The sequence below is a fragment of the Canis lupus genome, chromosome 25 (genome assembly GCF_011100685.1).
Source record: "Canis lupus familiaris isolate Mischka breed German Shepherd chromosome 25, alternate assembly UU_Cfam_GSD_1.0, whole genome shotgun sequence".
Lineage (NCBI taxonomy): Eukaryota > Metazoa > Chordata > Mammalia > Carnivora > Canidae > Canis > Canis lupus.
In genome coordinates, this window is record NC_049246.1 from 9,367,222 (window position 1) to 9,511,400 (window position 144,179).

Here is a 144,179-nt window from a genome sequence, read left to right on the forward strand (position 1 = left end):
GACGGTGCTGCTTTAGATCATGGTGCTGAAAGTCTTCAGAAATCCAACGAAAGTCATAGAACCTTACCACAGCCCTTCCCCACCCTCATGTTCCCCAGAAACAACATGAAGGATAAGGACACCTGCACATGCACAACCCTGAGGATAACTTCAAGGTTTTCAAGCTTCCAGATTTGAAACTAATGGGTGTGGAAATAGTTCTGGCCTGGGATGTGGTAGGGGCACCCTAGGAATTTAGTTGCATAGTGATTCTGTTCTCACCCAGGCTCAGAACCAGTTCTCTTTTACTCTCCTTCTCCTTCCCCTATTCCCATGCAACCACTCATGCTGCCTCTTGGTTGTTTATTCATGATGTTATATCATCTACTCTCCATCTGCTCAGCCACCATCTTACTTAGTCCAGGCCCATCTTGCATTTAAACCATTGAAATTTTCACCTGCCAATTATCTCCAGCTTGTTCCTCCTCCCCCATCTATTTCCTTTCTTCAACTATTTTCGACAAAACTGCCAGATTAGTCTATTAAAATCTTGCTTTGTACAAGTCATCATTCTCTCAAAAACAAACATTTTCAACAATTTTCACTGAGAGCATCCAAATCCCATAGGCTAGGTGGCAACTGAAGTGTCTATGACCTAACCCATGGACCTTCCTTTTAGGCAATCTTTCACTCTGGTCAAAATGGTTTACTCATTATCTCCTATTGATCCCTGTGTTCACAGTCCAGCATTTCTCAAATCGTCTCACCAGTCTCTCTAAATTATAGAGGAGGTTGACTCAAGTACATAGTAGGAGATGTTACTTTCAAGTCTTGTGTTTTATATTAACAGTCATATCAATTTTGCATATGAATTTTCCATATTTCTCTTAGTGGTAGAAGCTTTTCTGATGCTATGCTTTAAAATGCTTCCAAGAGAACAATAAAAAAGAGTAATAAAAGGGGAGCCTGGGTGGCTCAGTGGTTGAGCACCTGCCTTTGGCCCTGGTTGTGATCCCAGGGTCCTGGGATCAAGTCCCGCATGGGTCTCCCCACAGGGAGCCTGTTTCTCCCTCTGCCTGTGTCTCTGCCTCTCTGTGTGTGTGTGTGTGTGTGTGTGTGTGTGTCTCATGAATAAATAAATGAAATCTTTAAAAAAAAAAAGAAGTAGTAATGGCTATTTTTTTATTTAATTTTTTAGCATTTTATCAAGGTCAGAAATTTGTTTGACTTGTTTCATGGTAACACAGTAGTTGAGAATTCACAATGTGGAACATTCTGGAAGAGTACCCAAGCAACTCTACTTCCTGGCAACCCATTCCCTTTATCCGCCTGGCCTCTCCCATTTAATTCCTCAATAACTGCCTCACCACAGGAGAAGAATGAAGTCAGGGAACTCAGGAAAGGAAGGGCTTTGAAATAACATGTTACGGGGAGATGAGGTTTGGGCATTAGCTGTGTTTTCTATGGTCCTCATTAACCCAGGTGATTGAAAGTGTGAGAGAAAGGATGTGTCAGCTGAATCACAAAATGTCATAGTGGGTTTTGCCTTCTCGGTAGGCACGAACTACACGCGTGCGCACACAGACTTTCCCCAGCACCCCCTCCTCCATCAGGCCTTTTGCTGAGGGAATTTACAAGAATCAGCCAGCCGTCTCCTGGTGTGAGTCGCATCAGCCTGCACTCTTTTCATGCCAGCTGATGCACTGATAAGTTTAAATATAATCGGGGCAAAAGAAGGAGGCTGGGTGCCCGGTGGGCGTGGCTCTTGGGCCCCAGGTAAGAACACACATTTCCAGACAGTGGCTGTGGCCTTGTTCTGGTTGCCATTATACTGATGTCCAGGGTGCAAACATATGCAGGGAAGGAAGTCATCCTGCACCACTTGTTCGGTCTTTCGCGGTCTTGTTTATTGGCTGAGCAGTTATTTATTAGTTTGAATTCCGAGAAGGCTTATATTTCATTATGTTTATCCAGTGGCTTCCAGTCTATTAATAGCAAGTCCATTTTTGCAACAGTCTTCAACTATTAAGGCCAATTTCCATTAAAAATTGTTTCTAAAAATTACCATGAGAGAAGTAGAGTGGTTGCTTTCCTATAGATAGACCTTCTGATATTCTTGAAGCCTGTGCTGACTTCTTTTAGGCAAGTGGAAGTGTGCCCATTTACAGGGCTGCAGGAAACTCTAATGCATGTACTCCATACAGACATTCTGTGCTACCTATCAGCACGGCATCTAAGTACTTAGGCGAGGATAACAAGAAGAAAGGAGGATAAACTTCTCCCCAGACTCTGGTATAGTGGTGTGCCAAGCCAAATTTTTAATTTGGAGAGCAATTCTGCAGAAAATGAACAGAAACTGCTATCTAAACATTTTAATAAGAATAAGCCCCCAAGCCAATATGCAATCGAGTGCACTGCTTTCTAGTAATTTCATTTATACAACAGCTCCACAAGCTGTTTCTCTCTCCATATTCAGATAACCCTCGCCCCTAGGGTGACCGTAAAAATGATATTTTAATAATGTGCCACATCTGTGATCAGAAATACTTAATGAAACACTCTCATGATCATATGGTAACAAGCTTCAAAGAACTATTTCCAGATTTAGACAGGACCAGTTTGCTTCTTGTGGTAACTTTCACTGGCACATTTTTCCAGTATTTTCTGCAAGAAATCATACCTAAAGATAAGTGCTCAGGGTGAGGTCCAGCATTTATTTCAGCTGTAAAGACTTGCTGGCTCCCACAGAACTTCTAGATCTATAGAAATATAATGTGAACCGTATATGTAATTTAAAATTTCTAGTAAAGAAAAGTGTAAGGAAACAGGTGGAATTAATTCTAGTGATACATTTAATTTAACACCTATATCCTCAAGAGTATCATTTCAATGTGTATTCAATATAAAAGAATTATGATTGGGATATTTTACTTTCTTTGTATTAAATCTTTGAAATCAGTGTGCATTTACATTTACATCTCAATTTAGAGGAGTCACCTTTCAAGGTCTAATAGCCACCACATCGGGTGGTGCAGCTATAAAACAAAAAGCTTTAGAAGGAGTGGTTTCAACCATCTGCATCAGGAAAATCCAGAGAAACTTAATAAGAATATGAATTCCTATGCCCTATCCCTAACCTACCAAATCATATCTCTGGGGGTGGCACTAAGGGATTTGCATTTTTTTAATGGATTCCATAGCTGGAGCTTTGCTTACTCAAATTTAAGATCATCAGTGAGCCTCCGTGACCCAAATTTGATCATCACCCCTTAGCCAACACCACTACAACCTACCACAGTAACATAAGCCAGTAGACACAAGCACACAACCCATTCTCTTCTATTGACTCCTTCGGTACGTATGGAGCACTGATTATCTGCCTAACACTGTTCTAGATCATAAGGCTAGAATGATGAGAAACACAGGCCAAATCCTTGCCCTTTGGAAGCTTATAGCCCTAGTGCAGGAGACAGACAGGAAACATGTAGAGGACTAAATAGTGATCTAATTTCAGGTGATGGAGAAGACAAAGTAAAAGCAAGGATGGGAGATAGTGGATGGGCAGAGAAAGGATTGTGCTTCTACAAAGACACGGTGTGCTGGTCTGGAGGGAGGGTCCCGGAGGGAGGGACCACTGGCCGACTGGGAATGCGAGCAGGAACAGAGCCACATATCACCTGGGGGAAGAGCCCTGCATTAGAGCCAGAGCAGGAAGGCCAGCAGGGCTGGAGCTGAGCGGGCCATGGGGAGCAGTGCCAAGAGCACAGTCACCAACTGTACAGGCCCTGGAAGGCCACATCAAGACATTTGGGGTTCTTCCTAACAGCAATGCAAATGTCCTGGTGGGTTTCAAGCAAGGGCATGTGACATTACCCCACATGGGGGTGGCTATGCAAATTGTCCAGGAGAGACATAATGTTGGCTCAGACAGCAGGGACAGCAGTGGGGATGTGTGTTGAGTAGAGCTGGTGGATTTGGTAATGGATTGGCTGGGGGGGAGTGGGGAGATAAGGGGGAGTAGAGGAACAGCACCTTCTTTTGGGGCCTGAGCAACTGAGTGATGGGTGGGACATTTACTGAGAGGGATGAGCATGGCTGGAGGGCAAATTTAACAACCCAGTTGCATAGATTATCTCTTTCTGATCGGGGAGATTCTTATCATAAAGATAGCCTATTTTCGTCAAAATGGAAAGGGAGAGGGGAGTTCATTTATTATTTGTCTCAGTTTCATCTGCCCTTTCACTGTCCTTTTCCCACAGGGGAAAAGGTTATGAAGCTTTCTTGCTCCTGAAGAGTCAGAGGAGATCCCAGCCTCCTTCTTCATAGAATTCTCACCCAGATGCTCACACATGCACATTCACACACACACACACACACACACACACACACACACACACACTCCACCCTGCTTCTGCCCAGAAGACCCATAATCTCACCATCCATCATCCAGCTCCCTTTGGCTCTTCTGAGACTGGCATATAAGCTGGGCAGTCAGAATCTTAAAATGACCCACACCTCTGTATAATCCCCTCTCCTTGAGTGTGAGCAGGGACTGAATTGTAATTTCACTAAATCACAGCATAAGGTAAAAGTGAAGGGATTTTGCAATGTCACTGTGGTCACAAATCAGTTAACTTTAAGTTAATCAAAGGGGAGCTTGACCTGGGTGGGCCTGACCTAATCAGGACAACCCCATAAATGTGGGTCTAGAGGTCAGAGATGAAAAAGACACCAATGTTGCTCTCCTGGTGGCCTACAAGTGGTAAACTGCCATGTTGTGGAAAAGTCCATGTGTCAAGGAAGGGGCTTCCAGGAGCTGAGGGCCTTTGTCCTAGAACTGCAAAGAACTGAATTCTGCCAGAACCAATGAGCCTAGAAGAGAACCCTGAGATTGTATCCAGGGCTGACATGTTGGTTATGGTCCTCTGAGACCCCAAGCAGAAGACCCAGCTCAAGCACGAGGAACTCTGACCCAACAAAACTATGCCATGGCAAGTGTATGGGGTTTTAAGGCACTAAGTTTGTGGAAATTTCTTACACAGCAATAGAAAATTAATACAAAAAGGTAATGATAATAAACATAGCAATAATAGATAAAAATATTCAGTGCTTATAATATGCTAAACATTTTCAATTGCTTTATATCCTTATTCTTTCCAGCAACCCCATACATTTGGCACTATTATTATCCCGATTTAATAGGTTCGAATCTTGAGGCTTAGGGAGAAGTCACAGAACTGAGGAGGTGACAGAGCAGGGATTGAGCCCAGGCCTAGAACTCAGAAGACAGAGTTTGACCACTAGGCAGTGCTGCCCCCAACCAGACGAGGGGCCCCTCATGAAGGAGTTCTGCACCTGAGACCCTCTTCTTCGAAATAATGAAGCCTGCTCTGCCTGCATCTCAACCCCTTAATGCTCTCAGTCATGCCCTCTCCACCCGGGCCAGAGTCAGCAGAGCCTCGGCTGGGCCATCACATCCTTTCCTGTCTTTGCACTCTGGACGTCCCACAGTCGGCGTGGACAGTGCGACCTCTGCGAGCTACGGTGTCCCCAGGCTCCCCTGAGCATATTCTGGCCTAGCTCCCCCTTAGGGCAACAAAGTCATCTTGGTTTTCCTAGTACTGTCCCAGTTTTAAAACTGGGAGCCCTTCCTCCCAGGAAATCCCTCAATCCCAAGCAAACCGGGAGGGCTATACTACCTTACCACCCTCCAAAGCAAGCCCAGGCTGAGGTAGGACTTGAGGCCACTTCCACTCAGTAGTTTGCTGTGATCTTTCCTTTCCAATGCCCACTAGAATATTTGAGTCTGCTCTCTATAGAGGGCTAGGAGCAGAAGCACCTCTACTGAAACAATTGGTACCAAAACGCTTCTACTGGGTGGAGTTTGGCCATAAAAGCCCAGATGAGACTTTAGTCTGGACAACCAGATAGGCCTAGGAAACCCTATCCACATGGTGGGGGGGGGGGGGTCCTTGAACTGAGAAATATGCTTGCCTTGACCATCACACATGAAGTACATCGATCCCGACAACACACAGGCCAGACTCCATGTTTCCATTCACTCCACTCCCCAAGCAGGCCACTCAGAGAAAGCTGGGGAGTTTTGGTCCTTGGCTTTGTCTCATCCTTCCTAAGACTGTGACCATCATAAATAAGAATCATCTAGGGGTCAAGAGGACTCATCTATTATTGCTGGTCATCTCAATTGAAAGCTAAGTCCTCATGAATTGACTCCCTTTGTGAGAGCTGGCTTCTTTCTGTCATGTGTCTTGGACTCTTGACCACACCCAGCTATCTCAGTGCCACCCAGCTATCTCACCCATTGCACTCAGTGCCAATGCACACTATGTACGACAGTGGTTGGACCACCATGAATCTATCCCCAATATGAAAAATGGCTCAACACACATAACTCTATTAAATATTGTCAGCCAGTGATTTATAAACTCATTCACTCATTTGTTTTTGTTCAATAATTGGCCCCCTCCCCCCACAACAGGCTGTATCCTGACACTGAGTTACAGCACATTTTAAGCTGAAATGATATGATGGGTGCTAGGCATGATACTAGCACATAAAGATACCAACCTAATCCTCATGGGGTGTGTGGAGGATTCTTCAGGAAGTCAAAAAAAGATCTTAAGGAAATCTGTTTGTCTATAGGAAAGAAAGAAAGCATGGGTTTTTTTGGGGTTTTGATGTTTGCGGTGTTTTGGGGGTTTTTTTGTGTGTTTTTTTTTTTGCATTTCTCCACAATTTATCCCATTAAAACATTGAAAGAAAACACATCTAATCTCATAATACTCACCCCAACTGTCCTCTACAATATAGCACTTTACAGGACGCCTGTTTGAGTTCTAAAATAGCTTGAGGCAGGATGCCTGCTATGTGACAGTCTCCAAGCTTGGCACAGGAAAAGCAAAATAAATAGGACATCAGGGATATTGGAGAGCTAATGATTTAGTGGAGAAGGATGACACATGCTAACAAATATCTTTACATTGTAATATGGATTTGCTGTGGTTAAGATGTTCAGAGGGTGCTGTGGGAAGTCAGAGGGCAGCACTAGGCCAACCTAGAGCTAGGAAAGCTTCCCAGAAAAGACCATGCTTCAGTTGTGTCTCTTCTGGTGCTTTTTTGAGTGGTATTAATTTTATCATTAAGAAACTTCAAATAAGGATGCCTGGGTGGCTCAGCAATTCAGAGTCTGCTTTCGGCTCAGGGCGTGATCCTGGAGTTTTGGGATTGAATTCCGCATCAGGCTCCCTGCATGGAGCCTGCTTCTCCCTCTGCCTATGTCTCTGCCTCTTTCTATGTGTGTCTCATGAATAAATAAATAATCTTTTTTTTAAAAAAAAGCCTTCAAATAATTCATGAACATATAAACCACAGAATAAAACTTACCCCAAATCTCTTCACCTGGAGATAATCATGGTTGACATTTTGGTGTGTACCTTTCCAGGCACATGTGTGTGTAAGGACAGTGTACTTTCTATTATTATCACAGAGGTCGAGGAAAAGATTAGTTGTTCAAATGCAGCAATTGGGATGGCTGGGTGACTCAGCGGTTGAGCCTCTGCCTTTGGCTCAGGGCATAATCTTGGAGTCCCGGGATCGAGTCCCACATTGGGCTCCCTGCATGGAGCCTACTTCTCCCTCTGCCTATGTCTCTGCCTCTCTCTCTGTGTCTCTCATGAATAAATAAATAAGATCTTTAAAAAAGAAATCAAATGCAGCAATCAACCCACAAAAGACTCAACCACCAGCCTAAAACATACCTCTGTATTTTATTTTAGGAACACATTAATGTGGTCACAAAACATCTTCAGAAAGCGGGAGAAGTCAAGAAACATACAGAATGGGTCTGAGTAAGAGATATAGGGCCACTGCCATTCTCAAGGGGTGGAGCGGACACAAAGTTATTTTCTTCCAGGGAAAGCAAGGTTAACTCAAGCTGCGGAGCTCAGATGGTCATTAGATTTACAGCTGTCTGAAGAGGAGCCACATCTTTGCAAGGGTTGAGTTATGATGACTTTAGGTATTGATCAGAGGAGAGCGCTGACCCCGTACTCAGCGGAGAGTCAGGGGATTAGAAGCAGAGGGGAGATGGTGGTGCTTACTGTCTTTATGTAGTTTTCGAAGTCACTTCCGAAAAAGAAGATGAGGTAATAGTTGAATATTCCAGCAACAGACATGAGGAACAGAAACAGTATGATTCGCTTCCCAAATATGTAGCCTGGCGTGCTGAAAGAGAAAGAAAACTGTAGAAGCAATAAAATAACACAAACTCAACCAAAAATGTTATCACTTCGAGATACATGGGGTTTAAATTTGAGTTCCTTTTACTCAGGAATGCTCCATTGACTTCAAATGAAGAATGGAAGGGTCTCCACTATTATCCATCACAGACCATATTTCAAAACCAAGCTAAAAGAGCCTAGACCCCCAAACCCGTCATCATTAGGGCTCTGCTGTGCAGCCTCTCCAGTTCCCTGAGGGTGTGAAGGTGGTGGGTGCTGTCAGTCGGTTGGTCTCGGACATTCTGACCGGGGATAAGGAACCCCATCAACCTGGTGTGACCCCCGGGTTCTGCTCCAGGAGCGCTTGGGAAGCCGTGCTGGCTGCTGGGCCTAATGCGGGACGGAAGAACCTCTGTGAGAGGGGTGCTGGTTTCAATGAGCCAATAAGGCTGCTGGAATCTAAAAGGTGCTTCAGTATCTGAGAGCTCCATCTACGCTCGGGAGGCTGCTTGGGAACAGCCCATGTTCGCACTAACGAGAGCTGGGCCCCTCACAGCGGAAGACAGGCTCTTACATTTTAAGTGAATGGAGAGGGGGGGAAGATGTTTTAGTACATTTATATGCTTCTCTCGAAGGCTCTAAATCCTAAGCTGCTTAGGCAAATCAGCAGCTGGGGTCAGGGCATTTCCCCAGTGATATGTGACCGCCTAATTGTACACAGCGGCTGCCCTGGCTTCCCTCTGCACAACCCTCTGTGACCGCTGTGGCTGGATCCATCTGTGCAGCACTAGCGCGTTAGGAGAGTCCAGCCAAATGGCTCGTTAAGGCTGTTAGTAACGACCCCGGCGAGGGGACCCTTTGGCAATCAAGACCGCTCAACAAGAACGGCCAGCTCAGCTAAAACAGGTGAGTCGGTGCTGCTGAGCCTGGTTTTTGACATAATCAAGAGAGAACAGAATTTGGCATCTATAGGTTCAACCTGAGAAATTGTATCTTTTTTGAAATGGACCCCAGAGGTTCATACTGTAACTTGTAACTTTCCTATGTCTAGAGTCTGAAAACCCTTCAGCAGTTGACTATTTCCTTGCTACTCAAAGTGTGGTTCATGGACCAACCACACTGGCATCCACTGGGGGCTTGTTAGAAACGCAGGATCTCAGGTTCCTCCCTGGATCTGCTGAATCAGAATCTGCATTCTGCCAAGTGCCGCCGTGACTCACAGGGCATTAAAGTTTGAGAAGCACTGCTAGCTGCCCGGCCCCTGCTCCTTGGCCACTGTATTCTTCTCTCCTTGGTTTCCTGTTTACAGTCACACTCATGAGGTGAGACATTCCATCTCTTTATTGGGGAAATATATTTGGCTCCCAAAAGCATTATGGGCTGAACTGTGTCTCCCCCTCCCCAATTCATATGTTGAAGTCCTAACCCCAATACCTCAGAACATGACTGTATTTGGAGATAGAGTCTTTAAAGAGGTAATTAAGGTAAAATGTGATCACTAAGGTGGACCCTGACTCAATAGGACTGGTGTCCTTATAAGAAGACAAGATTTGGGGACACCTGGGTGGCTCACTGGCCGAGCATCTGCCTTCGGCTCAGGGTGTGATCCCAGAGTCCTGTGTTCGAGTTCTCTCTCTGCCTGCTTCTCTCTCTGCCTATGTTTCTGCCCCTCTGTCTTTCATGGATAAATAAATAAAATCTTTAAAAAGAAGAAGAAGAGAAGATTTGGACACAGACACACAGAAAGAAGACTATGTGGGGACACCAGGAAAAGACGGCCATCTGTGAGCTGAGGAGAGAGGCCTCAAAAGAAAACAAGGCAGCCAACACCTTGAACTCAGATTTCTAACCTCCGCAACTATAGAACAATCAATTTCTGTTGTCTGAGCTCCCCCCACCATCTGTGGTACTCGATTCTAGTGGCCCTGGCAGACAAATTCAGACAGTTACCTGCTAATGCTGATAAGGAAGTAACAAAGTCTAAGTAAGGGATATTTTTTCTAGTCAGAGAATAGAGGGTTCAGAGAAATTAAATTGTGAAAAGTCAAATATTGTAGTGGCTCAGATTTATCACATGAATGAGGCCACCATATGCTCATTACAGAAACAAGAAAAAGTGATTTGCAAAGCTGTTTCAGAACGTGCTCGAGATAAATCTGTGGTGAAGGATGAAATGGCAGTGCCTGCTGCTGAAATTGTGGTGTTCTTGACTTTGGGCAGCATTTTTCAAAGGCCTCAAGGCTGATCGCCCCCAAGGAGATGGTGTGGTGCCTTAACTCTTCCCAGACCGAATGAAGGGTGCGGGAGGCAGGAGCTCAGCACGTGCCCATCACCTGCAGGGCTAAGTGTGAATGGAGGTCCCCAGCTCGGCCACCTCATTAGCTCTATCTTTCAGTCTGTCCAGCTCGGAGATGGGCTGGGACCCTGGGAGGTAGGCATGGTGCGCGCAGAGGAAGGGCCTGCCCCAGGCTCCGGCCGAGCCATGGACCATCTACATAACTCACCTTTGAAATTTAAGGTTTCTCTCTTAGTGTTTCTAAAGGTTGATACAAATGGGGTGGGGAAGGTCAGAATTAAACTAAGCATCAGAGAGACCAGGCGTTTTATATCTGCGACTTCACTGAATTCTCAGGGCTACTCTGTGAGGTATTGTTAGCCTATTTTCCAGGTGGGAAAACCAAGAGCAGACAGGTTGAACGATGGGCCTAAGGCCGCACAGCCAAGAAGAGGCAGAGCGGGAATTCAAACCTGTCCGTTTGAGTCCACAGTCCTGTTCCTTCTGCCTTCCTGAGGGCCCCTTCGGGTTTTGGAGATTAGGATTTTGTGGTTAGTTTTGAAACAAATGTATCCCCCTTTTCAACACACACACACACACATACACACACACACACACACACACACACACACACACCATGAAATCTACTTGAAAACATAAAAGAGGCCTGGTGACAAGCAATTCGCATCTCAAATGTGTCTAAAACTTTGAGGAAGAGGAGCTGTGGTAGGAGACAGGTGAGCCCAGGCATCAAGGCACCTGAGCTCCAGTCCCACCCCGCTCACTGCCATGTCACCTTGGGCAAGTCACTGACCTCCCCACCTTACACAAAAACATAGACAAAATGTGGGTAGGAAAAGAAAACTTTATGGTCCCCTCTGGCTTTAAAAGCCTCGTTTTCCATCGAAAGATGACTGGATAAAGAAGATGTGGTCTATGTATACAATGGAATATTCCTCAGCCATTAGAAACGACAGATACCCACCATTTGCTTTGACGTGGATGGAACTGGAGGGTATTATGCTGAGTGAAGTAAGTCCATCGGAGAAGGACAAACATTATATGTTCTCATTCATTTGGGGAATATAAATAATAGTGAAAGGGAATATAAGGGAAGGGAGAAGAAGTGTGTGGGAAATATCAGAAAGGGAGACAGAACATAAAGACCCCTAACTCTGGGAAACGAACTAGGGGTGGTGGAAGGGGAGGAGGGCAGGGGGTGGGGGTGAGTGGGTGGTGGGCACTGGGGGGGCGCTTGATGGGATGAGCACTGGGTGTTATTCTGTATGTTGGCAAATTGAACACCAATAAAAAATAAATTTATTATTTTAAAAAATTCTGTTCTTTTCAATAAGGAAATATGACTTTAAACCTGGAATCTTCTAAAGGGAATAAAAACTGTGAGGCCCATGAGAGCAAGATATCGTGCCTCTGTCCACCCACATACTTCCAATAAATCAGGCCCTCCATACATTTTTGTCAAATGAATTGTTCTTAGAAAAGAGGCATGAACAGCCTTCTGTGAGTCCCAAACTGTGTGTAGAAGTTGTTGAAATACATACACCGGGCTCCCACCCCAGAGATTCGGATTCCATAAGTTCAGGGTGGGGCCCCAGAACCTACATATATATTTCTTAAAGATTTTATTTATTTATTCATAAGAGACACACAGAGAGAGGCAGAGACACAGGCAGAGGGAGAAGCAGGCTCCATGCAGGGAGCCCGATGTGGCACTCGATCCCGGGACTCCAGGATCACGACCTGAGCCGAAGGCAGACATTCAACCTCTGAGCCACCTAGGTGCCCCCAGAATCTATATTTTTAACAAGCACTCCAGGCAATTCCAGTGTCATTGCTTGGTGGGCTTCACGTTAGAAACACCAGCCTTAACACCCATAGACTCACCTCGGGGGTTCCAAGAAAACGAGTTCATCTTCTAACTCTGTGAAGTAACCCCAAGGTCCCCATATGGCAGGGTGGGTAGAGAGTCTAAAATATTGATACTGAAGGGGAAAATGACTATGAGGGATCAGGACTTTTGATAATTGTGCCCATAATTATTTCTCTAGTATTTTTGGTACTGCCCCTGACTCTAGCAGAGCCCAGGCCTCCTTGAGGCAAGGGCTGTGCCATATTTATTATCATCTCAGCAACTGACTCAGGACCTCAATGCAGGCAGGTGGTCAGTAAGGAGGGATGTGGAGTGAAAGAGGAGTGAGTTAGCAATCAGGGGAAGGTGAAGTTGGCCAACCTCAGTTTATTGGTCTCAAGAGTTGCCAGTCATCGCCTGTCCACCATTGGGTTGAGAACTTCAAACTGTGGAGAGGAATTTAGTAGGAGTTCCAAGGGGAACAGGGTTCTGAGGGACATGAAGATAGGGCAGCGTAGCACCAGGCAGGGAAGATAAATAATAAAAGGCAAGTAGTCTTATAAATGCCAACCCCCACTGAGTTTGGGTCTCATAGAAGTTTAGAATGAAAGGGGAAGAAATTAAAATTCATTCTTAAGTGTGCATAGAAATGCTACAAACTACCTATTCAAGACAGAGAGAAAGGAGTCAGGGAGTAGGATGTAGGACAGAGAATTAGGGCCATATACTTCAAAGGGACCACAAAATCCCAGAAGGAAGAAGCTTTGGTGGGGGAGACACATCAAGGAATGTCGCACCTACCCACTGGACCAAAAGTGACCCTAGAACTTCTGATGTGGATAGGGCAAAGCAACTTCTGCGGAGGAGCAAAAGATGATTGTGAGCCCAAGGGAGAAATTCCTGGAAGGGTCTCACTGAGCTGTATCTTCCTCTGTTGATGAGCCCAAGAAATAAGCAGATCCCAAAGACATGAGGCCAGGAAAGCATCTGCAGAGTGCAAGTGTGACGCAGCCCAGGGACTGAGGTGGGCCTCCACAGTGGAACCTACAGTGGGAATGTATTAGCACATAGTTTCTAGAAGGCAGAATTGAAAATTCTCTTGGACCTAGCCACAGAGGCCCTCAGGCATATATCCATCTTAAGCGATATTTTCATCTAGATTAGGATTAGACATTTCATCTGGTATATATAATTTCTATTGATGACAATAGCTCAGAACTCTGTATTTAAAAGTATTTTGAGATCACGTTTGGTCTCAGCAGGAAAGAGCACCATGATGGACTAGTAAGGAAGGCTGTGGATGCAGGCGAGGTAAGAAGGCTGTAATGCAACAGAGCTGGGGTAAAGGGGCTGGTGGGATCTTCCCGCCCTCTCCCAGGAGATACCAGGCCAGGATTTAAGAGGTTAGGCCAATTACATTTCAATGAGATCCAAGGAAATCTAATAGTTTTAAGATTTTAAGTCTATATCTTATTATTTTTGCCACCTCAGTTCGCTCTGTAACAGTGATTGCCTTGAAAATGAGAAGAGCCTGTGGTAAATGAACACATTTTGTCATGCTCCACAGACTGTCTTAGAATTAAAGCAACTTTAAGATCTCAGGCAAGTGGTGACAGATGAAGAGAACAGTGACTGGGCCAAATCCCTAAGACTTTGGGGAGGAAGACAGGGAGGTAGGCCAAGAGAGCAGAAGCGCCTCATTCTATTGATAGACACCCCGCCTCTTGACAACCGGTGATCTCCCAGGGAAAGGCAGAACAGAGGCTTTCCAGGGTGGAAGAGAATAAAGAACATTCATGACAGGTTGATATGCATAAGAGACATAATGGAATTGTGGTTTTCGAGGATAAATACGAACGCCACCAGAGAGGAATGAAGAGACGAGGGCAGGAAAGAATTGCTGGAAGAAGAGTCCTTCGTCTCTGGGCTGCAGCTCACCATCAACCCCCACACACACCCTGGCCCGCCTGCCTGTCCCCAGCCATTTAGCTTCACAGGATCTCAAAGTCCCCAGATGTAGAGCTTTCACCTGCCAGTGCCATTGTCACGCCGAAGGATGCTATCTGAACGGAGAGCCTGTTAACCACGAGAGAAGCACGCTACTGTGAGAGATCGAGAGGGACGTGAAAAGAGACAGGGAAGAGAAATGGAGGGGAAGGCTGGAGTCCACGTAGGGGGGTGTGGGCAGCCTCTCAGGACGCATGCCTGCCTCTTGGAACCCTCCCAGTGCCTTAGAAATTCTAAGGAACTGATGGCAGACTAGAACTCGAACACTTCTTCTGTAAGTATCCTCATTTATTTTATGAAAATCCTGATTCCCCAATCCGGGCGTAGTCAAAGTATAACTGCTGCTCTGGAGCTTTCCGTCTGGCGGCATCTATAAGCAATGCAATGGGGACTCTATTCAAAGACTCCGTCCTTTGCATGTGAGGGCATCCTATTTTTTGCAACATTCTTCCTGCTGGTTCCTGGAAGATCTGTGACTCAAGAGGACTTATCAAAAGGTGCAAGCTATAGTTCTCATTTCTTTAGGCAAACAATGCAATGTTTCACTCACTGGAGACCTTGAGAAGCTAGACACAGAAAGTCATTCAAGGCCCAGACTCTGAAGGGTGGGAGTAGAGGGTGCGGGGTTGCAAGAATGTGCAGCGCATGGTGTTAAAGCATCCTTTGTGAGCCCGACGCCATGTGAAAGAATTTGTTACGGGGCACACGAGTCGAGTCCCCCAGCAGTTTCTGCAGAGCTCGCAAAGTTCAGTTCAGTAAAGGATGAGGGCTACTAGTTAGCCTTCCCCTCCCAACCCTTAAGTGATCACCCAGAGCCTTAAATCTTAGGCAGAACATGGTTGTGAGTAATCAGTCTTGCTCAAAGCATGACTCATATCCCAGTTCTTATACAGTCCCTGTGGCCTACCTCTGAGTTCTCTCTCCCAGGTAGCCGACGAAGTACTTTTGCCTCACAAACAGGTACATCAGTCCAGCAAAGGCGGCAGGAACTGAGTGGAGAAAGGGAAATGACTGTGTGAGTTTCACAGATGCCAGAACAAGCCAAGTTTAACGTAATATTAATACAGTCATTGTGCAACTAGCGTTGGTCACAAAATCTAGCAGAGACCTCAGGTTCTGGCAGTTGGGGCTGATGTGAACTGTAGCAAAGACCTCGGGCTGATAGGAACCTAGAACTTCAATAATAGTAATGTTACTTTCTATCAGCAGCATGGTACAGTTTACAGAGTGTTTTCCTGCCCATCACTTATTTGAATCCCTTCCACATGATCAGTGTCATCTTTTCTATTCCGGATGTGACAACTTGGGCTCCAGTGGTCAAGGAGCTTGTGTAAGATTGTCAGGGTGTGTGTGTGTATGTGTATGCATGTATGTGTGCATGCGCATGCTTGTGCGCATGTGTGTGTGTGTGTGGTCCAAGGTAGGGGTAGGAGGAGTCAGACATGAACCCCAAGCCCAGCTCTAGGCTAGCTCTCTTAAAAGCATGCTCTTCCCCCCTGGGACTCTAGGCAGTGTATTGCTCAACCTTTTTTGAACAGTTACTGCCAGTTCAGAAAAGATCTCTAGGGAGGAGGGCGCCTGGATGGCTGCAGTCGGTTGAGCATCAGATTCTTGGTTTTGGTTCACGTTATGATCTCGGGGTCATGAGATCAAGACCCGCATTGCATTCTGAGTTCAGAGAGGAGTCTGCTTGAGATTCTCTCCCTCTGCCCCTCCCCCTGCTCATGCTCATTCTTCTCACTCTCTCTCTCTCAAATAAATAAATAAATCTTTGGGGGGTGGGGAAAGAGATCTTTGGGAAGAAGATTCCCTTTACCATCTAATCCTATGAGGAACAGCCATGAGCAGCAAGGTCCTGAACCTTGGAGCTGAGAGTTAGAAAACCCAACCCCACCAGGACTGCTATGGTCAGGAGCTAATACTTAACTCATCCTACGTTTGAACGAAGGGCTGATTGTGGCTTTCTTACCTATCAGGAATAGCCATGGGGGTGAAATAGGTGCATGGATATAAAAGCAGTCTGAAGACCTCCCAGCAGTATTCAAATGCCAAATAATTACCTTGACAGAGAACTTTTTAATGTCAGGCACTGCCCCAGGCCCTTTGGGTACTTGGGTCTCTAATCCTCCCAGCCACTTGGTGAAGAGCACATTACAGGAAGTCAGTTCACCCAGAGTCACTTACCAGACCAAAAGACCCATGAGGACAGCCATCTTTTGCTAGCCACCATCTCTGTGCTTGGCATAGTGCCTGGCATATACTGGCTTTCAAAAATTATTTGTTAAATGAATTCATAAAAGTCAAGTGAGCCAAGGAAAAGGTTGTTAAAAAGAAAACCAAAGGCCCAATATGGTGTCACCTAGGCCAAGTCCCTAAACCAGGGCTTAATCCTAATCTAACTGCAGTTTCAACTTCCCCCAGAAATTCGGTCTTAACTTGTAGTCAGGAATGTTCCAACAGGAGTCAATGAAGTAATCAGCCACAAGGCCCTCTCCTTCCTTTGAGGAAAGATGAGGTAATCTGTAGGATAAGACCCCCTACTCTTCTCCCCAAGGGAAAGAAACCTTGCCTGGAACAATCCTTTTCTTTCACTAACAACCTTCTTGCTCTACCCTCCTTCCTCTAAAAACCTTCCATTCTGTACAGCCCCTGGGAGCTCCCCTCTGCTTGCTAGATGGGATGCTGCCGGATTTGTGAATCCCTTGAAAAAGCCAATTAGATCTTGGAACTGATTTGGTTGAATCATATTTTTTAACAAGGTGGAATGTGAAACCAGGTTTGTATGATTTCAAAACTGTATTACCACCAGCAGCACCATTCAGAGTGACGTCTACTGGGCTTCTATTGTTGGGCTGGATTAGATGAAATTACCATTTTTGCGGGTCCGAAACAGTCAGACATTGGCAGTTTTATGTGGTTCAATCTAATCTATGCCAGGGAGTGTGACAGAGGCTTTATGCACATCCTCTCACTTAATCACCCTAGGAACTCGATTATTTCTGCTTTATGGATGGGGAAACTGAGGCTCAGGAAGGCTGAGTAACAGCCCAGGATCACAGCAGCAGAACTATCTGCAGTCTGTCAGTCCCCGGATCCGTGTTCTTTCCACAACTGCACCCTGCCTCCCAAAATACTAGTGTTACCGACTGGTAAGAAAACCAAAGCACGAGAGAAGCTGCTTCTGAGGTCCATCCTAGGGTCTGAAGGTCACAGAACTCTCACAATTCACAGTCTGCTCTGGCGAAGTCTGCCCTGGTTTGTCCCATCTGGACGGCTCTGCTCTAACTCACCAGTCTGTGTCTCCATGGGAGCTAAACAGAACACCAGTGTGCACAGGAGTCATGGGTGGGAATTGGCTGTGCTCGCTGCCCTCCTGCAGAGACTGGTGCCTGCCTCATGGACCCAGGCTGCTTGGAACAGCAGAAAGGGCATGCTGGATTCAAATCTGGACTCAAAAATTCTGAGGGTTTTTTTTTTTTAAGATTTATTTGTTTATTTATTCATGAGAGGCAGAGACACAGGCAGAGGGAGAAGCAGGTTCCCTACAGGGAGCCCGATATGGGACTCAATCTCAGGACTCTGGGATTACAACCTGAGCCAAAGGCAAAGACGCTCAACCACTGAGCTACCCAGGTGTCCCTGAAAATTCTGAGGTTTGAGCAACCACCTGATCCTCTCGGGCTGGGGCTCTTGCTCCTGTAAAGTGAAGGGTCTGGGCTAGAATGATCTCTGAGGTTCCTTTTGACTAAAATATTTGGTAGTTGACAATAGTCCTAAGAAATGATGATCAAGGTGGTTTAGCACCACCTGCAGCCCAGGGTGTGATCCTGGAGACCCTGGATCGAGTCCCATGTCAGGCTCTCTGCATGGTGCCTGCTTCTCTCTCTGCCTGTGTCTCTGCCTCTCTCTCTGTGTGTGTGTCTCTATGAATAAATAAAGTCTTAAAAAAAATAATAAATGATGATCGAAGAGGGTCTACTGACACGTTTGTCCCCTAGCAATGCTGACATTTATTTGGGCAGAAGTGTGGTTCTAGGACTTCAAAACATCTTCAAACTCCCTTTGTATTTATCCAGCTAGAACAACTCTAGATTCATCTATATCAAGTATCATCTAAGACAGAAAAGGAGTCGTAACTCCTGGTATGAGCCTAGTTTGACTTGATTTTTCAAGTTATCCCCGACATGTTTCTTATTTTACTCAGGATGGATAGTGGTAAAAAAAAAAAAAATAGTGAGTAATGACAGCCTTATGGAGCACAGAAGGAGGCCACATGGTGTCTCTGAAGGAGTTTCTGCTGCCATCTCTCACCTCTGCTCTCTGCCACTGCACCTGATTCTTTTCCTTCCTGGCATTTCTCACTTTCAGCAGTAACTTACCCATTAGTTTTTTTCCTATGGTTCATCTCACTGAGTGCTATGTGCTCCACCACCATCTCTTTTATCTGTCACTGTGTATCCGAGAGCAGGGCTTGCCACATAGTAGGTGTTCAATGTACAGGCAGTATATACGTGAATAATGCAGAAAGATACTTGTGAAAAATCCAGGATTGAACCCAAAAGACCTGGGCTCTCATCCTGGCTCTTCTTTCACCTGCTGTGTAACCTTGAACAAGTTACCTTGTTCCCCTTGAACCAAAGTGTCCTCAGAGATAATAGAGGGAGATAATATCCACTCTACCTATAAAGTAGGAGTTAATGCTAAGGATTACACAGTCCGTCAGAGGACACCAGTGACCTTTTCTCATGTACACACCCTGCTGGGCCACCGTGTGGAAGCTGGCCAGGTCACGCCAAGCTTCCACAGGCACAGTGCCAAGCTCCAAAGGGAACCAAAACACACTGGCTTCCATTTCATTTTAAATCAACTCTGGGAGTCAACCTGCTAAAGTCAGGACTGTAGGCTGCTGATAACCCGGGAGAAGGCTGCAGACCTGAAGTCCAGACCGTGGCTCTGCAGACACATGCCCAGCAGAGGACCGCCACACTGGAAGCTTATTAGCAGAAGCGCCGAGTGACAGCGGTCCCAGAATAGATCCCTCAGGCGCTCTCATTTATAATGCCCTTGTATCTGAGCTAACACTGCTTAAGGATTCTGAGTCACATTTAGCCTTAAACCACCCTTGTCAGCGCAGCAGCTCTCAACCAGCCACTGGGGAGCAAGCATTAGCAATGCATTATCGCACCCGCTCCGCCTGGGCACAGAGCATGCCTGAAACACGACCTCCCGAGGGTTCTCACCTCTCCAGGGCTTCACAGCTTAGAGCTGGAGGTCAAGCAAAGTCTTTTCAATAAAAAAACCTGCACTTGAACCTCCTCAAGATGCACATTTCAGAAAGAGAACACGCAAAGAGAAGCCCGAGTTACCTTGGCTGCAGAGGAGCCCCGCACTCCAGAGCACAACAAGGAAAGTGGGGTACGCATCTACACAGTTTTGGCTGTAGAATAAAAAATATGAGAAGAAATATCAGAAAAACAGGTTACTGCAGCATAGTCTGAAAATTACCTGAAACCCCAAATTGATCATCAGCATCCCACATGAGGCAGCAACTGCATTCATCATTCCACCGACATCTACCAATAAGACACGGCTGCCACCTCAGAAACAGGCAGTGGTACGAGGCAACCACATGTTCAGAATCCATTTACTCCCTTCCTCGGTGAAGCCAATAAGAGACTTGGTTTCTTGATGGATTCATTTTGGCACGGTTCCTGTTCCTGGCTGTGCCAAAGTGCTTCTTGGAATTGAAAAGTGAGCAACACAGACAGCAGGGCTGTGGCAGCTTTCAGGATTTGGGGGGTTGGGTGTAGGGGACAGGAGCCCAACTGAGGAAGACTTTGTCAGACCCACAGGCTGGGCTGGGGAAAGAAAGGTAAGCTTCAACCATTAGAGAAACCAGGGTCGACTCAGAAAAGCTGATGCACAGAAAGGTCTCCTGCTGCGCATGCAATTACAGTGTGTAGGGCTCAATCCTGGTTCCTGTGGCCTTCCCTACAGTGTGTAGGGCTCAATCCTGGTTCCTGTGGCCCTCCACACCAACCCCCGTGCTGGTATCTATACCCTATGTTTCCTGTAAATTCACTGCGGTCCTGTAAGTGTGCAGGAGTAACTGCAAACATTTTCTACAGCTGCTGAACAGGTAGCCACAAACTCAGTGGCTTCAAACAAGACACACTGTCTGGAGGTCAGAAGTCCAAAAAGGGTCTCACTGGACTACCATCTAGGTGTGTCAGCATGGCTGCAAACCTGCTGGAGACTCTAGCAAAGATCTGTTTTCTTGCCTTTCTCAGCTTCTAGAGATCACCTGCATTCCTTGGCTTGTAAACCCTGCTAAACACACCAATTTTTCTCCCTCCTTTTTCCACATCTTTTTTTTTTTTTTAGATTTTATTTATTTATTCATGAGAGACACAGAGAGAGAGAGAGAGAAAGGCAGAGACACAGGCAGAGAGAGAAGCAGGCTCCAAGCACCGGGAGCCCGACGTGGGACTCGATCCCGGGACTCCAGGATCATGCCCTGGGCCAAAGGCAGGCGCCAAACCGCTGAGCGACCCAGGGATCTCCTTTTTCCACATCTAAAGAACCCTGTGATTACATTGGGTTCCTTCCAGATAATCCAGAATACGCTCTTGATTTCAAGGTCAGCTGGTCAGCAACCTTAATTCCTTCTTGCGGTGTAACAGAGCATCTTCACGGGCTCCCAGGGTCAGAATATGAATATGTTTGGGGACCTTTCATTCAGCCTACTGCAACTACTTTCATTTTCACATGAGAAGCCGGGGTTTGGAGAAGCTGAGTAACCTCCTCACCATCACAGAGAGACAGAATGGCAAAGCCAGGATTTGCATCCTGGTCAGTCCAACTCTAGAACCAGATCTATTACCTCTTCAACTACACTAAATAAATAGCGAGTGTCCTCTTGAGAATTTTACAGTCTAGATCAGGACGATCAATACGTGCGTCCATGGAAAAACAACCTCACAACAGGTGGAGGCATGAAGGGGAATAGAGTGGAAAGGGCATGTGACTAGGATGTGGTCACTGACCTGACACTGACCAGTTGTCTGTCAATGGTAAAGCAATCATTTTGGACTTAGTTTCCTTCCCTGAAAAACTAAGACTGATAGTAACTCTAAGACCCACGTAAACTCTAAGAATTGATGCTTTAATGAGGAGCTGCTCAAGATATGGCCCCTGGATCAGCAGCATCAGAATCACCTGGGAACTTGTTAGAACTGCAAATGTTAATGCCCATCTCAGACCTAGAGAATTAAAAGCCTCCGGGGGGAGGGGGAGCCCCTCCAGGTGACTCAGAAGCATGCTCAAGTTTGAAAACCACTGGTTTAATGTAATGTGATGTTCAAACTGTACCGGTGAAAGCAAAGATGCAATTTGCAAAATGTATTCAGCCTTTTATCCAAATTCCTTCCTTGGATTCCGCCATCTGGATCATTCCTGATCTGGTTCTCATGATTTTCCTCCTAAATGAGCTATGAACTCTTGTTCAGGCCGATCACATCTCAGGCCTCACTGGTAGCACTGGGATGACCAGCCCTCGGTCCATCCCTGCGGAGAACCCAGAGAGGAAACTTTATGTCCCTCCGATGATCAAAGGATCCTCTACTGGAGAAGTCAATGAAATTAAAGGTAAGAAAGCAGTGTATCCCATCCTGGGCTAGAGGTGCAGGGGAGAGAACACAGCCCCGCTGACCTCGCCCTGTGCCCAGAGGGTGCGTGCCCTGGTCTAGCGGACACAGTAGAAACTCTGAAGGGCAGGATCCCTGAACAAATTTATCATTTGGGGAGGAGCACTTAGTGAATAAACAGGTCCTGTATGTAGCTATGGAGCATGAGCATCACATCTATTCTTCTATACTAGAGGCACAAAACCATAGCCTTGGGTTTCCGGACGTCATCCACCTCCCAGTTCAAGAAAACAAGGGAGAACATTCTTTTTTATTTACTTGAATAATGTTCTATGCCTGATGGGATCTAATACCTGATGTTCCAACAGTTTGAAAATCTGTTAATACCAAGATCATCCCGGCCTCCTCCTCATTCTCATGCTTCTGTTTTTGTTTGTTCTTGAGTACTGGTTTCATCTAGATGATGCAAAATTTTTAAAAATTCTTAATTATTTAAGGAATTTGCTCATTAGAGAGGATGGTATAGTAAGGTGACATTGAATCAGTCATTCAATCACTCCTCCTATTGTCTCAAGGCAACTTGGTCCCCAATAAAACATGGTCTGTCTGGAGTTGAATGAAACTCTCCCAACTTTAAGAGAATGGGCTCCTCCTCTGGATTTTCAGAATATACCCAGAATCCTGTCCCTTGCTCTGGCTCAAGCCAGTCCTGTGATCCAGGATCTGCGATATGTCTTCTACCCACAGCTCCAGGCAATATGTCCCTCCTTGACAAAGGGCCACCACTGGGTTGAATTCAAGTATCTTTGGCCAGTGAAGCAGCTGTCTCTTGAGGTGGAGCCTAGCAAATGCTCACACGGTCTTTAAGGTCACACAGCCTGGGTCTGATGCCTAGTCGACCATGGTGCAAATGTCAGTGCATTCCCTAGCCTCACTGAACCTCAGTTCTCCTCATCTATAAGAGGTGAATGGAGACATTAGTAATTACTGCCTGGCTTGTGAAAATAAAACGAGATAAAGCAGTGTCTGGCTCATAAAAAGCTTTCAATAAATGGTGGCTATTACTGCTCCAATAGCTTCCTTCTTACAATCCCCAGTGGAAATGTCTTTCCTGCTGACAAATTATCATTATTCCAAATTTTCTTTTGTGGAGAGTTTTGTGCCATTTTTTTCTGCAAGACAAAATTGACAAACCCATCTTGGTTCTCATTACTTGAGGTCTAACTCAGAGGTGCTTGCCAGATTTGTCGACAATTCACTGTGTGGCATTCAATTTGATACACTACACTATCAATGTTTTTATGGAGAAAAGGACTCATTTTTTTCCCTTTTGTCTTTCTCCACCTTTGGAAATCAGATACAGAAGTACTTACATAGTGTTTTGTTAGTTTGGATTAACTTAAAATAAGTAAATATCACTAATAATAGCAATAGTACCACTGCAAGTCGATAGAATCAATGTAGATCTAGTGCCTTCAAATTATTTGCCCACTTAGAAGTGAGTCTGAAGTGGATTTTGAGAGGGGCAGGGGAGAAAGGATGTTAAGGTGGCATTTCCCAAAATGCATTTTGGGAAACACTAACCCTGTGATACACTCTGAAAAAAAAAAAAAAAAAAAAAAAAAGGCAGGGGAAGTATATCTGTAGTTTTTTTAACTTTCCTTTCTTGGAGAACCAAGAATCACAATGTTCCTCAGTACATTAAAAATTCTCCACATTCTTGCTGTCCAGAACTTTTTCTTCTCCGTAACATGTGTTACCAGCCCACTAACTTATAATGTGTGGAACACGTGTCCAAAAATTACACTTCTCCGGAGGCCTTCCTCCTCTCTGCAACCTGTGCTCACCTGCACTCATGAGGAAGAATCTTAGACCAGTTAACTGAGCTTCTCCTCCAGAAATCAAACTGTTCTAGCTGTGCTCATCATCTGAGGACAGGGCTTTAAATTATGTTTTATACCCAAGAACAGAGAGTCAAGGTCGAGATTCTTTTTCTCTCTCAAACTCTGACTCAGCTCTGCCCTGATGGGTGATGGGTGATGAGACAGACCACTAACCGAGGCCAGGTTGGAGCCAATGGGCCACACCTAGCTGCAACGTCTGTTTATCGACTGCCCCAAAATCTGGAACCATCTGAATCAGTCAACCGTCATATTTTATGCTGAAAAATATGCATCTGGTTTTTCAATCCATCAGCATCATTTATCCTTTATGCTAGTTTTTCTTTATAGCCATGGTCTGGAAACATTTATGACCTCACACCCCATCAACCAGAAGATGTGATCATGCAAACCTGTGACAGGTATAACACACACGCCGCTCTCAACCTGTATATTAAAAATGAGTAAAGCTTAATTTCTTATTTTTTAGATAGCGGGATTAGATAGATGTTCTCTTCTTTTGGCAGATCCATGGCTCAACCCGCACCCGCTTTGGTGCTTTTGGAGGCCTCTAGACAAGCTACTTCCGGACAATTTCTGCTAGATGAACACATAACCCCTCCTGTGGCTTCCAGGCAGAGGCCAGCAGACTGGGTGCCTCTGGCTCTGCCAGCACACAGTAGCCCGCAGCCCTGATCTTTCAGCCCGTCTATAAACTACCACCGGCACACGCAGTGCTGTCTGCTGGGTCGGGGAGGAAGTGGTCTTTGTAACAGAACCACAGCAGTGTCTGGGCAGCCTTCATCTTAAGGAAATTCTCCTTTTCGCCTCCTGAGTTCCAAACTCTCCACATCTATCCCTCCCCCTCATTCTTCTCGCCCTGTTTTCTGGGCCTGGGGAGCTGGGCTGCAGCGTCCGCGCCATGGGGACCCCAGGCAGCAAGAACATCCCACCACCCTCCTCTGGCTCCTCCTTAGGTCAGGAACCCACACCATTGCAGAACTTCCAAACCGCCCTTCCAAATGACGCAGCACAGCTGCCACCAAAGAGCACTTCTGCAATCTGGGGACTGGCCCCAGCGAGGAGGGGGCAGGTGTGGGCACGGTCCCTTCTTAGGCGCGGAGTTAGCTCACTCCTAGGGCAAACGGCAGGAACCCAACCACCCAGCCTGTCCCATTTCGTCTTCATTGCTGGCAAACTTGAAACTGAACTTCTCTCGAGGTGCAGTAAAATTACACTGCGTGCCAGCTGCCTTGTCTAACTTCTCCAGAATGGACCAGTTGAGTTTGTAGGAACACAGTGTGACTGATAATAATGCAGAGATCTGGGAGAAAGAAGCTTCTCTTTCCAAACTAGAATAGTATGAATATCTCCCTTGGGTTGTTTTCAGAGACGTTTCGGCATGGCCCCTCTGGGAGTATCTTTTGCCCCCAGATGTGTCTGAGAGATGCTCCCACATCTGCCCCTGCAAGTGACACAAAGCCACCGACGCACCCTACCTACATCCCCTACCCTCCTTTCAATGCAAATGTCTAAAATAGCTGAAGCCATATCTTCAAACTTCTTCCATAGATTCTGAGAATGAATATATTGAAGGTCTAAATGTTAAAATAGAAATGTCCCTGTAGGTAGGTCAGCAAAAGTTTTCCTTGAAATCAGCCTGCCAGAATGACCATGCCTGGGACCACTTAATACGAGGCAGGGGGAGCAAAGCAGGTAGCCAGGGCCCAGGAGAAGGGGAGGTCTTGTAGGTACTGTGGACACCCAGAAGCAGCCTGAAGCCCCAAACCCAAAAGGCAAAAGGCCCAGACAGGGTGAAGGGACGAGGATGTCCACCTGCAATGATTTCCTTGGGTGTCCATGACTGTCCCTTTGGAAAGATCTCAGTGGCCCATCAGAGTCACATTTGAGTTGAGAGTGAAGGCCGGCTCCTTAGCCAGCTCATATCTGGAACCTTTCCTTCTGACAGGTCCCTAGTGACAATCACAGAGAAACAGGCCATAGCCTGAAACTTCTGTTCAAGTACATTCTGCAGAAGGAAAAAATGAGTGTTTGAATAACATCCATTGAGATTTGCATCCCAAATAGCTCCCATCTCCTTGACTGAGCTGTTCAGGTGTTTCCAAGCAGCTTTTTTATTCAAAAGTAAAAAATGAGAGGGGGGTGGAAGCAATGGCACAGTTCCCTCATTCTTATGGTTCTTGTTGTAGCCTCTCGAAGAAACTGGGCATTACGAAAGGTCCTGCCATGTCTGCAGATGTCCACCAAGGGGGCCGCAAGGGGCAGTGAGCAGAAGGCTGCCACCATTGTGTCTCGCCTGTTCTTCCAAAGCCAGCCCACAAGTAATGGCTGGTTTTCCTGGTAGTACCTCTGAACTAATTGCCCAGGAAATTGGTTAACACTGTGACCACACAAACTGGCTCAGAGGTTTCTGGAGCAAGGGGGATCTGTGGTGATCACATATCCCCACCTCCAATATCTCCAATTCCTTTCTTTAAACAATAGCACTCATTTAGATGATGAAGAATGTCCACAAACCCACCCCCAGCCCACCCCAGTGAGGTTCAACCTTCCCTCAGAGCTCTGCCTCCCTGGCACTCTGAAGGTTGGCTCAGACAGACATGTAGCCTTGAGAGTGGTTGTCTTCACTCCTGTAGGGAGGCCCCCATGCCCAGGGCCCCACTCTGTTAGTTTGCAGTATCACTCACTTGGCAGTGTAGACCCGCTCAAAGGCAAGTGTTCCCGTCCTCTGGAAGCTCCGCCCATTCTGTGTCTTGCTTTCATGCTCCACCTTGTGGGCAAAGAACCCTGGCAGAGGGAAAGGTTTGGATCTGGTTTATAACGGACATGTTCATGAGCCTGATATCCCATTATTTTACTAGAATATTAAATGTTCCCTCTGTGTGCCCTCCAAACAACCTTAAATGTCTTCCATCCAATGTCATTTACCAAAAATTCATTCAGCAGCTATCTCTACTAATCACTGCATTTGGTGATGGCAGGTGATGGTGAACAAGATGCAGCCCCATTTTCAAAGATCTTACAGTCGAAGGAAATAGACAATCAGAGCAGAAATTACACTCTAGTGATTCATGCTAAGATGAAACTGACTGAGAACAGGAAGCCATCGAGGATCCAAGAGGCAACTTAATTCAGTGTTGGAGTCACAGGGATCTAGAGGAAGCGACATCTAGGATAAGATTTTCTGAACAGGTAGAAATCAGCCAAAGAGAAGGAGAGGGCAGGGGGCAACAGAGGAGATCACCCCACTGGAGTGGAATAGAATATGGAAAGGTGCAGAGGCAAGAACTGTCTTTGGTTTGGTAGATCCAGCTTATGATGAGGGAAATTGGGAGCAGGGAGTGGAAACAGATAGAATTATATATGAGGTAGATGGTGAATTGTTCTTTCAAAGACATTTTTCTTTGTGACTTGCCATATGCCAGACACTTAGCTTGCATCCGAGAACAAAACACACAAAGAACCTTGGCCTGAGGAGCTTATGTTTTGGTGAGGGTGGAAGAGGAGGAGATAGAGTGTACAGAATGAACAAAACGCTTAAATTAAATTATACAGCGTGCCGAATCATGGACAGAAGAGAACGCAGAGCAGGGTGAGGGGCAATGTGAAGTGCTCATAGGGCAGCCAGAGTGAGAAAGCAGTAAGTGAGCCCAGGCCTGAAGAAGAGGAGAGTTGAGAAGTGTGACAGTGACCTTGATGAGAGCCATGTTAAGAAAATCAGAATTTATTCCCATCTCACAAGCAATAAGGAGTTACTGACAGGTGTAAGCTGAGGGATGGTGTAAGCAGAAAGCCATTCTGTCTTCTGCATGGTGAGTGTCTAGAGGGGTCAGGCCCACAATAGGGGGTAGATAGGAGGGCGCCGGCTAGGATGATGGCCATGGGGTGTAGCCAAAATCCTGAGGGCATGTCTATAGATTGGATAGGAGAGCTTCCTGCTCTCTCTCCCCTCCCCTCCTGTTACAACGTGCCTGTTTGGAGCACAGCTACACAGCCACTCGTAGAAAAAGAGCATCGGCCCTGCTCCAGGAACCCCAGCAGACACCTGACATCTAGTCCCTTACCGGGCCTAATGCCAACTCTGCCAAGTGGACAGTGCTGTCCCCACTTCGTAGACAAGGATATAGTGACTTGGGGAGGTCAGAGAGCTCTCTCAGAGTCACCCCACTGAGAAGTGCAACTGGAGATTCAAATCCAGGGGGGCAAATAAGGATCCTTCTTTCCTGTTACTGTCACATTGAAGCTCACCGCAGGGATTCCATCAACTACACTGGATTTAAGTATACTTCTGTCTGTTCTGGATGTCTCTTCTTGCCACAAAAATACAGCAGAAAATTTTGCTGGAAGACCAGTGTCTTTCCAGACTTTCCAGAACCCAATGGGATGGCCCTTGCCTCTGAATGTGTAACACAGATGGTATTAAGAAAGCCAGAGGTTTTGGACACCTGCACCCCGATGTTTCTAGCAGCAATGTCCACAATAGCCAAACTGTGAAAGAAGCCTCGGTGTCCATCAAAAGATGAATGGATAAAGAAGATGTGGTTTATGTATACAATGGAATATTCCTCAGCCATTAGAAACGACAAATACCCACCATTTGCTTCAACGTGGATGGAACTGGAGGGTATTATGCTGAGTGAAGTAAGTCAGTCGGAGAAGGACAAACAGTGTATGTTCTCATTCATTTGGGGAATATAAATAATAGTGAAAGGGAATATAAGGGAAGGGAGAAGAAATGTGTGGGAAATATCAGAAAGGGAGACAGAACATAAAGACTCCTAACTCTGGGAAACGAACTAGGGGTAGTGGAAGGGGAGGAGGGCAGGGGGTGGGGGTGAGTGGGTGACGGGCACTGGGGGGGCGCTTGACGGGATGAGCACTGGGTGTTATTCTGTATGTTGGTAAATTGAACACCAATAAAAAATTAATTTATTAAAAAAATAAAAATTAAAAATAAATTTAGACACACACACACACACACAAAAGAAAGAAAGCCAGAGGTTATTTCCGCCAAGCACCGCTTGGGCTACGCTTCTCTGCATCTGTTTTTCTTCCACTCCTGGCTCAGAGAAACCAACCCCTTCCCCTTTTCCAAGGCTTGCCTTCTACCTGTGACCTTGCGCCCATTCCTGCCACCTTTTTGACCCTTTTGCTTCATCGGTGTTCTCCTTATTTCCTGGACCATCTCTCTCTTTCTTTTTCCTTCTCTTGACCCTAGAAACATACTCAGATCTTTCCTACCCATCAAACAAAACAAAATCAAGACTGCCTCAGTCCACTAGGCTCTCCTCCTGTTTAGCTAAACTTGAAAGAATCTGCCTTCCTTTGCCCACACCTCACCGCCCACTCCCACCCCAACCCTGTGTTATCCTCCACTATGTTACAGAAACTTCACGAGCAGAGACCATTAAACACTTATCTTGGCTAGCTGCTGACAGTAGGCCAAACCAGAGAGAGAGAGCCAGAGCCAGAGATCCAGAGAGAAAAGGCTACAGGCCATTCCTGAGCACCTACCATATGCCAGGCCCTCCTGGCTACTTTCCCTCGGTTATTCTACACAGTACCTCCAACAAGCAGGCATAGAAGTTATGATAGCTCCACTTCTTGGTTAAGGAAATTGAGAGAGGACCCAATAACTTTCTCATCACATAAAAAGATCTTGAGATTTTAGTTAAGCACAAAGTTACTATGAGCCAACAGTGTGATACAAGTGTTCAAAGAATGACACACCCCTGATTATTTGAATAGAATTGATGTTTGGATCTCGGGAACAGTTTCCCTGTGCAGAAAACATCTATCACCTGCAGCTTAGAGAGCCCAGGGCAAGATGGGTGGGAGGCAGAAACCCAGTGACAAGGGACTCTGGAAACCAAGTCACATGAGGAATGACATGGAAGACAGGATGGTACAGCTGACTCTGTAAACCCAGAAGCAGCAAGCATAGTCCAAGCTTTTCCAGAGAATAGAAATAGGACCAGTGAGTAGAAGTCATAGGGCAGCAGAACTTCTTCAGGAGTGGGTGTTTGGATAAATGTATTTGAGACAATATATATAACATAAGTGTCTACTTTTTGGAATGGATTTGAATCCCAGTTTCACCACTACTGGCTCTAGGACTTTTAACCAATGGTCTAGCCTTTCCAAGCCCCACATTGCCTCTCTGTAAAATAGGAATAACAACATTATATATTTCACAAGCCACAAGGATTCAGTGAGATACTATTCCCAACACAAAGAGCTATGCTTGACAAAACAAACTCAATACACCTAACAATGGGAAGGGCAAGCTCAGTATGTCATGAGCTCTCTATCATGGGAGGGATCAGGTAGGAACTGTTGAGAATGGTGTAAATAAAATTTCTGATTTGGGGCACTTCATGAGTCCTGTATCTAAAGCCCATCCAACTCCAGGTTGGACTGGTAGGTGTTCCAATATGGTACCCATGAGATTCATTATGAGTGTGTGTGTGTGTTGCGGTGGGAGTACCAGGGATGGCATGGGAAGGTAGGTGCTCACTACCAGCTCTGTATCTCTCCTTATCACTATTCTCACAGACCCTTGTGTCTGCAGGGCCATCATGTCTCCCCCTTTTTGGCTTCATGATAAGAAGAGAGCTGAGGAGAGACGATGATGCCAATTCCCACCACTTTTCCCTACAACCAGAAGGGCTGCAAAAACAGCTCTCCTGCTGGAGGACCTCTTTTCTCTGCTGTTACCATTCAGGCTTCCATGCCCAAGGCTCAATGCCCTTCCCCTCAGCTCACCCTCCCCTGTCACTCTAATTAGTTTGGCTTCCTATGGAAATCATTTTCTCCAAATCTGTGTTTTTCAGGTTTGCTGCTTATCAATGCTGTTGGCACGTTGGCAGGAGAAGTTGGAGGATCTCTGGATGCTATTCATATCTATACTCCCTGGGAAACCAGGATTTGGTGGTTCTGGCCCAGCTTTCTTGGAATGATGTATTTTAAACTAGTTCTGTGCTTCCAAATCCATGTTTTGCTGGATCAAGCTGGAAGAGGGCCACAGGTTCAAAGATCTTGATGACTAAAGAATGTTTAAGAATCAGAGGAGGAAGTTCCTCCAGGCAGGCAAGGCTCTGACCTCTTCCCAAGAAATAAGCTTCACGCAGTGTACAGAGAGCACAGGCCCCGGATACCATTGTGGACACCTGTAGACTGGACCTCTTTGTCTTAGGACAAAGCGTGCAGTGTCTGGCAACAACATGTAAATACTCCTTAAAACTAACAGGATGGGCTTGAAATGGCATTTTACGGGGCAGGAAGGGAAAGGTATGGTTTTTGCATATTTTCTGAACTCTATATGGAAGATCTATGGTTGCAGTGTTGAGGTTCATTAGAATTGCAAAGAGAAGCTCGGGACATGCACTTGAACCTCAGTGTTTACCTAAAAACTCATGGTGCAAGCAAGTACAGATGTTCTCTTCCAAGCCATTTGGCTCTCTCTTGTTCTCTGACAAGAGCACATTTAACAGTTACAAATAAAAGGTTTCACATGGCGGTCTCAGCATCCCATGGCAGTCTGGGCCTCTGCCTCAGAGAGGAGCATGGCTGGGCTGCTTCTGTGGCTTCAAACGAACAGCAGGCTGTCGCTTCCCCAGCAAGGGTGCGATAGTGCTATACAAAATCACTCTGCCCCCGAGTTGCCCTGGCTGCTCACAGTGGGCTGGGGAGGATGGATCACATGATGTGGCGGCCACATAGGGTCTGCCCAGGCTGAAAAAGTCTCCAGCCCGAAACAGTAGCTCCATTCCGGTCCATACATGTATCTTCTCACCAGGAAGCCTCCATTTCACTCATCAGTTGCTGGAACTCTATCAGTGAAGCCACTGTGTTCTGTCGCTACCTACCTGAAATGGCCTGTCCAAAGTCAAGACCCTTGAATAGAGGTTAAGACTCAGGCATTGCGCCAGCTATAATCTCTCCTCCCATACTGTACCAAAGAAAAAGACTTGGGATCCCTGGGTGGCGCAGCGGTTTGGCGCCTGCCTTTGGCCCAGGGTGCGATCCGGGAGACCCGGGATCGAATCCCACGTCGGGCTCCCGGTGCATGGAGCCTGCTTCTCCCTCTGCCTATGTCTCTGCCTCTCTCTCTCTCTCTCTCTGAGTGACTATCATAAATAAAAAATAAAAAAAAAGACTTAATCTCACTGCCAAAGTAATTAGGAACCTCACTGTCCCCCTCAAGTCTGATTAGGGTTTATTTTGCCACCAAGGGAAGAAGCCCAGGACCCACTTGACAGACCAAGGCCAGGTTCTGCCTCTTTGGAGAGATGAAGAGACTCTGTTCTCACAACAGGAGACCATGTAGCCTCCCCCAAGTCAGCTCTGAACTGAGAGGAAGCAGCTCAGGGTGAGTGCCAGCCTTCTAGCTAGCTTAGCCCCATCCACACAGGCAAGTGACAGGGCACTGGTTTCCCAGTTCAACGATATTTGTCAGCTACGTTGATGCTTATAAGGGGAAGGACCAGAGGGGAGACCCCATATGGAGCTGAAAAAGCAATGCCCGTCCCATCCACCCATGCAAAACTGCCTCCACAGACATGAGAAGGGCCTTTGAAGGCTTCCCTCTGACCATGGCTGGCCATCTTTTCTCACTATCTTTTCCTTTCACCAGGGGGCCCCGACACCATAGCCACTATATCCCCATAAAGCCAGGACACTGCCTGTCACAGCAGGTCCCAGTAGGTGTATGCAGGGTGAATAAATGAATCCATCACTGATGTGTAAGACCACGGGAATTCATGGTACCTGCATGAAATAGCAATGGCTTGAGGAATGGCAGCCTAAACAATCCATTTGTTCCCTCCCTGTGCTGCAACTTGATCGTGTGGACTTAGTATGAAAGTATGAAATGTTTTGGGTCAAAACATGGCCAACTGCTGTTCCATATAGGGAACATACTTGGAGGATGCAAAGTTGGGCCTCTCTGGTATGGGGAGGTCTCTGGGAAGCCCTACTCTGGGCTCAGAAGGCAAATCCTCAGCCTCTGTCCACCTTCAAGCTGGGGGGAAATGACAAGGTCTCCCAAACTGGTTAAATACTCAAACTTCCCAAGTATGACAGTGTGTGGGCACACAGTTAATACCCATTCGGTTATAGCAGCTGCCCTTAGCAATTACCATCCTTTTTCCTCTATCTTAATAAACTACAAAACACAAAGCCCCTGGAAATACTCATAAAAAAAGTCTGTAGCAGACCTAACTCAGAACTCTAAAGGGAAAATTCAACACAGTCTTGTCTTTTTCAGGTCTGCGTACCTCATATGGTTTTTTAGGCGCTGGCAAGGTTAATGGAAATGCAAACCCCACACAAGAAAAATGCTTCCTCTCTCTCTTTATGTAAATATGTAATGCATTTTTTAAAACACTTCAAATTTATTCATTACTAGAAAAAAAAGAGAAAGTATTATAAAGCATCTATTTTTCTCCAAAAGGAAAAAAAAAGAGCAATACAGAGATAAAAAAAGATAAGATGATTTCTCCATCCCACCTCCCAAATTCTTTCTTTCTTTCTTTCTTTCTTTCTTTCTTTCTTTCTTTCTTTCTTTCTTTCTTTCTTTCTTTCTTTCTTTCTTTCCCTACAGGTGACAGAAAATCTCAGTTACATTGAAATTAGCCCATCTGCACTACTGCAGCCCAGTGTCTGAGTAAACACATATTTTACTTTCCCTTTCTAGGTCTCCGGCCACAGTAATTAATAGTTAAAAAGCTGATTGTGACACTTCAGTAAAGGTTTTGATAAAGCTTCTAGGTTGCTGCCCTGGCTCTGCAAACATGGTTAGTCACCACCATTTAAGTGAAAGAAATACCAGGAGAAAGAAAACCCCAAGTTCAAGCATGAATACACACACCCTATACATTCAAAGAAAAGGAAAAAGCGCGCAGGGACAAAGAACCGTGTGAGCCTGACTTTCTAACAACTGGCAAACAAAATCTACCCTTGTCTCCCTCTGTGAGTGAGGACCTTCCCTTACCGTTCTGGACCACGCTGATGAGGGTGATGATGGCCAACAGGACAATATTCCCCACGGCTTCTTGATCCATGTTTGCTTCGAGCTCCCCAGTAAGGACTGCTCCAGTTTGGTGGCACCCAGGCCTGCACTGAGCAGAAAGGGGAAGTGAGGGCCCACACTCTGTCTTTCATCATTAGAATTTCCAAAGGTCCCAACACAGTTACACGGTGACTTCTTCTTTCTTTCTTTCTCTCTCTCTCTCTCTTTTTAACTAGCCACCAAAGTGCCCTAGCTCAGTGTGACCTGCCAGGAGAAGCAGAGCTTGGAAGAGGAGCAGGAAAGGAAGAAAAAAATGAAACTTGTGTTTTATTTATAGAGCACCAAAAAGATCTGTGTTTTGAGTGCTTTCTTTTCTTGAATTCCCAGGGGGAAAAAAAAATACTTAACACATGGCAGGTTCCAGAGTGGCAGCCATATAAAAAGGCCTGGATGAGTGAATAGATGGATGAATGAATGAATGAATGAATGAATGAGGAAGTGGGCTGCTGACATCTCCGTTTCTCCAGGAAAAAAAAATCAATAAAAGAATTAAAACCAAACCTTGGCTAAGGAGCAAAAATGAGGATACAGATGACCCATAAGGAAAACTTCAGTCCAGCCAGGCATGAGTATCATTAAACACCGCAGCTGGCTCTTCAGAGGTAGTTCTTGAAACACCTTCCTGGAATCTTCTCAACATAATAATAACAGTAGAGAGAAGGTGTGAGAGTGAGCCTGCTGGGAAAGCCAGGTAGTCACCTGGCATTTTACCGATCGCTGTGTAAATGACCATCTCTCAGAAGCTACACAGAAAATGCAAGACTTCAGCCCAGACTCAACAATTATTTGGCAATGGGTAAGAGGAGCTTTTTATCAAAACCTCACTCTGAAAGAGAACCTCAGCCACTATTCTTGGTGGCAGCAGGGAACTGCACCTTCGTGTGGGAGAGGCCAGCTTGAGTGTCCTCCATTCAGCTGAGAGAGACAGAGGTCCACGGAAGCAGTGTCCAGAGCTTGGACACATGGTGGCCTTGTGGCAAGGGCAGTCCAGACAGTACTCATGAGTACTCTCTGAGTGCCTGGAGCACTCTGCCAAGCATGATGTCACAAGCATAATGGTTAGGGGCTCAGTCAATACCAGGAAGATTTGCATATTCATCTTAATGAGATCTTATTTATATGGGAGGTCTGGTAAGTTTCAGAGGATGTGTAGGTCCCAGGAGTTAAGGAGTCTGACCCTCGTAAAGAGGTAGCCTTTCTAACACTCAACATAACTAAGGACAATGCATCAGAAGTGATGGCCAGTCCCTTTAAGAGTATTCCAGTTGCAAAGAATAGAAACCTAGCTCAGAGGCACCTGGGCAGCTCAATTGGTTGAGCATCTGCCTTCGGCTCAGATCATGATCTCAGGGCCCTGGGATGGAGCCCCACAGGGGGCTCCCTGCTCAATGGGGACCTTGTTTCTCCCTCTGCCTCTCCTCCTGCTTATGCTCTTTCGCTCTCTCTCTCTCTCTCTGTCAAATAAATAAATAAATAAATAAATAAATAAATAAATAAATAAATAAAATCGAGAAAAGAAACTTAGCTCCAACTAGCTTGGGCAAAAAGGGAAATTGGCTCAAAAAAATCCAAGGAACTGAACAATGAAAAGCTGAAAAGAACAGAGTTGTGGTTGGACCTTGGAGGCCGGCCATTGTCTCTCTCTCTCTCTCTCTCTCTCTTAGTTCTCTGTCCCTCAATCTCTCTCTTTCTCTCTCAACTTTCTCTTGGTTTGTCTGCTTTATTCTCTCTGTAGACCACTTTTCTCCACAGTGTAAAGAACTAACTTCTTGCATCTAAATTCTTAGAAAACCATCTCATCGGCCCTGGCTAGTCACATATCATTCTTAGGACAACCAGATGGCAGGGAAATTAAAGTACCTGGTAGTTTCCATAATTGTCACCTGGTTTAGAGAGATCCTTCCCTAAAGAAAGATTGGGCGTGGGGAGGTGGTAGGGATGGAGGGATGCCGGGTTTATCCACTATCAGGCTGCGACTGTCCACCACTTATGATTCCAGATTGAAACACCCAGCTGTTAAAGAAGTTTCTCTATCACACAGCCTGACGGCTTTAAGGCTCAGTCTAGTCTCCTTGTTGCTTGGGTGTTTGTGTTCATGGCATGTTAAATGTGTGCCACCGTTTGCAGCCACATAAAGAACAACATAGACAGAATCCAATGAGGCTTTGGAAAATCATCCAAGCCTGGGTTCCTGGAACTCAGGAACCTGAGAAGGGGCAGCCTCTCCTCTGGCTTCCCAAGCCTCCGGAGACCCCGTAAAATGATGTGTTGGGGGTGGGGGGAGCATTTCCACTTTAGAAGGCTTGAGGGCCCTGGTAGGAGGCTCGGTAGCTGCGCCCCCTCCACGTCGGAGCTCCCTGGACTCACCCCGCCAGGGTGGGGAGCACGTGCCGATGGAGCGAGTCCACTTCACCCTGGAAAAGCGTTTTAATAGGCAGCCGCCAAGGCCATTAAATTACAGTGCGCACATTAAGATTCTGGCTGCCGCCGCAGAGGAACACTTATCAGAGGTGAAGCCTCTGGAAATGCCATTCATCTCAATAGAGAGCTGCTGAGACAGAACAAAAAGACAGGGGCGCCCGGGGAGCGGGGGCGGGAGCGCGGCCCTGCTCTCCGCCGCCTTCCTAACAGCGTGGTCTCGGGCCTGCAGACAGGCCCCGCAGGACGCGCCCGACCTGGCCCGGCACAGGAGCCCGGCCCTGAGCAGCTTGCACCTTTGCTCCTCTCCACACAGCCACCTCGGGACAGGTTACTCCTCCCGTTGCCCAAAGGATAAAACAGGTTCCAAGGACACACATGTGGTAAGGAGCAGAGCCGGGATTCCAACCCAGGCTTGTCCTACTTCAAAGTCTAGGTCCTTAACCACTCTGAATGCTGCTCCTGGAGCTTCTGGAATAGTTTTCAGAGCTCAAGACTCCCTTGTGTCTTCCTTCCTTCTCAGTGCTTGACCATCTCCTCAGAAGCTAGTATGAGCAATGTCCATCCCCCCAGGCCCTAAAGAGAGATTTTTAAAAAGAAAGGAAAGGAAAACAGATACCTGTCACAGGAAATGACAGATACCGCAGATACCCACTATTAGTAAAGGTAATTTACCAAGAAGTCTCCCACAGCTCTGAGCTGAGAGCTCACCCTCCCTGCTCCCAGACCCCTGCTCCCAGCACCTCCCTGGTTAGGCCTGTGCTGCACTTACAGCGTGTGACGGGTTAGCTAGACAAATGTGCTGGGAGTAGAGAAGGATAATTAGCACATTCATTAATTAGAGTACTGCTAGTAGTTTGACTGTGAAGGACAACCATTTGTCAACAGAGATCAGGACAGCTGGGGCCAAGCAGCCACTCAGGGGGACAGCAATTCAAAGCAAGCAGTGGCACTGACCGGCTGCTATAAAAAACATGGGCGCTGCTCAAACACTTAGCGACAACAGGCCTCCGTCGCCATGGCAACGTTGGGCCACATCGTCTGGCTGTCAAGCAACAACATTCACATATCCTTCATCTCACCTCGGATGCACGTTGCCGTTTCATGACATCTCTTCCCGTCGCTTTCTGTGCAGGTTCGCCCTCCGTGTTGATAAGGACGAGGCTTTCCGGGTACATAAAGGCTGGGAGTGAGGGAGCCGGCACAGAATCCTCCTGAGCTGGGGCATTGACACTAGCTGGGACGTAGAGGCATAGCTCAGGTCCACAGGTACGAGCTGTCCACGGGTACAAAGCAGTTCCTTTCATTTCAGCTGATCTAAAAACTATTCAGACCAACATTGATCTGAAAGAAGAGCAATATGAACAAAGACCAGGCCATGGTCTGTTCTAGATATCACACATCTGTCTTGTAGCAGTCAGTTTTACCAGAGAAACAGAGCCTCTAGGAGATTATGTATACAACCCATATATGTACATGGATGTGTTATAGGCATCTGGGTTTACACAATTGTGGGAGCTCGTGAAATAGTCCATGTGAATCTATTTGTTTTCTAGGGTTGCTGTAAAGAAACTTAAAACGATAAAAACTTACTGTGACACAGTCTCCAGGAGAACCAAATCAGCCTGGTTAAAATGTCAAATCTCCTTCCCCAGTCACGGTCAGATGGTCTTTCTTAACACGAATATCCAGTTTGGTCCTGGATTGAACTGAATTACATAGAGATGCCATTGCATAGATGAGGAAACTGAGGGACAGTGAATTTGCTGTAACCTCACTGCTATTGACTAAATTCCACACATGCTCAGAACACTGAGCTAGGTGCTTTACAAAACAAAATGACATTTACAGTTATGACCTCCATCCCCTAGACTTTTGAGCTGTAGGCTGCTAGTATCAGTGCAAGAAAGCAAATGGACCCAGACCCATAGAACCTCACACACTGCAGCGACCTAAGGTGGCATCCAGAAAGCATCTTCCTCCCCATATCACAAACACGCAAAACACACTGCATTGTTATGAGTTTGTGGAAAAATTAAGCATGTAATCAGAAGTGCAGCAACCATCAAAAACAGAGCTTATACGTGGGTTCCTTTCCCCAACTGTCAACTTAATTTGTCTTACAGGCTCTCTAAGGAAAGGAGATCAGTAGTGGGCATGACTGGACATGATAGCATTCAGTTCTAACAGAATTAAAAATTGTGAAGCTTGGAGCACCTGGGTGGTTCAATCGGTTAAGCATCTGCCTTCAGCTCAGGTCATGTTCCCAAGGTTCTGGGATGGAGCCCTGCATCAGGCTCCCTGCTCCCTCTCCCTCTGCCTGCTGCTCCCCCTGTTTGTGCTCTCTTTCTCTCTCTCTCTCTCTCTCTCTGTCAAATAAACAAATAAAATCTTTAAAAAACATTGTGAAGCTCATATATGGTCAACTAATTTTTGACAGAGTAATTCAATAAGGAAAGCAAAGTCTTTCAAACAAAGGGTGCTAGAACAACTGGATATTCACATGAGGAAGAAATGAACCTTGACTCTACCCCCACATCACACAAATATAACTAGAAATGAGTCTTCAACCTAAATATAAAAACTAAATCTATAAAACTTCTAGAAGAAAAAAAGGAAGTCTTTGTGACCATATGGAGAGCGAGGTGGGTTTTTTTTATTTTTTTATTTGGGTATAGTTGACATACAACATTACATTAGTTTCAGGTGTACAACATGGTGATTCAACTTCTCTATATGTTATTCTATGTTCACCACAAGTGTAGTTGCCATCTGTCACCAGATAATGCTATTACAATGTCATTGACTAGATTCCCTATGCTGTAAAAGTTTTTTTTTTTTAAAGACACGAAAGTGTGAGCTGTGTAAAGGAAAAAGAAGATCAGTAAATTAGATTTAATTAAAATTTAAATCATCTGTGCTCAAAAGGCACTATTAAGAAAATAAAAGGGCAAGCCACAGACAGGGAGAAAATATTTGTAATGCATACACTTGATGACAGACTTATATGCAGAATATATATAAAGAACTTATTCCCAGTAAATGACAAGAAGATGAATAATCTCCATTTTAAAAATGGGCAAATGACTTAAACAGACATTTCACAGGAAAAGGTCTACAAATGGCCAATAAGTGCATAAAAAGATGCTCATCATCATTAGTCACTGGGGACATGCAAAGTAAAAGATCCCATCATAAACCTCCGAGAATGGGTAGCAAGGATGTGGAGTAAAATGGGACTCTAATCCGTTGCTAGTCAGAGTGTAAAGAGGAAAATATAAAAATGGCAAAATATAAATAAAAACACTTTGGAAAAAGTTTGGTAGTTTCCTAAAAAGCTAAATACACATTTACTCTATGACCTAGCAATTCTACACTCTTAAGTGTTCCAAAAGAAATAAAAACACATGTCTTGTAGCAGTCAGTTTTACCAGAGAAACAGAACCTCTAGGAAATTATGTATACAATCCATATATGTACATGGATGCATTATAGGGCTTTGGGCTTACACAATTGTGGGAGCTCGTGAAATAGTCCCTGTGAATGTATTTGCTTTCTAGGGTTGCTGTAAAGAAACTTAAAACAATAAAAACTTACTGTGACACAGTTCTAGAGAGTAGAAGAAGTCTGAAATCAAGGTGTTGGCAGGGCCATGCTGCTTCTGCAACCTATTAGGAAAAGATCGATCCCTGCTTGCACCAGCTTCTGGTGGTCCCAAAGTCCTTGGCATGCCTTAGCCTGCAGCTGCAACAGTGCAGTCTCTGCACCTGTAACCCCCTGGAGCTCACCCCTTATGTTTCTGTCATCACATGGTCATCTTCTTAGAAGGACAACAATCATATTAGATCCAGAACCCTCTCTGCTCTGGTATGACCTTTCTTAACTAATTATATTTGCAATGACCCCATTCTCAGATAAGGTTACATTCTGAGATGCAGGAGGTTAGGACTTCAACAGGCCTTTGAAGGACACAGTTCAACCCTTAACAGTACCACTGCTGTTCTCCACTGCTGGTGCTGAAGCCTAAAATCCCAAAGGACAGGCAGCCCAGGTGGCTCAGCGGTTTAGTGCAGCCTTCAGCCCAGGGCCTGATCCAGGAGACTCCGGATCAAGTCCCACGTCAGGCTCCCTGCATGGAGCCTGCTTCTCCCTCTGCCTGTGTCTCTGCCTCTCTCTGTGTCTGTCATGAATAAATAAATAAAATATTTTAAAAAATAAATAAATAATCCCAAAGGGCAAGCCATCAGGCGAAGAGGGTCAAGTAAAGAGGGACATGAAATGGTGGAAGCCCAGATGCCTGGGTGGCTCAGAGGTTGAGCATCTGCCTTTGGCTCAGGGCATGATCCTGGAGTTCCGGGATCAAGTCCCACATCGGGCTCCCTGCATGGAGCCTGCTTCTCCCTCTGCCTATGTCTCTGCTTCTGTGTGTGTATGTGTGTCTCTCATGGATAAATAAATAAAATCTTTTAAAAAAGAGAGAGAGAAAGAAATGGGGGAAGCAAGAACTGAACTGACACTAAAATCTATGAGGAAACCGAGACGACAGGCTAGAACCCATGTCTGTCACACATTGACTTTAAGTCCAAACCTCAATGACCAAGCTTTCCACAGGAGAATCTGGTTCCTTCACCACAGCCCAGTCAGAGAAGCTGAAGGAGTTCCCAGAAGCTGAAGAACTGAAGGCCCCAGCCAAGTGGGCCCTAAGTCGACCAGTTGAGTCAGTAGATAAGCAAGAATGTGTCTCCAAGAGTCATGTAGCCTGCCTACCCTGCTAAGCATAAAAGATGTCTGCCACTTCACTCCCATCTTCCAACCCCCTGTAAGATGTCTCCTGTTGTCCACACTAACCCAGAACTATGTAATGAAATGAACTAAGGAAAACATGGCTCCAGCTTACCTAAACTGACACAATACAAATCTATCTACCACAGTCTACCTCTTGTCAATTTGGCATCCATGTAACCAAACTGACAGTAGCTTTCAAGAAAGACAGTGATAAAATCATGCTTCCGTGTGACATAATGAAACTTTCTCTCATAAAATAGAAAATGCACTTACCCTTTCCTCCAAAAGGGGATATAAATCCTCTTATATCTCTCCTTATCTTTGGGTGTTTCTTATTCTGATTCTGAGTCACATTCTCTCAGATACCTCAGAGATATTGTGAGTTTGATTCCAGATCACCACAATAAAGTAAATATCTAAAAAAAAAAATGACTCAAATGAAGTTTTTGGTTCCCTAGTACATATAAAACTTAAGTTTATGCTATGTTGCAGTCTATTAAATAGCATTATGTCTTTAAAAAACAATGTATGTACCTTAATTAAAAAAGACTTTATTGCTAAAAAAAAAATAATAAAACACCAACCATCATCTAAGCTTCCAATGAATCATAATCTTTTTGCTAGTGGAGAGTGTTGCCCCAGTGTCAATGGCTGCTGACTGATCAGGGTGGTGGTTGATGAATGCTGGAGTGGCTGTGGCAGTTTCTTAAAATAAAATAACACTGACGCTTGCCTCATTGACTGACTCTTCCTTTCACAACTTATTTCTCTGTAGTGTGTGATGCTGTCTGGTATCATTTCACCCACAGTAGAACTTCTTTCAAAATTGGAGTCAATTCTCTCAAACCCCACTGCCACTTTATCTACTAAGTTCATGTACTGTTCTAAATCCTTTGTTGTCATTGCAACAGTCTTCATGGCATCTTCACCAGGAATAGATTTCATTTCAAGAAACCACTTTCTTTGCTCACCCATTAGAAGGAACTCCTCAGCCGTTCAAGTTCGATCATGAGATGGCAGCAATGTGGTCCCATCTTCAGGCTCCACTTCTAATTCCAGTTCTCTTGCTGTCTCCAACCCATCTATAGTTACTGCCTCCACTGAAGCTTTAAACCCCTCCAAGTCATCCATGAGGGTTGGAACCAACTTCTTCCAAACTCCTGTGAATGTGGATATTTTTACCTCTTCCTACGAATCATGAATGTTCTCAATGACATCGAGAATGGTGAATCCTTTCCAGGTGTTCAATGGACTCTGCCCAGATCCATCAGAGGAATCACTCCCGATGGCAGCTATAGGCTTACAAAATGTATTTCTTGAGATTTGTAAATCAGATTTACTACTTTATCCATGAGCTGCAGAATGGATGTTGTGGTAGCACGTGTGAAAATAGCATGAATCTTTAAGAAATTAATAGCATTAATCTTTAAGAAATTAATTCCTTGTAATATCCATCAGAGTTCTTGGGTGACCAGGTGAATTGTCAATGAACATAATTTTTGGAAGGAATCTTTTTGACTGACCAGAAGATCTTAACAGTAGGCTTCAAATATTCAGTAAACCATGTTGCAAACAGATGTGCTATCATCTAGGCTTTCTAGTTCCACTTATAGAGCACAGACAGAGTAGACTTAACATAGTTCTTAAAGGCCCTAGGATTTTTGGAATGGTCAATGTGCATTGACTTCAACTTTAAGTCACAAGTTGTGTTATCCCCTTAACACGAGAATCAGCTGGTCCCTTGAAGCTTTGAAGTCAGGTACTGACGTCTCCTCTCTAGCTCTGAAAGTCTTCAATGCCATATTCTTCCAATAGAAGGCTGTTTTGTCTACAGTGAAAATCTATTGGTGAGTGTAGCCACCTTCATTATTGTTTTAGCAAGATAATTCTGGGTGATTTGCTGCAGCTTGTACACCAGCACTAGATGCTTTGCCTTGCACTTTATATTCTGAAGCTGATTTCTTTCCTTATATCTCCTGAACCAACCTCTGCCAACTTCAAACTTTCCTTCTGCAGCTTTTTCACCTCTCTCAGCCCTCACAGAATGACAGAGAGTTAGGGTCTTGCTCTGGATTAGGTTTTGGCTTAAGGGAAGGTTGTGGCTGATTTGATCTATCCAGACCACTCAAACTTTCTCCATATCAGTAGTAAAGCTGTTTCACTTTCTAATTTATATGTTCACTGGAGTAACACTTTCAATTTCCTGCAATAACTTTTTCTTCCATTCACAACTTGGCTACCTCTTTGGTACAAGAGGCCCAGCTTTTGGCCTGTCTGGGCTTCCAACATACCTTCCTCACTAAGCGTAATTGTTCTTAGTTTTTGATTTAAAGTGAGAGATGTGCAACTCTTTCTTTCAGCCGACTGCTCATAGGCCACTGTAGGGTTATGCATTGGCCAAATTTCAATATTGCTGTGTCTCAGGCAAAAGGGAGACCTGAGGAAAGGGAAAGAGAAAGGGGAATGGCTGGTTGGGGGTACAGTCAGAACACACACAACATCTATTGATTAATTTCACCATCTTACATTGCTGTGGTTTCTGGCAACCCAGGGGCACCTGGGTGGCTCCGTTGGTAAAGTGTCTGCCTTCAGTCTCAGGTCGTGATCTCAGGGTCCTCAGAGCAGGGAGTCTGCTTCTCCCTCTCCCTCTGTCTTTCCCTCTGTTGCTTTATGTAAATAAATAAAATCTTTAAAAAAAAAAAAAAAAGGAAAAATGGCACCGATAGACTTGCTCAATGCAGGGTTGCCACAAAGCTTCAACTTGTGAAAAAATGTAGTATCTGCAAAGTGTAATTAAATAAGGCATGCCTACAGTCTTTCAGTTGGGTGCATTACTGCCCTGAATAGAGATTTGGGTGAATGGGAAATGGATATGGAGTAGGAAACTATTTCAGCCCTCTTTACAGAAGATATTAGGAACATCTTCCCAGAAGAGGTGGTATATAAGATAAAACCTGAAGGATGAATAGAAATTAGTTTAGCAGAGACTTGAAGAAAGAGCAAAGGATGTGTTCAAAGATCTCGAGCAAGAGGAAGATCACAATGCAGTAGCAGAACTGAAACAATTTGCATTTACTGAAAGATAGATTGAGGAGATGGTATGGGAGGGGTTTGGGGAATGCATCACAAAGGGCCTTGCCTGGACTGTTTTGAAATGATCCCAGAAACAAAGAGAAGCCACTCTAGGACTTTAAGAGTTGTCTCAAAACAAGACTTGCATTCGAGATCACCTGACTAGGATGGAGAACAGATTGGAGGGGCCAGCATGGAGAAAGGGAGAGCAGTTAGGACACTGTTCCAGAAGTCTATGGAGAAAAAGAGATGAATTAGATTGGTGTGCTGGCAATGGTGTTGGGCAGAAGTTGGTGGATTTGAGGGATGTTTATTGAATAGTAACTACAAGGTTTAGTGAGGGAAGGGGGATAAGGAAGAGGAGTCAAAAATGATTTGGGTCACCTGGGCAGCTCAGTGCTTAAGCATCCAACTCTTGATTTCAGCTCAGGTCATGATCTTAGGGTCCTGGGACTGAGCCTCCTCCCCATCCCCTTGAGATTCTCTGGCTCCCTCTGCCCCTCCCCCCACCTGCTCTTACTCTATCTCAAAAAAAAAAAAATAAAAAATAAAGAAAGAAGAATGATTCTCAGATTTCTGACCTTCCAGATGAGAGTTAGTATTCTGAGTTCTGGTGGTCTGAGAAGTTCCTCGAGACTCTTTCACTTGCAAATGTTATCCTTACAATGTTTTACCAGGGCTCCTGAGGGCCCATAGTTGAAGTTCCCAGGCCTGGTTGACTTTGGCTACTCACTGAGTGAATGTTTGCTAAGCACCCCAGCTCCCAAAGAACAATCGCTTGGCCAGATTACTGTGATGTGGCAAAATTAGACTCCACGCAGATGTGTGTGTATTAAAAATGAATGCCCATCTTTTTTGGTCTTGGGTAGGAAAGGACTAGAGGGAGGTGTGTGCAGCTAGCAGAAGGGAGGCACATGGAGCATACCCACAAAAGGTCCAAGAACCCCTGTGCACTGACAGAGAAGGAACTTACAAGCTTCATTTCCCCCAACGACCTGGCCCCACGGGGTTCCCAGCTCTAGATTTGGGGTGCAGCATCCACAGGGAACCACAATCCCCACAATCACAGGGCCCACAGAGAAGTAGGGGGAGACATTAGAAAGGTGGTTGTGCTCCCAGGAGGAAGCCCTCGGGCTGCAGACAGCTCAGTCTCCCAGCAAGGAGCAGAGAGAAAAGAGAAAAACTGCTGTGGTGGTTGTTCTGTCTTATTTTATTGACAGAAATTATGCAACAGCAAGGAAATAGAATACTTGGATTAAATGACTGGGCATTTAAAGATTCAGAAGTTAAACTTCTTCCCCCAGGAAAATTAGCGACCACAGTAACAGAATATATATAGCATTAGAGTGTTTCTTGTTCCTGTTTTCCTTTGGAAGAAACCAGCTGAAAACATTATTGTTTGTGGTGTTAAATGGATTTCATAACCAATACAGGATGTGGCTAAATTCATATTACTGTGATAATTTTAATTGAATTTCCTGATTCTTACATGCTTAATTGTCAACTTTTAACACTGCATTAAACATAAGTTTCCAGTGTTATTAATATGAAATGTTCACATTCCCTGAAGACTGTGATTATATTTTGCTTATCACTCATGAATGTTGTATTAAGTCTACCTAAAATATATCCCGGGAGGCCCTTATATGTTTACTGCATTAGAAGAAAAACAGATGTTTTCACATATCCTGAGAGATATTTCAATTTATGTTGTATATGAAGGTTGCTGAGGACCATTTAGAGATTTTTTTTTTTTTAGTTGGCCGGAGGGTTTAAGGTTTAAGTACTCCATAGTCTCCGATAGTGTGTAATATTATAAAATTCAAAACAAACACCAATCAAATTTTCCAAATGCAAGCACCCATTTGAAAAGGACACTTGGGCAGAAGGGAAACAAAGCATTTGAACCAGAGCCTTCTCAGGCTGTGTTTGAATCACAGGCACGGCCAAGTTTATCCATAGAACAGCTCAAACTGTCCCTCCCCACTCACCTGGAACTTGTCCATCAATCTCGTGTATGTAGGACCCGCAGTGAAATACTACATAACAAAGTCAATCCTGACCAACCCAAATAGATTTAACAGAGAATATTTGCTAAGTAGTATTTGACTCTCTGAAATGCCCTAAAAAAACTGGTCATTTTATATAGGATTGTAACAAGCTTAGTTGTCTGAAATCTATACCTACAGCAAGTGAATAAGGATATGGCAACATTTACCAAATGCAGCTAAATACAAGCCACCTTAGGCATGTTACTTTACTGAGTCCTTATAATAACCATATGAAGAGATACTGTTAACCCAATTTCCAGATGAGAATACTGATACTGAGGGATGACACAGTGAGCACGTGGTAAAACTGAAATCCCAGTTGAGGTTGGTTTGGCTGTAGAGAATCATAATAACAATAAATAATTACTAATAGGCCTTGGGGATTACTGCTGCTTTCCCCCTGCGTGGTCCTGACAGGGGCATCCAGGCTTAGGAGCAGGCCAGGACAGGTATGGAGATGTTCTCTGCACCCACCGCCTGAAAAAGTACTCGTCCCCTTCACCCTGGCCAGTGCAGTGTGTCACAGCTATGCTCATAGAACCTTCCTAATAACAAAAGATAACATTTATCAATTACAGTAACGGTATCAGGCACTGTGCCAATTGCTTTGTACCCAACGTCTCATTTAATATGGACAAAACTCTACTATTATTATTGCCCTTTTTATAGATGAGGAAAGCGAAGCTCAGAGAGCCCCAGTAACGTGTATGTGGTCACACAGCAAGTTAGAAGAGCGCACTCAAAGCTAGACTTGTCACTCTCCAAAGCCAGTGAGACTTAGCCATTTTTTGGAGGCCCAGGGGGCTTAGGCAACCAGTCCGCGACCCCCTATCAACCCAGAGAAGGAGGAAGGTGGCAAACTCCAAAGAAAAGGACAGTCCTCCTACATCTTGTAATAAGCTATAGCCAGTTGAGAAATGACCTGACCTCAGAGATGCCCACGCCCCAGCCAAGGGATAATCTCTCACAACCTTGATGCACACTCAAAGATACAGCACAATACTGCAGTGAGCAATGAGCCAGATGCCAGGAATGGCGTTGTTCACTTCGTAAAATGAACGCTTTGGCAAGCCCTGAGTTTCCTAACAAGAGCCAGAGACCGTAAGCTAAGTGGAGACACTCTGCCAAATGCCCGGGGCCCACTGGCAAGCAGTCTTTTAAGAGGCCACAGAAAGTCCCCAATGGCACCACCTGCCAATGCTTCCCACCTCTAGGGTCCCCCCTCTCTGGGTCGTTCACCAGAGCCTGTCAGCAGCCTGTACACCGTGTGTGGGGTCCCCAGAGCACTCCTTCGGCTCCCGGGCAGCTGGCAGCCTGGCAGGACTCTGCCTGCCAAGCCCCCACCTGCCACTGCCTCTGGGGCAGGAGCCAGGGGAGGCAGGGAGAAGGGGCGGAATGAGCACAGCCTCCAGAAATGGAGCACTCACACCCCACGATGACGAAGCGCTCACCCCAGTGGTTCCCACCACGTGGATGTCTCCTTCTCCTTGCCCCATCCCCCTCACCCCTGCACCAGCAAAGGCTTCTCTGTGAGGAGGGGAGGAGAGCTCTTCTCTGCCAAGGTGTCTTTCTTAGGAGAGACTGAAAAGGGATTCCCGGCATCTCCCTCCAGAGGAAGAGGGAGATGTTCTGAGCTTTTGACGAATCTCTGAATGCTCAGCTCAGGTCTTTTCTTTTAAGGTTACTACATGCATCATTTACCTTAATGCTTATTCAGCAGCCATTTATAAAGAGCCAGGGCTGGGAGTTATGTCCACAAGGCACCTTTCAGGGACACACAATTATTTAATGCAAGGCAGATAAGAATCCCTTAGCTGTTGACTAGGAATGTGACCTCATGATTCAGATTTATGGAACAAGACTTGAGAAGAAACTTGGTTCAGAAGCAGGTGGAGTTGGACATAGATCTCAGGACCACTCCGGCTGCTCTTCACACTTCTGGGAATGTCAGCTCTTAAAACCACTGCATGGGACCCTAGGGCTTAGAGGGTTTTCTAGGAGGCATGTAGAAGGTGCCTCCAACACACACACACACACACACACACACACACACACACACACACACGTACCACCTCAGAGACAGTCAAAGCCTTATATGTTTCCAAGGCTCCCCAAGGTGTCAAAAGATTTCCCCGATTCAGAGGGTATTAGATTTTCCTGTGCATGCCACCAGAGTCGCTGTTAAATGCTCACATTTTTGCTTCTGCTGACTTCCCAGAGTTTTACAATGCCCCATTTGCAGTGAAACTAACTACATAGTTCTTGAAGGATCATCCAGGTATGTCAGAACTCTCCCTTTTCACAGGGTTGTGGGATGAAAGGGGAGAGAGCGGTGGAGGTGGGGGTGGGGAAATTGGGACCTGCAAGTTACCCCATAGCTAGAGTGGATGCCCCTTCAGTCCCATCTCTGCCAGAGCTGTGACACCTCCACTCCTATACTCCCGCATGATGGGAAGTGATTTCTGTTCCTTTTCCGGGTGCCTCTCTCCTCATTAGCCTTCCCCAGATTGAACCCACTCCAGACAAGGATGGCGGTAGGCAGAGCTTTCTCACTGTGGGGTTAGGAACAGTCCAAGAAGAGGACCAGAAGTTGCAATGTTATCTCACTTACTCATTTCCTTGTACCAGTCAGGGAGGAAGGCTCATAGATTCAGGTCTGCAGAAGGACAAGTGCCCCATGTAGACACTTCCTCTTTCCTAAGGTCTGTGTCACTCCACTTAATCTGTCTCTTTCTGCACCCCTGCAGCCCAGTGTCCTTGCTCCTTCCCCTCTTTAGGATGGTAATCCCCCCTCCAGTGCTTTTAGCCCCTTGATCCTCAGTCCCCAACCCCCCATTCCCAGGTGTCCCGTCTTATACCTTGGGAAGTCCAGCTCCTCAGGCTTTGCTCAAATGCACATAGAGCATCTCCTCTGCTCAATTTTTGCCAATTTAGAATTGGAGAAAATGAAATGCAGAAAGGGAAGATTTGCAGGCTCACATACCCAGGCATGGCTGGAGAGGAGTCAACCGTAGGCACCTCCAGAACCAGGACCCCCAAGTCCTCAGAATGCTCTCTACCTTCAGCTCTGCATCTTTGCGGGCCAGTTTCTTCCTCTCTGGCTGCAGCCAGGCTCTAATGCAAGAGCGAAGGAGGTGGAGGGGGTGTCATTCCAGTCCAGACTCCCCAGCAGTGAGAGTTGTGGCAGACCACCTCTGTTACAATCTAGAGTAGCAACCCAGTCTGGCCTGACGTGAGGAAAACATGTTCTTCCTGTTAACATGACTTGTTCCTGGACCTTGCAGAATGATAATCCTGGCATCTTGGTTCTGGCTCACCTCGCAAGCTCTGTGGTATGTCTTAGCAGCTGTTACCGGTTGAACTGTGTCCTCCAAAACCATATGCTCAAGCTCTGTTGCCTGGGACCCCAGAATGTGATCTTATTTGCAAATCGGGTCATTGCAGATGTAATTATTTAAGTTAAAGTGAACTCATACTGAAGCGAGATGGGCTATTATCCTTTATAAGGAGGAGTACAAGAGATACAGAGACAGACACTTGGGGGAGAACACCATGTGACAACAGAGACAGAGAACTGAGCAATGGATCTACAAGCCAAGGATGGCTGGCAGCACCAGAAGCTAAGAGAAAGGCATGGAACAGATTCTCTCCTGGGGCCTTCAGAGAGAGCAGGATCCCGATGACCCCTTGATTTTGGACTTCTAGCCTCCAGAATGGCCAGAGAATAAATTTCTGCTGTGTAAGCCCTCCCAGTTTCTGGTGCTTTGTTACAACAGCTCTGGGGAACAAATACAGCAGGAAACCTGGGTTGTGCCAGCTCAGATAGATTTTTAAAGACCACTAACTATCACCGTGATAGAAGATGCTTGTATCTCAAGTCACCCAACCAAATGGAAAACTGTTTGGATTCAGGCTTGCAAGGCTCTTGCCTGGTTACTGTCACTCAATTAATTTCTTCCAGGAACTAGGATGGGGTAATATTAAAGGCTAAACAAATGACTCAATAGCAGGCAGTGTAAATGGAGCTATAGGCAGGAAATAGTACAATATCCACACAGGGAACTTGAGCAGTACCTGCTGGGGACGGTAAGACAGTCAATCTGTAAGGGCCCTCTTCACTCTGTTACTCAGTGAATGAAAAGTAGGTTCTGAACAGAAGTGGCTGTGCTCACAAATGCCTCTGGGACCCAAACATTTGCCATAATGCTTTCTCTGGTTTTGAGTTTGTAAGACATTGGATCATTTAAGATATTACCTGGGCAGTCACCTTTTCAAGATTCAAATTTTGCTAATTTAATTAATGATCTGAAGAAGATATTGGTGCTTGTATTGCAGTGAGTAGGGGTAGGCTTGTGGAAGGAAGGTTGCAACTTTTGCAAAACTCTGTTCATGAGTCTTCTGCCCTCTTGTGTACCCTTACTAGGTTGAGAAGCCCTGATATAAAATTAACTGAAGAAGCAAAACTCAATTTAAATATATATATATATATATATATATATATATATATATATATATATTCTGGATGTTTCTCTTTGTCCTCACTTTTCACTGTCACCCCAAGACATTCTATAGCATCCTCATGGTTTGTGAGATTGACCCACCTCCAGCTCCAAGGGTGGGTTCTGACCTGCCCAATCTAATAGGTGCAAATCCCTCCCCTTTTGCCTCAGTGGCCAACACACTAATACAGTCAGGGCACAGCATGCAAATATTCCTCTCCTCAGTTTCCACTGCTGCCAGGGGTTGGCCATGTGACCAGCTCTAAGCTATAAACAGAATTCTAGTTGGGGCCTCAGGAAGCTTGATTGTTTGGCTTTTGGGACTTGGGGATTTCTTTTTCTTCTGATAAAAAGAGGCAGACTCAGCAGAACTGTGAACTCATTTGTTTTCTTCTTATCAGAAGCTAGCATGTGATGCCAATGAGGAAGCGGCCATCTTGCTACCTAGAAAACCAAAACCACTTGCTGAAAATGGTGGAGCAGAGAGTTACAAGGAACCCGGCTCTGAGCAGACAACTCCCTGGAGCAGCTTCACCAGCCCCAGCCCACCTACCTCTGGAAACAAAATAAGAGTCCTATCTGAATCACGAAGGTAGAAATTGGCATAAGCAAGAGTAAATCAGTAGATCAATAGAAGGAAACGGAGAGCTCAGAAATAGATCCATGCTGGCCATAAAATTAAAACCTGATCTACTGGTCTTCATCAAAATTTAAAGTTTCCACTCATCAAAGACATTAAGAATATGAACAGGCAAACCGCACACTGAGAGGAAATATTCACAATACATTTATCTGACAAATATCTTGTATTCAGAATACTTATACAGCTATACATTAAAAATAAAAGATAACAAAGAGAAATACAACACAATGTTTTCAAAGAATGAACAAAATAGTTCAATGGGCATGTCACAGAGGAAGCTGTAGAAATGGCCGATAAGCACATGAAAAGATATTCAATATTATCAGTTATCAGAGAAATATAATAACAACCACGCAGCATTTCACAACCACCAGAATGGCTAAAATATTTAAAACTGGCAAAAACTAACTATCATTGTGCATGTGGAACAACAGGATTCTCATACGTTGCCATTTTGGGAGTGTCAATGAGCATAGGCATTTTGAAAGACTGATGGGCAGTTTCTTAAAATATTAAATATGTACCTATATATTACCCAACAATTTTACTTCTGGTTACTTACCCCAGGGAAATAAAAACTTATACAAGACTTATACAAGAATGTTTTTAACTGCTTTATTCACAATGGGCAAAAAATGGAAACATTCTGAATATTTATTTGTGAACGGATACACAAATTGTGGTATATTATTCAATGGAATACTACTCAGCAATAAAAAGGGAAGAACTATTGAAACTTTCAACAACATGGATGAATCCCATGAATATTATGTTGAACAAAAGAAGTCAGACACAAAAAGCAAAAGAATACATTCTGTATTGTTCTGTTTATATGAAATTCTAGAAACAGGCAAAACTAAACTAGGGTAAGAGAAATCAGAACAGTGGTTGTATGGGGGAAAGGGGTCAGGATTCACAAGAAAGGGACACAAGCTCATTTTCTAGGGTGATAAAAATGTCTTGTATATTGATGGGGTGGTATTATGAGCTACACTATCTTTGTCAAAACCCATTGATCCATAAACTTAAAATGCGTGGATTTACACTCCCAAACAACACCTCATAAAAAAAATACATACCTTATTTGGTTAAGCCCCTACAGTCAGGTTTCTGTTAATGTGGCCAAATGCAATTTATCCAGATTCAGGAAGGAAAAATGAGAGTAAAAACATAAAGATAATAATGGGAAAATGAAGAATCAATAGCAGGCAGTGTGGTATACAGCAACACCTCCATCCACAAGTCCTTAAATCTTCAGAAGTACATACCATTCATTCCATTAATCACATGGTTTAAAGGATTTTTTTGTGTAGGTGGGTGAGCTCTGTGCACAAGTCACGTTGCATGGAAATAGGACACAGTCTTCCTTCAGGGAGACTGAGGCCCAAGAGAAGGTAAGCTACCTGACATTCCAGGTATCCTGGGATCAGCTTTAGAAATTCACAGCCAGGAGACTGGTGTGTAATCAAATGTACCCAAAGCTTTGAAATTCCAAGAGGCTCAAACTAAAATAAGAGTTGGATTTGTTAAGGGAGAAGGAGGGGTTATCCAGGGTGCTTTGACTCCTTCTGAGGTTCCCCTGGTGCTTCTGCCCCTATCCTGCATCCAACATATCCACCTATGCTGGGGTTTGGTTTCAGCTCAGGGCAGTGTTCACAGTAGTATGGGACCCTCCTGTGAAGGATCTCTTCCCTTGCCCGTTTATTACTACCCAATATATAAAGTGTGGTCCTCTGGTTCCAGGGCAGGTGATCACCCCAAATCCTCTTCTATCTCCCCCCTCCTCCAGCCCAGGTCAGCCCACCTGAGCCTCCAGGAAGAAAATCCTACAGTCGTCCATCTGCACCACACCATCCGGGCTAGACTTCTGTGATGCCTTCACATCATTAGCAACAGACCATTGTCTTCTGATCCCAACACATTCTCCCCATCCATGCAGTTCTCATGGAAAAGCAAGAACATCTTACTGCCTATACTTACATACCTCTACACCTATGCTTATACTATACACCTATACTATACCTATAATATACTATATACCCATACTGCCACCCCTGGAGCACACACCAGGGAAATACTTCGATGGTGATGGTGGTGATGAGGTCAGTGATTACTGCAGTGATTATATTCCCCCAAAGAGAGGCTCTTTTTCTTCAAAAACCCAAATATCAGGGACCACATTAGTTCAGAGTGACAAATGATACTGTTTCTGCTGAACCCTAATCCTCAAACTGAGAAGGTGGCCCCACCTGACCCTGGCAGCTTTGCTTCGAGCTGCTGCTACACCTTTGTTCGGACAGGGCTCAGAGATGTCACTTGGTCTCCACTTGACACAAATGCTTTGTTCTGTACTAAATCCATCTTTCATCTTTTCCATTACTCTGCAACCATCTTTAAAAATGCCACTTGGCATCAAAATGATCATAAACTCATTTGTGGCTGTGGGTCCTGAGGTGGCCAGGTAGTACTGCTACATAAAGAGGGCAGTCAGACAGCGCAGAACATGTGGATCCCAATCAGTGTAGATTACCAGAACAGGAAATAAACAATTTTAGAACTTTCGCAGAGAACTCATAATTCTGGGGTTGTCAGGTGTGTTCTCGTACCCTCAGCCTTGGCCATGGACTACAGATTCCATCTGAGAAACCTTCACCCTTTTCAAGTTTCCCTCAGTGTTTTCCTTTTTTTTTTTTTTAAAGACTTTATTTATTTTGAGCAAGAGAAAGAGAGAGTGTGTGTGTATGAGCAGGGGAGAGAGGCAGAAGAAGAGGGACAAGCAGACTCCCCACTGAACAGGGAGCCTGACACAGGGCTCATGCCAGCGCCCTGAGATCATGACCTGAGCTGAAGGCAGATGAGTTACTGACTGAGCCACCCAGGAGCCACCCCACCCCACCCCACCCCCACCCATGCACCCCCAGTGCTTTCTTGCTTTGCTCCAAATCTGGCTCCATTTGATGAGATGGAACATGTTATAAATCCCAAAGGGATTTCACTCAGGCCTGTTCTAGGATCTATAAAAGCAATATTTATGTCCTGGTGGTTTTCTACCATTACCTGGCCAGGTATTACCTTCAGACTTGATATAACTGTCAAATAAGTAAATTGCATGAGACGCTTCCCTCCACTTGGGATTCATGAGCAGGCTTTCTTATTTCCCAGCTTCTGATTGGCACTGGAGCTGGTAAGCCTCGGCAGCAGACCAGAAGGGAATGAGATGGAGGCTTTTTGTAAAACTTGGGGTCTGACTTCCTCCCCCCACCCCCCGCCAGCAAATTGGCACTGCAACGGGGCTGTGGCTCGTCAGGCCAGCTGAAGCTCCCTCCTCCGTGGGTCACTGGCTGTCAGCTGGAGAAGGAGTTCCAGGAAGTAGATGCTGCTCTTCAGGCTCGGAAAGGCCACATGCTAAAAATATCTGTGGCAGAGGCTGTCACCAGGGAACACCCGGCAGTGAGGAAGATGTGCTGTGAAATGGAACAGCCTTGTCCTTTAGGAAGAGATTTTTCAACCAGCCTGATCTGTGAAGGAGCCTGGTGGTAGCCCTCCTCGGAGCTCTGCACTCAGGGAGCCCTGCTCGCTGGGAGATGGGCGCCCCCACTTCCTTATTCCTACCCATCCAGGCACCCAAACAGGTGCTCACTTCTGTGTTTCCTCTTTGGGTAAATGAGATAACGACTCCCCTGACTCCCCCGTCTTTCTGTGCTCAAAACCAAGGAGTCACGTTCCCTGCTTGTTGGCTCTCACTCCCCACATTGATGCACTTCTTTCTATTCCTCCCTCCCCAAGGTACCTCCACTTAGGCTCCCTCATCACCTCTGATCTGGACTACTGCAGCAGCCTCTTAAATTATCTTCCTGCTCCAGCACTTCTTTTGCCAACTTAGATCATGCACAGCACCAGAATTATCATCCTTTACAGTTTAAAAAAAAAAAAAAAAAAACCGATAACCCCGCTGCACAGAAGTACAGCCCTTTAAAAATTAAGGCTTCTCCCAGACTTCTCCCCAAGTCTTCATTTCTGCATAGTGTGTCTATTGATGCCTAACAAAGTGCCCTCAAAACTAGAGGCTTAAAGCATCAATAAAACACTTGTTACCTCAAAGTTACTGTGGGTCAGAATTCAGGACTGTCCTAGCTGAGCAGTTTTGGCTCAAGATCTCCCATCACTTTCAGTCATGGTGTCATCTGGACTGCAGTCACCTGAAGCCCTGGCCCAGTGCCAGGAAATCAACTTCTAAGACTGCTCATTCACACGGACCCACAGGTTGGTGCTGGCTCCTGGCAGGAGACTTCCGTTCCTTCCCCACACAAGTCTCTACCTAGGCCACTGTGTGTGCTCATGCCAAGGCAGCTGGCTTCCCGCAGAGTAGGTAATCCAGAATGCAGCAGGGAAGTGGTGACATCTTCTGTGACACAGTCTTAGAAGCCACACACCATCACTTCCACCATATCCCATTGGTCACACAGACCAAACCTGATAAAGAGCTGGGAGGACTACAAAAGAACATGAGTACCAGAAGGAGGGGATTATTGGGTGCCATCTTGGAGGCCATTTCCTACCTTGACCCTCACCCTCTCATCCTGTGCACTTGCATTGTAGTCACACAAATGATTCTCTTCCCACTTCTGCCTAACAAAATCCTACCTATCCCACCAGAACTCACTCTGCTGTGAAGCCTCCCAGATCCCATAAGCTGTAATAAATTCCTCTTCTCCTGTCCATTTAGCATTTCAACTTCTATTATAGTACTTATCACATTCTGCCTTGTATTATAGTTGGGTACAAATGTATCCACCTCCAAAGACTCCTGAAAGAGAGAACCCATGACTTATTCTCATGCTCATTCAGTACATTGCAAAGTGCTTACAGGAGAAGATGCTGTGTGCAAGTTTATTGAACTGAATGTGTCTTCCTTCCTGTCGGGGTTACTGGTTGGGCTAAATCCTAAAAGAGAAGAGAATATTTTATTTATCATCATACTATGTACTTGCTATGTGCTAGGTGCTGGGGATAAATGTGGTCCTTGCTGACATAGTATTTCAGCCTAGTGAGACATTTGTAAATTCTCATAAATGATGAGATAAATGAAGACACATTTAAAATTCTCTACTCTGTCAACTGAGAAAATCAGAATATTCCAGAATATTCCTAATATTTGAAAACTATTTTACCTAGAAAATTTTGTGGCTCAATCTTTCCACTTTATTCTCAACCTTTTTATGATGGTTCCTATTCATTTGCCTACCTACTTATCCATTCACATACTCAGAAAACACTCACTGAGCAAGTCACTGTGGATATTCGAAGGTAAACAAGATGAAGTTTTTCCTTCTAAGACCTTTGAAATCCAGTGGAAGAGAAAAAGAGGTACACAAAAGACTATAACACAACTGCTGGCAAAGAAAACAGACTAGCATAACAGCCCCATATTCCAACAGCAATTCAGGAGATGCTTCTCAGCCTGCAGAATGAGGGGCAGAGCCACCCCTCTTTTGCTCTAGAAGCTGCTGAGAGCAAGAGTAACCACCACAAACTACATCAGAGCTAAACAGCTATGTCTTTTTTGTCCAGAAAGATCTGGACACCTTCCCCTGGTCCCCAGAACAAAACCTCCCTGCCAATTTTTCCCTCTTTCTATGCAGGGAATTGAGAGCCAAGAAAGGAAATGGGAACAGGATTCCTAGTCTCAATGGCAAAATTGAAGCTCAGCAGGTGAGAATTCTTGGCAGCATTCCTTCTCTGGAAAATGGATCAGCTCTCACCCCAGACTGCCCAGCACTGTCCTTCCCCACTCTGAACCTGGGAGACCAGTCTGGACAGCACAGGCATACTGATGATTCAGTTATTTGTGACTCTATGAATCTGGAACTTGCTGATCATCTAAGAAAGGAAAAAATAAAAAACATGCTCACATATTAATTCCTAGAAAATCAGTACTATTTCTATAGTTACCATATTTTTCTGATTCATGCATAAGAATACCTGGGCAGTCCCATTGTTTGGTATGTGGATCTAATAATGGATGGAATATTTTATTTCATTGTTTTCTTGGAACCCAGGGACATATGATTGCTAAAAGAAACCTCATAAATGCTCATTTATTTTTAATGCATTTATTTTAATGCATGCAAAATATATCATACACATAAAAAGGATTTATAAGACAAATGCACAGTTTAAAACTTAATAAAATGAACACCATGTACCACCACCCTGCTCAAGAAATATATGTCAGTTTGTTATTAATAAGAGTTAATATTTTCTGAGCACTTATTATGTGCCAGACACTGCTCTAAGCACTTTACATATATTATCTGACGGATCCTCACCACAACCTTATATGGTAAATATTACTATTATCATTTCACAAATGGGATAACAAGCCTCAGTGAGGGAGCTTGCTCAAGGACACACAGATAATAAGTAGTTGAGCCGGAATAGAAACCTAGACAATCTGCCTCTAGAGCCCACACTTTAAATTACTACACCATACAGAGGCCCTTCGTTGTACAGAATATTGGGACAAAATGACCATAAAATGAAATGTGTATGCAAACCAAATTTCTCCACTGTCTTCTCTACTCCTATGTAGAGGTAAGTTTGGAGACAGAACCAGGAGAGATACACTTAGAGGAGGCTAAGGAGTGTGGAAGGATGGGAGGAGAGGCAGGAGGGTCTGTACAGATGATCTATTTGTGTCAGGCTCTGTAGCCAACCTTTCCTTTCATGGTCACTCTTTTGATGTCCCAATGGCTCAGTGACTGTGTCCTGTCTCCTATAAAAAGGTAAGATCAATGTTCACTAGTGTGAGAAGTCTCTAAAAATTAGCCCCCACCTTTTGGTGCCTGGGTGACAGTCGATTAAGCCTCAGACTCTTGGTTGTGGCTCAGGTAGTGGTCTCAGGTTATAAGATGGAGCCAGTGCTCAGCCAGGAGTCATTTCCCCTCTCACCCTCCTCCCTACCTCCCCTCCCCGCTCCTGCACTCTCTCTGTCTCTCTCTCTCTCTCTAAAATAAATAAATCATAAAGAAAACAAGGACCCCCAAAGCTTTCTGAATACTCCACCCTTCTGCCCAACACTCATCTCTTTGCAAGTAATGAGAGCATCGTGCTTTCCTTCACCAAGACACATGAACAACCACAGTCATGTGTAAACAAGTCATGTGGACCGCCACAGTCATGGAGTAAACAAGAAAACTAATGTTTAGCAATGTGGCTCATTTACCTCTGTATGTCGGCTCACAGAATCTGCTACACTACAATTCAATAAGGTCTCCATGCCCACGAAAGTAAGCTATGCTGGATTTGAACGGGGCATTCAAGCCAATGTTTCTCTAGGTTCGTCTTTAACATGCTCTCTTCCAATAACTGATTACAGATAATTATTTTGGAGAATTCATTTCCTTCAGTTCTTCTCCTCAAAATCACCTTAATGGAAAAAAGTCAAATACTTCAGTTCCTGAAAAAGTCAACAGCAAACCAAGAGTAAGCGTTCACACCACTCTCCAGTGTGACAATGGATTGTAAAATCAAAGATTCTGAACTCGGGCCTCTTCCTCACCAGCCCCCACCACCCTCAGCCAATGTCATTTGGGAGGCCCAATGCAAGGAATTAGGGAAGAGAACTTGCCACTGAGCTTCCTAGATTAGCTTACCCAGCACATCTTCATGACACTGGCTTGGAGGAGGAGCTGGGATATCTTGGTAACTGGTGGACTGGCAGGAAGCCTTTGCACAGGAAAGTGATGCCCTTATTATTAGGAGGCAGGGTCCAGATTGTATCTCAGTGATGAGCTGGATCCTTCTGTGACAGGGCTCTCCAGATAAGCAGAAGCCACTGACCATCCACAAGGAGGAGGAGCTCTTCTGAAACCGGTTGCTGGAGAACCAGAATTGCCAGCCAGAGCAGGTGGCAGGCTCTGAGGTCTCCATGAAGCATCCAGGGGGCACAGAAAACTGTGCATATCTTGATGTCTAGGCACCTGGCCTGTCCTTAAGACAACTCTTACTATACAAGCAAGGACCAACCAGCACATCTGATGGCTCAGGAGAGCGGTGGCCCATGCTGGTGGTGGGTGGCCACATGCTTTATGTAGGTCCTTGAGAAGAGGTTATGGACTTTTTTTCACTTTCAAAATAACTTCCTCAGGACACATTTTGACAAAAGAAGATTGACGACTATAAAACGTCAAAGGAAATATTCAGGTTTCTAAATGGGATTCGAGCAGAGGAAAGAGCCAATGGGTAGTTTATGCCACAGGCACCTCTGGCCCAGGACTTATAGCAACATTTTCCCAATAAGCTAGCCCAAGACCCTGTCACAGAGCCAGGAGCCCATCGATGATTTGTTCCTATCAACAACAAAAAAAATCCTGAGACCCATGCTATGGTTGCCAAACAGCAGCAGAGTTAAAAGATGGAAATGCAGAAGCACAGGGCAGAAGCTGTAATGATAAAAAAAAAAAAAAAAAAAAATCCCATTACCTGCACCTACAGGCACATATGCCTCATAGTTATTTTGCATCAGATGAAAACTATCCTGAAAAAGCCAAAAATGATGTTTAGAGCCTCAAAGATCATGGAAAATTTTAAATCCACAAATAACTATTAAGGGAAAAATGATTTCAATTGATATATTTATTCTAATCTCAGTAGAATGGCATGCAAGGAGTCATGGGCTTTCATTTTTTTCCCCAAATGTCCAAAGTCAGAGTATCGGTGGAAAGAAAAGGTCTTTTTAAATGACCCAGATTTAGAATGGCAGACAAAAGACCAGGAAGGTCTGTTTGTGAGCAGCAGGCAAGCACACCCTGGGATGGGGGTAGGGGGGTGCAGGGAGGAGGGCCCTATGGGCGAGGTCTGCCCTTCCTTCCCCTCCCCTCCTCCTCTTGTGATGCTTCTGTTCTTCCTCTCTGCCCTTCCCTTCTGACTTCCACTTTCTTTCTTCGCACTTACCCTCCACTGTACCAGCTACATTTATCATTTCTTCCACACTCATTCGTAGAATAACCTTCCATTCCTGTACCCAAATCCCTCTTCTGTCCACCCTTCAGACCTCTTGGGGAGCTCACTGAAGATGTGTAATGTGCCTCCATTAATGCTGGTTCAAAACTCCAAAGCACGGAGCACGTTACTGCAAGGACATTGGTAGACACGGTACAGATATGAACAAGACTGGGTCCTCCTGGCTTCCGACAACTTCCAGTCCAGAGAAGGAAGCAGACAAAAGCCCATAGAACTGAAATCCAGGCTGAGTGGGCTAAGGCCTAAAAGTGCTTCCTGGAGGAGGCAGTAACTGAGCAGAAGGGCAGGGGCCTGGCTTTCTTATCTCTGAAGTCTCCTGTGAGAATGCTCTAAAGAGATGTCTTCATGGAGGAGGGAGAAAGGGTTGACTGACAGTCTCAGCACCCACTTGTTTGACTGCAGGAGCCCGAGCTCTGCACACGACCACACTCTCGACTCCATTCCAGCTCACACAGCCAGCCCTCGGCTCCTCAGGATTCTGTCCAGAGGTGTAGGGTTCTGAGGGAGATTACCAGAAGGGCATGGAGAAACGATCTTAAAGATCTTCCCCTCCTCAACCTGGAATGAAGAATCAGACGCACCCGAGGACCTCAGCTTCATGCTAACCCACCCCCCGGGGGCCCATCTGAGGAGGGATTCCAGCCTGCCCATCCTGCAGTTCTGACTCAGGACAACAGGGGAGCTGAAGAAGTGGAGGGGAAGGAGGAAAGCAGATGATTCTTTCAAGAATCTGCTCTTGAGCAAACCACTTCCCCCTCTCTGGGCCTCAGTTTCCTCATCTGTAAAATGAGAAGGCTGGGCCTTGCCAGCCCAGTCGTGACAGCTGTGTTGTTTCCTTCCTGCTGTCCTTGAGCATATCTTTCTCTTGCAGTAAGATAGGGCTGCTTCCCACTTCCGGAAGGCCATCTGCCCGTCACTCTCCGTAACAAAAGAGCTCTTTCTCCCTCTCCTCCCCCCACCCTGCTTGGGCTCTTTTTCTGCATCCCCTTCATTCATTCTTTCTCAAAACTGTGGCTTTTCTTTTCCCTGCCTGGGCTTTACTGGGGGAAGCAGTCCATGCTGCTGTTACTCTGGGGCCGGCTCTTCTCAGTTCCCCTTCCTTCCTTTTTTTTTTTTTTTTTGTTTCTGTTTTAAGATTTTACTTATTTATTCATGAGAGACACACAGAGAGAGGCAGAGACACAGGCAGAGGGAGAAATAGGCTCCCTGCAGGGAGCCCAGTGCGGGACTCATTCCCAGGACCCAGGATCACAACCTGACCCAAAGGCAGATGCTCAACCACTGAGCCACCCAGGTGCCCCTCCTTCTTTCCTTCTGCCCACAGCTTTCAGTGGGGACCCCACCCCACCCCGCACCACACACACAGAGACACAGGAAGTAGGGATTTCAAACTGTGTGCTCAGGACTTGCAGGAGAGCCCTCAGATTTCTCAGTGGCTGCAAGAAAGAGCCATCAAGCCCAGTCTCACTCACAAAAGGGAATTTAGAATCTCTGAAAGGCCAGCAGAGCCAGATTGAGGAAACTGCCTTCTTCTAAAAAGGAAATAATAATAATCATGGTTTAGACTTCAAGAAAGAGAGAGTTAAGCATGCTTGTTGCAAGACAGAAGCAAGCAACCTCCAGACGGCAGCAAGTGACAGAGTCTGACACTGGTACACTATCAGCGCTGTGGATAAATGGGAGAATGAATGATCCTGCACAGGATACTCCCCCCTTTTAGCACCTTGTCAGAGAGATGGGCTTTCTAGGTACACTCCATACAGAAAGATAGGATAGCAGCCTTATGCAGGTAAGATACATCCCCCTTTGGATCTTTCTGCTGGAAACTTGCTCCTGCCTTCATTCTGCTGAAGGAGCTCCTGAAAGAACCCTGACGGAACACACTTGTTGGAAGGGCTTATAAAGCTGAGCAGGCTGCTAAGGTGACCCAGGCATGCAGCCGGCATAACCCTCCTCCATGTGGTCATTCGTCCATTCACTCCCACAATCCCACTTTTGTGTCCTCACCACCTCTCTGTCTCCCTGAGAATCCTGAATTGCAAGGCCGGCAGAACTTCCATCCCCACCCCAAAAGGCACGTCCCTCTATGCAAGGGGTGAGTCTTTATTTTATTTCAATTTTTATTTATTTAGTCACAGAGAGAGAGAGAGAGAGAGGCAGAGACATAGGCAGAGGAAGAAGCAGGCTCCATGCACTGGGAGCCTGACGTGGAATTCGATCCCAGTCTCCAGGATCGCGCCCTGGGCCAAAGGCAGGCGCCAAACCGCTGCACCACCCAGGGATCCCTGGGGTGAGTCTTTAAATGAATGTCATAAATGTATCCATTCTTATCACTTATCATGGTCTTGACCTTCCCTACATGAAACTCCTTAAGCATTTACGTTCTGTAGCACAAGCCCAGCATCCAATAGACTCTGCTTTTCATCACTTTTGAAGTACGTGCCTTTTGAAGTACGTGCCCAGTCTCCCCAACCAAACTGCAAGTTGCTCTGAAACGTGGACTGCACCTTGTTCACCTCTGTAACCCTACTCTCTATTAATGTGTCCCATTCATAGTCGATGTGTCTTGTTTATTTTTTATTTTGGTTTATTACCCAAATAAAACATGCTCACCATAGAATTACATGTTTATTGGCAGAGTAAATCACCAGTGAATAAAGTGCACTGCCTCCAAAGCAATTAAAGAAATGCAAATTTTAAAAAATGGAAGATATTCTTATACGTGTATTAAATTAAGACAAATCAATAAAAATGAAAAAATGCTATGCAGGAGTGATTATGGAAAAGAGTGTCTTTACACGGCATTGGAGAGGGGCTTGTCATTTGGTTCAAGACTCTTGAACACTCCCTGCTGACATCTCAGAGGAAGTATGAAGAGCCCCATGCCTTTTAATCGAGGAAGTGAGTGTCAGACCTGGCATCGGGGCATCCTAACACTTCTCCATTCTCCATTCTCCTTTCCTTGCTGCTTTTCTCTCTGTGTCTCTCTGTCTCTCTGTCTCCCCTTAAACTCTCTCATCTTCTCTCTGTGCATCTCCCCTGGCTGCAGACTTCCTTCTGCCACTCTGTCCTCAACTCCGTTACCAAGAGCCCATCCTCACTTTGCTCCAAAGTAGAAGGAGATTGCTCCCTGAGCTAGACTTTAACCGTCTGCCCTCCAGGTGGCTTCTCCAGTATCAGGTAAATCCTGACACTTTGTTCATGTTCCCCCTATCAGAAACTTCACCAAGCCCTCCAGGGTGAAACCAGTCATTCCCTGGGAGGCATCACCAAACACCAGCACTCCGTGTGAGAACCAGGTAGCCATCCTCTCCTCCCTGGCAGGGAGCATGTGCAGCGAAACCCAAGAGCAGAGACTCAGAGGCTGTCCGTGGGGGACCCCCAGGCCAAGGCCAGCAGCGAGTGTGTGGATGACATCCCCCACACTGCTTCCTCCCCAGCTTGCTCCCAGGATCAGAGGGAAAGAGAGATGGGGGGGATGGGGATGGGAAGGAAATCCTTGTGTTGTTTTCTTACTTGGCTGGTACTGTTTGCTACTCTCTCTGCTGTCCAGTGCCTGCTGTCACAGCAGCACGCATCATCCAAATGCCACCTACTTTTCATCTGAGTCAGTTTTGGAGGTTCCACTGTGATCCCTCCATTGGGAACTTCCCACAAACACATGGCCTTGGTTCAAATATTGTAGCAGATGCTGGAGGTGCCACGGCTGGAGGCCAGAAGCCCACTGAACTCTTCTGGGTGGGATGGCAAGTTCATTCATTTCTTTTCTTTTTTAGTTGGAGCTTAGTTGACATACAATGTTATATTAGTTTCAGGTGTTCAATGTAGTGAATTGACAATTCCGTACAATACGTAATGCTCACCACCATGAATGTAGTTACTATCTGTCAACGTTATTACAATATTATTAACTAATTCTTTTCATCCCTGTGACTTATTGATTTGATAAGTGGAGTGTGTATCTCTTAATCCCCTTCATTTATTTCACTCCTCTCTCCTACCTCTCCCCTCTGGCCGCAAGTTCTTTCTTGTAGAGAGAATCTGGGGTACCTGCAAGGCTGCAGCAATCATCTACTTCTAGGGATCCAGGAATGGAGATTTCTTTGAGGAGCAATGTTAGCCTAAAGTTCTAACACATTTTCCCTTCTTCTCCTTCCCTGAGACAGGAACTGGGTGCTTTCCTCCCCAAATCAAGTGAGAAGTGAAAAGAGATTTAAGGAAGCAGTTAGAAGAAAGTGGGAAGCCTCCTCACACGCAGAAGGACCTGTGCCCGGTGCTGCAAGAGCCTGATTTGTGTCTCTTGAGTTTGGGAGGCACAGACCCTGGTGCCAGGAACATGGGATGAGGGCAATAGTCGGAGCAGCCTGGATTCCTGAAATTTGTGGACAGAAGATGCACAGGTCTCCTATTGCACAACAATGTGAGTATAGTTAACTCTACTGATCTGGACATTTAAAAGTTGTTAAGATGGTGAAGTTAAGATGCCTGCCATCAAGAAACCTAAGGAGACAGGCTAGAACTGTCCTGGTTCTGGGGACAGGGACCAAGCCAAGCGATGGAAGGTCACCTGGAGAAAGATCACCCACTTGGAGGGGTAGACATGCACAGACTTGCCAGCAGAGGGGTCACTGTGGAACACTAGGGCCTGCCTATTTTGCCCCATGTGGTACACCTCTAGTGGTTGGTTGCTGGTCCAGAGGTCCCCGCTGGATTGGCCAACACTGTCTCAGATTTCCACCATCGTCTGCGGTTTCTCTCTGTCCAACCCGGTTTCCTCCATCATATTTTACAGCTATTGGTCCCCAATAAACCCCTTGCACTCATAACTCCAGCTCTGTGTCTGCTCCCAAGAGGAACCAAACTCACAATTTGAGAATTTCGGAACTGGTTTCCTAAATAGTGGTAAATGACAGAAGGTTGAGCTAGCATTTCTCCCAGAATGTGTGAGCAATTTTCACCCTTTTCCCTCTGCTCTGGAACACCAACACCTAATATCCTATTACAGATTGTATAAATGAATAGATAACAGTGTAGTAACAAAACTTAAAACTAGATAACAGTGTAGTAACAAAACTTAAAATCTCTGTGGCTTACAACAGCAGTTTATTTATATTTTTTAAAGACTTTATTTCTAAGTAACCTCTACATATAGTACAGGGCTTGAACTCACAACCCCAAGATCAAGAGTCACATGCTCTGCTGACTGAGCCAGCTGGGCACCCCAATAAAGGTTTGTTTCTAACTCAGTATATATGTTACCAGTCTCCTCTAGATGTCTTCTCATAACAGAATCCAGGCTAAAGGAAGCCTCTATCCTGGTTGTATCTTTCTAAAGGCAAAGGGGAGAGAGTAAAAATGCTGGGGGAAACATGCAATGTGCTTCAGGCTTCTCCCACTCACATTTTACTAGCCAAAGCAAGGCCAGTGGCCAAACCTGACAATGAGGCAGGGAACTATATCCCTGCCACAGTCCCAAGGCATCAAGCAGAATATATAATCCTCCTTTGGAAGAGCAAATATTTGAAAATATACAAAAATGCCAGGCCTGCGGTCTCTGCGAGTTCTTGGCCTTTCCTATGTTGTGCCAAGATGGCAGCTGCAGCTCCAGGAAACACAACCCTAATTCCACACAGGAAGGAAAAGAAAGGGGGAAAGGGGGGGAAAGATAAACAGGATGAATTGCTGGCTGAGTCTGTCTCCTTTTTTTTTTTTTTTTTTTCCAAGATTTTTATTTTTAAGCGATCTCCACACCCAGCATGGGGCTCAAACTCACAACCCCAAGATCAAGAGTCTCATGCTCTACTGACTAAGCCAGCCAGGTACCACAAGTGTATCTCCTTAAAAAATTGTGTTGTTCTTTTCTTTCCTTTTTTGGGGGGCGGGCAGTCTCTCTTAATGATTTCCACTTACTTTTCATTGGCCACTTCTCTCTGCAAGGAAAGCTGGGGTATGTTATTCAGCCACCACTCCCAAGAATAGAGAGGTTTTGTTAGTAAGGAAGGTAATATGAATATCAGGTGCTCAGCTAGCAGTTTCTGCCACTCCAACAAAAGAGAAACAGCTATAGGTTTTTGGAAGCTGCAAGACAGAATGAAGCAAGTTGACTGATGAAACTCAAAGAGAAACCACAATCTAGAATCTTCTGTGGTTGTTGCAGAGATGCTGGAAACTGATCTACCTAATAGAACACCCTGACATGTTTCTGGGCTCAGAGTCAGCAGCTGGGTTAGAGGGTGGAAGCAAGAAGTGAGCTAAAAAGAGAGAACACATGAACATATTATATGAACTACCCTTAACCCTATCTTACCCATCACCGCCCAGAGAGTCAGCCATCAGCATTTACTCCCATGCGAAACAAAACAAAACCTAAAGATACTGAACAAAATATTTAAGCCCTATTGTGGCCTTTATTTGGAGGCCCCTGCAGCCTGACAGCTGACTTCTTGCCCACCTTACCAGAGCTCTGAATCCAAATGCTATGCAGTAGAAATCTTTGCCTGAAAATAGACACCAGCTCTGGAAACCCACATCAGCTACACAGTCTCTCTGCCTTATATGTGCAAACTGTTTGTCTTACCAGGCAAATGAGGGGCTCCACTGCAGGATCGGGCACAATTGCAGATGATGTTCTTGCAGATGATGCCACACCCAGAGCTGAGCATTAAGTGAAAATCCTACAGGCTGAACCATAGGCCTCCTAACCTGTTGTAGCCATGCAACAAGAACAGGTTGCTATGAAAATGGAACATTCAGAGAACCACAAAAGAGTGTTTACACATTCAAAAATTCTGCCTGCCACAAATATAAATATTAATACTGGGAAGAGGGTGGTAGACTGGGACAGTGCACAGTAAAATCTTCATATTCAAGAGTTAAAAATATAATGTCAACGTCTTCTAAATAGGCAGAGGCTAAATAATAGAAGTAACAACATATATCTAGAGTTGTGAAGATAGCCACAAGAAAAACTTAGTAAAGAAACTGTTTTGTAGGAAAGAAGGAAGGAAAAGAAAGGGAAAGAAAACATTTCCCCTGAGTTGTGGATTCAAAGAGGGGAGGAAACTAGAAGACCATGACTTTCCACTGTAACCTGCTCTGTATTATTTGATCTGTTGCCATGCACATGGACTAAGCATACCTATGCTTTCTGCAACATTATATTTTTACACATTTTTACAACATTATGATTTATACACATCAGTAAATAAAGGACCAATCCATTATTGAAACTGCTATATAGTATTGCAGTATCTAAATATACTGAGTTTATTTATCTACCTTCCTTTAAGATGAGCATCTGAGTCATTTAAAATGTTTCAATGTTAGGAACAATATTGGATCAAAGAGTCCTGTATATGTCCTTGTATACCTATCTCTGGGAAGGAAACTGCACTGGAAGAAATGAGTCTCTTTAACACCAGGAAACTGCTGCACCAATTCTATCCATAATAGATGAAAGTTCTAGGGCTCCACATCCTCACCAACTGACTTTGTCAAGTTTCTTAAATTTTGCCAATCTAATGGGTGTGAAATGACATCTCATTATGATTCTGGTTCCCAGATTATTAGAAAACTTGAGCACCTTCTCATGAGCTTATTGGCAATATGGATTTTCTCTTCATTGATGGCCTGTTTTTCTGGTTTTTGTCTTCCACTAATTGGTAGGCATTTTTTATGAAATCGGATACTAAGGCTTTGTTGGATACATGTGTCGAAAATTCTTCTCTCAATGCCTTGGTGGCTCCGTGGTTGAGCATCTGTCTTTGCCTTGGGTCGTGATCCTGGGGTCCTGGGATCGAGTGCATCAGGGTCTCTGCCTCTCTCGCTCTGTGTCTCTCATGAATAAACAAAAACAAAATCTTAAAGAAAATTCTTCTGTCAGTCTATGATTCACTTATTAAATTTACTTTTTGCTTATTTATTCAATATAAGTTTTACTACATTTTAAATTTAATCAAATACATCAACCCTTTCATTTACATTTATACTTATTTTGTGTTTACAAAATTCCCTCTTACTATGTTATTGTTCTGTCTTCCTCGGGGCACAAAGTAATGCCTCAGTTAATATATAAATAAATATATGAATAAATAAAATTCTTTCCAGGTTATTGGTCTCCAGGACATTACACAAATCCAATTTTCATTTTGTACAAGCACCTTGCTCATATAGGCAAATTTGTATTGCAAAATCGGACTTAAAGACAAATGTTACCGGGGTTGCTGCCATTTATCATAATGAAACCAAGCTGAAGGATGCCTTGCTTTACACATATGAAAGTGTATAATCGGCAGAAATAACTAATTATTCTTCTTCACAAAAGATACACTTGAGAAAGGGAGTTTTAATATATAGCAATATTTAGATTAGAAATCAGAAAGACAATCTTGTTAGTAAGGGCTATAGCAATAGAACAGAGCATGGAGCCTGTTCCTCCAGGAACAGCCCATGGAGTCAAAAATTTTATTAAGCCTCAATGATGGCAGGCCTGTAAGGAGAGTTGTGGAACTTCTTTCTTAGTGACTTAAATGTTCATCAAACAAAAACAAAAACCAATAATGTAAGCAATCATTAGATGTGATGACACAATAAAATTCTCAATGCCAGAGTTATTGCCATGGGTAGCACCAAGTCAATAGCTCCAACACACGTGTTTATCAACGACATCCTATTGCTTCTCTTCTTAAGCCTTTGTCTTTCATCTCCTCTCCATTCCCCATGGCCCCATCCTAATGAGGCCTCTTGTCTTCACATCTGGTTTAGTTGAAACGGTCACCTAACTGTTCTTCCAGCCGCTCTCCCATCCTCCTGTGCTAGAGGAAGCTTCCCCCAAATTTGGCTGCTATCAAGTCTCCCTTCTCAAAATTTTCAGTGCATCTTCACTGCACATTATATAAATATGCCATAGAAATGTAGACATAGGGACATCTGGGTGGCTCAGTGGTTGAACATCTGCCTTTGGCTTGGGTCGTGACCCCAGCGTCCTGGGATTGAGTTCTGCATCAAGCTCCCTGCAGGGAGCCTGCTTCCCCCTCTGCCTGTCTCTGCCTCTCAATCTGTGTCTCATGAATAGATGAATAAAATCTTTAAAAAAAAAAAAAAAAAAGAAAAGAAAAAGAAAAAGAAATGTAGACATGGTCCCTTTGATGAACATTTAAGTCACTAAAAATTGTCCAAATTGTGGACAGTACCGTTCATAATGTGAATTGTCTAGCCAGGTACTTGGTCACCCATTAGCTTATGTCCCATCATATCCTATGTAAATCCTCTGCTTCCTCTGGGCTGATGATCTGCCCTCTGCCTCTGTTCCTTGTCCTCCTCAACTAAAGGATCCTTCCAAGGACAGCCCAAGACTCACATCCTCCATAGGTTCTTTACTGACTGCTTAGTGATTATTCCCACCTGAAACACTTACCATCTGAGCCATGCAGTTAGCACTTACTGCCTCAAGATGTTTTTATAGATCTCCTGGTTCCCAAAGTAGATGAAAGTGATCTGTGGGCAGGGATGACGTGTCAGAGAGTCTTGGGCAGAAGGGTGGTCCCTGAGGCATCTAGCCCAGTTCCCAACGTATCTGCAGACTGCCATTTAGCCCACAATATATTAACTATCTCCTAGTATATTTATCAATGTCACAAAAAACTCTTAATATCCTCCTGTAGGTTGGGTTATATTTCCCAAATGAAAACAACTCATCATAAAGGAGTAAATAAAATTAATGCAAAGTGGTGTTTTTAGACATTCAGAAGAAATATAAGCCACCTAAAATCTCAGTCCCTCCCGTTCTTTTTTTTTTTTAAAGATTTTACTTATTCATGAGAGACAAAGATTTTATTTATTCATGAGAGACACAGAGAGAGAGAGAGAGAGAGGCAGAGACACAGGCAGAGGGAGAAGCAGGCTCCACGTGGGACTCCACCCTGGGTCTCCAGGATCAGGCCTTGGGCTCAAGGCAGCGCTAAACCGCTGAGTCACCCGGGCTGTCTCCTTCCTGTTCTTTTTAAGTGAAAGCATATTCATCCCTGAAGAATCACACGTTGTAAAACTTCCCTACAGAAGTGATTTACCTGTTCCTCAGACACCCTTTCCTCAAGAGGATGAAGACTTGGAGAAGGGAGGCCAACGTAACAGTAACACGGTGCTTGGCAGAGACTCCTAAGTATGCAGACTGGACTGTCAGAGTCACCTGCTCACACTGCTCGGGTCCTAGCCCCAGAAGGTGGGGCTGAGAATAACTTTGCCCACCACCCTCTATCTATAATTTAGGGAAACTACCACTTGCCACCTTTCATCCACTGGCTCCTTAAAAGTACTGCTTGCTGTAAATGCTTAAGAAAAGAGTGAAAAGGGGTAAAGAAGAAAAGAAAACTCACCACCCAGGGATGACCACTAACACTGTTGTGGAGAACTTGCCGGATACTACGCACACACGGACGCGGGCACACCACCCTGCAGTGGGCGGCTGTGTGGGTCAAGGTTAGCAGCGTGGCCGCAAGGAGCCTGAGTCCAGGTCTGAAACCCAGCCCCACCACTCACTGGCTCGGCTCTGTAACCTGAACAAATTGCTCCCTGCACACATTCTCTCACCTGTAAAGTGAGAATCATAGTATCCATCTCACAGGGTGCCCATGGGCTTAAGTGAGGTGATAGTCATGCGGTGCTTCCACCAGCAAGACGAGTAGAAAGCTTCTTGGAAAATATTGTTTTTACAATTATATGTTTCTCTAGCCTACTTTTTACTTAACATTTTATCATGCTTGTATGTTTTTAATATTCTTTTAAAAATTATTTCTGATGTCTTTTATAACTAATACTCTTTTCTAAATATACTACAATCTACCATTTTCTCCTGTTGTGGGACATCCAGGTTATTTCCTATTTATCTCTATTATTTATATAATATTGTGACAATATTCTTAAAACTTCAGTCACACAATCTCTGCTTTCTTACGGATGGAATTCTAACATAGAATTTCTAGAACGATAGGGTATAAACGTTGTTTAATGTTTACATTATCAAACTGCTATCCAAAAAAGACATTCCAAGTTTACTCCTGCCAGTCCTGTGTGTGTGGCCTCTATGTCTGTGATAGTGTTTTAGTGTTACCTCTTTTTTTCCTTTTTTTGCTATTCAGGAAAAAGAATATTTTTATTTAATTTAATCTTGATTCTCATTACTAATGTAGCCAAACTTCAATGATTATTATTGGACACGTGTATTTCTTCTTTTGGGAATATTCTATTCATGTCCCAATTTTCTGGTGTTATGTTTGGGTGTTTTTTTTTTTTTTTTGGCTGAATTATAGAGGGTTTTTTCATATTAATTTTAAAGTGCTCTTTATATATTAAGAATTTAATTTTTCTGTCACATTTTATTTTTTTCCAGTTTACTTTATGGCTTATGGTTTTCATTTTCTCATTAACTCAGCACATGGTTACTGAGAGCCTGCTATGTGCCAGGCACTGTTGTCGGTGCTAGGGTTTCAGCAGGGAGCAAAGTCGACCAAAATCTCTGTCCTTGGAGAGCTTACATGTTAGTGGGGGCTTCTAGTTGAGAGTGTAATTGCAGTCAACAGAACCATCTAATTCCTGGAATGCCTGTCTTACAGTTTTATAAGTACCTATTTCTTAGACATAATTAGCCTATTAATGTCGCCTTCCTTTCAGAAAACCATTATACCCACATGAATACAGAGGAAGAGAGGACCCCCCGGCGCTTAGCCTGATAGAGAAAATTAGATAGTATTTTCAAACAAGTATGACTGAAATGGCACCCATGGACTTTCAAATGGGACTTGGGGCATCAACAGCACACCTGGTGGTTCTTTCTTTTTTTTTTCCTTTCGCACAGGTACCTCACTTGTACATTGCATAGTTGGGGGCAAGAGAAGCAGAGGAGCGTGAGTGAGGGGGATGAGAAGAGAGTAGTCTGGGGTCCTGAGATGGCTCAGGCTGTCATAACAAAAGTACCACAGACTGGGTAGCTTATACACAGTAATGACTTATTTCTCACAGTTCCAGAGGCTGGAGGTCTCAGATCAGGGTGCTAATATGATCAGGTTTGGGTGAGAGCCTTCTTCTGAATTGTAGACCACTGACCTCTTATATCTTCAGATGGTGGGAAAAGACTGAGCCAGCTCTCTGGCCTCTTCTTAAAAGGGCACTAATCTTATTATTCATAAGGGCTCATCCAAATGCCTCCCAAAGGCCTCCCCTCCAAACACCATCACACTGGAGATTAGATTTGAAACTGTGAATCTGTAGGGAACATGAACAAGTTCCATATGTAGAGGGCACTGTGCCAGGAATGCCTTTATAGATGTGCCACCACCGTTCAGAGATCCTCATCCCTTAACGGATGCACAGGAGAGCTATGGGACCTGCAATGGGAGCAAAATTGCCTCGTCAGCAATCTCTGTGCCCAGGTGACTCAAGGACCAGATGAATGACCACCCTCTGAAGTGTTAGCCCTTGGAAACACCTCCAGGAAAGCAGACAGACAAGACAGAGAGAATCCTGAATTAACTGAGATTATGGTTTTGGCAGCAGCAGAATAGGAATGAAAATAAGAACTGACTGGAATTATAGAAAGTTCTATTTCTTATACATCTTAAAGATCTCACTCTGTTTTTAAGAGGAATCACAAAAGAAGAGATCATTATTTAAACACTTAAATAAGAATTCCCACAGAAGAGATCATTATTTAAACACTTAAATAAGAATTCCCACAGTTCTTAAACTGAAAATGCAAATGGAAAATTCTGCTAAAGGACCATAATTTTAGTTTAATTTTTACAAATGCAGTTCCGGAAAAAAAAAGAAAAAAGAAAAAAGAAAAAAAAAACGTTCCAAGATGTACAAGGTGAAGGTCATCAATTTCTTCCTCACTATTGGCCACGCACAAGGAACACATACATAAATAGTCCTACAGAGTCAGGATAAACGTCATGGACGCGGAAAGTTGCCCAGCACAGGTGAATCTCCTGACAACAGCATCTCCAGATGGTCCTCCTCAGAAGATTCCTCCCTCACCTCACCTCCTTGCTCAGGCTCAGCCGCGGGCTCCCATTTGCCCCTTTTGGTGATGATACTCAGCTGTCCTCCTCCATGAAGCAGAGCTAGCTCTTGCTCGGAGGAAATAAGTAAAACATTGGTCATGGAACCCAGATTCGAAAGAAGGGTTCAGAAAAGATGTTCAATCATTCGGGAACTGCAAATCAAAACCACAAGGAGATACCACTTCACACCCCATGAGAATATTAAAAAACAAAAAAAGGAAGGAAGGTTGGTGAGGATGTGGAGAAATAGAAACCCTTGCTAGTGTGAGTGTAAAATGGGGCGGTTGTTGTGGAAAAAGGTATGGTGGCTCCTCAGAAAATTTTAAAACAGGATTATCTTAGTTATACTTCTGGGGATACACTCAAAAGAACCGAGGGTAAGGTCTCAAAGAGATATTTGCACATCCGTGATCACTGCGGCATTATTTACAACTGAAATGTGGAAGCCACCCAAGTGTCCACTGACACATGAATGGGTAAAGAAAATGTGGGGTAGTCGTACAATGGAATACGATTCAGCCTTAGAAAAGAATGCGATTCTGGGCAGCCCGGGTGGCCCAGCGGTTTAGCGCCACCTTCGGTCCAGGGCGTGACCCTGGAGACCGAGGATCGAGTCCCACGTCGGGCTCACTGTGTGGCGCCTGCTTCTCCCTCTGCTTGTGTCTCTGACTCTCTGCGTCTCAATAAATAAATACAATCTTTGAGAAAAGAATGAGATTCTGACACGTGCTACAACACGGATGAGCTCCAAAGACATCATGCTGAGTGAAATAAGCCAGTCACAAAAGGACAAACGCCAAACGCCATCTGATTCCACTCCCATGAGATACCTGGAACAGTCCAATTCACAGAGCCAGGAAGCAGAAGGGTCTGGGGGAAGAGGGGACCATGGGCTTAGTGTTTGGTGGGTACAGAGCCTCCTTGTGGAAGACGACCGGGTTCTGCAGATGGAGGGTGGAGATGGCTGCACAGCAATTTAGAGGTCCTTAATGACAGGGAACTGCGCGCTTTTAAATAGGGGGTAAGAGGAAGAACTAGGAGGAGGGCTGGGTCCGGGGTCACATCCGACGACACACGGAACACAAGGCCGGGGTCTCCCACGTGGACAGCTAGAGCGAGTGTCCCATTCTCAGGGCGAGGAGGAGGAGCGCGGCGACGGGGCTGTCCAGGAGAACACGTGAGGCCGGGACGTGCTTTCCCGGCCCCGTCTCCCCGGTGGGGTGACCCGGGGTGGCCCGGGGGGTGTGGCAGCCGCCGCGGCCCCTGCCGCCTCCTGCTGGAGTACTGCGGCCACCGCACCCCGGACTCCAGGGGCTCAATTCACAAGTCGGGGCGGGGGGCCGCCTTCGGGGGCCAGATCGAACTCAAAGGCACGAAGCCCCTTCTGAGGCCCCCTAAACCCCGCGTTACCAACCGAGGCCACGTTCCCTCAGGGCGGGCGGAAGCTGGTTTCTTCGGAGGGGGCAGAATCTCACCTTTTTCTTTCAGGGCCAGGCACAAGTGCACGTTCGGCAAATTCCGAGACACGGTAGGTCTGTGGAATTAAAATCTGGCAGTGAGGGGTTGAGGGCGGGGGGCCCACACGAACGTGGAGAAACAAGCCCACCGTTTGGGCCCCGACGCGCGCTCCGAGCCCCACCCCCAAGCCGCCCGGCCCTCGGCTCGTGCTCCCAGGCCTGACCCGACCGCCTCCGGGGCGCCGGGCTGCCCGCCGGGGTCCGACGCGCGGCGGTGCCCCCACGCGGCCCGCGCACGCGCGCACGGTGCGCCCCCTCGGCGCCCCAAGGCCCGGCGCGGGAAGGCGACCGGCTCGCGCCCCAGCGTCCCCGCGACACGGCCCCGGCGCCCCGCGCGGCCGCGGACTCGGCCTGACCCCCGCGGGCCACGTCAAGGCGCTGGGCCCCTCCCGCCGCCGCGGCTGCCGCCGCCGCCCCCGCGCGCGCCCCCGCGCGCTCCTCCGCAGAGCCGGCGCGCGGCGCCCTGGGCGGCCGCGGAAATCTGTATACACCGCGCGGCAGGGCGAGCAGCCGGGTCTCTGTGGCGCAATCGGTTAGCGCGTTCGGCTGTTAACCGAAAGGTTGGTGGTTCGAGCCCACCCAGGGACGGCGGCCTCATTTTCCTGAGACGGATTCGTTTTAGAACAGCAACCGTGAGATTTTCCATGGGAGTGCAACGCCGCTGTCCTTCTGGGACGGAGGCGACCGCGTCCTCTCGGTAGTTGTTGCTCAGCGGGAGTGGGGCGAAGAGCGACTCCGCTTCCGGGCCGGCCCGGGGGGGGGGGGGGGGGGGCCCTGGGACCTCGGCCCCACCGTGTGCCCCGGGAGTGCGCGCACCGTGGGGAGACAGGCCTGCCCAAAGCTCCTGCTTCAACAGCGCTAATTGTAATGGAAGGGGAAGAAACTGCCCCTTGACAAGTGAGTGACTAAGTGCCCCTGGTTTCTTCCCGGAGAATCTGACGCCGTCAGAAAGCCAGTGTCCCTCGATGTTGCCTTACCTACTACCCAAAGGAGCGGAGGAGCTGTTCCATGAGAATATGGAAGGGGAGTCACCTAAAAGCATGTGGAGGCAAAATCAGCCTGGGCAGCTGTCCGCTGAATGAAGCCCTGTTACGGCTCCTGGACAATGGACTTGAACCCAGACGAAGGTGTTCATGTTTGCTTTAGCCTCGCTGACAGAATTTTCCCTGAAATTAAACTCGGTTAGAAATTGTTTGTATGGGTTCCTGTTAAAGGGGTTTTTGAATGTAGTTTCAACTCTAGTCTCACAGAAGACACAGATATTTTTCAAGCAGATGGTTCACATGAGACTTTCTATAAAGATAGAGAATCACGTGATATAACACGATAACGTGATGATAGAAGTCCTTTCTGCCAAGATTGAGGTTAGGGGGTGCGTGCTTTGTCTCTGGGATGTACTTTTCATGGGTAGAATTTAGAGACCTGGAGGAGGGAATAGTGAAACTGCCTCACTCTGCTGTCCTTTAGGGAATGCCTTGGCAAATGCTGGCTGGTAAATATTCATCAAATAATTGTTGATAATAAAATGTCCTCTGTTGCCTAGTTAGGAGCCCTAAAAAAAAAAAAAAAAAAAAAAAAAAAAAAAGGAGAGAGAGACACAGTGTTGCAGTTGTAGAATTTTATTTTTTTTTATTTTATTTATTTTATTTTATTTTATTTTATTTTATTTTATTTATTTTATTTTATTTTTTGCAGTTGTAGAATTTTAGACAGAGTAAAGGGTAGCCCAGGAAAATATCTTAGGTAGGGGCCTCTCTGATGCTGAAAATTCTAAACTTTCCACTCCTACTTAAGGATAGCTTACAGTGGAAACATGAAAAAGAGAGAAAATTAGGTCACAAGATCATTTATAAACTGCTCAAATCTAGTCTAACATTTCAAAATGAAGAAGGCATAATATCTCTAGTACTTAAATTATGGGGACTTAGGAAGCACAACCCTCCACTTTAAGCTGAGCGTATTTATACTAGGTTGTAAGCTCCTTGAGGGAAGAGACCATTTTCTGTTATTAATGACCACTTTAGGTTCCAAACTATTTCCTTAAGATGCAGTTCAATTTTTCTTAAGCTTAGCACACAAGGCCTTTCCCCTACCATGTTCCTGCTTGAAACCTTCTAGTAAGTTATATACATTTACCAGGAGCTTTAATGGCCCATGCTGCCTTGTACCCCCAGATGTCTTTACCTTTGCCCACCTCCTCTGTACTTACCTGGTAACATCTGCTGAGGAGTTAGCTTCTCAGGGAAGCCTCCCCTGACGCTGCCTCTGATGTAGGTGCCCCTTCTCTATGTATCCATTACAAGACCCTGAAACCAGGGAGTTACTTGTCACCTACACTTACTAGCTTACAAACCCCTGGAGTGTAGTGACTACGTCTTAATTACATTGTTTGCTCATATAGCACAGGCCTGTAACATAGCACATTCTCAGGACAGAAACATTCTCTGTCTTCTCGGAGTCTGTGATTAACAGATGGACAGTCAGATAAAGATGCATATGATGAAGTGTCAGTACAAGGGCCACACAATGTTTCCAGGTAGTAAAGGAAGAAGTCAACATAGGCTGGATTGTCTCTTCACGGAGGATCTGAAAGAACCTGGAAAGATCTGGATAGGCCAGAAGGCAGGGGAGGGCTATTTAAAGCTGGCAAAATTTGGAGGCAAAATGGGGGTGGGTAGATGAGCATAACCAGAATATAGAACAAATGTACTTAAATAGAGTGCACTGAAAATGTTCTTAGCTTGTGGAAGGGCCCTGAAGACCAAGGGATGAGGATAGACTTTACCCTATATAGCAAGGGAGTAATCGTTCAAGGTTTCTGTTTTAGGACATAAAGAAATTTATTTTAGATGGTTGGTCTGGCAACAGAATAGGAGAAATAAGAGATCAGAGAACAGATAAGAGGCAGTTATATTTCAAAGGAAATATCATCCTCCTAGAAAAGAAGGACATAATTCCATGGAAGATTGGGTAAGTTTTAGGGACTGAAACAGGAAGGAAGTAGGAAGGGTGATGCCTACATTTAGAGCCTGGGTACCCCCAGGAAATGGGGATAGTGGTGTTGCTTGATACTGCGAATTTGGAGGGGTCTTAAAGAAGTCTTGAAATTAGAGAAATTATCAATTGCCCATACTTTTAGCTTACCTTACTTGTGGCTGATTCTTCACCTTGGAGTTCATCTAAAATATAGTCCTAGACTCAACCTTCATTTTTTTTTTTAAGTTTCATTTCATTTTAAGTTAAAGTTCATTTACTTAAGGTAAACTTCCTAAGAGACTACTTTAGGGGTCCACAGAGCCCTGTGGAAATCTGAATGGGAAACTAAGGATCCTCTCCCCCAGAATATTCGCAGAAGAAAGTTTATTTACAGTGTCCAAGAGTGTCACAGCATCTGAAAGAGATTTCTAGCCGCTCGATTTTGAAGGCCCGGCTTTGTATTGTATTTATTCGATTTGTATTCTAGTTACTGGTCAAGGTACTTTACCAGTACTTTACCAGTTACTGGCAAAGTATGTCAAATCCAGAGTGTTTGGTATGGAAAATTACTAACCTGAAGATTTTAAGGTAATACAAAGAACTAGAATAGTCTAATACTATTGACAAGCCACAAAAAAACCAAATTTTTTCTTTTTCTGAACAGTTAAGTAGATAGGTATGTAAAATTAATAATAAACGACTTGAGACAACAAAAGCTGCTTTGGAATTTTAACACTTAATATCTCATTGTTATAATCTGGAATGACAGGATGCAAAGGGCTTTACTATATTGATCCATTCAGGGTCACTTCTGTAGGGATTTACAGCGGCAACAGTTTCTAATTTGTATTTCTTTCCTTGCAACTTACTTAATGACAACCAGAAAACTGCCATATTTCATTACCCCGTTCTAGGAATTGAGCCACTTTTCACTTTTTTTTTTTTTTTTTTTTTTTTTAGTAAAAACAAATTATTGTCTGTCATAGAGGACTCAAACTAGTTATTCCCAAAGATAAAGTGACAAAGTAAATCAAATACACACTTTAAGGAGATCTTCAACTACCTTAGTAATAAACTGAGAAGTAGACTCTTCTAGATAACCATATGGATGTGTGAGCATAATGGTAGTTTATTTAACAGAGCAACATATTCACGTGTACAAGATTATAGGGTAGTCTGATCATTGGAATTCACTCCTAATAAATACTACATAGGTGAAAATCTACACTGGATAGGACTCAACAAAGAACTGAAGTTTGAAATATAGAATTTCTCCACTAATTACCAAGCACGGAGATTCTTTGCATAGCCAGGGACATCAGTTTACAACTGCAAATGTTTTGACACCCTGCTGAATTGACCTGGTTTACATTGCCTTAGGCCTGGGAGAGCATGAAATATCTAGTGTATTGTAGAGACACTTGAACCTCCTCAGCATATTTAGATCATCTCTGTCCCCAAGCCCAAGAGAAAAGCTATCATAAAGACAAGACTGGCAAGAAGGGTGCTTTACCAAGCTATTACGTACCTGCAATAACCAAATAGAAAATGAATTTTCATTTTGAGATCTGAAGTATTTCATAGGAGCTCCTTTTCTCTTGATGACCTCTTGCTTCTGTGGTTGTAAACTCCTGATTACTGTATTTTAAACTTCTCCAGTACTAGATGTATTGTCACTTTAGCACTTGTGCTATGTTGCAGACATTGATAAGCCCCTTTTCATGGATCTGCTCTAAATAGAAGCATCCTCATGTGCCATTCAGCCCCCCTTGCCTCTTCTGTAGCTTCCTGAGGGAACACTGGTTGGGGGAAAAGGGGTACAGAGCTCCTGGTGCTCAAAAGCAGGAGAGTCAGGAAGATAGTCACAGAATAAGCTCGGTGAGGAGGCCTGTTTCAAAGCCAATCAACTATACTATGAGTGGTTCTTTACAGGTACCCACAGGAGGAATTGCCTCTGCAAACTGCTCAGAATGAAGTCACTAGTTTAACGTGACTTCTTTGGGATGCTTTCTCTAATCCACCAGATGGATCCCATCCTTCCTCCTCTTCCTCTTCTGCCATAACACATACTGATTTATGTTTTCTGGCCCCCAGCCTCTATTTTTAGAGAAGTCAGTTCATTTTGTGTTGCTTGCATTTGTGGTGCTCAGCAAAACTCTAAGTTAACTGAACTTGTTGCAGCTTTGCAGAGTGGCAGTATCGTAGCCAATGAGGTTCATCCAAGGCGTGATTATTGCTAACTGAAACTGAATTTGTTGCAGTAATCATTTCACCATATAAGTCAAACCATTATGCTGTCTGTATGCAGTGATGTATGTCAGTTATATATCCCAGTACAACTGGAAGCAAACAAAAATAGAACCAAACTCCTTTAAATCATATCTTCTACTTTTCATACAGTGTTTCTGATTTGTGGATTGTTATTGCGATAATGTTAACTCAAAGGAAAAACAGCTAAAATTTAGGAGACTTTCCTCCCAGTCTATTTTCTTCTGGAAATCTGGGATTTATACTCTTTAATTGGCATTCTGTAACTAAGCACCAATTTTTTTTTCCCACATAACCTCAACTTACTACAGGAATTAAACATTTGTTAAATTTAATAGGAAAGGTGAATGGTTTATTTTGTATGGTTAAAGAACAGTAAGGTTGATTCAGTAAATGGTGTTCAAACAAATTTACTGTCAGGGGAGAAAAAGAAACCTCAGTGTAACACACCACAATACATTCGAAAAGAATGAAAGATTCATGACCAAAAAAAGAAAAGAAAAAAAAAAAAAAAAAAAAAAAAAGAAACCTAGTTTCATCAGAAGATTATATGTATAGGGGGAATCCCTGGGTGGCTCAGCAGTTTGGTGTCTGCCTTTGGCCCCGGGCGTGATCCTGGAGTCCCGGGATCGAGTCCCGTGTCGGGCTCCCTGCATGGAGCCTGCTTCTCCCTCCTCCTGTGTCTCTGCCTCTCTCTTTCTCTATCTATCATGAATAAATAAATAAATAAATCTTAAAAAAGGAAGATATATGTATATATTTATATATTTTGGGGGTGGAAATGACCTTCCTAAAACATGACACCAAAAGCAAAGGATTATAAAATAATGTAAAATTTGTTAAACCATTAAAAATGGTCAACTAGAAACCAAAATTGCCACACAGCAGAGAAAAGTTTAAACCCTTTAAAGAACAGATATGAATTATTAAGACTCCAATTCAACCACCAAAGGTTGGAAGGGAGGCCCACAGAGCTCTTCATACTCCTTCGCATACCTTTCTCCCAGTCTCCCTCTTCAAAAAACCCCCCTCTCAAGAGGGATGCTGCAATTAGAACTCATGGTCCTCCCAATCTCCCCTCCCAGAGAGATCTTATCATAACCTACACTCTGTTTATCTGTCACCCTGTGAACTCTAAGCCTCCCGGGACATTAAAGCTTTAGATCTCATCTCTCCCAACCTTCCACTCCTATCCAGCACTTTACCCACCCCCAGTGTCCTCTGGGATGCATGGTCTGTCACTGATAGGCCTTCCTGTGTCCTCAACTTCCTAAATGCTTTTCTTCTCTGCCCTATGCTAATGAACTCTGAACATCTGCTGAAGAAACAGCTCCCCCAACAGCCCTGTCAAGTGGTGGCTGTCCTGTGTTCCTGGCTCCTCATGGCTTTTTCAACCACTGTTCCCCTATCTTCATTATAACCCTTCAGTGCCTTTGAAGCACAAACCATTTGACTAAACCACCCACACTGCTCCTTTTGCTATCATTGCCCATTTTCATGCCATTCTGTCTTTTCTTGAGGATTTTAGCTCCTGGCTTACTGCATATTTCTTTCTACCAGGACTCCTGCTGTCATTTAAATGAATTTGCCTTCCATAAAGACTATCTATAAACCACCCTGGCCTCTTGATTCTTTTATCTACTCACTTTTCATGGACTTCTCACCCAACCTTGGCCATCCACTTCCCTTGTTTATTTCAGGACTTGCATCACCAATAACTGCACTGTTCCCCAAAACTCAGTTTCAAGCACACTACTTTCTCACCAGCTTACTTGCTCCACTAATCTCACCCTGGCATTCTTTGAATCCACCTCCAATCCAGGGATCCGCCACCACTTTTTAAATGATCATCTGTCCTATGTCCTACATCCTTCCTTACCCATCACTATAATTATTTTCCTTTCGTAAAACCTTAATTCCTTTTCTCCTCTGTCCCATTTGCCTGGCAATACCTCTAACCTTGGATGAATCCAACTTCCCACCTACTCTAATTGGAGAAAAAAATAAACCATCTTGGCCCATCTCAGTTAAATTTATGGTCATAAACCTCTGGTGGGTTCTCAACACTGTCTAGCAAGCCTACTGCTATGTCCCTGTTCAATTAGCCCTCAAGACTAAAAATTCTAACCTCTTCTCCTCAATTTTCAACTTCTCCCCTCATACTCTCAGCTGGTAATTTTACTATGTCCCTGAGAAAATAAAAATGTGACCTTTCTCATCTCTAATCATCACATCTCCTAATATCTGTATCCATATACTTTGTCTTCCGTAGTATTAAAATGGATAAACTCTTCTAGTTCCTAGGAGATAACACCTCCTCTGACATCCTGGAGCTCAGCCCTGGGGAAATTTACTCCTGCAACTGTCCCTCCTCTCATCTACAACATCTATGGACGCTTTGGGTCCACACACACACATATTATGACATCCCCCACCTTAGAAACATTAACAAAAACCTAGATCCCACATTCTCTCACCAAGCACCAGGTGAATGTTTCAAAATGGTAGGTCTCTACCTGCACTTTCTTACCACCCCTTCTCTCTTGGGACCACTTACATTTCTTGTCCCAGCTTCACTGAACTGTCCTCGCCAAGTTACCAAGGACTTCCCAACTACCAAAGCCAATGATTAATTGGACACCACACTTATCTGGTCTTCCTCCCATGGCCCCTCTTGTTCCCCAGAGCTATTTTAAGTCCTTAAGTGACCCCATCCTTTATTGTGACATTAAATACGACTCATGCATTCACAGTTCCTGAGAATCTCTAGTGTCCACTTCTCCTGAGTCAGAGTTGCAGATCCATCTTCCTATTAAAATGTCTCCATGTGCAAGTCTAATAGTAAACTTACATATCCAAGATTGAATGCTTTCCTTTTTTTCCTGCCCAGTCTGTCCTGTCTCAGTAAACGGCATGACCCACCTGCTCAAGCAACAAAATCTAAGGTTCCTCTTTCTGCCCCATATCCAACCCATCAACACATCCTGTTGGTTCTACTTTTGAAATGCAACAGTAATCCAGCTGCTTTTAAACACCTCCACAGCTATCACCCTAAACTCTGGGGAGGCTGTTAACAGACTACTGCTTCAATTCCTACTGGTTGTAGTCATTGTCCACACTTCAGTGATCCTTTCAGAACTGATACTAGATCTCGTTATGCCCTTATTGAAACCTCTCAATGGCTTCCATTATTCTCATGCATAGACAAGGTCTTCACTATGGCCCACAAAACCATACAAAAGCTGGCTTCTGTCATCAGCCTTAATCTCATTTTTTCCCTTTCTTACTCTGCTCAACCATAATGGCCTTTTCCCTCTCCTCAATCATGCTAAGGACCCTCACTCCTCAGGACTTTTGTTATTCCTGGAATTCCCTCCCCCTACAGTCACATGTCCAACTCCCCAACTTCGTTAAAGTCCCTGCTCAAATGACACCCATCTCCAAGAAACTTTCCAAGTGCACTCAGTCTAAGGACTCTCTCATGCTCTCATTCGCCATTTTCCTCCATAGTATTTAGTACTGGTGTTATCTAGTCAAACCTCATTACTCAGATTCTGTATTTGATTTTGCCTACTTGCTAAGATTTATAACCTTAAAAATCAACACAGGGGCACCTGGGTGGCACAGTAGGTTGGACTTCTGACTCTGGGTTTTGGCCGAGGTCCTGACCTCAGGGTTGTGAGAGGAGGCCCTATGCTGGGCTTTATGCAAAGCATGGAGTCTGCTTGAGACTCACTCTGCCCCTCACCACCCCTGCTCTCTAACAATCTTTACAAAAAACAAAACAAAAAACCAACACACAATGCTTTTGTGGTCATTATGGATACCCACAGTCGCCAACATGTGTGACCCCAGTTGAGGTCTAAAATCTTAACACCCTACCTTTTTGACTCCACTCTCATACTGCAAATACATGTTATTTTAATGTAGATCTAGCACATCTTTTGCCTTTTATTTGCCTTTTATTTGCCTTTTGTTGGTGATTTCACTGTTTAAATGGCCCCCAACTGTAAAGTGCTGTCTGGTATTCCTAAACACAAGATAGGTGTGGCATGCCTTACAGAAGAAATTCATGTGTTAGATAAGCTTCATTCAGGCATGACTTATAGTGCCTGTATTGGTTTTGTATTCAATGGGAATAAACCAATTAACGTATACTACACAAGGTCTTTAAACAGAAGCACACAAAATACAAAGATATGTGTTGATCACCTGACAATAATGTTGTGACCAGAAGCTCACAGGAACCTTTTATTTCCCCCTAGGAATAATGGGTTCATCTTTCATGTTCATGGAATGCTCATGGAAACTTTATAGAACAGAACCACCACAAGTAAGAATCAACTGTATCTATGACCACTTAACATTATATATTTATTTCCTTGTTTAGAAAGAAGGCAAGTTCCTCTACTAGGCAGGAATACATATTTTTTTGACTGCTTGATCTCTGAAGTTTACAATACTGCTTGGCATTTAGCAGAAATCTAGAAATAATTAATAACAAGGATGAACAAGCAATTCTTCAGAGAAACTCAACTGGCCAATAAAGCTATAGAAAAAGTTACTTCACCAGTAATCACGGAAATGTAAATAAAAGCAGCTAAGATTTTTTTCACCCTCAATGCTACTACTTGGTGGTCAAGGTTCAGGAAAGTCAGTCATGCAATCACTAATACTTTAAAATGCATATCCATTGACCCAGGGATTCCACTCCTAAAAAATAAGACCTGGGTCTGCACAAAAAGTTAACAAGAGTAACTGCTGTGGCACAATTAATAGCAAAATGGTACAAATCACCTCAAAATCTAAGGACTGGTGAAACAATAATTCATACAACATAATTCATACAACGTAATAATTCATACAACATTCATAGCTATCCAAAAGCTGTCAAAACCATAAGATGGAAAAGTGCTCATTAAACATTAAAAAGATCTTACAAATAGGTACGATATAATTTCTTTAAAGTCTATAAGCATAAAAATATGAAAATGCTTGTTAAGTAGTTACCACTTAAATTAAAGTAGTGGTAAAGTAGCTAAAGTAGCTACCATTAAGATGGATGATCCAAAATCTCCATACTTCTATTTGCCCAGTTTCTCCTGACAATAAACATGCAGTACTTTTGTAATCAGAAAACAGGGAATGGAAGGGAGAACTGAGAATAAATTGGACAAATCAATCATGAAGTGCGGAGTCCCTAACAGAGTAGTCTATTCCAAGACTGCTACCCTTAAAACTTTAGTAACGACTCCTACTAACTCAAATCACTATAGCAGGGTGTGAAGTACCCGAACTTTAAATGAAAACTGACCAGTGGAACACATACTTCTAACCGCTATAGTAATCACACTCCTCAATCCCAGCTCTACAATCTACTAAGCTTTGTTCTGTTTATGTTAAATGCGATAAAAGTATCTCACTCAGAGAAATGTTGAGGTTTAAATGAATTAGTGTTTCATATAAAACAGAACCCAACTTATATAGCAAGTCTCATAATCATCTGATTACCTCCCTGAACTGTTGCTTGCAGAAATACATGTGCTGCGAGAAACATATTTATGATAATGTCAACTCTTTGCATATCAAAGAAAATCAGGAAAATAGGTTATTTTCCTGTTAGAGATCATTTACTGACCATGTAACATTACTTAAAAATTCTAGTAACAAGGTTTCCTGCCATCTTTTATAGGTAGAGAAGGAAAGTTGTATGGGGGGTAAGTTTACATTCCAAAGTACTCAACTGGTATAAGAAAACAGGTTTAGGGTCTTATATGATCACAGAATCATTACCAGTCACACATTCTGTATGCCATATACAAGGACTTAAGTTTGTACAAACTAGTGTTTTTCCTGAACCAGTGTAACCAAAATTTTTTTTTTTAAATTTTTATTTATTTATGATAGTCACAGAGAGAGAGAGAGAGAGAGGCAGAGACACAGGCAGAGGGAGAAGCAGGCTCCATGCACCGGGAGCCTGATGTGGGATTCGATCCCGGGTCTCCAGGATCGCGCCCTGGGCCAAAGGTAGGCGCCAAACCGCTGCGCCACCCAGGGATCCCCAGTGTAACCAAAATTAAAATGTAGAAATTTTATGTACCAGATTGTCAGAAACTAGATACTACTTTTCATTTGTAACATTCTGAAATCCTCATTCTACCACAAGACAAAAATGAGGCAAACAAGGAAAACAAATTCTCGATCATTTTAATTTATAAAATAGATGACATGCTTTGTGAGTAGAACCAAAGGTAAAATCTTCAGTAGCTTATATTTTGTTCATGACAAGGCCAGTGTGTAAACACTACTTAATAACATAGTAAGTTTTCCCAAGAGCAGTAATAAATATTAAACTAAAAAGAGGTAACATGCACTCAACAACTCTCAAACAGATATTCATCAAAATGAGGTAAGTCTGTGTCATTTGCTAAAGAATTTAATGCTGAAGTGGAAAAAAACTCATCAAAAATATCAGTCTTCATGGAACTTTCCAAGTTCAATGCCCTAATGCAGACATTAGTTGTCAGTGAGTCTGGCTGAACTTCACACTGATTTTTCTTGGTGGGGCTACAGTAATTATGGTCCTGTTTCAGATGTGTGTTTTGGGGAATATTGTTTAATTCAGTAGACACTGGTGCTGGGACGTTGTCATCTCCCATTTCTAAGTATCTAAAGTCTGCCTCCCCATTTTCTGAGTGCTCTGTTGAGACAACAGTTGCAGGAGACAATAATTCTGCTAAAATTTCTTCATGACTTTGACTACTGTATGGAAATCTGGTGCACCCGGATTTATTGTCAGCAGTATCAATTTGATACTGTAGTTCTTTTAACAAGTCTTCTATTGATTCACAATTGTTTCGAGACCCACAATGGGACACATGTTCTAATTTTTCACTTGGAAGTGTTCCTTTTTTGGGGGAAGACATAAGAGCAGCTAATTTCTTCTTTTTTGCCTTAAGTTTTTTAAGAAGTTTTAGACGAAGTTTATGAATCTGACCCTCAACAGAGTCTTCATGGTTTGCTGAAGAAATACCATTTTCTTTTATATAAGAATCGTGACTGCGGTGAGCTCCATATGAGGCATTTTCACATTTCTTCAAAACATCTGAATCAGCAATAACATTAGCAGCACATACATGAGAAGTCATGCTACCAGATGATGGACGGCTTGATAGAGAATTACTAACTGTAGGAGGTTTACTTGCACACCTATTAACTTTCCTAGAAGCCCGGTTAGCCTTTTGGTTTACGCCTTTTGTTTTAAAACCACCAAAATTACTTGCCCCCTTAACTGAAGGCTGCAAATCAGTTACAGTGTTTCTATTATGAGCTGAAACACAAGGTGGCATAAAAGAAGCACCCTTGCTTAATAAGCCTTTAACCCAACTTCCTACAAATGGTTTCTTCTGAGTTTCTTTCAGAGTTGGATTCTGTACTGGCTTCATTATCATGCTTTGAGAAAATGTTGCAGTTTCATTTTTCATCAAATTAGATACCTGAGTTGTAACAGGTTGTTCTGGTTTTAATTTCTCAGTTTTGGGTGAAAGAAATTGTTTTAATGGAGTGTCCTCTAGGGCAACCGTACCCTCAACTTCTATTGGCTTTATTCCATGTATAGGAGGATCAGTAGCATGAGTACTATTCACAGGTTTAGTAATTACGTCTTTTGTATTCATCTGTGCCAACTGCATGTTTGCATCTACAATTTGAGATGGAAAGCTTAAATCCATGACTTGGTCTTGAGTAAGCTTTTCAACACATGGAGCTGATAATAAAGAAGCCACTCGTGACTCTTGTGATTGCGAAGTATTTGTTTTGCAGACTCCTGCATTTTCTGCAACATGTTCATTTAGGAAATGTTCAGAGTTAATCTGTATTTCTTCAAGTGTCAAAGACAAAATATCACTGTCAACCAAATCTTCTGGACCTGAAAATAAATGATGTCCACAAGCTACAGCTTCACCCTGCGAGAGACTGCTAGGAGCAATTGCCACATCAGTGGGGAGAGTTCTTGAGGACGGCCCAGCAGTGGCAGTATCACCCACAGAACACGATGTTGGAGAGGCTGGTTTCTCATCACTGAAAGCAGGCTCATCATTACTCTTTTTAAGTGGAAGGCAGGCAGATGCTTTATCTGTCATTTGGGATGTTTTTCTTTCCCAAATAACAATATGTATCTCTGAACCAAGAACTTCAAATTTCTCACGTCTTTCAGAACGTAGGCCTTTTAGGTCATCACATTCAAGCCAACTTCCTAGGGGATGAGGAAGTAATAAGGTTAGACATTCAAAACTCACCAGCTTAGGTTCACTTTCTTCTGGCTTAGGTTCACTTTTCAGCTATATCCCTGAATATCCAGCAAAGGAGAACATTAGAGAACATGGTCTTATCCTTACGTCACCATTTTTCTCTGCCAAAGGCTAAAGTCTTATTTGGCTAATAAAAGTTACAGACTGGGACACCTGGGTGGCTCAACAGTTGAGTGTCTGCCTTTGGCTCAGGGAGGGATCGAGTCCCACATCTGGCTCCCTGCATGGAGCCTGCTTCTCCCTCTGCCTGTGTCTCTGCCTTTCTCTCTGTCTCTCTCATGAATAAATAAGGTCTTTAAAAAAAAAAATCACAGTATTATCACCCAATTTACCCAACAATATCAGAAAACTGATTAAGTTTTTCCTTTTACACGAATTTTCAAGATAAATGAAGCCTGTAACCTCAAGTACCAATATTTGCTTCAATTGTTAATTTAGTTCAATTCTTCTTTTCCTTTTTTTGGTTAGGAAAAAAACTAGAGGTTTTTAGGTGTTTGCTTATATTATTTCTGAGCTTCTATTTTCTCATTTGTCAAGTGAAAAATGAAGTGATGGATGACAAGAGAAGAGGGGACCCTCCTTTACACACAAAAATCCCTCCAAGAAAACCATTCACTAAATTTTACGGATATATCACATGAACCTACTATTTTTAATTCTATACCCATTAAAGCTTTGAGACTTTTGTTTGCTTCCATCAGTGGTTTTCTACCACACATGCACATTAGAATTACTTGATTCATATTCAGGCTTAATCCCCAGAGATTGATCCAATGACACATAGGAGAGTCAGGACATTTTTAAAACGTAATCATGATTTTTACATGTTCTCACGGATGGAAACCATATAACCATCTAACCTACCTGAAGAGGATCTCAGATTCCCTAGAATGCAGCAAAAAACTAAAATAAGTTGTTTTTTTTAGTTTTATTTACATTATTGAGAATTATTTCCCCCCTAATTCTGAAGTAGGGGAAAACTTTAGGTGACAGTATTTCTAAAGTGAGTTTTACTTTGCTAAGTGCCTTTATAACCCATTATTGTGTCATTCACCCAAAACATCCCTAAGAGGAAAACACAAAATATGAAAAGTGTCTAAACAATAGAAAAGAGAAAAAAAATATCAGAGACCCCTTACCAACAGCCTGATATAACACTTTATGGGGCTAGTGATCTTGTTTAAGACAAAATGAACACTTTGAGAAAAATAAACTCAATATTAAACCATATTAGATAAGTGGAAAGAAAAACTTAGCTGTACTTACGAGCTGTACTTTTAACTTTCTATTGAAAAATTTATTTAAATAAAGGCTTTATCGTGACTATAGCAAATTATGGATTTCAGATATTCTATTTTAGTGAGAGAAGACTACATAGTTTGTAATGTCTAATAGTCTTAGATATAGATGTTTACTTCACTTTAAAAAATTTTTTTTTCTTTTTAAGTAGGCTCCATGCCCAATGTGGCACTGAGATCAAAAGTCACATGTTCTACGTAGTGAGCCAGCCAGGCACCCAATAGATGTTGATTTTTACTTATATTACTAACAACTGCAAACTAAGCAAAATTTGTTTTTGTTCTTTCTCAATTAAAAACCTTCAGTATGATGTACTTTCTTTCTAAAAGAAGTACATGGTTACATATCTAAACAAATCAAAATTGCCACCATTCACTTTTCTATACTGAACATATATTACTCATGGAGTAAAAGCAAACATACTAAGTGGAAAAAAGTAAACTGTAAACCAACACTAGTCTGTGATCTTCTCCTCTGTCTAGAAAAGAAATATGCATATGCATGTTTATACCCATACATCTACAAAGCAAAGATAGGAGTGTTTCTAAACCAGTGACAGAGGAGACGGGGGGGGGGCAGAAGAAAAGGCAAGGGCAAGAAGTGAGACGGGAAAAGTGTCAAGGCAAAGTTTGCCTTAAAAAAAAATCTGGAGTTTAGATTTCATGTATTATACAAGAAAGGAGGTGTTTTTTTTTTTTTTTTTTTTTAGGATTTTATTTATTCATGAGACACAGAGAGAGAGAGGGGCAGAGACATAGGCAGAGGGAGAAGCACGCTCCCTGCGGGGAACCTGATGTGGGACTTGATCCCAGGACCCCAGGATCATGACCTGAGCCAAAAGCAGACACTAAACCACCGAGCCACCCAGGTGCCCCAAGAAAAAGGTTTAAATAAACACTTACCATCAGGATCTAAAACCCACGTTATAAAATGATTATTTGCTTGGTACTGAATTACAGAAGTTATTTGATAAAGACAGCCTTCAAAATGAAATGAATAGTGCTGCAAGTCATTACGTGGCAAGCCTTCCACAAAGTGCAACATGAATACAGGAGATACTCTGTGGGAGAGAAAGGCAAATGAAGTCAAACAAATGTAATGTCCTGTGCCTGTTATACAAAAGATGATCTGAAGCAAGGAAGTCACACATAATACTCCCAAGGCTAACTGCACTAATTTTTCTTGAGAACCTCCAGATGTGTGCCTTAATTAGAAATGGAGAACTCACTCTACAAAGTATGTAACAGTAAACCCTTCTCAGAATGGTATCAGTGACAGTTGGAAGCCATCATGCAATAAGGTTCTAACACAGACCATTAAACAAAAATTGCTCTGTAAGCTGCAATGCTGCTTTGGCTTAAAGAAGATCTCTCTGTAACATAACTACTCTATAAAATCACAGGGAAAAATCCAGACTTTTTAGACTTTTCTTGGACATCTAGTGCCCAAATGAATTACTTTTATTAGATAGATAATAGGTAATATGTGAAGCAAAGTAACAAACCTAAGACATTAAACATTTTAAAAACCTCAACATGCTAATAATTTGGCCTATTTCACTGTTATCTCAGGAAGCAGACAGGTCCATCAAAGTACAACTTTTACTTAGGAATTTTAATTTGTACCTAAATAGAGAAGAAAATACAACATACTAGTTGATTTACTAGAAACTTTAAGACATCCATCATTTCAAAAATACACTTTATGATTACAGTAACATGACAAACCAGAACATATAACCCAAAGATGTCCCTCAAATAACCAAATTTAACAAAGCTTTCAGGATTTAAGAAAGATGTCGAAAATATCTCTTTTCCTAATATTTAAACAACTATCAAACTTACTTAGCTTATCAAAGTTTATTCAGCTGAAATGAACTTCAATGTCCAAAATGCAGATTATTCAGTGACAAGGAATGAGTAAGTTATCTCTTGTCAATCATTCTGTTAGAGGAATAATCAAGTCTTCAAAATTTAAGTACCTATAAATAAAAAGTCCTGTAAAACTGTCTATAATGCTAACCCGTTTTTTTGTCATACCTATTTAATTGATCTAAGATACCACCAATTATAACATATACCACTAGCGAAGAAAACTGCCAACTAAACTCTATCATGCCATCAATTCTTAGATGTACTCCCATTTCAAATATGTTAACATGTAAAGAGTGTGCTTTTGAATCAATGACCCACAGTGAAATTAGAGATAGGTTCTCACAACTGGACATGCAGGCTTAGGCACCTGCCTGACTCTATAAGTACTAATACTTAGTTCTCTTGGTCTCATATGATACCTTTTCAAGATATCTTCTGAGGCCAGTTACTAAAACATTCTTTTGTTGATTCCTAGACTATACAAACTCATAAATTTCCTGCCTTCTTTGTGTAAGTTAAACATGGAAAGTGTTAAATAGGCAACATTTCTTTCTTAATGGCATATTTTTAAAAAATGGAACTTATAAACGATGGCATCTTGGATTCAATAAAATAAAGCATATGCCCCCTCCTCATCTAGTTCATTTTTTTTCGGGGTCCCCTAGACTCTATCTAGTGTCCCTTAAAAGTCACAGGTTCCTCCTACCCATAATTCCAGCTGATCTCATTTCCAGCCACTCAGCTGAGAGTAGAACTTACTCCTACCTTAGCAATAGATATTGTTCTCAGGCTGCTGCTTACCCATAATGCCAGTCATGTCAAAGATGATGCTCAGAGCTGAGAGGATCAAGTTAGGTACTGACTCAACCATAAAAAAATTGGATGGGACAGGTTAACAGAACTGGAAAGAGAGTCACGAGATTTCAAGCTAAGATCCATTTGTATTCACCTCCCTACTTGAGATTAAACTCCTCTTATAAGGATCTACTCTCAGGAAAAGAGAAAACAGAAAATAGGGAAAGCAGCACACAGGAACTGTGCTAACTGCCCTGCTACCCACAGACAGCAGGGAAACACCAAGTCCCTGTCCCACAAAGAACAGCCACAGTCTCATGTGAATAGCCAAGAGGACTAGTGTTTTATTTTTATCCTAACAAATGCAATGTAGTAATTCATATTTTAGAAAATGCAATTTTAACGATGTGAATATATGTATTTCTGAACCATAAAAATATAGGCTTTAGGTAAAAAAAAATCTGCAAATGTAATTTTGAAATCTCCTTAAATTTTAGATCTAATTACATCACTGAATGATTTCATATTTCATACTGACAGAAAAATGAAAAATATGAGTAAAATCAGACATAATTAATTAGAATTGGTTCATATTAATTGTAAACAAAATACTTCTTCAGAAGTATTCAACTCTTCAACAAAGGTTTACAACTGTATTCTTTAGAAGTAAGTTCAAGGATCTCAGAAATAATATAGCATTTTTCTTGCCACACAATAAAGACAATAAAGACTTAAATTAAGAAACATAATTTTAATTATTTTATGTATAAGTACTCCATCCAAACTTTCATGACACTTTAATACGGTCTATAAACACAGAAAAGAAACATCTAATTTCTCTTCCTACCCTCTCCTACCCTTTACAGTCGTTAAAAAAATAAATAAAAATCACTGTTAAAAACGAAGTTTACATAAATAAGCTTTTCAAATGACAATCCAGCATAGTGTATGACAAGACTCCTAGAAGTGGTCATGGCAGTAGTGAGGTTCATTTTAAGAGTTTGTGAAGTAAAATTAAATCAGGTTCTAAGTTGGTGCTCCACAACACCATACTCTGAATATAATTCCTAAATAATTTACTTAAAGTAGAAGATGTGAACTTGTTAGATCTCATTCACCTGATTTATCAATGGACTCTTTCTAATGGGAACATATTAGAAGTGCAGATTACCTGAGACAAAGTGTTCAGGGAACTTATACTACTATTAATTTTTAGAATGCTATAAGGTTAAATTATGCATAATATCATGATGGACCTAATTACTTTTAAGTTATCCTTAAAAACGATATTAAATTTGTTTCTAAATTCTATTAGATATCAACAAATCAAGAATATGAATTTCAAAGTAAAAAACTACAGAGGACTTTATAAAGACCTTGTCATTTAATATTTAAATGAATTTTACATACTAGCTCAATTACTTTTGAATATAGTAAAAGTCCAAACTATAAATTCTGCTTATAAATTAGAACTCTAAACACATTTCACATCGAAACACTTACACCTAACAGATACATTGCCAGATCAGAGCATGAATCTTTAATGTTAAATAAAGCAACATATCTGTATAATGAAAAATTTTATCTTGCAATGCGATCAATTAACAGATAAAACAAAATAGTAGTATAATTTTATCTTCAATGCTGGGGCTTGAGAAAGAGCAGATATAGCTGTTAGATGAAATCACATACACCAGGAAGCTCCAAACAACCCAACGGTCCAGTATAGGATGGCAGATACCCACATCTTGTTGCCCTTTTACTACCTTTTCATCAAGGACAAGGCTTAAACAAAAAAAGGCTCCTGTAACACTTCAATCTAAAAGTTTGAAACCCCAGACAGCCACGAAAGACTATGGACCTCAGGTTAAAGGTTCTCCTTTTCTTTTCCACTCAAATGCTATCAAATGATAGTGAATGACCAAAAAAAGGAGGGTAATAAACCAAAAGAAGGAAAAGGAGACATAAGCAAACAAGGAAACAAGTATTCTGAAGGCAAACAGCAAGCAGGAAAGCGGTCACTTAGCAGACTGGATGAAGTGATGACATGAGTGCTATGGAGTGGGCACAATGATGAAAAGAGCATATGTATACCCCACAGATCCCTTGAAAGACTCAATACTGATAGGTGACAAATGAAGAATGTGGGGTTAAGGCCCGGATATAAAAACTGGGATTGTGACAAAATGAGAGTGTAAAGACCACTCCCATGCACTAGGCACGGAGAAGAATCAGTATAACCTTGAACACTGAAGCAGCAGCATAAAAAGTGGCAGAAGAACGGTTTCTAGAAAAAAAGAGGTGGGTGGGTGGGGAAGAGGATTCAAAAACTGTGAAACGCTTAATTGTTTGGAAAATTTATTGATGGGTGTGTGAAGAATTTGGAAAAAATTCACAATGCATAAACAATGCAAATGAAAACACAAAGAAATTAGTAATTCCAGGAAAAATTAAAAGTTACAAAAGAAATGAAACATAACCATGTATACTGCTTGGATAGAGATGGAATATATGTATATTTATAATAATAAACAGTACTGATTTAACAAAAAATGTAATCCTATAGGAAAGAGGACAGGGAGGGGCTACAGAGATGGGGCCCAGGTGTTAGGTGTAAGGCCCCAGTCCTCCACTACTATAAAAGAAGACTATATAAAGGTGGAAGAAGACTGTATAAATGTGGAATGAGCACACTGTTCTGAATTGCCCAAGTAAATACTACCTTAAAGGTGTCAAGTGGATGCTTAAAGGAGAGGAGGTAGGAGACGCACTGCTCTTTTTTCCTTGAGTCTGGGCACTGTTTTAGTACAGACTGAAGGATTTCCTGTCACATCCTCCAAGAGCATCAGAAAAGGTAAGAAAAGGTTAATGTGCCTGGTTTTTCAGGACACCAAATTATACCTCCAAACATTTCTTTACTGCAGAGTCAGAGGTGAGGTGACTAAACATGAAGGTTACAAAGGATGTCTAAGTGTGTGTGAGTATATTAACAAAGAGAGACAGACAAACTGCCTATAATGGAACTGACCTCTGAGTTTAAAATATGGGGCTTCTGGTGGTAGTTTTGGAGCAAGTAATTCCAACCAGTGGTCCCACCAAGGACAAAAAGAAAAGCTGGCAAAATATAATAAAAACACATCTGCTCAAAGGCAGCAGAAAGCTTATAAGAAGATGAAGAATTAGCTTGGGTTCTGGGAGAAGATAGGAATTCAGACAGATGAGCCTGTGGTTCATCTTTGAGTCATCTTAGTTCTTGAAATTAGATTAAGGGAATCACAGAATTCTAGTGACTCCAGGCACTTGGCAGAGGAGAGAAAAACTGGAAGATTAATATCCTTAAAGGGAGAAAAAAGGTAAAGGAAAGAAAGGCACCAGTAGAACAGGGTCATACAATCACCCCAAGACAGGTCTTCATTGGTATTTTGTCTGGGACAGTTTGCTTAGTGGCCAGAATAACTATGTTATTTAACTCAAACTTCTGAAAAGTAGGTTATAGTCATTACTTTCAATTCTACACACTAAATCCACCTTCATTTTTGTTCTAAAAAGAGTAAGGCAATTTTAACTCACTTTTCCAATATCATTTTTCTTATCTGTGACTTATTGCTGCAATTGTTACATGGACCAAAATGGGCAGCATTAAGTGGGTGCCACTCAGGGATGACATTTGTAAAAGTGACCAGATTCTTCATATATCTGCCAAAAAAAGAGACAAACTTAAATTCATTTAAATTCATTTACATTAATTTAAATCAATGCCTAAATCTTGGTTTATAATATAATAAATATAATAAATTCATATGCCAATGTTCCTTCCAAACCATAGTAAAGCTCTCTGTGAAGACTCTTCACAATAATTATCTCTATTTTTTCAGCTGTAAGATAAAGAAAATGTTCAAAGCAGGGTTTCTCAAGAGCAATACCAATGACATTTTACACTGGGTAATTCTTTGCTGTGAGGCACTGGTCCTGTGCAGAGGATGTTTAGCATCATCCCTGGCCTCTACCTAGTAGATGCCATTAACTGCCTCCACCTAGTAGATGCCATTAACTGCCTCCAATTGTGGCGGTTAATGGCATTAGCTCCAAACACTACCAAATGTCTCCTGAGATACAAAATAGTCCCTAGTTGAGAGCTACTGTTTCCAAAATTATTAAGAGCTCATTCCTTCCTTTTAAGATTCACAATCTGGCTATCCATATTGACAACTAAAAAGGCATTTACAAATATATAATCAGGAATACATACAACTTAATTTTCTTAATCTTTAAAAAATTAGAATACCAGTTGTAATTGTTTCACTGGTTACAGAAGTTTTAAAATTGCATTTTAGCCTAAATACTTGACAGCAACAGGCACCTAGAAAGATGGTATTTAAAGACGTACACTACATCTCAACTGGATTCCCTTTAATAAAAATACCTTTAAAAGAGCAATTAATTACCAAAAAGACACTAGCTTTTTTTCTATATAATAACAAACACTGATCAATCATAAGTGACATAACCACAGACTGCTACAAATATACCAGTTCTCAGGGAAGCTAACATTTTAAAAGCAAAGGGGCATAATGTTATCACTAAAATGGAATGACTAATTTATACCAAATTCTTGGTTCTCAGAGACGATGACTGAGTAAAGGCTCCTATTTTTTGATCTATAAACAGGAATTTGTCTCAGCAAATAAATGTTAATTGCACCACATGACAGCGAACATTTTTGAGCACTTACTACGTGCAAAGCATGGTACTGTGCTGTGCTAAGCACTCATCTCCCAAACAACCCTAAGTGGCAGGTACTATTCTCTCCATTTTATAGACAAGCAAAGTGAAATATAGAGCGTATATCATTTGATGACAAATGATAGACCTGAGATTTGAATATAGGGAATCTGACTCCAAACACGTTTTTAACTGCCTCCAAAATATACTTTGTAAATAAAGTAAAATCTTAAACTGGGCCTAAAAACAGCAGCATAAAACCATGAGTTTGCTGGATATTCTCCCATCAGATTTAGTGGAAACAGATTTAAACTATGATATACTAAGATGTATTTAATGAAATGCCACTTCATTTTAGCTTTTCCTCTTTAACTGTTTTTAGAATAGAAGAATTAACAAACAGCAGCAAACCCAATTGGCCAGTAGTTTCCTTCCCTTGAGCCCTCAGAGTTTTTTTTTATACACCTCCAAAATGCACTTAACATTTTGCATCTAAAAGATCAAAAATAATTACTAAGTCACTGACCTTCAATTACGTGTTTATCTGTTATCTCACTAACTTTGGCCAGGATACAGATTATTTTTCTGTTGAGTTCCTAGCACACAAAATATACTCAATGAAAAGCTGTCAAACAACTCAGATGTGGATTTTGAAAAAGCTGTAATTAAGCTGCTTTTAATCAACAAATTTGTTTATATTATTTAAAATCCAGGTGGTGATTAAGGAATATACAACAGTCAGCAGGAAAGTCTGAGGCCAGGAAACCTAAGCCTGAATTTTGTCACTTAGTAGTGTGTCACTTTGGGCCTTAGGTATATATTTAACCCCTTTTCAAGGTTCACATTTGTCTTTCCACATTTATCAGATGAGGAAAAGATCAATGATATGATATGAATCAGTGACACAAGACCAGGAAATACTCGTTCTTATACTCATAAAAAATTATTTAAGTCCTAGGTATGAGTGAAATGCTTATTCTTACTCTCTTCTAGTGATTTTGAGCTAAGTGGTAAAAAGTTTTCTGGTTCTGTTACCTGCATACCAAAAATAATCTCAATTTAGATAATATCTAAGCAATAGTTTCCACTTACATTTTTATGTAATAATTTTAAGAAGTTCTAAATTTTCTAATTTGCTAGTAGGTAAGAAAAGAGGAAAGGACTGAAATAATTATCTCTATTATAGTAATTTGAATAAATGACCAATAGAATCAGTTTGGTAATCTTTTTAACTGCCAGCCAGCAACTTTCTCTGTGCAATGAAAACTTTCTCTGACTCCTCTTCCAAAACATACTCTCCTTATTATATGGTCAGTGTATGGAAACAAAAGAAATCCACTGCCGCTTTCTTCTCACACGGTTCTTCCCAAGTCCCAATCTCAGAGCATTAATGACTGTGTGTCAATCACGATCCCTCTAATCCTCACCTAAAGGCATGAGAGAAGGAGAAAGTAGGCTGAGACAGCTCACATGCAAGAGGATTCTGCTGGTGGCTGGTCTCATGGAGGACTAGGAGAGCCAAAGTAACCTCTCAGGACTATTGCCAGATTCTGGAAGCCTAAAATCAGTTTCTACCATGATAAAAATGTAACCAAACAAAAACCCTAGTTGCTAACACAGAAATAAACAAAACCTATCATTTCAAAGAATTCTAAGAAGTATTCTAACTCAGCAGGGAATCTAGAGGGGGAGCTGTGAGAGGAATGTACTACTCTTCCCATTTGTCCCCCCTTCCACTGCAAAACTTAAGAAAAAACTCTTACTAATTAGTAATCTAGGCAAACCATGGTTTTTTTATTCTTCCAGTTTAAAGAAGCAAGTAAACTGTAGTTTCTGGGCATCAAATTTTTCCTTTTAATCTTAATGGTGAGGAGACTTCAAGATACGGAAGGAATTTTACGGAGCGCAGAAGGAACCACGGTGAGAGCAGTGCTATGAATGGAAGTGAGTTTTATTCAAATTTTATTACTTGGAACCATTTTTAATAAAATATGTCCATTTAAAAAAAGAGAGACTAACCTATTTTGATACTTGTGTCCACATTGTGAACAATCAAAATTCCATGAGAAAGAATACATGAAGAGCTTTTCAATGAGGGGTTCCATTTTTAAGAGCAGGGGAAGTGCAAACACGGGACTTTCCATATCACCTTTAAAAAGAAAGGGAAAATTATTGCTCATAATTAACTCAAAGAAGTAAAACAAAATTATTAACTTATCTTTTCTCACTATATTCACAGTACAAATATATGCAAAAATTATGACAGAGTAAGTTATGCACAGTTGGGCAAGGGGGAGTTTTTAAGAAAAAAAAGTTTTTTAAGAGAGAGCAACAGGCACATGGAGGAGAAGGGCAGAGGGAAGAGAGAGAGAGAATCTCAAGTAGACTCCCACTGAGCATGGAGCCTGACGCAGGACTCAATCTCATGACCCTGAGGATGACATGAGCTGAAATCAAGAATCATACACTTAACTGACTGAGCCACTCAAGACAGAAAAGACCTAAAAAAATCTCCTCAGATCTATTTTAAAGTTTTTCTCCAGGAAAAAAAAAAAAAAAAAATCCTCACAGCTTGAACAGCCCTAGAGTATAAGACAAAATTGTAATATAGGATTATAAAAACAAAATAAAAATATACAAACAGTTCACCACAAATACTAAAAACAATATATCTATCCAGTTTAACACTGCAGAATAGTGTCAGAGTGGACAAAACCATTAAAAAACCATTTCTAGGGACGCCTGGGTAGCTCAGCAGTTGAACGTCTTTCAGCTCAGGGCGTGATCCTGGAGTTCCAGGATCGAATCCACATCGGGTTCCCTGCATGGAGCCTGCTTCTCCCTCTGCCTGTGTCTCTGCCCCCCTCTCTGTCTCTCATGAATAAATAAATAAAATCTTAAAAAAAAAAAAGCCATTTCTAGTCCAACTCTCTTGTTCTGCATGTGGAGAGAACATGATACACAGGGTTAAAGGGCCTGCTTCAAATCACCCCACTGCTCATCTACCACTCTTCCTAAAATCTTTTAGGCTCATCTTTTAATAATTGAAATTAGGGGCATCTGGGTGGTTCAGCTGGTTGAGCATCAGCTCTTGATTTTGACTGTTGTGATCTCAGGCTATGAGACAGAGCCTCATGTAGGGCACTCTGAGTCTGCTTGAGAGTCTCTTTCTCTGCCCCTCTCCCTGCTCTCTAATAAATAACTTTCTCTCTCTAAAAAAAAATAAATAAAGTTCAATGACTTTAAGACTAGAGAAGATCTGAATTCTGGTGTCATTAAAACAAAAACTGAACCGTGAATCAATCCAGTCTTCCAGTTTTGAGATCAACAGACATTTTTTTATTTTTTTAAAGATTTTATTTTTATTTATTCATGACAGACACGGGGGTAGGGGTGGTTGCAGACACAGGCAGAGGGAGAAGCAGGCTCCATGCAGGGAGCCCGACGTGGGACTCGATCTCGGATCTCCAGGATCACGCCCTGGGCCAAAGGCAGGTGCTCAACCGCTGAGCCACCCAGGGATCCCTCAACAGGCATTTTAAATAGGATTTACATTCTACTCTTGTTTTCCAATTTATTTCTCACCTTCCTGTCCCCAGGGGAGCTTAGCTGCCACTCTACTGATTCAACCCTAGAAAGAATCAGAGTCCTTCCCTCCGCTGCCTCCCCTGGGACACTGTCACTTCCATGGTCCAGCTCTCCCCCTAGCCTGGAGTGACAGTAGCCTGGAACATGGCCAGGAGGAGTCACCTTGGCAGGACTCAACAACAGAGCAGGAGGTGTTACTGCCTAAGCATGCTCTATAAATACCAATAGTTATTTTAACAATCACCTTTGTAGCGACTCTTCCACCACTACTTTTGTACAAAAATAAAAATCAAAATATTTTTTATAAATAGAAATAAATACAAATCAGTCTCCTAAACAGGAACACACACAGTAACAGCACACGCAAACTATTAAAACAGCACTTAATATAGCAGGAGTTTGTAATAGTTACTAGCATTTAAATCTTACCCTAAATATGAATTGAAAAGTAAATAATCTACTTCATAATGACAACATAGAATCTTCAGGTCTAAAAATACATATAATTCTCAGTGAATCAAAATATGAAAGAAAAAATATAATAAAAGAGCTCAGAACAGTGTTAAGTTATATGCCTACAGATTTTAAGGAATTTATCTAGCTCCTAAATGGATCCTAATTATTTTTCCTTTGTTTACAAATTTTATGGGTATTAAGCATAAAGCATCCACTAGAGAACATATAATACCAATTAATTCCAATTTTTATAACCTCCTGCTGCAATTAGTTAAGTGGTTTCTTTGCCTACAGTATCTTCATCCCAATGCCTACCCAACTACTAGTTTGCATATTTCCCTAAAATACCATCATTTGCCATGATACAAATCTTTCAGTGACTCTCTGCTGTCAAGTTTTCCCTTCTGGTAATTGCTCACTAACGTTTTCTGGCCAATTTTCTATCAATTTTCTTTTTTTTAAAGCAATGCACAGAATTCTTTACAAGATAGCCAGGATTTATCTCCTTGTTCTATCTTTACCCAAAGGTTTCAAACTTCAATGTGATCATATCTACCGCTATTTTATGTAACTTATTTAAGAAACGCTTCTCCACTAAGTGGTATAATATTCACCCATATTTTTTCCCTAAGTTCTATAATTCTGCTTTTCCATGTTTATGCCTTTAAATAGGCTGAAGTTTCTTCTGATTACAGTATCAAGTAGGGATCTAATTTCCCCCTTGTCAGGAACCAACTGTCCCAGCACCATTTACTAGACAGCTTTTCCTTTCCCCACTTACCTGCATCACCACCTCTGTCACATGATATGAGGTAATAAGCAAAAGGAGAGGGTTTACATCTGTACTCTATTCTGTTCTACAGTCTGTATATCCCTACACTGGCATACATATCTCAAAAACTAAATTACTCTTTAAAATTACATAAATAAGCACAAATCACAACAGTATATTTTTCCTTTAAAAAAATTAGACATTAGAAAGAAAAAACTAAATTGAAGAGAGCAGTTGCCTTTGTGGGGAGGTAAGGAAGAACTGAATGGGAAAAAGTACAAAAGGGGCTTCACATGTATTTGTAATATTTTATTTCTTAAACTACAGGTAGGGGGAACAGAAAAGATGGTTTATAATATACTTTTTAAAAACAATAATCAAAATGATACAATGACAGATCTTAAAAATTTAACCAACACTCAATCAGTAGACTCCATTCCTCTTTGTTTAGAACTTGAAAGTACATGTTAACATTCAGAATGAGAACACATACAATATAGGTTTTTAAAATGTACTCCAAAGCAAAGATTACATTTCATTAGTAAGATCTTCTGCTCTAACACAGCACCTATTAACTACTGAATGAGTAGTATGAACACAAACAAGAGAGGAATTCTATTGTATTAGAAGAGCTGTATGCTTGCCCAATTGCTATGATTGGAAAAATAATAATTTAAAAATTCCTTCTCTGTTACATAGAAAACCAGGCCCAAAGCCGCAGTGGAGCAAGATGCAACCATGTCCCAAATAAAATTATAAGGGCTAAGAAGAGTGCTGATTCAGACCTGGGGAGAAATCACTGTTTAATTCAAATGGGAACTGGAGTAGGGTCCCTGAATAAAACATATCAGGTCACTCCAGGAGGGAAAGGATACCTGCAAAAGGCACCATGGGAGCCCTGGTCTATACTCTGGTAATCTTAGGGAAAAGGCTCATTTTAAATGAATATACACCCAAAAGATCAGTGGTTAGGGGTAAGAACAGAGGCTGAAGGAGCCTGAAGAAAACTTTTTTGGTAACAGAACTGTTCTCTATATTCTCTATTATTATTATTCATTTGAGAGAGAGAGACCAAGAGAGCACTATCAGAGGGAGAGGAAGAAGCAGAAACTCTGCTGAGCAGGGAGCCTGACATGGGGCTTGATCCCAGGACCTGGAGATCATGATTTATACTGAAGACAGACGCATAACCAGCTGAGCCACCCAAGAAACCACACAGATGCTCTCTCCCAATAATCTAATTACCCAAAGTAATAAAACAGTATTATATTTTCTTATAACGTAAGTACTTCTTTATGGTAGATGAGTAATACAGTAATAAATTTTACAAATTACTTACCTAAGGTGCATCTAAGCTGAGGCTGAAGCCTAATGAAAATTTCATCTCTGACTTCATTTAGACAGGCTTCTATCTTTGCAAATATTTCTGAAGTAAGTTTTTCACAATCTCCATCTAAAAATGAAGTACATATTATTAACTTATCAATCTATATCTTTCCACAGAAAATTAAAACATTACCAAGAATGTAAGTTCATCACAGTCAATAAATTTTGCAGAGACAAAATGGAAAACACAAAATTTCCTTAATTCTCATCCCTCTCTCTGCGCTATACCATATATTGCCTTAATATTCCCTCAGCCCAGTATCATTAGTACCAAATGCATGAGCCAGAATCAGGGCTTGAGTAAATCTCAGTGAAAGCCTTTCTCATCCAAATAGCCACAGGCCTAGTAAAAGAGCTACATATTCAGATATTCTGCCTATCCCTGAAATAAATGAAGCTATGTCTTTACATGTGATTATTACTCATTTTAGAGACAACATCTACCCATTTATTTCTTTGTATAACTTTTATTACCTCACATGAATTTGCGTCATTAAAAACTTTGTGGGTTAGTTATTACACTCCCAACTAAACCACAGTTTTTATTAACCCTTATCCTACTACTAGACATTTAGGTTGTTTCTTTTCTCACTATTATAAATATTACCATGATAAACATTTTCTAGGCACATATTTATCCATGTTTTTGTTCATTTCTTTAGGATTAAAGTCCTCAAAACAGAATTAATTGTTCCAGAAAACCAGCCCCCATATAAATCTGACTCTAATTATTCTTTTTTTTAAAAAGATATTATTTATTCATGAGAGAGACAGAGACAGAGAGGCAGAGACACAGGCAGAGGGAGAAGCAGGCCCCATGCAGGGAGCCCAATGTGGGACTCCTTCCCAGGTCTCCAGGACCACACCCCGGGCTGAAGGCGGTGCTAAACATCTGAGCCACCCAGGCTGCCCTAACTCTAATTATTCTTAAGCTACAAAAGATTTCACCAAAATCTATTACAAATAATTCATATAGCCTGATCATACTCTGTTGATCTGTTTTACTATGAAACTATCTGTATTCTCCTATAACAAGAAGTAAGCATTAACCAGAATTTTTATTTGACCATGTCAAAAAAGGAGAAAACTATAAGCTTCAAAAACAACTTAAACAAATGCAATTACAACCAAGTTACAAAACTACAATTATTCTGCAAAAAATTAATATAACTGAACATACAACATGGTGAAATAAAGAAAATTAAGAGCATACTCACTAGGGTAAAGAACTGCTGAATCATTTCATTGTCTTGGGTTTACCAAGACTAATACAACACTGTATGTTAATTATGGTTCAATAAAAAAAGAAACAAAAAATAAAGTGGCTATGCTTTATAAAAAAATATAATTAAAATTAATTCAATATTCAAGTCAAAATTTGAACAAGAAATATGCTCTTCTGTAATCATCGACTGAACTGTTACCTAATTCAGTACTGAGGTTCCTGTAATTATAGAGAACAGGAATACACAGAAGAAAAGGCAAAAGCAAAAATTCTTGTGAAAAACTGAATTTTAAAACTTAAATTAAAAAATTTAATCTCAAACTCAAACAGAGCATTTCTTATCCAACAAAATTATAACTTTAAAAAGGTCTATATTCAAAGGTGATCTGAGTGCTCTGGGATGTTTTCTTCTACATATGAAAATGGAATTATATGTTGATACAACCCTTCTGGAAAGCCATTCAGAAAGACTTTTTATATTTAAATTTTATTATCTCTTGTAGGATATAACCAGCAATGGATCCAAAGGATATCAATTATTTGTCACAGTCTTTATTCATAATTGCAAAAATAATAAGTACCCAGAATGGTCAATAATGGGAAAACAACATACAGGATTTATATATAAATGCACAACCCAAATCATGTTGAATAAAGGTAAGGATTCTTGCCCTACTAGATAGCAAGACCTAAAAAGCCACAATTAAAATAGTGTGGCATCAGTGCAGGGACAGAAAAATGGTCAACAATGGGGAACCAATGTACAAGATTTACATAAAACACTGCACAACCAAAAACAAATTGAATAAAGGTGAGGATTCTTCTACTATCAGACAGCAAGACATCAATAACCCTGGTAATTAAAATAGTGTGGTACTGACACTAGGATAGATAAAGTAACCAAGAAAACACATGTTTAGAGTTAATGAACAGCTACACACATATATGGAAGGCTATGTAACAAATGTGGCTTGGCAGATCAGTTGAGGAAAAAAGTGGAGATGGAAAGACTGGCTAGGCAATGGGGGGGGAGTGGAAGGGATCATTATCACATACAAAAATTAACTTTAGGTGAATTAAAATTCAAGGTCAGCAACAAAACTTTATGACTTTCCAGTGCAAATAGAGCTGAATGACTTTCTAATTTTGGAAAAGACTCCTTTTAAATGTCAGAAGTAGGGATCCCTGGGTGGCGCAGCGGTTTAGCGCCTGCCTTTGGCCCAGGGCGCGATCCAGGAGACCCGGGATCGGATCCCACGTCGGGCTCCCAGTGCATGGAGCCTGCTTCTCTCTCTGCCTGTATCTCTGTCTCTCTCTGTCTCTCTCTGTGTGACTATCATAAATAAATAAAAATTAAAAAAATAAATAAATGTCAGAAGTATTACTAGCTACAAAAAATTAACAATTTCTGTACATCAAAAGATATCTTTATAAAAATAAAAATGTAAGATACAAATTGGGAGATTTAGCAACACATATCTGACACAAAGATAGCAACAAAGACATAGAAGCTCAAGTACATGACAATGAAACAAGTCAGGATAAGACACAAACAGGCATTGCACAAGAGAGGAAACATTATCAATTCTACACTTGAAGAGCTATCCAACCTCTTTAAAATTTAAGCAAGGCGAGAGTTGGGGTGGGGGGTAAAGAGGTGAGGGAACTAAAGAGTACACCTGTGATGAGTACCAGGTGATGTATGAACTGCTGAAGCACTGCACTGTATACACCTGAAACTAATATAACATTATGTTAACTGGAATTAAAATAAACATGTAAATAAAATAAAATAAAATTTGGGAAAGGCAAATCAAGACCACAAACCATTCTGCATCATTCAAATAGCAAAATTCTCCAAGTGTGAAAATAACCAAGGGAGAATATATGGATCAGGAAGATCTCTTACACATTGCTAATGGGAGTATTGATTGGTACAACCAGTTTGGACAACAATTTGCCATTATCTTGTAAATCTGAACTTAAAGCCAATGATTTAAGATTTTATTTATTTATCTAAGAGAGAGCACACATGCACACACTAACATAAGCTGGGGGGAGAGGGAGAGAGAGAAAATCTAAAGCATATTCTGCTTGAGACCTCTGTCCAGGTCCATGGGGCTCAATTCCACAACCCTGAGACCAAAACCTGAGTTGAAATCAAGTCAGATGCTTAACTGAATGAGCCACCCAGATGCCCCAGAGCCTATGCTTTGATTCTATTACTGTGGTATACCCAAGAATAGTTCTGGAAGCACTATTTATAATGGCAAACAACTCAATGACAAGTGAATGAATAAATATACTGATTTATTACAAAATGGTTATCTATAGCAATGAAAAATAAGGAACTACCAATTCAAGCAGTTTCATAAATAAATATTTATAAAAAGGAAAAAAAGGGGGCACCTAAGTGGCTCAGTTGGTTAAGCATCTGCCTTCAGCTCAGGTCATGATCCTGGGGTCCTGGCATCAAGGCCTGCATTGGCTTGCTGAGCAGGGAGACTCCTTCTTCCTTCTCCCTCTGTTGTCCCTGTTTGTACACTCTCTCTCTCTGTCAAATAAATAAATAAATCTTAAAAGAAAAAAAAAAAGGTCCCAGGGACACCTATGTGGCTCAGTGGTTGAGCCTCTGGCTCAGGTCATGACTCCGGGGTCCTGGGATGGAGTCCCGCTGCCTTCTCCCTCTGCCTTTGTCTCTACCTCTCTCCCTTGTGTCTCTCATTAATAAATAAATACAATCTCAAAAAAAGAAAAAGGTCCCAGAAAACATACTGTACAACATTCTTATAAAATTAAAAACAAAGTAAAGCAGGCAATATGTTGTTTAGCAATACATATGGTAAAACAAAATATTTCAAAAAAGAAGAAATTATATAACACATTTCTGGTTAATAATTATCTTTGGAGGGGTGATGAGAATGGGATGGAGAAGACCACACAGGTAGATTAAGTTACTGGAAATATTTTAATTCTTTTGGGTTGGGAGGTGGGTTCATGGGAATCCTATTGAAAAAAATTATATATATCCTTTATTGTGAATAGAGATTCTTGGAGTTGTGGAATAGGGAGCGATTTGTAGCTGTATGTTCTCCAATTGTTATGAGACAAAACTGAACATTAACTTCTTTAAATATAAAAGATAGGGATCCCTGGGTGGCGCAGCGGTTTGGCGCCTGCCTTTGCCCCAGGGCGTGATCCTGGAGACCCAGGATCGAATCCCACATCGGGCTCCCGGTGCATGGAGCCTGCTTCTCCCTCTGCCTGTGTCTTTGCCTCTCTCTCTCTCTGTATCTGTCATAAATAAAAAAAAATATTAAAAAAAAAAAAAATAAAAAAATAAATATAAAAGATAAATTATTATTACTAACCTTTAATTCCATCCAATTGATTGGTGTGCAGAAGCTTATTAGCTTGATTATACTTCGTAAACAACTGCCAGAACACAGAGTCCTCATTAGGGCACAGGTCAGTCGCAGTGTTTTTTAACCCTTCCAAGTGTACCAAGGCTGACAGAATACAATCTAACCAACAGAGAGCATTAGCATTTTTCCATTGGACACATAAAGACTGGCAAAGTGATGTACATTTGCTCTCCAATGGCATTTCCAGTTCAGACATGCATCCTTCATTTTGAGGAGAAATCCCTCCAGTTCCAGAAACATCAACTGTAGAAGGATATCCTTCAGCAGCCAAATCAATAGTATCAGCCTCCAAAATCTCAGTCTGTTCCAAGGAATCAGCTGTCCTAACTGGATTCTGTGGACCAGTCTGTGGTAAATCAGGTAAGTGAGACGAGGTTTTATCATATGCTTCTCCATTATCTTTGCTGTTCAAAACTTGTTCACCAACAGTAACAATATGACTTTTAGTCTTTTTGGCATTTGCTAAAAGAGATGCATCTTTACACTTGGTTTCCAAGAACTTTCTTTTTTGAGGCTTATTTGGAGTGTGACAATCTTCCAAATCAGGAGAAATTAAGTTATTAAGTGATTTAGAGCCCAAAGGATAGATGCACTAGAAAGAAAAAATAAAATGATAAAAACTATGAATTCAAATAAGCTTACGTTTTATATTAGTATCTATGTCATAAAAAATAGAAAATTTTAGCATCAATACAATTTTACCAATCTAAAATTAAATGAACCAGGGAATAAACAAAATTTAATCAAAATTTTGGCTCCCTAAAGCATACTTTGCCCTAGTTAATTTGAACAATCAAGGGTTTAATCTGATCTACACTAAAGCAGCTAACAAAGAAAACATACGTACCTCTGGTTTAGTAAAAAACCTAACGTTGAGTGAACTTACAAATCTCAACAATTTAAGGAAACATTCTGTGATGGGTGCTATTCTTTTTGGGAAAGGTACACTGCATAACATTAAAAACTGGAAAAATATTTTCATTTTTAGGGGGAAAATATTTCAAATAAAGAAATGTGCATTTGTAATTTCCATGTTTCTTAATTTAAAAATTGAATATTAATCTGAGAGCACATCTACATAACAATTTTTATATCTTTACTGGACTTAGAGGCAAACTGGCTGAATTTTAACAACTTCATCAAATCTCATTATCAACACGATTTCAGCCAAATATCAAAAGTGTAGACAAATCACCAAAATAACCAATTTTCCCCAAATTGGAAACTAGGAAAATATTTTAAAAGACAAATTCAAGAAATCTACGTACTATGTGTCTTCATTTAAAATAATGCCTTCTTCTATACAAGCATGGTAATGGCAACTGCTACCCTGGTGGCCTCTAATGAACTGTAGAACTAACCCTCCTGCTATCCATGCCCTGGTAGAGTTAAGCCCCAACTGCATCACTTGGGGCTTAGCCATGTGACCAGCTCTGATGTGATGTTAGCAAGCATGATGCACATGGAAGCCTGATAAGCATGGACTCACTGGGCTTGTCCTTTTGGAGCCTTCCTTCGGGAACACTCCTTAAAGAAACTTATCCATCATACGGTGAGGAGCCCAATTAGCCTCATGGAGAGACTGTCATGGAAAAGAACTGAGATCCTGGCTGACTGCTAGGGCTGTGTTCCAAGTTGGTAGCTATGTGGACATTTTAGGTTTCCCAGCCAACAACAGGTGAAGTGTTAAGAACTACCTGGGCAACCCACAGAATAATGAAGAATAGTAAGTCAAGCCATTAAGTTTTTTTAGTTAGTATGTTTTGAGCAACCGATACTGAAATGTGCTAAATCCTTTTTTTTTTTTCCTAAATCCTTTCTTAAAGTAAAGCTTCTTCTATACAAGTGAACACTATATTCATAATATTGTACTTAGGAAATTCTTTAGTTTCACAGGATAAGTTCTGGATTCTTCTCACTGTTACCAACTAGTAGTACACTCACCATCAACTAACAACTTGACCCTCAACTTTATACCTTGAGATTATTTCCTAAATCCTACCATGTCAGAAAATAGAGAACATTTTAAAACAGCAATAATTTTGTACTCATAGTCACAGACAGGTATATATCCAAAACAAAAAACAAAAACAAACAAACAAACAAACAAAAAAACAAAACGAAAGCAGGACCTCAAAAAGGTATTTGCACACCCATACCCATTGCAGCATTATTCACAATAGCCTATAGGTAGAAGCTACCCAAATATCCATGAATGGACAAATGAATAAAAAAATGTGTATATACATACAACAAAATATAAGTCAGTCTTAAAAAGTAAGGAAATCTGGTCATAGGCTACAAAATGTATAAATATTGAGGACCTTATGCTAAGTAAAATAAGTCAGTCATAAAAAGACAGATATGGTATAATTCCACTCATATGAAGTACCTAGAGTAGTCAAATTCATAAAGACCAAATGCAGAATGGTAGTTTTCAAAGAATAGAAAAGGAAAGCTGTTATTCAATGGGTACAGAATTTGAGTTTTTCAAGACGAGAAAGTTCAAGAGATCTGCTGTATAATAACGTGAATACATCTAACACTCCTGAATTATACACTTTAAAAAATGATTAAGATGGCAAATTTCAGTTTCTTTTACAATTAAAATTTTTCTAAAAAACAAAAACAAAAAAAAAATCTTTATCTCAAGCAGAGTCAAGATCATAGTGTGCACATCTTATCAGTACCCCGAATTAAAAACAATAAACAATAAAAGGGCCGTTGGGGCTGCAAAATTTAGTGGCCTAGATGGTTTCCCCCTATATTATTTGAAAATGTCTTAACAGACTTTTCTATCTATAATTTGTGCTCCAGTCATAGGGACAATTTAAAATACAATTTGTCCTTGCCTTGATTTTCCCTTTTATAAATTAATGCTTTCAGATTTTTCTCTTTATACCTTGACTTTAGCTACTACTTTGTATTTATAATGAACATATGCCATTTTGGTAACTAGAAGTTGTTAGCCTGTCTTCGAAAAAAGTAAAGTCATAAAACGATAATTCATATAGCATTAATTTTTCCATCTAGCCCAACCATGCAAGAGCATTTAAAATCTAAGGCTGAAAAAATCTAATGCTGTCTCTTTCATGGTTTTTGAGCAGCTTAAATACATTCCCGTTTTTATTCCTATAAAACAGAAAAAGGAAAACATTGCACATTACCTTATATTTGGAAAATCAGCTATAAGGTATAACTAAAAACAAAGTATAAAAATATTTACAAAAAAATTAACTTACATTTATTTTACAAATGAAAACCAAGAAAATGAATGTTTTCTTTGATGACTTAACACTAACAACTTCAGAGCCTTATAAATTTCATGTTTTAAAAAAACTAAATATTCCAATAAAAGACTAAATAATGTAATAATAAAAAATGAGATAAAACTCCCTAGAGTTTTAAAAAACTTGAGTTTCGGGATCCCTGGGTGGCGCAGCGGTTTAGTGCTGCCTTTGGCCCAGGGCACGATCCTGGAGACCTGGGATCGAATCCCACGTCGGGCTCCCGGTGCATGGAGCCTGCTTCTCCCTCTGCCTGAGTCTCTGCCTCTCTCTCTCTCTGTGTGTGACTATCATAAATAAATTTTAAAAAATTAAAAAAAAAAATTAAATAAATAAATAAATAAATAAATAAAAAATAAAAAACTTGAGTTTCAATTTATTAATTTGGAAGCAGAATCTCAATCTTAGTGCTTTTTTCAAATCAAGAAACTTCTGATGAAGAGGAGTTTCCATTGTGGTTCTTTGCAATTTGGTAAGTGAAAGAATGTTCAATGAGCTTCAAATTTTATAACAAAACTCAAAAGAAATGAACAAATTGAGTCAAAGGTCTCATAGACCAAAGATCAGTAAACTCTACCTGTAAAAGACCAGATAAATATTTCGGGCTTTGTGAGCTAGTCAAGGTCTCCAGCATTACTACTTAAGTCTGCCATTATAATACAAAAGCATCCACAGACAATGCAAAAATGATTCCATATGGCTTTATTCCAAGAAAATATTTTTATGGACACTGAAATATGAAATTCATATAACCTTCATGTATTATAAAATAGTATTTTCATTCTTGCCTAATTATTTAAAAACATATTGTTTTTAGCTTGTGGGTATCATATAGAGTTTGCTGACTCCTGGTCTAAACCAACTACTTCATAAAATATACACAGGGCTCTTACTGATTAGAACACTTTCTAAAAATTAGAGCAATAATTACTTTAAATTTTTTTTTTTTTACATCTGTAAAGTATAAACTTAAAATCCTTGGTTATATTATTATTTTCCTCATCACTTAAAAAAAAAATATGCTCCAAAACTAAAAATGCAAGTAATACCTCTAACTTTAACAGCCAAAATCTATGGCCCAAGGACAGGGACTTCTTTATTACAGCAGTCCATAATTAAAGAACTCTACTGAAATATTATACATTGGAAGAGGGGAAAAAAGTAGTTTTCTTCTAGAAAGATTTCTCTCTTTCCCATATTTACCATTCTACAACTTTGTTCTGAGCTAGTTAATGAGTAAATTATGTAGTCTATTTGGATAAGCTGTCAAACCCCCTAAAATCAAGCCCTCTCGTTGTTCAACAGAGCCCACTGTCTGCTTCAGAGATAGCTCTCCAGAAATTCCGTGACACTTTCTATTTTTCCCTCTCCACTGGATACAACCAACAAACGTGTTATTTTTCCCAACTTAAAAATTTCCTCCTCCAGGTACCACCTCACATCTGTATTTCTCAGTTTCTCCTCTCCGGTTTTCTATCACTAACTCCAACCAAGTTTTTACCTAATACTTTACTGAAACTATTCTCCTCAAGGTTCTCAGTGATGCCCACAACACTCCAGCCAATGGTGAGTTGAATCGTCATTCTCCTTGAGTTGAAGGTAAATAATTTCCTCCTTAAATATTTTTTTCATTTTACTTCCAGGACAAAATACTCTCCTCTTTCTGGGTTTACTTCTACCTCACTGTCCACTTCTTCTCTCACTCCTTTCCTAGTTTCACTTCATCTCTTCAATTTCTTAATGTGGGAGTGTAACAGGGCTTAATCCCTGGATCACTATCAATATTTCTAGGTAAGCTCATCCACTCTCATGGTTCAATTATTTACATGCTGATGACTCCCAAACTCTCTAACCTCATTCTCAACCTAATACCAGACACATAGATCCGACCACTTCTTTCTTTCTTTAAAAAAAAAAAAAAAAAAAAAAAAAGATTTTATTTATTTATTCATGAGAGAGAGAGAGAGAGAGAGAGAGAGAGAGGGAGAGAGAGGCAGAGATACAGGCAGAGGGAGAAGCAGGCTCCACACAGGGAGCCCGATGTGGGACTCGATTCTGGTCTCCAGGATCACACCCCCAGCTGAAGGCTACACTAAACCGCTGAGCCACCGGGCTGCCCCGACCACTTATTTCATATACCTTTGAGTATTAGATACCTATCTCAAGCTTGACTGGTCCTAGCCTGACCATCCCCCCACCAAAATCTTTCTCTTTCCAAAGTCTTTCTCATTTTAGTAACTGGCAACTCCACTCTTCCAATTATTCAAGCCAAAAATCTGGTCATCATCCTTGACTCCTCTCTCTTCTACAATGTATCCCCAGTCTTTCAAGAAATCCTTTTTGCCTCTACTTTCAAAATAGATAGATAATCCAACCATGTCCCATCACTTAAGCCACTATTTGCTCCTCATGGAATACTCTAATTGCCTTCCAACTAGCCCCCCTAACATCAGGTTTTGCCCATTACATATACTTTCAACACAGGAGCCACAGTGATCCTTTTAACATGCAAATCAGATTATGTCACTCCCTCTCCATTTCAGTCATAGCAAAAGCCAGACTATTTTACAATGATCTCTAGGACTCTACTTGGTCCAGCCCCCTCCTCATTATTTTCCTGACCCATCTTCATTACTGTATCACTTACTCAGATCCAGCTCTGCTAATTTCCTTGCAGTATAACAAACACACACAGGCAACCTTTACTCTCTCAGGGCCTTGTACCTGCTACTCTCCCTGCATGGAATGCTCATCCATCCCACATCCACATGACTTGTTCTCTTAGGTTTTGCTCAAACGTCACTTTCTCAATGGAGAGTTCCCTCTACCTCTCTATCTAAAATTGCTAACTACCCACTCCCTAACACTCCAGTCCCCGGGCTTGACTTTTCCCCATAGTACTTTTCATCACTTCACACACAAAAAATATATTTTATTTATTGATTTTTTTTCCCATCTAGAATAGAACCACCTTCTTGAGGGTATATTTTTTTGCTTTATACATTGTATCCTATCCACTGAGTGCCAAAGTGGTGACACTCAAAAAAAAAAAAAAAAAAGGTATTGAATAAATACAAAAAGAAATTTATTTCTATTTGTAAGAACGTCTGGGATTTTCTTCAAGTTATACCCAGCAAAAATATCTATCACAAACAGTATGATTTAGTTTAGAATTTTGCAAACTGATCGTTAGACTCATCTCTGCAAGTTAAAAACCTCTGTAATTCTGGGTCAACTCTACTAAATTTGGCATCTGGGGGTAAGACCCAGAAATTTTTAAAAAGTACTCTAGGTGATTCTGATAAACTGCTAGTTTACTTATAATAAAACATCTGAAATTAGAAGACTATACTCCAATTACAGTTCAGCCACCTTATGTTCCTAACCCTCTGTATCTGATTTCTTATTCATAAGATGGAAATATCTACCTTTCAAAGTTCCAAGAATTAAACATGTATATAAGAGTTTCATAGTGGCACCCGGGTGGCTCAGGGGTTGAGCATCTCTACTTTTGCCTTAGGTTGTGATCCTGGGGTCCTAGGACTGAGTCCTTCATCAGGCTCCCCGAAGGGAGCCTGCTTCTCCCTCTGCCTATGTCTCTGCCTCTCCCTTATGAATAAATACAATCTTAAAAAAAAAAAGTTTCACAAATTGTCAACTATGATAAAATATAGATTATGCAATTTGATGAACTCCTCTAATAAAATTTGTACCACTAGGGGCACCTGGGTGGCTCAGCCAATTAAGTACCTGATTTCAGCTCAGGTCATGATCTTGGGGTCCTGGGATCTGAGTCTTGCATGGGGCTCCCCACTCAGCAGGGAGTCTGCTTATCCTTTTCTTTCTGCCTCCACCCCCACTTATACTCTCTCTCAAATAAAATCTTCAAATAAAAAAATTATATCATTGGATACAAATTCTATAGTTAATTCTAAAAGACATTTAAATCTTTAAGTATATAATATTTAGAGATTAATAACTTTTCTAATTAAGTTCCAAAGTTTATAAACCAGAGAGATGAAAGGATAACCCTATATACCAACAACTAACAAAGACTCCCACAAGGTTAAAAAAAAAAAATCCATCTTGAAATTTTCTCCTCTCACAAGTCTAATGATAATAAAAACAAGTATCTTCATGCAGTAACTGAGGAAAAGTAACAGGAAATATTTAAAACTGTATACTAGACAGATGTAGAAACTCTGATTATCTATGTATTAAAAATATACAGTCTAAAATATACAAAACAAGTACAAATTTAAACACTGAAGGAATAAGAAAAAAGCTAAAACCGTAATACTATCTAAGATTAATACTTTACCTGCAGATCCTCACACAAAAAGATAGATTCTTGAAAACTAATTCGGTAAGTCTTTAAGGCTTTTAACTTTCCTTTCTCTCTACAAGCAGGGCAATACCCATCTGACGGGGCTTTAGCTGAATCATAATTCTAAAAAAGAAATAAAGTAAATTAAAATATAGACATTCCTAGATTGTAACAAATTACAAAAAGTTAAATGGAAAAGTAACCAAGAAAAAAAAATACAATTTTCACCTGAAAGTGTCCTGGCTACATATTTTAAACATGACAAATAAAAGAAATGCATACAGGCTTTAAATACAGCTTTTATTCCAAAAAGAATGTATCATAGTTTTAAATCTTAAATTTTAAGTGTTAAAAATAGCATCAGTTTTATTTGCAAGAAAAAAAAAAGTAATGTCAATTGTGAGGGAAAATATATGTCCCATATTTTCAGAGAATAATAAACCACAAGGTCTATGTTTTATTTCTACTTTCACATATGAATAAAACACAGAGAGGTAAATACATTAATCTTTCGCCATTGCTGTAAGATTTCCGTGGAAGATACAACTTTTTAGAAGTTAATTGGTAAAATTAAAACCGAGTTTAAGTCTCAAAAAGAGGAGGAAAAAAACCAACTTTGCACTGAGGCAAAAAATAAGTTCACTAACTTTTCCCAAATACCCCACCATGTGGAGTGAAGAAATCCCTATATCAGTCCCTGGTCCAATCACTGGCAAACCATTTCCAATCTTCGGGAAATCCATCATTCCGAGTCATTGGCTAATTTATGTCACTTGAAACATGTCAATATCACTAAGGATTTTTTCAATGAACCCTGGAAAAAAAAAAGTCAATAGACAATTAAATAAAAATCCTATTTACTTTAAAAAAGAGCTATGCTATCTTATAAGATGTATATATACTAAATAAATTTGAAACTATACACCCCAAGATAAACATATTCTAAAATTGTAATCTTCAACTGAAAACCAATTACCTATATTTACTTATAAACCTAGTAAATTTGTTAGAAGATAGCAGACTAGCAATAAAGACAAAGTTTCAGACTCATTTCTATGCAAATTTATTAAAACTTATAATAAAGGCAAACTATTATTTAAATTAAAAATTATACTGATCAGAGTAAAAAAACCCAAGTTTTTAGAGTCTCTGCATAATCTAAAACAATTATGTCAGCATTATACTAAGAATGTATTTTAAAGACCCCACGTCTATTGTGCCATCGCTTGAAAGAGACAAAAGAACCCCTACTGCTTTCAACCACCAAAGTCACCAAGAAAATGCTATTTTTTTAAGTTTCCAACAATACACTAATTCATAATAAATGAACTGTACCAGACAAAAATATAGACATGTCAATAGTACAAATTATACGTTACAAGCTTGCTTTGAGTAATTTCATGGAATAGAATCACATTCAGTAAAGTCAAAATTATAAGACTGGAGCTCAGGATAAGGAAAAATTAATTATTAAGAGTAGTTTAGATACTGATTTAAAATACTGGGAAATCAGACACAAAAGACTTTAAAGCAGAGTGAATTGCCACTTAGTAGGTATGTTGTAAAATAATTTCAAGCAAGTCTTTCCCAAATCTAAGAATTTCTTTGACAACCACCTCCTGGGAAAATGTGGCTTTCGGATACACTTTAAAAACCAGTTACTCTATTCTGTTTCAGAAGTATAAATTTTACACATATTTCAAGCCAAGGAATAATTTCAAAAATAAAAATGCTTCTAAGAAAAGTGGAAGTGAATCTCAATTTCCCATTCCTGAAGAAATATTGCTAAAGGCAGGATTTCTCAACCACAGCACTGTAGACATTTTAGACAAGATAATTCTTTGCTGTGAGGGCTGTCTTGTACACCGTAGGATGTTTAGCAACATCACTGACTTCTACCTACTAGATAGTTAAGTGCCATTGGCACTCCTCAGTTGTGACAACCAAGAAAGTCTCCAGACGCTGCCAAATGACCCCTGGGAAGCAAAGCTGTCCCTCTGAGAACTCCTGCCAAAAACATAAAAATAAGTTTGGTACTAACTTCTACTTCTTCAGTTCCTCACAGACAACACCAACTTATTATTTTTGGTTGGCTCTATCTTTAATGTACTTTAAAAAGGGAACTATAAAGGAAAAGAGTCAAACTGCTTATGGTTCCAGAGTGGCTCAAAGCATGGGCTTTATAACTGTACATCTGGGTTCAGAAATTTGTAAAACTGCTTCGTACTAACAATTTAATACAACAAAATATGTAAAATGCTTAGTACCTGAACAGACAGTATATTTTAACTCTTTATTCTGTGCTAATTTTATATTTCACTGTATGTAGCAAACATGCTGTTATCTTATAATTCTGCAGGATTCTCAAAAGAAAAATCAGTACTTTATGTATTCTGAGTAAAATGTTTCTGATGAAAATCTCTATCTGCCTGAAGGAACTAGAGAACTTTTTTGGCCTGTTTTATCTCTCAATTATAAAAGTAAAACGTAAGCCTTCAGATCGGCTCTGATCCTGATCTCAGCAGCCAACATTTCAACGGGAAAAGCAGACAGGTAGTTGAAATTCTGAATATGCAAAACCCCACAAAAGAAAATTCATTTAAGAAAATATCAAGAGGTAAGCTGTCCAGGTCTTCCAAAAACAATTTCGTTTGTCTTTTTACAAAAACCCTGGAGTGGTTCTTACAGGTTAACTTGCCCTCAGTGATGGTCTTCATTGTTCTCCCTACCAAAGTAACCTGATCCTTTTTCTTGTATCCCACCTAGATTTTGCTATCTTCCTCTCCGTAAACACACAGACTAGAAAATAGAAAATTTGAGTGGTTGTCTAAACTTTCACTCCCCACTTGTTCATGCAGTAAGTCACCAAATTCTGTGGACAGTTCTTTGGAAGCCTCAAATCCCCCCTCTCCAAGCCATCCTCACTCTATCACTGCCAAAGTGACGCTTGTAATAAGTCCGAGGTCTGCCAACGGCTCGGCTTAAATTCATCTATTTACTCCAACATCCAATGGCTCGGCTTAAAGTCATCTATTTACTCCAACCTGATTATGGAAAATTCCAAACAGCTCAGTATGAACCTGAGGATCATACTATGCATATTGCCTACTACGCTCATTGCACTCGCGACCAACCTCGCTCTCCAATCTCACCATGCTCTACTCCACTTTACCCTCAGCACCTTTCTCCAGACGCCCTTTTTTCATTACTCCCGTAAGCCACGGATACTCCCGGACGCCGACAGTGCACTACTTAGCCTCATATGAACTCAGTTACAGCACAATGAAATGTGTAAAGCTGGCCCTGGGAATGACGAAAGCCATGCAATTAAGCTTGTTTCCCAGTCCCGTGCGCACAATGGGGAGACCCAGAGAACCAGCTGCTCCGAGAAGAGCCTTAAGCCCATTGAGTTTGCACACACCCCTCCGTCTCCCCGCCAGCAGGCGGGCTCAGCACAAGAATTGGCTAAAAGGTAAAGCCACAGCAGACCCGAAGCCGAGGAAGGGGGTCGAGGGTCGGCTTTGGGCGCCCGGCCCGGCACCGAAACCCAGCCGTCCGGAATCCTAGACGCACAGGGCCAAGGCACGTTGGTTTCAAAACCCAACCTTAGAAACCCGGGGAGGCGCAGGGTTCGTTGACCCTCCCCACCTCCGCGCTCTTTGGGAGAGCGAAAAACAACACAACTCTGGTTTCTCTTCAGCATTTACCTCTCGGAGCCAAAACGAACCAGTAACTCTGTAACTGCATTAGCAGCCCTTCCCCGCGAGCCGCGTCCCAGCCCCTTCCCCCCCCCCCACCCCCGCCTAGCCCACCTTTTTGGCGCGCCGACTGCCCCACAGGCGGCCCTTCTTCCCCCGCTCCGTCCGCCTTCCCGACTTCGGGACCCGGCGGAAACTACTTCCTCTCCTCCCTCACCTGCCGCGCGCACTCCCCTTCTTGGCACCAGGTCGGTCCGCACTCCCGTTCCAGCCTGGGTCCACGACACCCTCCGCAACGTTCAACCCACGTTCCCCTCGGCCCGCTCCTCCCCCACCGGCCTCTCCGCTACAAAAGCGGCTTCCGGTCTGAGTCCGCCGCAAAAGAGTTCCCCTTCCTGCTGGGCGCGGGGCCCGAAAGGACGTCAGCGAGGCGGGGAAGACGAGAGCGGGAGCGCTTCCGGGCGGCCTCTGCAGAGGCGTGGCTGTCCGCCTAGCTGTCGCAGTCGCAGGTTTCCGCTGCGGCGACGGCTAGGGGCGGGGCCGGTGGCTGCCGAGCCCGGCATCTGTGAGTGGCTGGGTTTGGGGAGGCGACGGTTCTGGAAGCTGCTGGAAAGCGCTCGAGTGGCGGAGGTGACGCCAGCGGCCAGGGGGTGGGGCGTGATTAAAACTAGTGCGCGTCCGGCAGCGGAGGGATTACGCTGAGGAGAGAGTCCGGCGCGCGCCGCGTCGCGCCCTGGCCCGGGCGAGCCCGGGTTGGAAGCGGCCGCGGCGGAGAGTGACCTGGGTGGGTGGGCGGGCGAGGGACGGGCTCCCTGGCCTGCAGAGGTGGCGCGTGCCTGCCGCGCCGCGGCCTCGCCGGACGGGCGTGGGTCGCGCGCGGCCCCCGTACTCCGCTCTCCTAAAGCCTCGGTGCGAGCCGAGCAGCCACAGAGCGTGTGTTCACACAGGGTCACCACACACGGAGCTGCCCCTCCCTGTCTCCCCAAACCCCAGCCTCGAGGCCAGGGGCTTTTCTGCCAGGATTCTGGGGTGTTTCTCCTCCTTTCCTCCCTCCCAGATCTTCTAACGGTAAGGGGAGTAGCCAGAGCGCAGGGACGTTGCTCTCCACGACCCGTCCCGAGTGGTCAGCAGCCCGCCTGTCCCTGCTGCGCTCGTCTCAACTGCCCTGCCTTGTTCTCAGGAAGGGAGAATTCTCATTTAGTGGATAAGTGTGAGACTCTGCTTTCGCAGGAAGGTCATGTGGTTTAGGGGACATGGTGCCCGCGTGGGCTATTTCTGACCTGCGTTCTGCATCTTGGAGCAGCGTATTCGAGAAGTCCTTTTGGGCGATTGCTTTTGTGTCCTAGAGTGATACGTAGTTTCTGACCGTTTCTTCTTACAGAGTGACCACCGTTGGCATTTGGGACTGTGGGGGTATTTCTAGTGGTCTCAAAACTAAACTATATTCTGGAATAATGCTGGTAATTTTGATAGGACGGTATAGAGGACACAAGTCCTGTAACTAAGGAATTCCTCAGTAAAAAGGATTTTAGTTTTCGGTACTTAAACGACTGCATGTGGCCAAGAAATCCAATAGAGAGTTTGTTTTTCTCCAGACTGAAAAGCAGGCTGGTTAGGTTTTGTTTACCTTCTATCGTTGTACTTGATTATTAATATACTGGTATGTTTGTTGTAAGATATAGCTAGTTTTCTTTTTCAAATGAATTATGAAAATACGAGAATGTAGTATTTCCTTCTTGAAGTGATAGCCAAACTCAGAGTTTTTCCTGTTCACCGTTGCTGTTTCCATTTTTAGGATGGGAAACACTTTTTTTTTTTTTTTTTGTAATAAATGCTTGCTGAAGTGTTTGTCAGTTGAACAAAGATAATTCATTCGGTTAAAAATTGTAACTTAAATTTTAATATTGAGAAATCAACATCGCCAAACTGAATTTTGATATAATTTATAATTAAATTTGATATAATATAATGAAACGTTTGTAAAGTTGATTTATGTCTTTTAGTGCAAATTTGATTTTTTTTTTTTCTTGCCAGGAAAAAGTATGTAATAGTAACAGAAACAAAATGGATGTGGGGTTTGGGATGTGGAAAGAAAACAGGATTTTAGCATATGCTGAGTTTTGACGCCAGAGCTTTTCCCCTCTTGTAAAAGATTTAAAAAGTTCTGAAAGACTTGATAAGGTAAAAAGAATGATGGCATCATAGGACAATCCGTTAGAAGACCTTGCCTAGAAAGGCTCCTTTCATTTAAAGTAGCAGGCCCAGGTTGAGAAAAATAAATACATTTATGTTTTTTCTTTACTAGTGTATTTGAATGCCCCTTCCTATGTACACTAGTCCCAGAAAAAGAATTAAAGCAATCTCCTTGTCAGCAGTGTGGGACAGAAGTTTTATTTACCTGTTTCCAATTAAAAACTAACAATCTAATTAAAGAGATTTTATTAAGTTAATGAACAGCTACAATAGGAATATAATGTACAATTAAGGTTTTCTTTCCTTCTTTTTTTTTTTTTTTTTTTTATAAACTTCTCATAATGTCAGGTTTTGTCCCATCTGCTAGGTTGGATTCCTTAATCACAAGCCAAGTCTTCAGCCCAAACCTGGGATATAAAAGCAGCCTGCTGTGATTGGTTATTCTGATCTCAAAAAGATGAGAGCTAAAGTGACTAACCATGGTTTTTAGCAGCACCTTTATGAGTACAGTCTATTTAATCTCTTATTTCATTCCAACATTCAGGAGGCTTTACAAACCAAGAACTTTTTAAACTTGGAGACAAAATTCATTTGGTAATAAAATATGACCTGAGTAAATGAGAAGTTTTTTATAGTTTTTATCCCATATGTTTTGCTGAAGAAATATTTTTATGTTTGCTTATGGGGTGCTACCCTTGGCCACTGGTATGGGAGGTGTAAGTTACATAATGATTTGTGTACCTTGTAACATTTTTATATTTCAAGGAATTATTATTTTTAAAACACATCCAGACTCTGGGTTTTGGTTAAGGAATGTGAACCCATATTCGTATTTTTGGCAGTACACATGTGTTGGTATTTGCATATTTAGAAAATTAAAACACTTTAGTTCTTGCCCTAAACTGAATTCAGTTGAGAGAGGATAGAAAAAAGTATACATGTCATACTGTAATATGCGCAGCCATGGAGATATGCACAGCCTATTTGTAAGTGTAGCCACATCAAGGTCACATGAGAAATTCATAGTCTGAGGATTTGAGGTTATTTCACACTTTAGACAAAACATGACAACCCATTATGTAGCCTAAACTTGTTTGCATTTTGTATGGACAAAATATTGAGAAAACAGTACGATTCTCAAGAGTCACAGAGTAGATACTGGAATATCTGATTTCTAATCCTCTTTTGCTGTGTGACCTTACATGAGTCACATAATTTTCGAGGCCTCGGTTTACAGATCTGTAAGTGAGAAGTTTAGAATAGATGGTCATTTATAGTTCCAATATTCTATCTGTAGATATTTATCCTTAGCACTATGCCTACTTTTTGTAAATGTTTTCCATTAAAAGCATGATCCTATTTTGTCTCAAACTACGTTAGATTATCTAAATTTTGTATTTTTGGGGGGTTAGGTAATATTTCTCACTGTTCAAAATTCAAAATGAATATGCAGTGAAAACTTTTCCTTTCTGCTCCTGCCCCTAAGCCACCTAGTTCCTTGCCAACGAAGTAACCAATGTGAAGAGTATCTTGTGTATTTTTCCGAAAAAACGTGCATGTATATATAAGCAAATACTACATATTTTTTTGCATTTTTTATGTAAATGGTATTATACACAGTTTATGTACTTTATATTTTTTCGTTTATCTTGAAGTTCTGTGTCATATGAGGTGGCTTCTTACTCATTTTTATGGCAGCATAATATTCCATTGTATGATGTATCGCTTCATCAGTCCTCTCCTTTTGGGCATTTACATTTTTTTGCTTGGTTTTTATTAAAAGCATTATGCGGTGAATAACTTTGTACATTCATCATTTTCAATATATGTGAATGTCTTTTCCCTAAACAGTGGCACAGCTCTATTGGGATAGTGACATAGTTGATAAAATATGTTATTTAGTTACCAATAACAAAAAATTGATGGCTCAGGGTCTCAACAGTAATTACCAGGGTTCCATCAACTTTGACTTATGTTGCTGTCTCTGCCATTATAGTATAGTGGCATAGCTAGAGTAAACATATCAATAAATCACATCATCTGAATGGCTGTTTATTTGAGCCTTAGATGAAGCAAGTAGATTATATGTAGGGACCTTGTCCTAAACAATCAAATAAGAATATATGTAAGTATATGTAAATGTTTATGTAAATGTTTAAACACTAAAATCATGCAGCAGAGCAAGATTTTCAATGAGAGGCTTATAAGAATGAAGACTAATTGATGTAACAACATATTTCTGCTTTCCAGCTCATGTTTATTCCTGGGTGTATACTCATTGAGTACTATTTAAATTTATATTTTTCTTTTAAACTACTTTACCAAGCACATACATTTGACTTTATGTAAGATACAACTTTTATAGTATTCCCACTTTACCAATAAAAAAAACTAAACCTAGAAGTAAACAAATGACCCGGATTTGCATAGCAAAGTGGCAGACCTGGGACTCGAACCTGCATCCTCTAATTTCTAACAGAGGGCTTTTCCCAGTATATCACATGCTCTTATCATTTCACGTGTAGCTATAGCAGTAGATCTGAAAATGCCCAGTGGTTAGAGACTGCTTTAGGTACATCTCCTCTGCCTAAGCTCCAGAGCAACCTAGAGTACAGAAAGCAGCAGGGTGTTTTTCTGAAGACAAAAGAACATTTTATAAGTAATTATTGAAGTAATTACACAACATGTTGATTAGCAATCAGGAGGACTCCAAATCAAAAAATTAAAGCTGATCTAGAGAAACACTCTTCTTTCCTAATTGGGACACAGTCATCACTTGGAGATGAATTTATCAGTCATAAGGACTGGAGAGAAATTAGGATTATTTGGAAACAGTCTGACATTCATGCCAGAATTCATGCCATTTTTAAATTTAGCCAGGAAAATCTGAACCATCAGAAAAGGAGAATTGGTGAGTGAAAGAACTGCAAGAGACTTGGTAAATAGAAGGATGGAGAATGTGCTGTAGTAACTACATTCCCCTGAAGTTGGAATTGTAACATATGACCACCACCCCTGCTTTAGGGCCTTAATTCTGGCTGTTCCCCTTTTCCCTGCAAATTTGACTCTTACCCTTCAAGTGTCAGCCTCAGTTTCACTTGTCAAGCTGTCCACCCTATCTGAGTAGTAATCTGTCTGCCACCCCTATCCTAATACCTAATTACCACCTGCTCTTTGTTTTCTTAATTGTTTGTGTGTGTGTTGTCAGTCTCCACTAAGTTGTGTGTTCTGTGAGGGCAAGGACTACATCTGTTTTGTTCACTGTTATTCCATAGTTATAGTACATATTTGTTGATCAATGAACCATCTTCATGATTTCCAATTCATATGGCTGACAAAACCTACTCTTAAAATGGAATGTTTTCAACAGTATATTTCCCCACATTTTTATATTTGTTCAGCATTGTTTTAGAAGATGTGTATGTCATTTATGTGCTCATCTTCTTACTGAGAAAAATATTTGTCAACAAGCTTTTATCGTATATGCAAAGAACTATGCTAACTGCAGGGTGAATACAAAGGTGAATAATACATAATCCTTCTCCCTAAAGAAAAGTAGAAACATTTGTAAACATAGTTTTTATACAAAAGCAAAATGAATTAATACTAAATAGAGATGTGCAAAAAAAAAATAGAGATGTGCAAGAAATATTCAGAAGCAACAATGAAGAAAATGGTTAATTTTAATTATAGGAAGTGCCTCACAGAGTTGAATTTTGACTTTGGTCTTAAGGATAGAAACAGTTGAGATGCTTATCGATATAGAGAATAGGGATAAATAAGTCTTTAGCTTTACTTGTTAGAAAGCCTTTAAAATAGTAATATTTAACACAAAGAAGTCTTATAAAATATTGTCATAAAGCGATCTTTATAAATGTCAGTAATAGGGATGCCTGGTGGCTCAGTGGTTGAGTGTCTGCCTTTGGCTCAGGTGGTGATCCTGGGGTCCTGGGATTGAGTCCTGCATCGGGCTCCCTATGGGAAGCCTGCTTCTCCCTCTTTCTATGTGTCTGCCTCTTTCCGTGTTTCTCATGAATGAATAAACTAAATCTTTTAAGAAATCTAAAATATATAATAAAAATTTCAGTAATAAAATTAATCTGGCCTTAAATATTATACTTCTGAATTGAGATTAACTTTAAAATAATTTGACTGTTTTGAGTAGGTTGATGCTTTCCAGCTAGTTGCTAAGTTATGGGTTCAATCTAAGAATTAGATTCTGATTGCTAATTGAAATTAGTAATTATTTAGTAAACTAATCAAGACAAACTGTTGAATGATTTTTTAAATTCTTTTTTTAAGTGATTTTCAAGCCATTGGTGATCTTTAACGTATGGTTCTCTGACCACACAAGTTAAAATGTGGACTATTTTTTGATGGTCTAATTTGGATTTCTTTTTTAAGTTTATAGTTGCTTTCCTACTCTTGTGTATTTTCCTAATATATAGATTCTCCCTCCTCTTACAAAAACAAAACAAAACAAAACAGGCTTTAGATTCACAGACCTGATTTCAACTTGTCCACTTATTAATCACAGTTCTGCTACTTTACAATTTTGTTTCTTCCAACAAAATACTTAACTTCCCCGAGGCTTAAGTTTCATCCATATGATGAAAATATCTACAATCCCACTGTGTCATTTAACTATTTTTGTGACCTAAGGTAAATTATTTAATCTGTCTGAGCCTCAGTTTTCCCATGTATGAAATGAAATGATCTTAAATGAGGTGATACATGGAACAGTGCCTGGCAGTTAATAACCCTCAGCAAATGTTGGTTTCCCTCCATTATCTTCCATTTCATCTAAGCCCTGCATGTCTCTTAAAATTTGCTTGAAGTTCTGTTTGCTATAATCTTTCCTTTGATAACTCACAGCAGTCTCTTTTTTCCCCAAAGTCATTGCACTCACTGTGTATACCCTGGTTCTTAAATTGGTATGGATCAATGTTATATCGGGAACTTACTAAAAATGCAATTGCTTGGGTCCTATTCCTGATTCTTTGGGTTTGGCGTGGGGTCTGGGCATCTGTGTTTTTTTGCCTCTCTCCAGATTTTCTGATGCTTACCAGTGATCATAATTTCTCACTTACTTGTTAGTTATATGCTTCTTATAGTTTATATTTGTTAGGCAATTATTATATTACTATTTAACCCTTCAGGTTGTCTTAGTTTACATACCAAATATACTGTACAGTTCATAAGAGCATGAAATACCCATGATAATGCTCTGTTTTTGGTTTAGAGGTTGATAGTAATGCCACCCGTTGCTGAAGTAGAGATCCAGTTAAGACATAAAATGCAGAGATCGCACAGATGAGGGGTCAAATACAAGTTTAATTCTGAAAAAGTTGTTTGGGAAATGTGGCTGAGTTTTGCAGCAACAATGAATTTCTAGTATTGCACTCCAAAATAAGGCTGATTTAAACCTCAAGTTTCTTCTGTCTGCAAGAATGGAGCTTGTCCTCCTATGTTTACTGTGTGATAGACAATAGCCCAGAATAAATGTCTGTCTTCTTAGACAAATTCCAAATGGAAAGGAAATAGAAAGTGGCTGAGCCTCAGAATTTTTTTCTTTCAAATTTATCAGACCAGTTATTCCCTTCTCTGCCAGGGAGGAGGTCAGCTATGAGTATTACTCGAAGAAAGTTTCATGTGGAGATGTGGAGTATGCCAGAGCTCTCATGTCCCCTGTGGTATTCAATAGGCATACTTGTCGATGGATTTTTTTTAATACCTTGAATTGCATCAGGATACTGTGATTTTTAATATTTAAGTGGGACATTATAAAGCTACAATTTCAGTTAAATTAATTTATATCATTATATTTTACTATGCAAGAAAGTACCCCAAAATAGCTTAAACTACAAGTATTTATTTCACACCATTTCTGATGGGCAGGAATTTGGGAGTGGTTTAACTGAGTAGTTCCAATTCAGGATCTCATGTGGTTGTATTCATCTGAAGGCTGCATGAGTGTCTCTCAACATGATAGCTGGCTGTCCTCCAGAGCAGGTGATCTAAAAGAGAGGCAGAAACCAGTGTCTTATTTATAACCTACCTTTAGAAGTGATATGCCATCACTTTCTTGCTCAGACCCACTCTCATATACTGTGGGAGGGACCCACACAGGGTGTGAATACCAGGAGGCAGGGCTTGTTGGAGGCCAGCTTGGAGGCTGGCTGCACAATTACATAACATGTTAGTTTGAGGGACACCGGGATGGCTCAGCAGTTGAGCATCTGCTTTCGGCTCAGGACATGATCCTGGGGTCTGGGGATCTAGTCCCTCATTCAGCTCCCTGCATGGACCCTGCTTCTCCCTCTGCCTCTCTGTGTGTCTCTCATGTATGAAATGAAATAAATATAAAATTTTAAGATTTTATAAATAAAATCTTAAAAAAAATAAAAGTTTGATTTTGTTACCTCACATTGCTTCAACTGAGAGCAAGTAATTTAATAATGTTATAGTTTCCTAGCTGGAGATAAGAGGATGATTTTCTGCTACTGGCCTCTCCTTCCTGTCTAGCTCTGTCTAAATTAGAAATTTACAAAGTATGATCAAGAACTATCTGTGGTTTGTATGATCTTCCAGAGAGTCTGAAAGTTCAGGTGATCTATAGGCAGACTTATAATTACAGGTGATAATACCTATAATTTTTATTTTAATATGAATTAACTTATTTCTGGGAGGTGCGTCGTGAAGTACAATCCGTAGCTTCTGATTTATTCAAGCAAGGGTTTTCTTTTTGTAGCGGTAGTCTGAATGAGGTGGACTAAATGGCTAGTGAAGGTCATTTTCCTTACTAAAATAAACCACTGGCCCAAAGGGGTTAAAAAACACTTTAAGTAAGCATCAGTGGTGCCAAAGCACTAAAGAAGATCAAGTTAGTGAAATGAAATGGTATAAAATCATTCACCATTTGGGGGCACCTGGCTGTCTCAGTCAGTAGAGCTTGTGATTCTTAATCTTGGTATTGTGTTCAAACCCACATTGGGTGTAAAAATTACTTAAAAATAAAACTTTTGGGGAAAAAATCATTAACATTTTATTTTACTCATTTATTTCACCACGTGAGGTGAACTGTTTTATTTCATTATGAACTCATTTATCATAATTTATATTTCATATAATATTCTAAATGCAGGTTTTGTAAGATAGCAAGACATACATAGCAGTGTAAGTTTGGGGGATTTGAAATGTTTACTGAATTAAACAGTATAAAATTCATTTGTATAAAATCATTTATATAAAAAAATTCTTTTTTTAATGTTTTCCAACATCATGGAAAAGATAACTTGAAGATTGTGGCAGAAAATGTTTTGAGATATATTGATAATGCCTAAATGTTCTTTAAAATTCTAGGCATAAACTTTGTTCGGTCAGTTTTCATTTTAAGTTCCTTAAAGAACATCCATTAAGTTGTTTAAAGAATTTATACATGAATGACCAGTTATAGAAGCCTAGATAAAAGCATAATCAGATCTTCCACCTGTATTTAAGCTGTTTACTACATAGAAGCGTGTATAGAGTATACCTGCACCAGACCCAGTGCTCTCATTTGGCTCTTGTAATTTCCCATCAGGTAGGCATATTGGACAGCAACTTTCACCCTCAGTTATTAGGAGGCAGTATTTTGCTAGTCAGGGAAGAAATTTCTGAGAATTCATTTAACTTTCCAAATGTAGTTTGTTGTGCCTAATCCATAAAATGTTTAGTTTGGGTACTGATTAGCTTTGGGATGAGATCTCCCATGATTCTTACCATAAATGAGAGGTGGTAGTATATTTTTTCTGACTGTGGAATAGATAAACCCCCCTCAGTTGAGTCTTCAGAGCTTAGAGGTGACAGTTAAATGGGAAAAACAAACACAAACCCTAAAATAAGTTGAGAATTTTCTGAAAAAAAGGGCAGAGAAATACAGGAAAGTTGGGAGGTGTTAATCTTAGGATACTGTGCCAGCAATAATGAATATATTTACTACTTTCAGAAGCTCGTTTCCAAGACAGAAGAACAAGCTAAGTGGCTTCACCAAGAATCAGTCGGATCCATTCTGTAAGACCGGTCTTTTCAAAAACTCATTAAGAGACACCAAAGAAACATAATCAAATGCAATGCATGGACTTTGATTAAATCCTGGTTTGAGAAGAACTGCTGCAAAGCATGTTTGGGGGTAATTTTAATAAGCCTAGTTATAGAATATGTGAGTGTATTTTTTATTTTCCATATGTATTAATGGTAATAATTATGTATGTAGGAGAATTGTCCTTTTTTTAGGAGATGTATCTAAGTATTTAGAGGTGAAGTTATCTTCAATATTTAGAAGGGATGTGTGTGTGTGCATGTGTGTGTATATATATATGTACAAATAGGAAAAACAAATGTGTGTTTGCTAATGTGTGTAGTGAATCTCTGTGATAGATAATGCGGGGGTGTTGTCATACTATAGTTTTCTACTTGCTTTACAAAGGACTCCTGAGAGTGTATCTTGTATAGCTACTGTCTCTACCTTCTTCTGTTAGCTCTTTGGCATCCAGGCCAGTTAGACTTTTCATTCCTAGTCCCCCACCACCACCACCCCCGCCACACACACACACACACACACACACACTATTCCTTTCCACATCATTGACATCCATGTTGCCAGATTTCAGGGTCATTTCTGAGTTGCCATTCTCCTTTTCCCTTTCCACAGCATTTGACATGGTTGTTGATTCCCTCTTACTCTCAGTACTCTTACTTCAAGTCGTCATCGTCTTCACCTTTTTAGTATTTTGTACTGGTTTCCCTCCTCTTTAAACATTGGAATGGCTCAGAATTCAGATATCTTCTCATTTTAATTCACTAATCTTGTCTTGTAGCTTTTAGTAGTATAAAGTAGTATATCTTCAGCCCCAACTTCTCCCCAGAATTTCAAGTTCACTTATCAATCAGCCTACCTGATATATTCACTTGACACCAAGTAGATAGATTTAAAATTTAGTATGTCTGATAAATGCTCGAGTCTCAACAGTCACTTCTACTCATCCACAAACAAAGCAGAGCACCTGTTTCTAACTACCACTCCCACATTCTTCCTCATCTCAGTGCTAGGCACGTCATTGATCTAGTTGGTCAGGTGAGAAAGCTTGGTATCATCTCTGACTCCTTTTTCCCCTTACAGTATACATTTAATCTAGCACATATGGTTAGCTCTACTTTTAAAATATATCTAGAATTCTGCACTTCTTCAACTCTCACCACTACCATCTTTTAAATCTTTTTTTTTTTTTTAAGATTTTATTTATTCATGAGAGACACGCAGAGAGAGGCAGAGATATAGGCAGAGAGAGAAGCAGGCTCCATGCAGGGAGCCTGATGTGGGACTCGATCCGGGACTACAGGATCACGCCACTGAGCCACTCGGGTATCCCTCACCACTACCATCTTAATCCAAGCCACCATTCTATGACAGATAATAGCAGAGTCTCTCAACTTAAGCACTACTGACATTTGAGGCCAATAGTTCTTTTTAGGGGGATGGGCTGTCCTGTGCATTGTAGGATGCTTAGCGTATCCTAGCTATTACCTGCTAGATACAAGTAGCAACTGCCTCTCCCATGGTTGTGATAATCAAAAATGTCACCAGACATAGCTAACATGTCCCTGAGTGTGGGGGGAGGATTGCCTTCAGTTGAGGACCATTGGATTATAGCAATAGCCTCCAGTTCTCCCTAATTCCTCGCCTCTCCACAGTTTATTCTCCACCTAGCAACCAGTGTATCATATAAACATATCAGTAAGATCATGTCATTCCTTTGCTCAAAATATTGCAGTGGCTTCCCATCTCAGGCTCAAATCTGTAAGTGTCTACAGATTCCTTCCCTACACGCACACACCTGTGGAAGAGCAGGTTATTCCCATTGTTCAAAACGTTCTCTCTTTATACAAATTGGAAAGGACACCCCTTTCACTAGGTAGATACAGCCCCTTACCCTACTTTATTTTTCTTTACTGCATCATTTACCAGTTTGCATCTTACATTTATTGAATGACTAGTAAAATTGGAATTGCAATAATATATACAAAGTCTATAGTTTTAGTAATGTGCACAGTTGTAATGATGTGCCAAGATAAGTGCTAAAATTTCAAGAAAGGCTTAGCGCCTAACCTAGCCCAGAGATTTTTTTTTTAAGATTTTATTTATTCTTGAGAGATACAGAGAGACACACAGAGGGAGAAGACATAGAGACATAGGCAGAGGGAGAACCAGGCTTCATGCAGGGAGCCCGATGTGGGACTTGATCCCGGGAATCCTGGATCATGCCCTGAGCCAAAGGCAGATGTTCAACTGCTGAGCCACCCACGTGTTTCTAGCTGAGCGATTCTTAAAAGATCTCTCAGAATAAATGTCTAAATAGGACTTAGTCTGGTAGTATAGAAGAAGAGAAAGGTATTAATAGAAGAATAGAAAGAGGGGAGCAAATGATTAGTTCAGTTTTGAACGGATTCCAGGATCCGTCCATGAAATTATTTCATCAGGTGGTAGAGAGGTATAAGTTTTGATCTCTCAAGAGACATCTGGGCTGTAGATACAGGTTTAAGAGTAATCAGTAAGTAGACAGAAATGAGAGAATGTTTACATGTCCTAATTGGAAGGATAGGCCTGAAATGTAGTCTCATAACCTAAGGAAATTCCCTAATCACATACCACAGGGGAAAATGTAGGGGGGTGGGGGGAGATAAAAGACTGCTGATGTGCTTCCCTAAGACAAGGGAAACGAATGAGATTGAGTTAGTTGGTCATTGTACTTTAGAACTCTTTCCCTTACTTCAGTCTGGTTTAAACTGAATAATTGTTCTTCCTCAGGGCTTATCAAAGTGTTGATTAGATCAGACCAATAGAGCCTGCTGGTTATGACTAGTAATAGATACCAAGACTCTAACTTCCATACCTTAGAAAAATCAGTTTTTCAAACTTGGAAATTTGGAGGTGGAAACTTTAAAGTATAGATTATGAAGTGTTTTTATTTCATTCTTACACTCTTAACTGGAGATAGTAAACTAGCATGTTTTAGTCTAACAGTGATCTGTTCAGCAAACTACAAAACCTTGTGGCTTTAAAAAAATGCTTATTTCTAATAATTCTGTAGGTCACTGTAAAGTTCTACTGGTCTCACCTGGGTCCTGTCATGCAAGCCGCAGTCAGTCGGCAATGTGGCCTGGGACTGAAGGGTCTCAGGATGGCTACACTGGCATATCTGAGGCCATGGTGCTCCCTGTCAGTTGGGCATCTCTCTCCCTCTCCAGGCAGTCTCCTCATTCATGATCTCCCTTGGGCTTTCCAACATGGCAACAGAAGTATTCCAAGAGGGCAAAGCCTACAAGGCTTCTTTAGGCCTAGTCTCAGAAGTTGCATAAGATCAATTCTCTTGCATTCTACCACACTATTATATATGCAGATTCTCAAACCTCACAACAATGCTGCAGAAAGTGGGTACCATTATTATTTTCATTTTTAAAGTGCAGAAACTAAAGCTCAGCACTAGTAGTTTGACCACAGACACCAAAAAGGCAAGTCACAAAACCAAACGTGGGTTTCAGATTCTCTTTACCAATTAGCTAACTTTGTGATGTTGATTGATCTGAGCCTGACTCCTCACCTATAAAACAGTAATACTACTATATAGAATTATTTTCAGGATTGAATGATTTGCCCTCTGAAGTACTTAGTAGAAGCAGTTCAAGGTCATAGCATAGGAAGATCCTAAACTCTTCTCCTCCCACAGACACACCAAATCTACAGCTATATATGGAACAGTTCCCTTTGGAAAAGACCTAAAAACTAACCAGAGGGTTCTTCTACAAAAATTCCTCTAAAAGGCTACGTAGAGACCAGTTGGAGAGGCAGAGATGTGGTCTCACTAAAAACCCCATCTCCAGCATTGCAACTCACAATTGGGTGAGGTCATACAAATAACAGCACTTCTCTGTGAGGAGCAGGAGATTCCTGCCTCATGTTGGTCACTCCAATTCTTGTGACCTGCATCAAAGAGACCCCCAAAACACCTGGCTTTGAGAATCAATGAGACTTACACATCCAGGAGAACCAAAAGGCTATAAAGGATTCCACTTTTAAAGGACTTGCATGCAGACTCACTCATCCCAGCACAAAAGCAGCAGTTTGCAAAGCACCTAGACTTTGTATGAAGAAGATTAATTTGTTAATCTTAAAGCATCTGCCAGAAGGTAGGGGCTGGTTTCAGTTTTCTTTGGGGAAAGAGGCACTGTTAGCACCAGCAGGCACATAACAGTCACAGCACTCTCCTGCTGCCCGGTTAAAGCTGGCAAGAACACCAATATACTTCCCCACCACATTGCTAAAGCTGGCAGGCATGTCCCAGCCCTGTGCTCTCCTGCTGCCTTGCTAAAGCTGTAGCTATATAATCCACATAGGGGATGCCCTTTGATTACTTGGCTCTGGAACAGACATTCAGGTCCAGGAAGCTCAGAGAGAATTCCAAATAAGATGACCCCAAAGAGAGACCTACTCCAAAATAAACTAATTAAGTGTCAAAGAGAATTTTAAAAGCAGCAAGAGAGAAACGACATTATATACAAGGGAACCCCCATGCAACTATCAGCAGATTTTTTAGCCAAAACTTTGCAGGCCAGAAAGGAGTGGCATGGTATATTCAAAGTGCTAAAAGAAAAAAAAAAACTTCCAGCCAAAAATATTCTACCCAGCAAGGTTATCACTCAGAATTAAGGGGAGATAAAGCATTTTCCAGACAAGGATAAACTGACGGAATTTATCACCACTAAACTGGCCTTATAAGAAATGTTAAAGAAACTTCTTTAAGCTGAAAAGAAAGGACACAGAAAACCTGTGAAAGCAAAAATCTTCCTGGTAAGGGTAAAAGTAGTGGATTAATCATTTAGAAACCTTAGTATGAAGGTTAAAAGACAAAAGCAGTAAAAGTAACTAAAACAATAATAATTAAGGAATACACAAAAGATATAAAATGTGACCTCAAAACATGGGCAGGGGTATAAAAATGTAGACTTTTAGGATATGTTCAAACTTAACTTGCTATCAACTCAGACTGTTAGATATAATATGTTTATGTTAAACATAAACCTCATGGTAACCATAGGACAGAAACTTAACATAAGTTACACAAAATATAATGAAAAAGGAATCTAAGCACAACACTACAAAAAATTATCAAACCACAAAGGAAGAGAGCAAGAATAGAATAAAGCAACAGGAGCTACAAAACAGAAAACAATGAACAAAATGGCAATAAATACATACCTATCAATAGTTACATGTAAATGGACTAAATCTCTAACCAAAAGGGACAGAGTAACAGAATGGATAAGAAAAACAAGGGATGCCTAGGTGGCTCAGTGGTTGACTGTCTGCCTTTGATTTAGGTCATGATCCTGGTGTCCTGGGATCGAGTCCCACATCAAGTTTCCTGTGAGAAACCTGCTTCTCTCTCTGCCTATGTCTCTGCCTCTCTGTCTCAATATCTCATGAATAGATAAATAAAATCTTTAAAAATAAAAGGAAAACAAGACTCATCTATATGCTGCCTACAAGAGACTTCAGGTGTAGGTTACATAGACTGTGAAAGGAGAGGGGTGGAAAAAGCCGTTTCATGCAAACGGAAACCAGAAGAAAGCTGGGAGAGTAATATTTCTATCAGACAAAGAAAAGCTATCTTATGATATCCTTCAAAAAATAAACAAGATTGGGGCATCTGGGTGGCTCAGTTAAGTGTCTGCCTTTGTCTCAGATCATGATCCCAGGGTCCTGGGATTGAGCACCACATCAGGTTCCCTGATCAGCAGGAAGAATGCTTCTCCCTCTCTACTGCTTGTGCTCTTTTGTGCTTATGTGCGCTCTCTCTCTCTGAAATAAATAAAATCTTTTAAAATAAAACATTGACAGACTTTCAGACTAAGAAAAAAAAGGGGCTCAAATAAAATCTGAAGTGAAAAGGGAGAAATTACAAATGATATCAAAGAAATGCAAAAGATCCTAAGGGACTACTATGAATGATTATATGCCAACAAATTGGACAACCTAGAAGAAATGGACAAATTCCTAGAAGCATACAATTTTCTAAGACTGAATCATGAAGAAACAGAAAATCTGAATAGACCAGTTACTAGTAAGGAAAGTGAATCGGTAATCAAAAAATCTCCCAACAGGACACCTGGGTGGCTCAGTGGTTGAGCATCTGCCTTTGGCTTTGGTGGTGATCCTGGGGTTCTGGGATCATGTCCCACACCAGGCTCCCCACAGGAAGTCTGCTTCTCCTACCTACATCTCTGCCTCTTTCTGTGTCTCATGAAAAAATAAATAAAATCTTAAAAAAAGAAGAAAAAACTCTTCCAACAAACAAAAGTCCAGCACCAGACAGCTTCACTAGTGAATTCTACCATTCAAAGAAGATTTAATACCTATCCCTCTCAGATGCTTCCAAAAAATTGAAGAGGAGGGAACACTTACTCATGTACAAGGCCAACATTACCTTGATACCACAAGACACCACACACAAAAAATTACAGGCCAACAACCCTGATGAACATAAATGCAGAAATTCTCAACACAGTATTGGCAAACCAAAATTCAACATGTGTTAAAAGGATCACGTATCATAAGTGGGATTTATTCCAGTGATGCAAGGATGGTTGAACATCTGTAAATCAGTCAGCGTTCTACACCACAGTACAAAATGAAGAATTAAAAATCTGATCACCTCCATAGATGCAGATAAAGCATCTGACAAAACTTAACACCCATTTATGATAAAAAACTCCCAACAGGTTGGATGTGGAGGGGACATATATTAATATAATACAGGTCATGTGGTCACTTCATTTACAATAAAGGAGCCAAGAATATACAGTGGGGAAGGGACAGTTACTTCAATAAATGATGTTGAGAAAACTGGACAGTTATATGCAGAAGAATTAGTGTATTATCCATAAACAAAATTTATAAATAACACCATAAACAAAAACTAATTCAAAATAGTTGACAGACTTAAATGTAAGACCTGAAATATAAGACTTAATTAAGACCATAAACTCCTAGAAGAAAACATTAGGTGGTAAGCTCCTTGACATCAATCTCAACAATGATTTTTTGGATTTGACTCCCAAAGGCAAAGTCAGTGGCAACAAAAGCAAATATAAACAAGTTGGACATCAAACTAAAAAGCCAGCACAGGCACTTGGGTAGTTCAGTCAATTAAGCTTCTGCCTTCAGCTCAGGTCATGATCCCGCAGTCCTGGGATTGAGCCCTGTGTTGGGCTCCCTGCTCAGCGGGGGAGTCTGCTTCTGCTCACTCCACTGTACACACACCCTCACTTTCTCCCTCAAATCTTTAAAATTTAAGAAAATAAGCTGCTGCACAGCAAAGGAAACTATCAACAAAATGAAAAGGCAGCCTACTGAATAGGAAAAAAAATATTTGCAAATCATATGTCCAATAGGGGGTTAATATCCAAAAATACATAAAGAACTCATACTACTTAATAGCAGAAAAAGCAGCCCAATTAAAAAGTGGGCAGAGAAACTGAAGAGATATTTTTCCAAAGAAGACATACAGATGATCAACAGGTACCTGAAAAGATGCTCAACATCACTAGTCATCAAAGAAATGCAAATCAAAACCACAATGAAATATCACTCCACACCTGTTGGGAGTGACTGTTACCAAAAAAAATGAGATAACAAGTGTTGGTGAGGATGTATGGAAAGGGAATCCATATGCACTGTTAGTGGGAATGTAAATTGGTGCAGCCACTGTGGAAAACAGTATAGAGGTTCCTCAGAAAATTAAAAATAGAGTTACCATTTGATCCAATAATTCCACTTCTGGGTATTTATCTGAAGAATATGAAAACAGTAATTTGAAAAGATAGATACATCCCTATGCTCATTGTAGCATTATTTACAATAGCCAAGATACAGGAACAAGTGACCTACACACACAATGGAATACTACTTGTTTATAAAAAGAATGAAAACCTGCTATTTGTGACAACATGGATGGAACTTGAAGAAATTATGCTAAGGAAGATACGTCACGAATACGAATACCTTATGATTTCACTTAAATGTGGAATCTATAAAAACAAAACTCATAAATACAGAGACCAGATTGTGGGTTGCCAGGGAGGATGGGTTTTGAGGGGTGAGCAAAATGGGTGTGAAAGAGGTCAAGAGGTGCAAACTTCCAGTTACAAGTATATGATAGGATGTAATGTACAGTATGGTGACTATTGTCAATAATATGTTGCATATTTGAAAGTTGCTAAGAGGAAATCTCAAGTTTCACTAGAAAAAAAATGTTCTTATGTTGTACGGTGACAGAGGGTAACTAAACGTATTGTGGTGATCATTTCCTGGTGAATACAAATATTAAATCATTATGTTTTACACCTGAAACTCATAAGTGTTATATTGCCAATTATACCTCAGTTTAAAAAATAATGAGGGGCAGCCCGGGTGGCTCCAGCAGTTTAGCACTGCCTTCAGCCCAGGGCATGATCCTGGAGACCTGGGATCGAATCCCGCATCGGGCTCCCTGCATGGAGCCTGCTTCTCCCTCTCTCTCTGCCTGTGTCTGTGCCTCTCTTTCTCTGTGTCTCTCATGAATAAATAAAATCTTAAAAATAAATAAATAAAAATAATGAAAATTAAGCACTTAAAGTGCATGATACAGAGCAGGTACTCAAAAATGTTAATTTTACAACCTTTCTCATACTCTTCTCAAGTTCCTTTATTAAGAAATGCTTTTATACATGTTATTTGTCTCGTTATCTTTTAAAAAAATTTCAATGACCCAGACTAGAATTATTATCAAAGGAGACTGTCATTAACATTCTAATAGTAGAGCAATAATAAACTTCATCTGATGGAACTAGTTATTATAAAAATGCAGCCCTAGCTGTTCTACCCTAAGGTGTTAGTGGCTGATGATCACTTAATATATTACTCTTCCAGAAATTATTTACATTTTCAGAGGAAATAAAATGCCAATAAAGGAATAGAATAAAAGAATTTTAGGTTTTGTGGCAAGCCAATGAGGAAGCTATGATTAGGAAAGGGATCTTATGGTGGTACTCCTTGTGGTCTGCCTATGTCCATGGGCAGCCCTGGCAATTTATTAAGTCAGTCATATATACAATTCATAGATTTGGGTTTGTATAGAGAAAAAAAGATTCCTTTTAATGAATTCAGATTGTCATGTGATATGTGATATTTCATTTGCATATGTGACATTTAGGTAAATACAGATGCAGTCACTGTACTATAAATGCAAACTCCAGTGCTGACAAATTAAGGTTTGGGCCTTTTATGGGCTGAATTGTGTCCCCTTCCCAAATTCATATATTGAAGATTTAATTCCCCATTCCTCAGAATGTGACTATATTTAGAGATAAGGTCTTTAAAAGGGTGATTAAGTTAAAATGAAATCTTAAGGTTGAGCCTTAATCCGTTATGACTGGTGTTTTCATAAAGAAAGGAGATTAGGACACAGACCTGCACATATACAGAGGGAAGACCACATAAGGATACAGTGAGAGGATGACCATCTACAAACCAAGGAGAAAGGCCTCAGAGGAAACCCAACCTGCTGACACCTTGATCTTGGACTTCTAGCCTTCAGAAATAAATTTCTGGGCGTGCCGGCTGGCTAAGTGAGTGGGGCATATGATTCTTATCTCCAGGTCATGAGTTTGAGCCCCATGTTGAGTGTAGAGATTACTTAAAATCTTTTTAAAAATAGGGCAGCCTGGGTGGCTCAATGGTTTAGCGCCACTTCGGCCTAGGGCGTGATCCTAGAGACCTGGGAATCCCATGTCGGGCTCCCTGCATGGAGCCTGCTTCTCCCTCTGCCTGTGTCTCTGCCTCTCTCTCTCTCTCTCTCTCTCTCTCTGTCTCTCATGAATAAATAAATAAAACCTTTACAAAAATCTTTTAAAAAATAATAAATTTTTGTTATAAGGCACTCAATCTATGATATTTTGTTATGGCAGCCCTTGCAAACTAATACAGGGGCTAGGCCATTTTCTACACATACAACACGGTATGTAATGATTGGTATTTTTTCAAAGCCAAAAATATTTGTTAATCAGAAATCAGAAATGCATTATAGGAAACTTTTCTTACAAAGTAACCAAATTATGATGTAGCATTCGAAATAGAACAGATTAGAAATGTGTTTTTAGGGGATCCCTGGGTGGCGCAGCGGTTTAGCGCCTGCCTTTGGCCCAGGGTGTGATCCTGGAGACCTGGGATCGAATCCCACATCGGGCTCCTGGTGCATGGAGCCTGCTTCTCCCTCTGCCTATGTCTCTGCCTCTCTCTCTGTGTGACTATCATAAATAAATAAAAATTAAAAAAAAAAAAGAAAAGAAATGTGTTTTTATCCTTTATCTTACCACCATGGCTATAACTCTTTTACTTATATTTCTTTACCCTATCACCCTACCCTACACTGCCTTGTCCAACACACATGCACACCAGGTGGCTGGCTCTTTTGCCTTCAGTCCTTATATTTTCAGATCTACTCTCTTAACAAGCTTTAGTTATTTTTTTAAGCTACAAGAGAATTATCCATGTTGCTTTTCTGCCTTCACTCTCTAGAATAAACACATGAGTAGCCCAGTTGAAGGAGGAGAGAAAGCCTTAACATTTATGGAGCACCTGTTTTATGCTAGGTACTATGTTGTGCACTTTACATAAACCATCCACTTTAGTGAGAAAACAGCAGTGGCCCAATTTAGAAAAGGAGAAGGAAAAGCAACAGTAATAGACTTGTGACATCACTGGAACTTTGTGTCTCTGGCCAGTGCCCTACTTTCTATATACTCAGCCCTGCCATTATCAGATAGATCCACAATACCTGATGGTTCTGAAAAGTATCTTAACTATTGAAATTTCTAGATGTAAATTGTTTTATGAGATATGAAAGCTGCATATCCTTGCAGAGTACCTTTGGGGAATGGCCCTAGAAATAGCATGGGGTGCTAGTGCTTCTGAGAGTATGTCACTGACGGTCATAAGGAATTTGCATATGCATATGCCTTTCTTAATGGAGAGTAACTGGAGGAAAAATGGAAAAAGTTGTTATCCTTTGAACTACTATGATAGTTATAATAGTTACAATAGTGAAGAAAAGACAGCTAGCTATAAGGACATGCCTGGTCTGGTATAAAATATCTTCCACCTAGCTATGAAAAAAATGTGAAATGGTTTCTTTGGGCTTGATATTCTGAAGAAAAGAAAAGGGGAAAAGAAGCTTGTTAGCCTTAAATTTTAGGGTTCAGCAAATTATGGCCAGTGGGTTTGATTTGGACTGAGGCCTGTTTTTGTGTGTCCCTTGGCTTAAGAATGAATTTTACATTTTTAAAGAGTTGCTTAAAAATATGATGGAGACCTTATATGGCCCACAAAACCTAAAATACTATCTGACTCTGCAGAAAGTTTGTCATCCCTTGCATATTATTAAAGATCTGTTTTGTGTTTCCTGTTGAAAGACTGGTGGTGTACTATAAATACGAGAATTTTTTCTGAACACTTGTAGTATTTCATAGAATTATTCAATTTTATGGTGTCTGAGTGGCTCAGTTGATTAACATCCACCTTCAGCTCAGGTCATGACCCAAGGGTCCTGGGATCAAGCCCTGCATTGGGCTCCCTGCTCAGCGAGGAGTCTGCTGCTCCCTCTGCCTCTGCCTTCCGCTCCCCCTGCTTGTGCTCACTCTCTGTCACATAAGTAAATAAAATCTAAAAACACACACACACACACACACACACACACACAAAAACTCTTCAGTTTTAGAGCCTCTAGAAGGTTGGGAAATAACTTCTCCTATGGTAGTTTGCCAGGACTGTTGTAACAAAGTACCACAAACTGGGTGGCTTAAAATAACAGAAATATATTGTCCCATGGTTCTGGAGGCCAATGTCCAAAATCAGTGTGTCAGTATTGATGGTTCATTGGGAGGGCTGTTCCATGTCTCTTCCTAGCTTCTGGTGGTTTACTAGCATACTTTGGTGTTTCTTGGCTTGTAGACATGTCACCCTGATCTCTGTCTTCATGTGCACATGGTATTCTCCTTGTATTTCTTCTGTCTCTGTGTCCAAATTTCTCCTTGCATGGACTCTATCGTACTGGTGTAGGGCCCATCTTAGTGACCTCATCTTAACTTTATGCTCTGCTAAGACCCTCTTTCCATATAGGGTCATATTCACAGGTATTGAGGCTTAGGACCTCAGCATCTTTTTGGAGAACATGAATCAACCCATAACATTTTCTAAGCCTTTGTTGCGCAGATAAGAACACCAAAGCCAAGAAAGTGCAAAGAAGTCATTCAGGTCCTACAACTATTTAGGAGCAGAACTAGTTAAAATGTAGATCTTCTGACTGGTCCACTACTTGTTCACCTACATGCTTTAAACCATGATACACAATTGATAATAGACTAATGAGGTTCAAATCAAGTGCAGTACTTGCTTGTACTAGTTACATTATTCCAGTCATCTTTTATGTGCCTTCCAATAATCACAGAAGAATAAATTATAGATGGATCAGAATTAATCCATCATTTCCATTACAGAAACAAGCACATCATGTACTAATTTGAGGTTAAAACCATTTTCATATAATGCTTAGTTTAAATAAGTCAGTCAGAGAAAGACAAATACTATATGATTTCATTCATGTGGAATTTAGGAAACAAAACAAATGAACAAGGAAAAAAAGAGACAAACCAGAAAACAGACTCTTAACAATAGAGAACAAACAGATGGTTACCAGAAGGGAGGTGGATGGGGGGCTGGGTGAAAAAAGTGAAGGAGACTAAGAACTCACTTACCATGATGAGCACTGAGTAATGTATAGAATTTTGAAGCTGTATATTTTACACCTGAAACTAATATAACAATGTATGTTAATTATACTGGAATTAAATTTTTTAAAAAATCTTCGTATATTTAGTTCAGAAAATTTCCTGAAGGTATGTTATCCCTAGAGAATAAGCATACATATACAATATAAGCTAGATAGTGGTTGCTGGAAATCTGTAGAGAGCATGCATTGGTCTGGAACTGTATTTTGCCTGTTTCGACAGCATCTGTGGCTATCTGTGGTAGGTGGCTCATCCAGAGGTTCTAGTCACAACACTGTTGCAGGTTCTAAGATTCAATATTCATTTTTTACCTGTGACAAAAATCACTTTAAGCCTTAATACCTATTTCTTTAAAAGAAGGGATGGGCTTTTCAGAAGTGCCTTGTGCATCTAGGATTATAAGATCCTAATTCTGTGAATATGATCAGCCCCTCTTGCATTTGGAATATCTGTTGACTGAGGACAATACATTTAATTTCATGCTACAGCATATTTGGTAAACCTCTATACAGATTAGGCTTTATCTAGGCAATCTGGAGTAGTACATATGAGTGTTAATTGTGGAGCCCCCAGTATTTAATTATAAAAACTGTCTGTAAATTTCTCTTCGGATACATTGCAGTGTATGCTAGATTATAAGCAGGAAGAATATTACTGCACTGTTGTATTTTCTGTTACAATTATGGGCCAGATTTCCAAGTATAGAACTAACTTTAAAAGGCTGTACCCCAGGGGTGCCTGGCTGGCTCAGTTGGTTAAGTGTCCAACTCTTAGTTTCAGCTCAGGTCGTGACCTCATGGGTTGTGAGATCAAGCCCTGTGTGGGGCTCTGTGCTCAACAGGGACTTTTCTTAAAGATTCATTCCTTCTGCCCCTCCCTCATCTGCATGAGTGAATGTACATTCTTTCTCCCTCTCTCTCTAAAATAAATCTTAAAAAAAAAATAATAATAAAAGGCTATACCCCAGAGATATACATAGTATGTCTTAACATTGCCATCCCAAGGAATGGAGTTTAATTGCACTTCCTTTGCCCTCTTGGTATTTTTTTTTTTTTTTTTACCTCTCCTACAACCTTTTGTGGTAGTTAACCTCCAAGATGGCCCACAGTGATTCTGCCCATGTGAGGTCCCCTCCTGTGCTAAATAGGACTTACCTGTGTAACCAGTAGGATGTTGCAGAAATGACAGTGTGTGACTTCTGAGGTTAGGTCATAAAAAGACATTTTAGCTTCCAGTTTGCTCTCTTGAATCACTAGTCTAGGAGGAGTTCAATGCCTTGTCAAAAGGAGAGGTGCAGCCCTGTGGAGAGGTCCCAGGGATGAGGAACTAAGGCCTCCTCCCAATAACCAGTGCTAACTTGCCTGGCGTGAGGAAGCTACCTGGGAAGTGGATCATGCAGCCCTCAGCAAGCCCCAGCCAACATCTTGTCTGCCACTGAGCCACATCCAGAGCTTGGATTCTTGGCTGCAGAAACATTAATAATAAATGTTTGTTGTTTTAAGAAACTAAGTTTGGGGCAAGTGTGTTATGCAAAAATAGGTAACAATACCACCTTTGTTTATTTTGCTCTTATTTTCAGATCATTGTTTATATCTTTATCTCC

The 144,179-nt window shown here is 41.7% G+C and overlaps 3 protein-coding genes, 1 long non-coding RNA gene, 1 other non-coding gene and 1 pseudogene across 10 annotated transcripts; 3 read left to right on the plus strand and 3 right to left on the minus strand.

Moving 5' to 3' along the window:
- Window positions 1-7,747: 7,747 nt before the first annotated feature.
- LOC119877532 (arachidonate 5-lipoxygenase-activating protein) lies at window positions 7,748-34,097 on the minus strand. 2 transcript variants are annotated; one of them, XM_038573349.1, is made up of 5 exons: window positions 33,913-34,070; window positions 26,606-26,705; window positions 19,738-19,808; window positions 15,279-15,360; window positions 7,748-8,223 (listed from the first exon to the last, which is right to left on the minus strand). In XM_038573349.1, the coding sequence occupies exons 1-5, from the start codon at window positions 33,980-33,982 to the stop codon at window positions 8,061-8,063; spliced, it is 486 nt and encodes a 161-aa protein (XP_038429277.1). In that variant the 5' UTR covers window positions 33,983-34,070; the 3' UTR covers window positions 7,748-8,060. The 2 variants fall into 2 exon arrangements, with proteins under 2 accessions (XP_038429277.1, XP_038429276.1); XM_038573348.1 differs by lacking the exon at window positions 26,606-26,705 and having other exon boundaries at window positions 33,913-34,097.
- Window positions 34,098-54,382: 20,285 nt separating this feature from the next.
- On the minus strand, window positions 54,383-59,371 carry LOC119865829. Its single transcript, XR_005378186.1, has 3 exons — window positions 58,684-59,371; window positions 57,258-57,338; window positions 54,383-56,402 (listed from the first exon to the last, which is right to left on the minus strand). It is a non-coding gene; the product is annotated as an uncharacterized LOC119865829 (long non-coding RNA).
- A 14,909-nt stretch (window positions 59,372-74,280) lies between these two features.
- LOC119865907 lies at window positions 74,281-76,249 on the plus strand. Its single transcript, XM_038574492.1, has 3 exons — window positions 74,281-74,478; window positions 74,559-75,068; window positions 75,990-76,249. Exons 1-3 carry the CDS (start codon window positions 74,281-74,283, stop codon window positions 76,137-76,139), a joined length of 858 nt encoding a protein of 285 aa, XP_038430420.1. The 3' UTR covers window positions 76,140-76,249.
- Window positions 75,572-75,645, plus strand: TRNAN-GUU. The gene has a single exon. It is a non-coding gene; the product is annotated as a tRNA-Asn (tRNA).
- Window positions 76,250-80,212: 3,963 nt separating the features above from the next.
- On the plus strand, window positions 80,213-80,376 carry LOC119866012 (annotated as a pseudogene).
- Window positions 80,377-86,487: 6,111 nt separating this feature from the next.
- Window positions 86,488-119,975, minus strand: USPL1 (ubiquitin specific peptidase like 1). 5 transcript variants are annotated; one of them, XM_038573350.1, is made up of 9 exons: window positions 119,682-119,975; window positions 116,414-116,580; window positions 115,761-115,889; window positions 108,099-108,744; window positions 103,456-103,569; window positions 99,320-99,449; window positions 96,149-96,274; window positions 90,812-90,969; window positions 86,488-88,555 (listed from the first exon to the last, which is right to left on the minus strand). In XM_038573350.1, the coding sequence occupies exons 2-9, from the start codon at window positions 116,510-116,512 to the stop codon at window positions 86,676-86,678; spliced, it is 3,282 nt and encodes a 1,093-aa protein (XP_038429278.1). In that variant the 5' UTR covers window positions 116,513-116,580; window positions 119,682-119,975; the 3' UTR covers window positions 86,488-86,675. The 5 variants fall into 5 exon arrangements, with proteins under 5 accessions (XP_038429278.1, XP_038429281.1, XP_038429279.1 ...); XM_038573353.1 differs by having other exon boundaries at window positions 116,432-116,580; window positions 119,682-119,963; XM_038573351.1 differs by lacking the exon at window positions 119,682-119,975 and adding an exon at window positions 119,579-119,664.
- Between the last annotated feature and the right edge of the window lie 24,204 nt (window positions 119,976-144,179).

Excerpts from the sequence above, each read along its gene's own strand:
- LOC119865907 (XM_038574492.1), top strand. The coding sequence starts at position 74,281 with ATGAGCTCCAAAGACATCATGCTGAGTGAAATAAGCCAGTCACAAAAG. Across the intron at positions 74,479-74,558 it reads TCCTTGTGGAAGACGACCGG|GGGGTAAGAGGAAGAACTAG; the intron begins GTTCTGCAGATG and ends GCTTTTAAATAG. Across the intron at positions 75,069-75,989 it reads TCGGCAAATTCCGAGACACG|AATCTGACGCCGTCAGAAAG; the intron begins GTAGGTCTGTGG and ends TTCTTCCCGGAG.
- USPL1 (XM_038573350.1), bottom strand. The coding sequence starts at position 116,512 with ATGATGGATTTCCCGAAGATTGGAAATGGTTTGCCAGTGATTGGACCA. Across the intron at positions 99,450-103,455 it reads TCAGCTTAGATGCACCTTAG|GTGATATGGAAAGTCCCGTG; the intron begins GTAAGTAATTTG and ends TTCTTTTTAAAG. Across the intron at positions 90,970-96,148 it reads AGAAAAATGATATTGGAAAA|AGTATCTCCTGTATTCATGT; the intron begins GTGAGTTAAAAT and ends TCTCTCCCACAG.
- LOC119877532 (XM_038573348.1), bottom strand. The coding sequence starts at position 34,085 with ATGATGAAAGACAGAGTGTGGGCCCTCACTTCCCCTTTCTGCTCAGTG. Across the intron at positions 19,809-33,912 it reads CATCAGCGTGGTCCAGAACG|CCAAAACTGTGTAGATGCGT; the intron begins GTAAGGGAAGGT and ends TTTATTCTACAG. Across the intron at positions 15,361-19,737 it reads GGGGCTCCTCTGCAGCCAAG|TTCCTGCCGCCTTTGCTGGA; the intron begins GTAACTCGGGCT and ends TTCTCCACTCAG.